The 139166-nt window shown below is 33.6% G+C and overlaps 5 protein-coding genes and 2 long non-coding RNA genes across 9 annotated transcripts in view; 2 read left to right on the top strand and 5 right to left on the bottom strand.

Annotated features, from left to right (window-relative positions):
* Positions 1–17580: 17580 nt before the first annotated feature.
* Positions 17581–25689, bottom strand: LOC111023050 (uncharacterized). Its single transcript, XR_002603063.2, has 2 exons — positions 18518–25689; positions 17581–18450 (listed from the first exon to the last, which is right to left on the bottom strand). It is a non-coding gene; the product is annotated as an uncharacterized LOC111023050 (long non-coding RNA).
* A 125-nt stretch (positions 25690–25814) lies between these two features.
* On the top strand, positions 25815–56250 carry LOC111023054 (protein PEP-RELATED DEVELOPMENT ARRESTED 1, chloroplastic). Of its 2 annotated transcripts, XR_015787427.1 has the most exons (11): positions 25815–26235; positions 27706–27861; positions 28566–28634; positions 28744–28914; positions 31268–31411; positions 48244–48405; positions 48499–48564; positions 49976–50035; positions 50265–50330; positions 52289–52355; positions 55989–56250. XR_015787427.1 is itself a non-coding variant. In XM_088118071.1 (10 exons), the coding sequence occupies exons 1-9, from the start codon at positions 25915–25917 to the stop codon at positions 50307–50309; spliced, it is 1194 nt and encodes a 397-aa protein (XP_087974197.1). In that variant the 5' UTR covers positions 25816–25914; the 3' UTR covers positions 50310–50330; positions 55989–56250. The 2 variants fall into 2 exon arrangements, 1 of the variants encoding a protein (XP_087974197.1); XM_088118071.1 differs by lacking the exon at positions 52289–52355 and having other exon boundaries at positions 25816–26235.
* LOC111023053 (uncharacterized) lies at positions 43276–44796 on the bottom strand. Its single transcript, XM_022300389.2, has 2 exons — positions 43605–44796; positions 43276–43505 (listed from the first exon to the last, which is right to left on the bottom strand). Exons 1-2 carry the CDS (start codon positions 44779–44781, stop codon positions 43342–43344), a joined length of 1341 nt encoding a protein of 446 aa, XP_022156081.1. The 5' UTR covers positions 44782–44796; the 3' UTR covers positions 43276–43341.
* Positions 56251–70990: 14740 nt separating the features above from the next.
* On the top strand, positions 70991–79625 carry LOC111023066 (Actin binding Calponin homology (CH) domain-containing protein). Of its 2 annotated transcripts, none has more exons than XM_022300403.2 (14): positions 70991–71313; positions 71491–71661; positions 71809–72050; positions 72150–72321; positions 73143–73181; positions 73333–73401; positions 73504–73620; positions 74082–74293; positions 74843–74998; positions 75168–75367; positions 75434–75609; positions 76642–76738; positions 78068–78159; positions 79168–79625. In XM_022300403.2, exons 1-14 carry the CDS (start codon positions 71227–71229, stop codon positions 79354–79356), a joined length of 2019 nt encoding a protein of 672 aa, XP_022156095.1. In that variant the 5' UTR covers positions 70991–71226; the 3' UTR covers positions 79357–79625. The 2 variants fall into 2 exon arrangements, with proteins under 2 accessions (XP_022156095.1, XP_022156096.1); XM_022300404.2 differs by having other exon boundaries at positions 70993–71313; positions 75452–75609.
* Positions 79626–84437: 4812 nt separating this feature from the next.
* On the bottom strand, positions 84438–88931 carry LOC111023064 (Sodium Bile acid symporter family). Its single transcript, XM_022300401.2, has 5 exons — positions 88347–88931; positions 87661–87756; positions 87255–87561; positions 86346–86593; positions 84438–84967 (listed from the first exon to the last, which is right to left on the bottom strand). Exons 1-5 carry the CDS (start codon positions 88760–88762, stop codon positions 84745–84747), a joined length of 1290 nt encoding a protein of 429 aa, XP_022156093.1. The 5' UTR covers positions 88763–88931; the 3' UTR covers positions 84438–84744.
* A 41827-nt stretch (positions 88932–130758) lies between these two features.
* LOC111023048 (uncharacterized) lies at positions 130759–132111 on the bottom strand. Its single transcript, XM_022300385.2, has 2 exons — positions 131474–132111; positions 130759–131260 (listed from the first exon to the last, which is right to left on the bottom strand). Exons 1-2 carry the CDS (start codon positions 131939–131941, stop codon positions 131198–131200), a joined length of 531 nt encoding a protein of 176 aa, XP_022156077.1. The 5' UTR covers positions 131942–132111; the 3' UTR covers positions 130759–131197.
* A 4408-nt stretch (positions 132112–136519) lies between these two features.
* LOC148208907 (uncharacterized) overlaps positions 136520–139166 on the bottom strand; it is a 7080-nt gene continuing 4433 nt past the window's right edge. Inside the window, exon 2 of the long non-coding RNA XR_015787075.1 lies at positions 136520–136779. This is a non-coding gene — a long non-coding RNA (uncharacterized LOC148208907). The remainder of the gene's footprint in view (positions 136780–139166) is intronic.

The following is a 139166-nucleotide window of genomic DNA, read 5'->3' as shown; positions in this document are numbered from 1 at the left end:
GGATCAGCAACATTCTCTTTTGATTTCACATAATCAATGGAAATTATTCCATTAAAGAGTAATTGTCTGATAGAATTATGTCTGCGTCTTATGTGTCGTGACTTCCCATTGTTGACATTATTCTTAGCTCTCATTGAGACTGTTAAACTGTCACAATAAATATATATGGCACTAACAGGCTTCAGCCACAACAGAGTATCTTCAAGAAAGTTTTGAAGCCATTATGCTTCTTCTCCAACTTTATCAAGAACTATAAACTCTGATTCCATAGTAGACCGTGCTATACACATCTATTTTGAAGATTTCAATGACATAGCTACTTCCACCTGAGGTAAATATATATTCACTGGTTGACTTAGTCTCCATGCTTCAGAGATCCAGTTAGCATCACTAAATTGTTCCAGTACAGATGAATATTTCGTATAATGCAATCCATAGTCTAAAGTGTACTTTAAGTACTTTAAAACTCTGACTAACACATTCCAATAATCATGTCCAGGATTGCTAGTGTATTTTGTCAATCTTCCTATCGAATAGGCAATATCAAGTCTTGCACAATTCATTATGTACATTGAACTACCCACAACTCTAGAGTATTCTAGAGAAGATACATTTTGATCATTATTCTTCTTCAACTTACAATTTGGATCAAAAGGAGTAACTACCGACTTACTCTCAAAATGACCAAATTTTCTCAACACTTTCTCTATGTAATGAGATTGATAAAGTATATATCCACTAGGATGTCTCGTTATTTTAATTCCAAGGATAACATCAGTAAGACCAAGGTCTTTCATATCAAAGTTGGAATTCAACACCCTCTTAGTGGAATCAATGACACTTCTAGTTGTGTCAATTATCAACATATCATCCACATATAAACAAACAATGACGCAATTTTGATATATAGTTTTAACATAGACACATTTGCCACGCTCATTTATCTTACATCCATTAGATGACATAGTGTGATCAAACTTCTCATGCCATTGTTTGGGTGCTTGTTTCAACCCATAAGAAGACTTGACAAGTTTACAAACTTTATTTTCAAGTCTTTTTACAACAAACCCTTCAGGTTGTTCCATATATATTTCTTCGTCTAAGTCTCCATTTAAAAACGCAGTTTTTATACCCATTTGGTGTATTTCCAAATTTCATAAAACTGCTATAGCGATTAACATCCTTATAGATGTAATCCTCGTCACTGGAGAAAAGGTATCGAAGAAATCTAGTCCTTCTTTCTAACGATAGCCTTTAGCTACTAAACGAGCTTTATATTTATCAATAGTGCCATCAATCTTTAGATTTCTTTTGAAAATCCATTTACTTCCAATTGGTTCACTTCCAGGAGGTAAATAAGCCAATACCGAGGTATTGTTCTACAAAATGGATTCTATCTCACTATTGATATCTTTTCCCCAATAAGGTGCATCTGAAGATAACACAGCTTCTTGAAAATTTTGAAGCTTCTCATCTATTAAATAAGTTAAGAAATCAGGTCCAAAAGAAGTAGTTTTCTTAGCCATTTTGCTTCTTATAGTTCGATCTTAGTTTCCCGATCGTTTTGACCTTTCGAAGAGCTAGCCTCGTGATTCCTTTTGGTACCACTACCTTTAGATCTTTCTTCTTTAAAAGAAAATATATCCTCAAAGAATTCAACTTCAATAGATTCCATGATAGTATTTGTAAGGACTGTTTGGTCATTTGGCTTTTATTGGAAAAAAACAGCAAAAAAGAAAAAAAATTTAGAGGTGACACGTGTGTGACATGTGTTTACTAGTGAAAGAAAATAAAAGAAAGAAATGGAAAGAAAAGAAAGAAGAGGAAAGGAAATAAGAAAGAACGAAAAGAGAAAACAGAAAAGAAAAGAAGAGGGAGAGAGAGACGAAGGAGAAGAAGAAAAAAAAAAGAAAAGAACAGAAAAGAGAGGGGAGCAAGGAAAATAGAAGAATAGGAAAACAAACGACAGATGAGAGTTTAGTTCGTGGGTGAGATTTTGTTTTAGAGAGAAGCGAAATTGGTAAGTCAATGAGTTTGAGATTATGAAATTTGTTAAACAAGAACTAGAAAAGGTAGAAATTGAAAGCTTGGTTGTGGGGTTTTCTCCAATCTCTTATATATTCAAGAATTTTGTTAGAAGAGTTGTTGATAGTAGATTGGTGTAATCAATGTTTTACTCCTAAGTTCTGTGTTAGAATTCTAAACAAGAATTTGTTGGGGCCATGGTCAGTGAAAGATGAAAAATGAAATTAAGTTAAAGGAAATTGAAGATAGAAATTGAAGATATAATTGAAGTCAAGTGGAAAGGGGTTCCTTGGTTGAGAAAAAGAAAAAGGAAATCAGGGCAGAGAAAGGAAATAAAAAATTGAAAAGGAAGGGAAGAAGTTGCATAAGAAGAAAATGAAAGGCTGTGGGTTTTGGAAAAGAAAGAGGAAGAAGAAGATGGAGAAGAAGGGAAGAGTAAGAAAGATAATTTGAATAAAAATTAAATAAGAAATTAAAAGGAAAAGAAAAAAGTGAAATCGTATGAAGTGAAAGCAAAGAGAAAATGGTTTGAGTATAAACTAAATATGAAGAATAGAAAGGAGATACTTGGAAATTGGGGCTTGTCACGTGAGATTGACATGGAAAAGAAGAAGAATTGAGTGGATTGTGGGACCCACATGTGTAAGGTGATATGAAAGAGAAAAGTGATGTTTTTTTAGGAAGAGAGAGAATGAATTAGTAAATCTGATTTATGGGGTAATTTGGAAGATAATATGATTTATATTGGGAATAAGAGTATGTTGAAATTATATTGGATTAAAATATGAATTAATTTAGTATTGAATCGATATTTCAGGTCAGGCAGAAATTGGAACAGAGGACGACCGAGTTTTAAGAATTTGTGAGTGGTTTACTTTATTAAATGTTTTGGATATTATTATTGTAATTTGTGAGTAGTTATTTTATTAAACGTTTTGGATATTTATTATTGGAATTTGTGAGTGGTTTACTTTATTAAATATTTTGGATATTATCATTGGAATTTGTGAGTGGTTATTTTATTAAATGTTTTGGATATTTATTATTGGAATTTGTGAGTGGTTAATTTACTAAATGTGTTGGATATTATTATTGGAATTTGTGAGTGGTTATTTTATTAAATGTTTTGGATATTTATTATTGGAATTTGTGAGTGGTTAATTTACTAAATGTGTTGGATATTATTATTGAAATTTGTGAGTGGTTATTTTATTAAATGTTTTGGATATTTATTATTGGAATTTGTGAGTGGTTAATTTACTAAATGTTTTGGATATTATTATTGGAATTTGTGAGTGGTTATTTTATTAAATGGTTTTAGATACCTATTGATATAGAATTTCTGAGAAATTATATATTCTGTATGATTTAGCATTTCTGCTAAGAATGAAAGAAAATATGTTTGTTCGAGAATTTAGAAATGTTTATGAGAATTTAGACATGCTTTATGAGTTTAAAGAATTGTTTAAAACTTATGAAAGGTATTTAGAAGGAGATTCCAGAAAATGATTTTAGAATTTCATGAAATGTTCTTAGAAAGAAATATTTTAGAAATGATTTGAGAAAGAAAGAAAAGTTGTTAAAAAGAAAAGAAGAATTTTAGAGTAGTTTATGAGATTGAGAAAGAAGTTTTCAAACCATCATGTTATTGTATCCAGGTGATTACCCGTATGCTACTTGAATGTGTTTTTATAGTATACCCAAAAATAGAAGGTCTTTGGAACCATTTGACTCCACGTGTTGAGAGAATTATTCTGCTGTGCATATTGAGATTACTCTATGCTAGTAGACCAGAATTCTTCTACTGTATGTATTGAGATTACTCTACACCAGTAGACTAGAATAGAATATGGATACATGTATGGTGTTGAGTTTTATCGATCTGTTTTATATTTGAAAGAAGAATGTTTTATATGTTTTAAAATGTGTTTGATAGTAGGTTGAGAAGTTGGCGTAACTAGGTCGCAGGGGAAGCAGGGGAATGCTGGGGCGATAAGGGCCAAATCCGGATTCCGAATCCTAGACTTGAGAGCGTTGTCTTTTTAGTTTGCCCAGAAAGAAATTATTGTTACAAGTTTGATTTTGAGAAGTTTACTGAGTTTTATGAAATTTATAATATTGCTCCAGTTTCACTCGAGTTTTATGGAATTTTAATGAGAATGATTATTACTTCAGTCTATGAGTTTGTTTTAAGAGCTGAATCAATTGTTTATAAAAGAAAGTTGATGAAATTATTTTCTTATTAACTTACTACTCACTGAGCTTCCCAGTTCAGTGTTTATATTTTGTTTTCCTGCCCAGGCTGTACCTGAGTAACTGAGTTTCTGAGTTTTAAGAAGAATTTAGTTCAGCTTCTGCCACTCAGGATAGTTCAAGAGTTGCATATCACTTTGCATGTAATATGTAATTTAGTTGGTTCGTAAGAAATTTTATCTGCACCCTATTGATAGGAAAAGAATGTATAGAATGAATGTAAGAATGATTGTTCTATTAAGATTATTATTTTATTGTGCATCCATTCGGAGTTGTTAGTCAAAGTTCAGGTCAAAGATAAGAAGAAGTTGACCATTAACTTCGTAGTTAGTCAGGGTCTGTGGTCAGCGCGACTCGTTCTGGGACTAGTAGGTGTTTTGGGACGGGTCGTGTCAGTATTATGATTAATATAAGGTATTTCTAATTTAATCACCAAGAATATATAAGCAACACTATGCATAGCATAGCCTATAAAGACACAATCAACTGTTTTAGGTCCAAGTTTTGTCCTTTTTGGTAAAGGAATTTGTACCTTTGTCAAACACCTCCACACTTTCAATATTTTATATAAGGGTAATTTCTTTTTTCACACTTCATAAAGTGACTTATTAGTCTTCTTATGTGAAATTTTATTTAAGATAAAATTTTCTGTAAGCAAAACTTCCCTCACAAATTATGGGCTAAACCTGACCTATTTAACATGTAATTTATCATGTCCTTCAAAGTTCGGTTCTTTCTTTCAACTGCACCATTTTGTTGTGGTGTATATGGTGCCGTAATTTGATAGATTATACCATTAACTTCCCAAAATTCAGAAATAGATAATGATTCATATTCACCACCTCTATCTAATCTAAACACTTTTATTTTCTTCTCAAGTTGATTTTCAACTTTTGCCTTATATGTTTTGAAAACATCTAAGGTCTCATCTTTACTATGTAACAAATAGACATAACAATATTTACTACAATCATCGATGAATGTGACAAAATATCTCTTACCACATATTGTGGGAGTACTTTTTAAGTCACATACATTACTGTGGACTAAATCAAGTAATTCATTATTACTTTCCACATATGAAAATGACTTTCTAGAAAACTTTGATTCAACACAAACTTCACATTTGTGTCTATTATCAATGTAAAATTAGGCAATAGTCCTAAATTTACCATTATTTGTAAAGAATGATAATTGATATATCCCTGCCTAGAATGTCATACATCACACAACTCAAAAATATAAGTAGAAGAGTTATTATCATTTTTCTTCCGCAATTGTGCCAGTACATTCAATTTTCCATCATTTAGATAGCTCTTTCCCACATACATACCTCCCTTAGTTAGAATAAACTTATCTGACTCAAATATAAGCTTAAACCTATTTTTGTTGAGTAGGGTTCCTGACACAAGATTCTTTCGAATCTCTTGCACATGCCACACATCAGTGAGAATTAGTATATTTCCAGAAGTCCATTTTAGTAGAATTTTTTCTCTGCTTTCCACTGAAGCTGTTGAAGCATTTCTCATGTACAGTTTATCACTACTATCTAGCTTCTCATAAGTGGTGAGCAATGATTTGTCCTCACAAACGTGCCTAGTAGCACCAGTATCAATCCAGACCATATTTACCTCAAAAATCACAGCAATTAAATTGTCATCTTCCATAGTGTTGATCTGGTTGTTAGAGCTTTGTCTCTTCTTGTGTCTACATTTTATAGCTATATGACCACTCTTGCCATAAACCCAGCAAATTCCACGAATACGTTTGTTAGCGTCATTTCTTGGCCCAAGATTCACATTCTTTGTCTTGGATTGATTCTTTTTGGGATGACGCCTTGAAGCTTCAGTAATATGTGCATTAGCTTCAACTTTACGTGACTCTTTGTCTCCCTTTTTGTTGTCCTCTTCAATGCGGAGTTTCACAGTAAGATTCTCCATTGGACAACTCCTTGCGCTTGTGTTTGAAATAATATTTGAATTCTCTTCAAGCAGGAGACAATTTTTCAATCACAGAAGCAACTTGGAATGATTTGTTAATGACCAATCCTTCACTTTGCAAATTACTAATGATAATTTGCAATTCTTCCAACTGATTGACTACCCACTTGGTATCAACCATTTTATAATCTAAGAATTTTTCAACAATGAATTTCTTAGTACTAGCATCTTTTAGCTTATACTTATTGTCTAATGCCTCCCACAATTGCCTTGAAGTATCAAAGGTATTGTAGTAGACATTATACAAGGTGTCATCCAGACAACTCAGAATGTAGTTGCAACATAGAAAGTCTGAATGCAACCACGCTTGCTTGGCAGTTTCAGTTTCTGGAGTGATTACTTCTAACAGAGTACGGGCATACCTCCTTTAGGATGTGAGTATGATTCAAGGTGGTGAGGTAGAAGATTATCTTCTGTTGCCATCGTTTGAAGTTTTCTCCCTTGAACTTTTCTGGTTTCTCAGCATAAGATTTGATAATGGTCGATCCCATCATCGCAGGAGCATTGGTGGAAGTGTTTGCAACCATGACTAATTGTCTTCAGATTGTTTGGTAAATATACTATGTATATACAAACTGTGTAATACTGGCAAATAGACTATAATATAACTAGCTACAAACAATATACACTTTGACAATTTGATGAAAACCAAAATTGATAAATATAGTCGAGACACGCTTCAATAGCGTTGACCTGAAGACAATTATTTGTTTTGCACAAGTTGCTAGCATACTACATCGATCGTCTTAGTAGGATATAATGACTAACTCCGGTAGAATAACACGCAACCTCGAACTACTCGAATTTGGCAGATCTCTTAGATACTTGCTCTTAACACAAACAAGAACAACTACTTATGAGAGGAGGAGGAACTCAAAATGAGAAAGCTTGATCTCAAATGAACAAAACAGCAACTATTTATAGTTGTGTAAACATGAAACTCCTCACACATGAATTGAGTTCAACTTTAACAACATGAAGAAAACTCCTCATTTGAAGTATAACTTCCAATTTAACAACATGTAACTTTAACAAAATAAAGTTACATAACACAAAAATTGAAACAAAAAACAACTTATGAAATAAATAATGAATTTTTTACAAATATAAAATAAGTTTCAGATTCTTAATACACGAATTTAATTTCCGGATGTTAAATTCGTTACTTAACGATTTTCTCACTTTCTTTCACATATTAAAAATCCAACATATGTTACTTAATAATAATGTAGACATCGTATTTGTCCGACTCTCTTTTGTTAAATTTTATTTTTTTAGTTATTTATTATTTATTTATTTATTTTATTAAGTTTTATTTAATTGTTTTGGTAAAAATAACATAAGTGTATGTTATTATTAGTTTTAAAGTAAAGTTTTTAATTAAATTAAGTTTTTGTTTTTGTTTTCAAAAAATTGGATTTTATTATTTTATTTTAAGATTTTGTTTTAAATAAAGGATTTTCTTCTTTTTTTTAATTAAAAAAGATTTTGGTTTTTAAAACAAAACTGATTTTATTTTTCGTCAAAATCCCTATTCTTCCTCCTTCATTTCCTCCATCTTCCCCTCCTTTGTTTAATTTGACTATTCCTTCTTTATCGTTACCTTACGTGTTTATGTAAGGGAGGGTTTCTACTGATTTAAGGACATATTAGAAGAGCATGCACATGGGACACACAAAAACAGAGGGAACAAAATAGAGAGAAAAGGCAGAAGTGTTTCGTTTCTCTCACTTCATATCATTCTCTCTAGAAATCAACCACCACCACCCCATTTGTCTTCCTCCTTTTCACTCCCAATCTCCCTCCACCTTGGTGATTAAATCCACGTTGGGTAAGTAAGGTGAGTTGAGTGATGTTTGTGTGTGTATAATTAATTGTGATATATGTCACATTTGGAACCATTTTTCCCCTTATTTGGGATTATTTATCACTGTTTCTCAAGTTGAAGGTTTTCGGGAGATGTTCACATTGTTTTATTTCTGTCTTTTATGGGTTTATGGGCTATATTTTTAAAAGAATTTTATAGATTTTGAAGTTCATTTGGGGTCGGTTTTCTTTTGAAATTTAGTAGATCTTAAGAAGTTGTTTTAAGTTAGTTTGTTGCTAATTTTGAAGTGTTTATGAGCTGTATTTTTTGTTAATTGAAGATTTCGAAGATGATTTATGTGCTGCTTTCTTTTGGAAATTAGTAAATCTTAGGAAGTCGATTTATGTGTAATCGATGTTTTTAAAGAGTTTAGTGACTGTTTGCATTTGGAAAATTGCAGTTTTTGAAAATTGGTGGCTTTTTAAAATTAAAAACTTGTAGATTTTGAACTTTTTTTATTGTTTATGTTTTTGGGTTTTCAAGTTTTGTAATTAAAATAAAAGATTGTTTTATCTCAAATTAAAGTTTTAAAAAAGAAAAAGAGCCTTTTAAATTAAAGTTTTAAAATAACTTTTGGAAATCTTTTTACAATAAAATGTGTTTAAAGTAAAATACTAAAAGTTTTTATTTTAAGTAAATAAAAAAGTTTAATTTTAAAATAGAAGCATCTAGTTGTTTTTAAATAAGTTTTTGAAAATATAAAAAGATTTGACAAATGAATTTTTTAAAACAAAAAAAAAATTCTTTTATTAGTAAATCAACATGAGTGTTAAAAGGATAGATTTGTTTAAAGTTATAAACTTTTTTTAATTCAAATCAACAAAAAGTTTGTAAAATAAAAGATTTGTTAAATAAGTTTTGAATAATTATTTTAAATCCAAAACAAAATAAAGAGTTTTTTTTTAAACAAAATTCAAAAATACAAAGTTTGTATTGTAAAAATTAACATAACTTATATCTTAAAGTGTTAGACACATAATACTCATGTCACAAATTAAAGTCTCAATATCCCCTAAAATAAATATTATTTTTTATTTATTTATTTTACTAAATAATTATTCAAAAACTCCAATGATGGGAATGGAACCCTCCAATATTCGAGGTATTAAAATTTTCTAATGGCCTTCGTGCCACTCATAATTATTAGTTCATATTTTATAGTAAATATGAAGTAATAAAGTATGTGACATTTAAATAAAACAAAAAAAAATTCTTTGGACCAAATAATAGGATAATTTATGATAAAATATGGTACCGTTTTTTAACGGGTGTCGTAGAGTGTTAACACCTTCCATACGCTCCGTCAACTCCAGAATCAAAATTTTGTTTTCGTAGACCAAGTTTTTTTTAGGTGACCAATCCACCTCATAGATGGTTGGTGGCAACTCCAAACCCTTATCTTGAAAGAGATCCTTCAGGGGATGACGTCGGCCGCTCTGCTTCGCGATGACGTTGCGACAAGTAACAAACTGTATCTTTTGTATTTAAGTCTAAAAAAATCTTTACACTTTATATTATTATTACATTATTTATTATAATTATTTTTCTTTTACAAATTTAATTTAAAATTAAATAATTTGTTTAAAAAATACAAAATTAAATAATGTTCAAATGCACCCCAGAAAAAATAGTGATGTAGAACACTTCAAATTCAAAGTTAAAAAGCAAATCTCTAGAGGAGAAGGTGACAAATAGACAAATAGAAAGGAGGAGCAGTCGAAAAATAACCCAAAAAAGTAATCAGAAAATCCTGAGTTGTATATGAGAGATAAAAGGGCATTGGTTGTCATGAAAAAATGTACTGTGGATCCCACGGAATAAGAAATATTATGAAATTTGCACACCTTTTCTTGGAGTGATTCCCAATTTCGGGATGGGTCCCACTTTTTATTCGCATTCTTTTATTTTGGTAAACACAAACAAAGGGAATGAAAATGCTACTTACAATTCAGGGTAAGTAAACAAGGCCTTAAAAATCAAGTAAACTGATGGAAATTATTTAAATTAGTAAATGAGACTTTAATATTAGTTTAATTAGGCTATAGTTACCAATTTTTAATCACTTTATCTAAAAATATTAGTAATATTTATATTGAGATGTTGTTAGAAATTTTAGAGATCATATGTAGACACGTGAAAATTGTTTGAAGTTGCGAATGAATGTTTAATGGTGACTTATTTAGATTATTATTTAAGTTATGATTATTCATATTTAAGCAAGGTAGAAAATGTTGATGTTGGAAGTGATTTCTCATTAGCTACGTGTTAACATTTGATAGGTATAACAGTGATGAGTTGTTGCATCCACACAACCGTGTTGACAACACGGGTAAGTATATACGAAATTTCCAATTGTAGCACGAAACGAGGTCGAATCCATAGGAACTTTGGAACTCTAAACGATGTTTGCAACTACCAAAATGTAAAAGCAAAGAAATATATGTGTTTGTGTCGTAACTACATGCAATATAATAAACGTAGCAGTAAAATATATCAGTAGCAGACACACTTAGCAGAGCTGATAACAGGAAGAGAGAATAGCACAGAATACGGAAATTGGGAGTTAACAGATATAGAAAAGTGGGGGAGATTCAACATGCTTTCACAAACTTCTCGACCTACCCTCTAGCTTACAAACATTCATTAGTGCCCAACTCGACTTGGTTCCCTCCTGAGACACCCAAACATGGATACCCAAAACTCCCGTTGCTAAGTTTCCAAGCAATAAAAACAAGTTCTAGGCATGATTATGGGACCCCATTCCTGAGCATCCACAAATTACTATAAAAAAGTACTAATCACAAATAAAGCAAGTCAGCAATCCGTAAGCCCTTCCTGGTCAATACAAAAGCTAGCAGACAAGATAAAGCGGCCAACAATGTCATGTAAGATTTAAGAAATAAAAACAGCTTTATTTAAAAACAAATGAAGTAGCTAGAGGTTCGCTTGAATACAGTAGGTGAAGGAAGAAGACAACCCTTTCAAGGAAATAGCAGAAAACCAAGGAAGAAGATGACAACTCGATGCAGCAGTCGAATAACCTCTTTGTCGTCATCATTCTACCTCCGAAAATGGAGTGATTCCTCTTCATTGTCGTTTTAGCTCTAAAAAACGTGTCTATATTGGGATCTGTGTGTGGCGGCTAGGATTAAATGTCCCTTTTATATCGGGTTCCATTTTTAAGGCACCCCGTTGAAGTTTGTACGGACACGGTAATTCCCATGTTTGGGCTGTTAATGTGTAGTGAATCCATGCTCCAGCTCTGCTTCGCTCCAGCTTTCCTCTGCTCTGTCTCGAAAATGCTTCGCTCACTTTTCTCTTGGCTTAGCACCCTCTCATGCTTAATCTTCTGCTTCCAACCCTTTGCATTTAGACCATAAATAAGAGCATTTAGCATAATATTTAACTAAAGCATTCAAGACCTGGGACTTTTAGCTCGGATTCTATTTTATAGTCTTATCTAAGCTATTTAAGAGCTAAAACCGACACATTTTGACAATTCTTTGCATAGAAACACCAAAATATACACTAGAATAACTCTCTTTTGGAGAGTTATCATGAGTCTACATGGTGACTCACACACAGAAAATGTAGCTCGAACCTTTGACGAGGTCGAGCAGAACTACTGGAGACGGTCGCGATCCACGTTTCATGTTAAGCCGACCATAGTCTCGCACCTCGGGCGCCTGAGATATTAGCTGAGTCAACCAACAACTCATACCTCGAACCCCTGAGTTATCAATCGAGCCAAGCTATGCTAACTTATGTAGGCGCAAACCTCAAACAAAATCCATGACAACATTGATCACATTATGACTCTCGGGCTGTCAGAGAGGCATTGGAAGCCTGTTGGAAGTCAAGCCTCTAAATAGAGACCTCCTGCCTCATTTTCAGGTACGTGAAACTATATTCTCCCCTGAGTATAAATTGGCCAACTACTGAATTGAGCATCAAAGTGCCTACTTTGTTTTGCAGGTCCTCTACTTGCATTCACCCCAGCTCGTTCAGAGAGTTAATACGTTCAATGCCGACCTTCGCAGACTTGATAAAAAATATAGAGCTTCCAATTTTTTCTAGAGGACATATAAAAAAACTTGTAGAAATCATGGAAAGTTATAAAAATTATAATTCATCATTTTCTATTATTATATTAGATATTTTATATAATTAATAATTATATCGAATACTAAAAATAAATTATTGAAAATGAACTTAATTTTATAATTTTAATATTCAGGATAGAAATAATTTTAATACTCATATATATATTAATACAAATATTTTAACATCTCGAAATTAAAAAATTATATAAATTTGAAAAAATTTGTTTAGATTAATAAATCATTCATTTTTAACCACAAATGTAGGTAAAATGTAATAAAGAATAAAAAAATAATAATAAATAAAGTAGGTAATTTGTAAGGAAATAAAGTTTGTTATAATCAAAACATTTGGCATGATTGAAGCTCGTAAAGTTAATAATCTCTCAATTTTTTATGATGACAAATTATTTAAAAAAAAATATTTTCAAAGTGGTGTTAGTATAATAAAATTGAAAGAATTCACTAATCACAAATGAACACTTCGACAAATATCAATCACTAATCACTAATGAACACTTCGACAAACATCAATCATCAATGAGAAGCACTTTACATTTCTTAACAAATTCTCCCTCTTTTATTATCATCAAAAGATAATAATTTAAAGCACATGATTCCCCTCAAAATAGTAATCAAGTATTATAGATGACTACTAGTCAATTTAAGCCTCTCTGATAAATGAAGTCAATCAATTTGGAGCAAACATAAGATCAAGAGATATAAATACTTTCAAGAACCCAAAACATAAAATCAATAAACTTATTAAATACATTAAAACTTAAAATTTTTACTTAAAAACAAAATAAATTATTTCAAATGATCATCACATGAAAATGCAACATAATATAAATAAAAAGGATAAGAACTCCCCGTAGACATATATAAGCATGTGAGTTCCAAAAAATGTGAGTCATGTAAGCTCTCCCTGGTGAAATGCATGAGACATATATTAAAATCATATAAAAGAGATGAAAACAAATTAAATCATTTAGAACCAATTACTATTTAAAAAAAATCATTAGCGAATAAGTTAGGATTAATAATAAATATCACAAGTCATGAGTTCAACAATTAAGACAATAAAACTTGACAACTTTCCAGAGGAATTGTTATTAATATATAAGTCGTAATCAATGACGACTCTTCATAAAAGAGTTATTTTAGAGGAAATTGTCTTGGGTAAAGATGTTTTAGAATGATTTAGCTTTGTTTAGAAGTGTTATAGGCCTATAAATTGAATATTTGAAGATTGATCATATTTTGTGCTGATCTGGAAATTCAGAAGAAAATCACTCATTCAGTGTGAGGAAAAAGTGCAGTAAAAGTTATTTCACCGAATTGTCACTGAACCCAAGATACCTGTTTGAGATTTTGAATTTGAAATAAATATATAGAACAAAAGTGTACACCAATCATAAGTAATAAGTGGAATGAGCGTTTCGAATATCGATCCATAGGGAGTAATGAAATCTTTTTTGAAAAATAATGATGATCGGCGAGCTGGAAATTGGTTTTAAGGTGACAAATAATATGAACGATATTGTTTTTGATGTTTTAAAACTTAATGAATAAAGCCCAGTTCACTTACTTCAAATTAGCTAAGAAAACACGAAATGCAATTAGCTAGGCACCTCCCTTGCTTAAAAATCAAGTTATGTTTCGCAATCTTCTTATGTCTAAGGATTTTGAAGGCCTAGATTAATCCCTAATATGTCTGTTAGAGAATGAGTTTAGTTTAATAAAACAAACCGTGACCTTGGGTCGAGGTCTATGTTTAGGCTACTCGAAACCTTTATGTCTAAAGTCTTTCTCTCCAAAGTCAAATCAAAAAATCGTAAAAATAACTCAATCCTTTCGATATTGAGGTTTTGTTAAATCATTAATTGGCCAAATTAAATCCTTAACTTTTGAAAACAACTCACAGGTTAAAAAGTGAAGTTCAAATATTTAAGCAAATATAAGATGCCAATTAAAAAAATATAGGATTCATAAAACATTTAAACACTTTAAGAATAAAAATTTCACAACATATACAAATTTATAAGAATCAAATTAAAAGAAAAAAAGACATAATATTAAATTGCATATAAAGATATATTAATCACAAGAATCAAACTCAAGAAAATTAGACATGATATCAAAATTTTTTCAAGCAAAGAGATATATTACGCCAAAAATATTGGCCTAAAATACCAATATGAAAGATTAAAAAATATATACCTATAATAATTACCATAAAAACACACATTTTAATTAAAGACCAAACAAAAAAAAATACACAATGAATAGGGATTCAAAAGAAATAAAAAATAAAATTTAAAGCACTCTTCCCATCAAAGAAATTAATTAACAATATGAAATCTCATAATAATTTAACAGGAATCATTAAAATATAAAAGCAATAATAATGAAAGTATAAACTTTCCATCTTTAAAAATATTTATGAAAACTTAAAATAATTTCTTCCGAGGAGTTCATATTCAAAGAAATAATTTTCAAAATAAAAGGACTTAATAACAATGGTAGGAGTAAAACTCAAATAATTTGATATCAGGGAAGTAATTTCAAAATAATTTTTTCAAAGTAAATTTCTTTACAATCCAACAACATCAAACAATAATTCAAATAAATTTCAACAATCAAGTAATAAATAAACTATTGTTCAAAAAAAAAAAGTAATAAATTAATTATAACAATTTCTAATAACAGATTTTATCAAGAACACACGATTTCTCTAACATACAGAAACTGAAGATTTTATAAACAACATAGTTAAAAAATTTGAACGGTTGGCTTTTTAACCCTTAATCTCAAATTAATTAAATTTTAATTAATTAATTAATTAATATTTTGATGATAACAAACTTAATTATGTTATTTAACAATTTTAATTTTTTGAAGTATTCAGAGCGTAGAACTCGAAACAACGACTCCAACGATATTTGAATCATCCAAATCAGAGCTCAAACAAAGAAATTATGGTGGAAAGAGGTTGGAAGGAAAAATAACCGAATGGATGACGTGGCAGGTTAATTATCCATGTGGAGCAATGGAAAGTTGATACGTCGTCATTTATGTTAATGAAAAAAAAAAGAAATGAAAAGAGAAAAAGAAATTGAAAAGAAAAAGAAAAAGAAAAGATTAAATATATATATATTACCGTTGAAATTGGGTAACCTGAAGGAAAGGGAAAAAAAATTGAAGTTGCCGTTGAAGGACCGTTGGAGACATTAAAAAAAATCATATTTTATTTATATATATAATATATTATTATTATTATTACATTCAATTAAATCTCAACGAGAAAAAGAAATTGAAAAGAAAAAGAAAAAGAAAAGAAAAGATTAAATATATATATATTACCGTTGAAATTGGGTAACCTGAAGGAAAGGGAAAAAAAAATTGAAGTTGCCGTTGAAGGACCGTTGGAGACATTAAAAAAAATCATATTTTATTTATATATATAATATATTATTATTATTATTACATTCAATTAAATCTCAACATTTCCTCTTTAATAATTTCAAATCTAATGGTCGAAATTTAAATTTGATTTTAAATTTTCTTTCAATTTTTTCTCCTCTATTTAAACCTCACTTCCCTCATATTTTAATAACATTTTTTTTTCTCTCCCAATTTTTCTCTCCAATCCATTCATTGTTCATCCCTCCAAAAACTTCAATGTTTTTTTAAATTTGTTGTACGAGATTTTATTTGAAAGATCTTGAGCTTATAATTTTTATTTTTTTAACCAATTTGAGGGCTTTATTTTGTAAGAATTTTTCTTACAAAATTTGTGAGTTAAATTTGTATATCTACTATTTGAGAGAGATTTGTGAGATTATTCTTTCAATTCCAAATCCTTTGTAAGGGTTGCTCTTGAGCCTGAAAAAGAGCAGTTGTAACGGTTTGATCCTGAACCGTGGAAAGGATCGGGTTTCTTCTTGCTCCCTGAAAAAGAAGACTTTGTACCGGTTTGACTCCTACCATGGAAAGAGTGAAGTTTCCTAATGGAACACCCAAGAGGAGCTTGAGAAGTGGAGTAGGCCAGTGTTGCCGAACCAGTATAAAATTTCTCGTGTCATTTTCTCTAACCCTAATCTATTTAATTTTTGTAATTATTTTTCTTTATTACAAATTGCATGAAATTAATTGTTCGAATTTGTTATTCATGTTTATGGTCAAATATTTATATTTGAATTATTTGATTGGTGAAATTAATTAGGGTGTTTGTATTTCTAATTTGTTGTTTAATTTTGCGTTAAAATCATTTGTTCATAAAAAATTTACATAATTGTTTAAATTGGGCCACCGTGTTAAAAAAAGTTTATAAAGTTTAATTAAACCCTATTCACCCCTCTAGGGTTGTCATGCGGATCCAACAAGAACATGATATCCATACCAACTAAATCATAAATAAGTAATAAACACACCTTCACTTATTAGGAACTCAAAATAAAAATTAACACTTTAATTATCCCACAAATCAATAAATAACGATAAAATAAAGTTCATCCAATAAACAATTCAATAAAATTCACACCTAATATGTATGTCTAAAACATATAATCAACTATCAGTAAAAATATTAATGTGGAATCGTAATTAATAAATTTTCAATCCACAAAATATCATAATATAAAGATTGAAACTTTCCGTTCAAACAATCCAAGAATTGAGATGTACTATCAAAAAGTTATCTCAAAATTTGTTCAATATTTAATTTAAAATAAACAAAATTACCAAAAAATGATTATTTTTTTAAGCCTAGGAGAACCAAGAATTGGTTTTTTTTTTCTTAGAAATTATATTTTGTGGTTCAAACAATTTTAAAATTCAAGTACATCTACAAAACAATTTAGCAAATAGTTTTTGGTACCATATTTGTTTGTATCCATATAGGTTAGTCTCAATCTTTGGAACTCATTTATTTTTAGTTCCAACATTCATAACATTCATATAATTCGATTTAGACAAGTAATATGAATATACTTTATGATCGAAGTTTCCACACGAGACGCAAAAAATATTATGGATGAGTTTTTCTTTCACAAAATGTCATGCATATTATTTTTCACATAAATGTTTATTTTTCTTTCACAAAATATCTATGCATATTATTTTTCACATAAATGTTTCTTTTTAGAATATTTTAAAATTTCGCTTTATAAAAATCATTTCTCTTAGGAAATCTATTTTGATCATTTCTCAATCTAAAGCAATTTGGTCTAATATGACTTTTAACACCACAATAATGACATATTGACACGAGTATTGTATTATGCATACATTTAAACTTAGAACGAAAATGATTAGGCACAAATTTAGATACATAATGTTGATGCACATCACATTTCAGAGCAACATTAGACAAAACATCATTATGCACAATAGAAAATGCTTTAACAAAAATTGTATTGGAACTAGATGGAATAACACTCTCATCGACATAACCAAGTCCTCTTCTGCCATTTAACCGTTTGCACATGTCAATACTTTTTTTTAAATAAAGACTTCAATTAAGAAAACTTGTTGCCATAAAGGCTACAAAAGACAAATTATCAGACTCCACATACGGAGGAGCCAAGTTGGAAAACCCGAAAGCCACAGAATAGGACGATAAGAACGCAGCGCAACTTTGGCTAGGGCATCAGCGATCTCATTTGCTTCGCAGTCATGCTAAAAGGATATATCTTGCAAAGATCCTGCCAAAGTTCTAATATTAGCAATCCAAGAGGTCGTTTCGTTGTGGATTTCCCCCCACCGGCGATCAAAGAGAAACCTTCCAAAGAGTTGGATTCGACTACGATTTTGGAGATGCCCAAACAAGCCGCCAAACAAAGACCCTCATGAATAGCCAACATTTCCGCTAGGAACCGAATAAGAGAAACATGGGAGGTAGTCATTGCCGCTTGAATCCTGCAAGATTTATCTCTGATCAAAACCTTAACTCCGGATCTACCTTCAGGCAGACCACATGTAGCATCTGAATTGATTTTGACAAAGCCCTTTGGTGGCGGGCTCTAGACACACTAGGGGTGTAAATAGTCGGTCTCCATCGGTTTCCGGACAAAATCGAACCGATACGAAAGTTGTGAGTTGAAATTCGGATTGGGTCGCTTCAGGTCAGGTCGGTTTCGATTTCTCTCTCTCTCTCTCTCTCACCAGTCTAGGGTTCTCAACGAACACCTAGATCCAAATCCTTCATGACAGAAAAGGCATTTAATTAACAAATTTTTTTCAATTAATTGAAGATATAACAACCACACCTTATTTTGTAACATTTTCCAGATCCAAATCCTTCAGTCTGAAGGTTAAATGGGTGTTCAAAATTGGAATCGCCATCGTAGGTTTCTTGAGAGAGAATGGGTTTGTCGAGAGAGACCCAATGGGTTTGTTTGGAGATTTCGTTGGAAGGTTGGCCGCCGTGGGTTTGTTTGCCTTTCATCAGAAGGTCGGCCATGGGTTCGTTGAGAGAGAATCAGAAGGTTTCTTGAGAGAGATTGAGTTTGTCGAGAGATGAGTTTGTTGAGAAAGATGAAATCGTGAGAAATTTGTGGGTTTGTCCAGAGAGAGAGGAAATTGTGAGAAATCTATAGGGTGAGAGAGGAAAGTTGTGGGTGTTGAGAGAGAAGGGCGAAATCATGGGTTTATTGAGAGATAAGATGGCGGGGAAGATGACAGAACATTATATAAGAGGTAGGGCATCTTTTTTTTCGGTTTCTAGAAACCGAACCGAATCGAACTGACTTGGTCTATAACTGAACCAATTTAAGTCGGTTCGGTTTGGTTCGTCGGTTTGGTTCGGTCACTTACACCCCTAAGACACACGACTGAGGTAAAGGTGCTTTACTTTCATTCTTACTCAAACGATTTTAGTTGAAAATTTCTTCTGCATAATCGATAATCCAATAAGCTTTCACATTGAAACAATGGATCCCTTATTATATCTGAAGGAGTTTCAGTTGTTCCAAATTGCCCAACAAATAATACTTGTATAGGATAACATTTTTGAATCTAGAGAGGACATCAACACCGACCAGCGATCAACAAAGCAATCATTGAACTGATATGAGGGACAACATCCAGTAAGATTAAATTCCATATTTTATTAGCTCTTTTACAATCCATTAATGCATGATTAATTGTTTCTTCCTTCATCCGATACAAAGGACACATAGGGGAGACATCCATACCTCTATTTCTCAAATTAGAAGTGGGCACTGTTTTGAGCAGCTTTCCAAAGAAAAATCTTGATTTTTGGAGGAAGCTCGATTTTCCAAAACTCTTTCCACCATCGCTCTTTGCTTTCGTCGCTAGAAGAATGACTGTTCTCGCATTGTAATTTTGTAGCCCTATTCACTGTATACATACCATGATTGTTATAGTGCAAGGTCCATCTATCTGAACTTCCAAAACCACAAATTGGAATGCTAGAAATCATCTCCACATCATCTTCGTCACTCACCATGCCCCTTAGCTTAAGAACATTCCAACTCCTAGAGGGGGTGATAAACTCAGCCACCTTGATCTGCTCATTCAAATTTCCATAAAAAGTTAAAGGGACAAAAGGTAGATTCACGAGGTATCCACCTTGATCTTCTAATTTCTTTCTTTGTGCCCTAGGATAAAAGGTTATCCTTTCATTAGAGATTTGAGGGGGTTCAAGAGGGATCATACTCGGTGGAGTAGCTGGTGGCAGTATCATCTTCTTCTTTCCCTTCTCTTTGTCGCATGGCTTGGAGAAGGATGAGCCTTCCATCGAATCTTTGGCACTTTACTTGAAAAAAAACAAAAACTTCCTCAACCATAACCTAACTTAGCCGAAAATGAGAGGGGTGTGAGAGATTTTTGGGATCCATGAAGATTTGATGAGAGAAATTTGAAACCAAAATCTACACAAAAAAGCATAACAAAAGGTATAAAAATTTCGCAAAAATAAGACAATATTTTACATAAAAACTCCCTCAACAAGGTAATAAAGACTCGTGATTTCTCATGATTATGCATGCTTAGCAAATAGATAGTAGATTAAACAACAGCAAACAAGGTATGAAGTAAGATAAGGAGCATAGGGTCGACGGAATGCAAATTCTTATATGACCCTAACTTGTAAGACTATGTTATCCACAAAACATCTCAGCATGTTGTAACTGATGCAGATACTTCTACCTAGAAAAGATCAATACTAAGCACACATGAACAAAACTATATGTTGTCAACAACGAAACAATGGCTAGTTGCTCTTTGCCTCGATTCAGCTAATGAGTAAAAAAATAATAGCCACAAAGTGGCATTTTTTTTATGGGCATTCCATATTTAAGTCTTGTTTTGTTCCTTCTTATGGAAAAATGTTCGATGCTCTTTGCCTTATACCTTATTTATTTTCTTGGGAATTTTGATTTCTACTCTAGTAATTGATAATCTTTTGAGACCACATAGAAGGTCAGGATGAAAATTTTAGATTTGAGAGTGATTGAGGGTGAGAGATGGGGAGAGGGCGAGAATTCAATCTAAAATTAGTGTAACATAAGTAATATATTTATGAAGTTTTTTTAGATAAGTTGAAAATTTTTTGTTGGGAAAAAATAAATAAAAATATAAAAAATACGGAAGGTCGCCCACTCTCTCAACTTAAACTTGGGAGAATTTTGAGGAGCTGAGTTGATGTTTTAAGGAAATTTGAAAGGAACATGAATAAAAAGATATTAACAAATTTGAAATATAAGCCGAGGGAAATTTATGAGCTTATTAATTATGGATTTTTTTTAGTAGTGTGCATTTTCAATATTATAAAAAATTATGAAACTTAATAAGTAAATTATTTTAATATTTTAGATTTAATTTATAATTGAAAACTAAATTAAATAGATACTAATATTATATATTATAGGAAAAATATGAGGCCTTCCAAGGAACAGAGGCATGCAACAATCACAATATGAAACACTTCAAACAAATAATTTTGAAAATAAGTCCCTGACAATAATGCCAAAAACTTGTGAGGAATTTCTCTACCTTCAAAAGATAAAAAACACGTGCAAGTGTACATGGTCGCAAGTAATACTTGGGAGTAATCCAAGGTCGAATTCTCAGAGACTTTTGCTTTTCAAAATGGTTTTAAAGAAGTGAATGGTTCAAAGATGAAATTGTGGTTTACGAAGAAAATAGTGACAAAAGTTGTTGTTTGGGGTTTCAAGTATCAAGCAATGTAATAAAACACAATCTCTTTGCTTCCTACCTTAGTTTTGATGGAAAATATGAAAGATACACACTTTGAGGAAAATGCACTAGCCACTATTTGGCTAATCTTGGGAATATGAGTTTTACTCTTTCACGAACCCGTTTTTGGTTGCTGCAGAGGCTAGAGTAACCTACAATCGTATTTCAATGTGTGATTACAATTCTAGAAAGTATTTATCAACTCATTTGCATTTATGGGTCAGAGGACCTATGTCTAGGACCGTATTTTATGAGCATATGTCTAAGTCACATCCCATATTGGTTTCCTATTATTTTACCAAACCCACCATTCTTATAGTTGGACTTTAGTGCATAAATCAATTTCCTAGTGGCCAAATGGAAAAAAGGCGTAAAAATAATTTTTTAGAAACCAACTCAAGATTGCGTTAGGCACAATCTGGTCAAATCTTTAGTATGTTCGAAAATCAAATCATTTAATTCAGGCATATCATAGATAGGTCGATAAATAACTTAGTGTATAATTAAAGGAAAGAAAACGCACAAAAACATAAAAGACGTAATTTCCATTGAATTTAAATGAAAAATAACGACGTACAAGGAGTTTTAGCATAACCTTCTTCTCTTTCGAGCATAAGGGGAGTGTAAATTCGCTTAAGAACTTTAAAAGAACGGAATAGATGAAGAACAGAAGTACAAACTTGAATTAAAGACAATACGATAAGTAAAAGTATGAAAATATAAGAAAAGAACAACTAAAACACAACTCTAAAGTTTATGAATGAATTCTCTAACTAAGAACAAAAGAAAAGAAGATGAAAACGAGATGGAAATGTATGATTTGCTGTTGGGGGAGAGATTCCCTTTTATAGGTCCTTAAGTTGGTTAAACTTCTCACCATTTTAGGTGGAAAGGGGTTGAGATTCTTTAAACAAACCCTCATTGACTTGGACTCAGGGTTTTGGCTTCATTCAAACATGTTGGAAATGACCCCCTTGCCCCTCATGAAGTGAAACGTACGTTTTGGAGGTTGACTATGCCAAAATTGCGCCAGGTGCTATTTCTGCAAAACATAAAACTGTGATTTTCTTCCAATTTGACCATGTTTTTCTCACATTTTTCCTAAAGTACCATATATTGCAAATTATCTAGAAATGTTCTATGCATGTTCTACTTTAAGAATACGTAAGCTTTCTTAGCTAATAATGATGGGAAATTGTTCATTTTTATGGTCAAGCAAGCCTACCGACACACATTTCTGCAGTAAAAAGTCAACCATAACACATCACACAAAAGGTCACGACACCAAACCATACCTTGCTAATAATAAGAGGAGTGGGACTCAACCTTGGCTGACAACATGAGCTCCTTCGTAGCATAAATGCCATTAATGACTTTGGATACAGGGAGATTGAGATATTTAATAATCACTAGTAGAAACTCGATTTATCGTGACGTTTTTCTAACGTCACAAAAATCTTTCGTGACATTTTTAACGCCGTCACGTATACGCCCATCATGAAAGGTATACGAGACGTTTAAAAAACATCACAAAAATTAGCACACGTGACGGTTAATTACTGTCATGAAATACAAGGACTTCCACGACGTTTATAACACGTCATAAAAATGATTTCGTGACGGTGATACAACGTCACGGAAAGACCTTGAGTAGGGAGGAAAGGTCACGTGACATCCTTTCGTGACGTTTTTTTAAAGTCACGAAAAAGATTTTTCATGACGGTCAATAATCGTCCTTAAAAAAACTTTTGTGACGTTTTAAAAACATCACTAATGATTTCATTTTGTGACGATAAAAAAAGAGTCACAGAAAATGTATTTAATTTTGATTGCAGATGTTGCATAATAGAAATATCATATAGTCAAATTGTCGATCGAACACGTAAATATATTAATTTAGATGACAAAGTTGAAATATATTAAACATGAACAAGGAAGTTAATATATTAATTTAGAATATTCTAGCTAGTTCCCTACACACCAACCCGAACAACGAAGCTCCTCCATCAATTAGTTGAATTCCTAATTGTCGACGTCTTTGGGGTCGTGAATGACCTAATGAAAAAACAATACCGAAGTTAGATAAATGAATAACGAAAGATAGATAAGGTAAGAAAGTCACTTTCTAAAAAACGTGTCTATCTATTAAAAATTGCAAAGGATCGTGATATTTGCAAATAACATTTTTAAATAAACACACTAGGAGCCTATCACAACGTCAAAGAATTGATTAAACAAAAACCAACCTACGTACACTTGTTCTACATCCTTTAGTAATATCGTATAATATTTAAAAATTTAAAAAAGTATCACAATGATTGAAAACGTACATTAATCTTTTACAACACTACAAATAATCAACATTCATAGTCTTCCTTATCAACTTATTCGATAATCTGATAAAACAACCAACATAACGACCAAACAAAGATCCCAACAGAAGAAGTGCGATTAAAATAAACGACATGCCTATACTTTTTCTACATCCTTAAATTATATAGCACAAAATATTAGTACAATCATAAGATTTGTAAATGTATAATCATCCCGTACCGAAAGTATCAATATTAAGTATTCATAAAATTCTTGTGAACTTACATTAATATGATATGATAACCAACAAAATGACCAAACAAAGTTCCAAACATAACAGAAGAGGTTACAATAACAAAAGAACCGAACACTTGTTTTATATCCTTTAGCAGCATAACACAAAATGTACTTAAACAATATAGCACAAACTAACTAGTATAGCAGAGAGATTGTAAGCGTACATTCCTCGTCTATAATCAATATTCAGTATTCCTTATGAACTTACTCAATAATATGATAAGGGTGCTAAATTAGCTATAGTCACAGCATATAACAAGTTCGATTTAGAAGGATTTAATATTCAAATGCTATAGTATGAATGATGACGAAAAACAAGTTAGCTTACCTTTGTTATAATGGAACTTTGATGGAAACGGCCACAACATGCTTCAACTCACTTCGACGCGGTTCGATAAAATAAAAAACCCTTACAACTTCTCATTCCAATGTGAAGCCTAATCCTATCATATAAACCAATAATAAGCAACTTAGGAAAATGGACTCTCTTAAAAAATTTGACATAAACAATAACATTTAAACAAAATTTTAAATAATGCAGTACCATATAGCGTTGAGGTACGAACCCAACCAAGAATTTCTTGTATGACAAAATAGATATACTTCAAAGTAATGTATCTGACGAAGTAGTCCTACCAGAAAATTTGAATATTCAGATTAGTCAAATGGTTATAAGTACTACACCTTCAAATGAATAAACAGGGATATAGTTAACAACTCACACCAAAAATTTTCTCTTTGTCAAGTGTGAGATAAAATGACCATGAAAGTATAAGGTAACCAGCAGTCCAAAAAACATGTCTAACAAAAGTGTTGCTATCAATGCATCAACCATAAACTCGAACAATGTGCAAGCAAAAAAGATATTATATGCAACATGAGTTCATTATAACATCATTTAATTTCAAGCAGACATACTCATCAATCAAAGATTTATTTTCAATATTTAAGTCACTTAAATCATTTTTCAATTCTAAAGACGATGAATTAATTTTCTTATTTTCACACTTAAAACTATCAAGCTCATTAGATAAATCATTATTCTCATGAACTAGTTTAATGTTATTCTTTTTAAGAGTCAATATTTAGAGCCTAACTTTTCAAATTCATATTTAATTATATTATAGACATCCACTAAGAAGATTTTCATTACTTACCTCTTCGTCATCACTTTCGTCATCTGTATGAACCATAAAGGACTAATGAGATACGACAATATTTTCTTTCATCGAACCACATGAATTTTATTGATTTCTAGTCTTAGAAATTTCCTTCATATCAAGAAAATTATTAGAAGTACAATATGGATATTCACTCAAATCATTGACTCTAATGTTTTAATAAGACTTTAAGTTTCAATAAAAGTAATTTTTAGAAATGGAAGATTTAAAGTAAAAATTTTCAAAGAAGCAAAGATTCAATGAAATAATTTTTGAAACAAAACAAAATTTCAAAAATTGCATTTTAATGATTGACTCAAGATAGGACTTCTAAAAACAAATATTTTTCCAATAAAATAACGAAAACAAATTTGCAAATTTTTTAAAAATAATTTTTAAAATAAAAAAAAGGAGAAAAAGTAATTTTCAAACCAATTTTCAAGGGAACTATTTTTCAATGAAACCGATTAAAAATTTAAATTTCCAAACTTTTCTTCTAAAATAAAAAAATTTGAGATTAAAAGAAAAGGAATTTTGAAGAATAAAAAAATCCAAAAAACCGAAATCGTTACGAACTCTTCCGGTAGTTATCCTCATATCTTAAACCCACGAGTCCGAAACCAAAACCGCAGCCAGATTTCCAAACCTGAGCAGCCGAAGCCTATACAAAAAAGATGAACAGCAGCCTCCGGCTGTTCCCATTCCCAACTTGTTCGTGCTCAATCTCACAACCCACACACCCAAAAACCCCTTCAGTGTTCTTCATCAGCAATCCAACCCACCTTCTGTATCTGAAGCGACCCAATAGGCAGCAGCAATTGGCATTGTGTTCCAGTTATGAAGTCGGCGGAGGCTATCCAGAGGAGGAGTTGGAGCTGCGAGATAGAAGACGACCCACAAAAGAAGCGAATCCCAGAATGGACACTTCCGAGTACGAAGCTCTCCTCAAAGGAGGCGACCAAGTTACCTCTGTTCTCGAACAGATCATTGTCCTTGTAAGTTCTTTCTTCTTCCTTTCTTCAGATAATCGACTTATTTTAGAAATTTAGCTTATATGGTAGTGTCGAGCCGAAACCCATGTGGCTGATGGATGAGTAAGAGAGCAAAATCATTGCTTAGCCAGTATGCAAGTGGCAACAGGGATAAATTGTAACATTGGGGTCAAATGTGTCCTGTTTTGAACTAAGATGAACAAGGACTCCATAGGACGTTAAGTTTAGACCTTGCCATAACTAGAGCCACTGGAACATTTGAGTCAAATGTTTCCTGTTTTGAACGAAGATGAACAGAGACTCCTTAGAACATTAAGTTCAAACCTTGTCATGGGGATTAAAACAATAAGAAGGTAAAATAGATAAAAGGGAAAATTTCTCTGCTGGCATGAAAAACCTCTTGGTCAAAAAGAAAAATCAGAAGAGAGATTTTTTGTTTAGATATTTCGGATGCCCTTCTCCTGTCTTGGTCTTGGATTTGAGAAGCATATCATAGACAAAAATAGGATTTTGTGTGATAAGTTTTTGATATTCAGCGTACAAGTGATGTAGCAGATAAATGTATTATTTGGTTATTTCTTCTTAACATCCTGCTCAAGCTGGACGGGGGAGTAAGAATGGTCAGCTTGCTTTGAAATTTAGAAAATGATGGGTGATGTCCTCTTATGAAGTGTACATCAATTTAAATATGCTTGAATTTTGAGTGGAACACTGGATTTGAGCTAAGGGAGGCAGCTCCCAAGTTTTCACATCATTCTATGGGGGTTTTCTGGAGAAAATGTGCAGCTCTCGAAATAGAATTATAGACAAACGACTTCTACAACAGTTGGGGCTTGGTATTCAGCCCCGGTATGAGCTTATATTCCCATACTACTGACTTTCTATCAGATTTATTGCTGGCCCGATCTGAATCAACCTAAAACATTAGCTCTAGAATAGAGGAAAAGGTATGAAACACAGTGTCGTGTAAGAGAGTGCCCTTGATATACCTGATGTACCAAAGTATTCTTTACATATTTTCCAATGTAACTCAATGGTAGAGAACATCAGTCATCAGTTTATTAACTGAATAAGAGAGCTCTAGTAGTAATGGTTAAGTATTGAAGGCCTCTCAAGATGCTGCAATATAGTGTGTGATTAGAAAATAAATTTGCATTCGGTTCATCAAGAGATATGCCATGTGCCATTGGTGTTGGGCATGACTTGCTTTCTTTAATTTTCTTGTAACTCTCACCTACATTGCCTTGTAGCAGACACATGGCATGCACATTTAAAGATGCGCACGCCATGGTCGCCATTTTTATGGCAACAAGGTAATGCCATTTGAGCATGAATCCAGTAAAAAAAATGTAATAATCTAAAATTTACTTTCAGAAGCCAATGTACATTCTTGCAGTCCAATTATTTAAATCTTGGAGCTACTAGCGACTAATATTTTTTACACCCTATCTGGGTTTCTTTCTGCTGTCTCAGTTGGAAGATATGAACACTGATGAAACATCCGAAGAGATTGCATTGCAGTTGGCTGCACAAGGGGTCATAGGTAAAAGGGTTGATGAGATGGAGTCAGGATTTATGATGGCCTTAGACTACATGATCCAAACTGCTGAAAGGGACCAAGATGATAAGGTCCAACTCCATCTTAAATTCTTTACATTTTTCAGATTTGATATGCATCTTTATTTATTTATTATTATTTATAATATATTTTTTGATAGCTAAGAACTCGAAACTTTTAATGAAAACGGAAAAAAATGGAGTTGTAATAGGTAGTGAGTGAAGTGGGAAGTAACTAATTGCACTTCAATTGCGAAGCTTGCAATCACTGGATGAGTTGTGCTTATATAGGTTGGAACAAAATTACCCTGAAATAGGAAAATATGAGGTTTGTCTGAGAGGTGGTAAGGGAGAGAAAGAGGGAGAGGAGAAAAAAAGAAATGAGAAAGAAGAGAGAGAGATTGATTTTTCTTATTTGGTGACTCTGTATGGAAGTTTATTGGTTTGTTTGTATTGGTTTCGAAGATTTTAATTTGAAAAGAAGTCAAACGGCCTTGGATTTTAGACTGTCAGACATTCGTTTATGTTAATCGGTATTGTTTGTCAGGTTTATTGGCTGGTTTAGCTCTAGCTGAAGGAGTTTTGGTTTGTTTAGTTCTTTATATTGCAGGGTTCAGGTCGTGGTTTGTTGTCCTCTACCTAGTTTGTTGTTTCTTCTCATGTTTGTTGTTGATACTTCATTGTAAATTTTCGTTTCATCCTGGAAAAATTATATTTCTACTATTACCTTTAAAATTTATTGAGATACTGAGTTATACTGTATCATTTATACTCAGCGCAAGGCAATACTGGAGGTGGTCAAGGAGACAGTTCTATCTCATCTCACTAAAAAATGCCCGCCACATGTGAGAAAATTCTTTTGGAGAAAAACATTGTCTATTCATATTTCATTAAAATGTTGTGTTGACCAACGTTACAAGCTAAATAACGAACTGCCTGTTCTCTTATTTACAGGTTCAGGTGGTTGGCCTACTCTGTAGGACTCCATTGAAAGAAAGCAGACATGAACTACTTCGTAGAGTGGCTGCTGGAGGTGGTGCTTTTAAAAGCAAGGATGGTACCAAGGTTCATATCCCAGGAGCAAACCTTAACGACATCGCCAACCAAGCTGATGATTTGGTAGAGGTAATCTCTTGAAAGCAATCCTGTGAATGTAGAAAATTCTGAGAAGTATTTTCTTCCCTTTCTCTTCAAGGTTTCTTAGGCCTGTTTGATAACGATTTCGTTTAGTTTTATGTATTTAAAAATTATAGTTGTTTCCTCGCAATTTCTTTGGTATTTTTCAAATTTCTTAAAAACACATTTGAATTCATTGTTAAATTTAAAAAACATCAACAAATTTTTGAAAACTACTTTTCTTATTTTCTTTTATTTTATTTTAAATTTGGCTTAGATTTTGAAAATATTTTTAAAAAGTACATGACAAAACAATGAAACACTGGAAATAATGTTTATCAAGGTTGTTAAACACTTTTATTTCTTTTCATATATCTTAATGAAAAGTTTGTTTCTCGTTAAAAAAAAGGTGGTTTAAAATGTACGATACTTGAGTCATATCGTATAAGTTAGAACGACTTGTAAGTCGATAGATTCAGATCGTGCTTTTGAATCATACATTACATGTATCGTGCATTTCAATGTTGAATCATAAGAAACCGGAAAGAATCGGATTGTTCCGATTCAAGAACAAAAAGAAAATTAGGGCTTTTACTCACTTGAATCTGGCACAATTGATCCGCGACATTTGGTTCACGAAGAAAAAAGTTAAGAAGAAACACGAAGAAGATAAGAACGTCCGTAATGTAGAAGAAGAAGAGGAGAAGGAGAAGAAGAATAGAAGTTGGCAGTAACAGCAGATTGTCTATGAGAGAAAAATTAGGGTTGGGTGATTAAAAGTTAGGCTTTAATTTTGATGGGGCGGGAATAAGAAGGGCCATAACATTGGGAAAACCAACAGGCTAGAAAGTGAAAATCTCTTTTAGATTTTACTATTTCTATTAAATTAAATATTTAATTTTACACATAAGTAACGTTAGTTATTTATTTTTATTCAGGGCCTAGACATATTTCTACAAATAAAAGTGAGGGAAAGAAATAATTGAATTAGTAGAAGAAGAAGGCAACAAAGAAGAAGCACTGGACAGCAATGACCTTTTGGATGATAATGATTTGAAGAATATTGAATTGTAGTTGAATAAAATAAGCTATTTTCTTATTTTTTTAATGTGTTTTGATACTTATTTTGGAGTTTTAATTTGTTTTTCAAATTTTAGAGTTAGTTAATTTTGTTCTTAACATTCAATAGTTATTATGATACATGATACACGATACACTAAATTTTAATTACAATACACCTTTCGATTTACGAGTTAACAACCTTGGTGTTTATAAGTGACAAAGAAGCACCAAGGTGGAAGTCGTGTTTACATTCTTTACTTTAAATCATCCTTGTATACTGTTAAGGATGAATAAACCACCACTCAACCCAAAAACTTAATCTGATGGGTTGGGTAAATTTATTTCATTTATGGATATCTAACATATACATATTGAAATAGAATACATCGAAAGACCTCCTGCTCTGATACCATGTTAATGATGAATAAACCACCACTCAACTCAAAAGCTTAAGCTGATGGGTTGGGTAAATTTAATTCATTTATGGATATCTAACATATAGATATTGAAATAGAATACATCGATTCTCTCATAGCTTTTGTGATTACAACACCATTATCTATTAGAGCATTAAGATTTCTTACTAACTGTTAGAATTTCTTTTCTAAGTGAGGCTAGGCTAGAGTGTAGTTTGGGTTACACTTTAAAGTGACAATTAGTTGATAACACACATAGCAGTAGAAGCACCATCCAACTATTGGTAGCTCTATATGTGTGGACTACCAAAAATGTCACTTCTAATATAGTATTTCATGAATGAACCAAACATATTGAAGCCAATGATCATTTTTCTCGTGAAAAGATACAATAAACAAGGTTTAGTGTCTGTAAGATTTCTAAGGAGTAGAGAGAAATGGGATATTTTCACAATAGCATTCAATGGAGCACGAAAAACTAGCTTTGTAATTAGTCGGACATGACTAACATATATGTTCCAATGTAAAGGGAGGGGTGTGTAACATGTACATTAGTATACAGTGATGTGAATAACTTAGTTATGCTTGTCCATTAATTCTTTGTCCTCTATTGTAATTTTAGGTTCTTTAATTTATGGTACCATGTACATCTATATATATATGAGATATATATAAGTCTTAGTGTATCGAAATAGATAGTGTCCTTTCTCTCCAACCTTTTTTACTTTTTATTGGTCACATCCTCATTTATTTTTTCTGTTTTGGTCTCTCAACGTTTTTTATTTTGAATGTCACTGTTACTGACTAGAAGCTGTAATATGGACCGTAAGTACTGAATAATGGTTTTCCTCATGAGACCTTCTTTGTTCTCTATTATTTGCAAGACAATGGAAACTCGGCCAGTTGTACCTGATCGAAAATTACTTGCAAGGCTTGTTCTAATTAGAGAAGAGGCCCGGAATATGATGGGAGGTGGAATTCTGGATGAACGAAATGATCGTGGTCTAAGTACTCTTCCTGAATCAGAGGTATGCGTGCATTTATAAAACTTCAAATCACATCACTTGATTCCTAAATGGTTCCATACATTCCAATTCGAACAATTTAGTTTAATTCTATTCCTAAGAAATTTTACAACAATATGACGAGTTTAATACAAAAAATCCTTGATGTCTCCCGGGTATGGGCCTTGGGACGGGCGCAGGGTATAGGAGAGTAAAGCTCTGACTCCCACTTATAAAAAAAAAATTTAACAATAATATGGAATACCGTTTTTGTGTTGGTTTTTGTCATTACTATTCCTATTATTATAGGTGAGATACTCCACACGGTCTAATAAATGATAAATCTTGCAAGATTCTTGCCAGCTGTATATAACTGCTATATTGAGTTGCAAAAGTCTTAAGCTCAAAAACAAAATATAGGGCAATGGCCTTGGGAATAAGTGCATCGTTACGATAAGAGTAATTGTGCAAGACCTCAAAGTTCATTGAGAAATGCTCTGTGAAATTGATGTAGTTAGTAGGTTGCGTTGGTTGGTTAGTTAAGTTGTTAGTCCTTTAGTTGCTGTAATTTTAGTTACTGTGTAGTTATTGGCCCAGCAGCCTCTATAAATAGCTGCTGGATTTCAGTGTTTAGATTAATCAATTCTCTTCAAGTTTTCTACCTTACAATCAGAAATTCTAGTCAAATAGAATATTGGATTATAATATTGCATATAACCCACTCAAACTTGATCGTATCAAACACATGGAAATGCATGGACTCTTCATAGAGAAATGGAAATTCGCTTAAACTGTAGTACTTTCATGGCAACCAGGAGTCAGTTAGGTGCCCTAACTAATGGACTACGTACCACTACTTTACAAAACATTATCAGAAAGTCAGGAGTAGATATCTTTATTACTTGAAAATATCTTTCTGTGAGTGGGGAAGATAGCCCTAGTTTTCTCTCTCCCTCATCCAGCCAACCACCAACCAAACCCCCCACCATTCATCGGCGCCTGACCTTGCCCTCGCCTGAATCTTCCCCATGGCCACCCACCCGCCCAAAAAAGTCATCACCATTGAAAGGAAGCGCTTTGCGCTTTCTATCGATCACAGACATCGGGGTAGTAGAGTTAAAATCTCAGAAACTACAAAAGTAGAGCTTTCTTCATCTCTCTACACTGGTCTTCTCTTGATTGCCTGAAGAACGTGTTCTCCTCCATCCTCACCGTCCCTTTAAACCAAAAATTCTTCAAGGAAACCCGCACTGATGACCAAACCATCTGGGTTGAGAAAACTTTCAACCGAAAAGGAACCCTGGCTGATATTACCAAACTTGATAACAATGGAGGATTAAATAAGCTACTGGTCCCTATTGGAGATGAAAGGAAAGGATGGAAGGCCTTTTATAATCTCCTAAATGGTATTTCAACTCAACATCAACCATCTACATCTCATAATCATAGCACAACTACCTTCCCTGATCATCAACCCACCACAGTAGTTATTTCCCCCACAACAGTTATTGACCATCCCACCTACCAAGAAGTCCTTGCTAAAGGAAAACAACTGATAGTTGCCCCTCCATAACACAAAAGACTCCAATTGACCCGACTTTTGTTCAAGTAGAAGCTGACCCTGAGCTGAACTCCTCCATTATAGTCATCAGAAAACATTTTCATGATGATTGGCTCAAAATCACCAGAGCCCTTCGAGACCACGTTAGCTATTTCTGCACCCTCAACCTCATTGCGGCCGACAAAGCTCTTCTTCGCTGTGAAAATAAAGAACAAGGGCTAATCCTCTGTAATATGAAAGACTGGTACAAGGTCGGAAGTTTCCACTTGAAATTTAAGAACCTTAACCAACATTACTGCAATGCTTGCCCTATGATGCCTTTCTATGGGGGCTGGTTAAAAATCCGGAATCTTCCCCTGGACAAATGGGACAATGCGACCCTAGGAATCATTGGAGATGCTTGTGGAGGATACGTTGAAACAGTCAAGAAAACTCTCTCTCGCCTTGATCGGATGGAAGCTTCAATCAAAGTCAAACCAACTCCTTTTAGGTTTGTCCCAGTAGAAATTGGAATTTCCCTGTCACCCACTAGAAACATAAAGGTCCAAATCGACCCCTTTTTCAAATCTGAGATCTTTTTGTGGTACTCCGTCGGAATCCATGGAATTATCCCCATCGGAAAACTCACCGGCCAGACTCCGATGTCCTCTGATGAAGGGATTTTGGGTGCTGGCCCAAATGTTACACTCATTGGGATAAACACTCCCCCGATACAGAAAGCCCTCCATCAGTTTTCTCTTTTCATCTCTCTACTGAAATGGATGGGTCCCACCCCCCGCCACACTCTGCTATACCTTGTGACCCATCTTTTTTCTAAAAAAAAATCCTTTGCTGAACCTTGTGACCCATCAACGTCTAAACACTACCCTTTCCCATCAAGTTCCATGCTACCTAATCTGTCCACTGACCTTATACCCTTTTGTCCATCACCCTATGAAACCACCTCCCCCTTGCCTAAAAGCCTTCTGACATCTACCCACCCCTCGGGTACAACACATCCCTACGCTTTGGATGATGTAGCCGTGTGGCCTTGGGTAACTTGTTTAGTCTTTTAAGTGTAGCTTATATTTGTAGTTCTTTTAAAAGACCCTTTTACTGTATAGTAACTTCAAGTTACTATTGTTTGTTAGCTATTGCTAGTTACTTTAGTTGCTGTTAGTTGTAACCCCTATATATATGGGGTTCTGTTTCAATTAAAAAAGACAGATTGAGATTTTCTCTTACTTCTTGAGTGAGTCTCCATCAAATTGGTATCAGAGCAGAAAATTTCTGGGCAATCTGATGGCCGGAAAGAAACCTACAGCGGGAGAATTTTCTTCCATAACCAGCAAAGAAACGGAACATTCGTCCGTTCTCTCACCACGAACGATGACCACACGCTTGCAGTTGGTCGAAACTGAAGTTAAAGATTTACGGAGCGATGTAGGTGAGATTAAACAGATTTTGGGATTGATTCATCAGCAGCTGGAAACATTGAATGTAAACCAAGAAACAGTAAGGAATAATCAATTCCCGCATCCAAGAACCGGTCAAGATGTTCGGATTGGGGATCGGCAGGGGATCCAAATTCAAGAAAGACCAGTCCCACCTCCAAGATGTCATCAAGAACGAGGTTATGAAGCCAATGGGGGTCCAAGATTACATCAAGATCCTCCCCAACAGCAAGATGTTAATCATAATCCCCTGTTTCGAGGTGGCCAAGACCCTTTTCTGGATTTTTCCAGCGATGAGGAAGATGATTTTATAGCAATGGAAACCAATCAGCGGGGTTTTCAAAGAAGACCGTTTAGACAACAAGACACACCAGATTTCAAAATGAAGGTGGATTTACCTACATTCAGCGGAAAAATGGAGATCGAGGGCTTCTTGGAATGGATCCGCAATGTCGAAAACTTCTTCTCTTACCTTAATACACCAGAGGATAAAAAGGTACGTCTTGTTGCTCTCAAACTTAAAGGAGGCGCCTCTGCGTGGTGGGATCAATTAGAGCTTAATCGCCAAAGGTATGGTCGGCGCCCTATTCGAAGCTGGGAACGAATGAAGAAGTTAATGCGTGAACGATTCCTTCCCATCAATTTTGAACAGATTCTTTATAATCAGTATCAAAATTGCCGTCAAGGAACCCGCTCTATTGCTGATTACACCGAAGAATTCCATCGGCTAGGTGCAAGAACCAATCTTTTGGAAAGCCAACAATATATAGTAGCCCGATTCATTGGAGGGTTGCGAGCTGACATCAAAGAACAGATTTCTGTTCATCCTATTGGTTACCTCAACGAAGCCATATCTACTGCCACGACAATTGAGGAAAATATAAACAATAGGTACAAGAAGACGTATGCTCGTCGGACTGTGTGGGATCAAGGTGGAATCTCCAAACGGAATACATCCGCCTTGGATAAATCTTCTATCCAACCAGCTGACAGTTCTTCTAAAGGCAAGCAAATCGCGAAGGACACTCCTATAGAAGATAAAGGTAATGATACAACTATGGGAAAAAAGATAACTAACACCTATAATCGCCCTACTTTGGGCAAGTGCTTTCGTTGTGGGCAGGTAGGACATCTCTCCAATGAATGCCCCCAAAGAAAGGCGATTGCGTTTGTCGAAGAGGATGATCAATTGGAGTGTAGTGAGGAAGATCTCCAAGACGATGAAGTGAGCTACCTCGGTCCTGATGAAGGTGATCCGATTAATTGTGTCATCCAACGCCTTCTAATCACCCCAAAGGTTGAAACTGTCCACCAACGACATGCTTTATTCAAGTCTCGATGCACCATTCAAGGTAAAGTTTGTAATATCATCATTGATAGTGGGAGTACCGAAAATGTTGTGGCCAGTAAACTTGTTACAGCCCTACAGTTGCCATTAACACCTCACCCGAATCCTTACAAAGTTTCTTGGATCAAAAAAGGTGGGGAAGTTCAGGTAACACATACTTGTACGGTACCCTTGTCTATTGGGACAAGTTACAATGATCAAATTATATGTGATGTGTTGGATATGGATGTTTGCCACATCCTGTTGGGCCGACCATGGCAATATGATACCCAAACGATCCATAACGGACGCAGTAATAGCTATGAATTCCTTTGGATGGGAAAAAAGGTCGTTTTACTTCCTATCCCTCCTTTATCTCAGCAGCCTTCTAAAGAGGGTCTGCACAAAACTGGCACTTTGTTTACTCTGTCTTCTGCCAAACAACTTCTCCTACATAAGGATATGCCTATTCTGGGGTTGGTGGTTAAAAGCTTTGGCACATCAAACCAAACATACTCCATCCCTCCTGAGGTGGAACATTTGTTAGGTGACTTCAAAACTATCCTGGACTCTCCCACCGACCTACCACCTTTAAGGGATATTCAACACAATATTGAGTTCTTTCCTGGAGCAACCTTAGCAAACCTTGCTCATTATCGGATGAACCCATCTGAATATAAAATTCTTCATGACCAAGTCCAAGAGTTACTTGATAAAGGCCACATACAACCTAGCTTGAGTCCTTGTGCCGTACCTGCCCTCCTTACACCAAAAAAGGATGGTACATGGCGCATGTGTGTGGATAGTCGTGCTATAAACAAAATAACTATAAAATACCGATTTCCTATTCCACGAATTAATGACCTGATGGATCAACTTAGTGGCGCCACCATATTTTCTAAGATAGATCTTAAGAGTGGATACCACCAAATCCGCATTCGGCCGAGGGATGAGTGGAAAACGGCGTTCAAGACAAATGAAGGCTTATTTGAGTGGCTTGTTATGCCATTCGGCCTATCCAATGCCCCTAGCACCTTTATGCGACTCATGAACCAGGTATTACTCCCTTTTATTAACAAATTCGTCGTGGTTTACTTTGATGATATACTGATATATAGCCACGGCATGTCCGAACATATACCACACCTCCAGCGGGTTTTTTCCGTCTTAGCCTCTAATCAGTTAGTCATAAACCTTAAGAAATGCATTTTTCTAGCCTCTGAAATATCCTTTCTTGGCTTCTTAATAGGACATAACACAGTAAAGATGGATCCCCAAAAAACCCAAGCCATAGTTGAATGGCCAGAACCTAAAACAATTAAAGAAGTCCAAAGTTTCTTAGGGCTAGCTTCTTTTTACCGAAAATTCATCCGAAACTTTAGTTCCCTGGTAGCACCATTAACAAACTGCCTTAAAAAGGGACCATTTGTGTGGGGACACCAACAAACAGAAAGCTTCAAACTCATAAAACTAAAATTAAGCAATAGCCCCATTCTTACCTTACCAAATTTTGACCAACCGTTTGAAGTCTCGGTAGATGCTTCGGGTATTGGCATAGGAGCCGTCCTTGCCCAACATAATCACCCTATAGAATATTTTAGTGAAAATTGAGCCCATCAAGACAAAAATGGAGTACATATGAACAAGAACTTTATGCTTTAGTAAGAGCCTTAAAGCAATGAGAACATTATCTTCTCAGGAAAGAATTTGTCCTTCTTACCGACCACTTCTCCCTCAAATTCTTGCATACTCAAAAGTCCATCAGTCGTATGCATGCCTGTTGGTTATCATTTTTACAAAGATTTGACTTTGTCATTAAACACACTTCGGGAGAAAGTAATAAGGTTGCCGATGCTTTAAGTCGAAAGCATAACCTCCTTGTGTTACTTAAAGGAGAAATCGTGGCCTTTGATCATCTACCCGACATTTATGCAACCGATCAGGACTTTAAAGACATTTGGCATCGCTGTACAAGCCACTTACCTACAGAGGACTACCACATCCTTAATGGTTTACTTGTTTAAAGGCAATACATTATGCATCCCTCACACTTCCCTTCGTGAATCTATTATTAAAGATGTGCATGGGGGGGGGGGGGGGTTTAGCAGGCCATTTATGCCGAGATAAAACCCTCACCCTTGTTAATACACGTTTTTTTTCTCCACAACTCTGAAAAGATGTTGCAAACTTTGTTCACAGATGTTATATTTGTCAGTCGTATAAGGGCTCCTCCCAAAATACAGGGCTTTACATTCCCCTACCAATACCACAAAATATTTGGGAGGACCTATCTATGGACTTTATATTGGGTCTTCCCAAAACACAACGGGGTTTTGACTCCATTATGGTGGTGGTGGATAGATTCAGTAAAATGGCTCATTTTGTAGCTTGTAAAAAAACATCCGTTGCAGTTTCTATTGCTACATTATTTTTTCGAGAGATTGTACGTCTCCATGGTATCCCAAAATCCATAGTATCCGATCGAGATGTCAAGTTCCTTAGCCATTTTTGGCGAGCCTTGTGGAAAAAGTTTGATACTACACTAAAATTCAGCACTACTAGCCATCCACAAACGGATGGGCAAACTGAGGTTACAAATCGTTCCTTAGGAAATTTGCTGCGATGCCTTAGCGGAGATCGTCCAAAACAGTGGGATATGACACTTGCTCAAGCCGAATTTGCATTTAACCACATGAAGAATCGAACAGGGAAGTCCCCCTTTGAGGTTGTATACACTAAACTTCCTCGGATCACTATTGACCTATCTAATCTACCTGTTAATTTTGATATTAGTGTGGAGGCGGAGGAAATGGCAACTCGGATTACACAACTCCATGAAGAAGTTTGTCGACATTTGGAGCTGTCAAATGCTAAGTACAAGGCAGCGGCAGACAAGAAGAAACGATTCAAGGAATATCAGATTGGGGATCTTGTCATGATACACCTACGAAAGAATCGATTCCCTGTTGGAACTTATAATAAATTGAAGAAACGGAAGCTTGGTCCTTTTGCTGTACTTGTGCGTTTTGGGGAGAATGCTTATAAGATAGACCTCTCACTGGATTACAACATCAGCCCCGTTTTCAATATAGCAGATATTCATCCCTTCTATCCCCCTGATGAGTTTTTGTTAGCTGATTGAAACTCGAGGACGAGTTTTTTTTAGGTGGGGGAAAATTGATGTAGCCGTGTGGCCTTGGGTAACTTGTTTAGTCTTTTAAGTGTAGCTTATATTTGTAGTTCTTTTAAAAGACCCTTTTACTGTATAGTAACTTCAAGTTACTATTGTTTGTTAGCTATTGTTAGTTACTTTAGTTGCTGTTAGTTGTAACCCCTATATATATGGGGTACTGTTTCAATTAAAAAAGACAGATTGAGATTTTCTTTTACTTCTTGAGTGAGTCTCCATCATTGGACCTTTTCCCTTCAACACCTCCCTTCTGCCTCCCACCCCTCACTATACCGCAACCTACTCCTCATCCTTCCCCTCTCCCAAACCCATCTTTCCTCCTAGATGGGCCAAAAATAGCCGTTAACATCGCTGAAAAGAAAACCTTCCTTATCCCTGGTACAAAGCACTCCACCAACCCCCCTGGTCTCCTCTCTGAATCTGACCAATGCCTCTCTAGCCCCTATCCTCTTTCAGAACCCCCTCCCCTACTACCCTTGATCACCCCGTGGACAGCTTTGTCCCTACTACCTCTGAGCCCCTCGAAATTCAGCCCCTCACTTGTTTGATCCCACCATACACTCTTCGGAGTATCTATAGGTGGTCATCCCTTGGCTCTATACTATGGGTATGGGCATTTACCCCATTCCCCAAAAAGTCACAAAGAAAATGCTCTCCAACAGAAAAGAGAACCGGGGAAAAGGAGAACTTGCTGACCTCATATCAACCATCAACTATGACTTTCACCAAACCAAGAATTTATCTGGTGGGTCTACCACTTCTCGATGATTATTGTCTCTTGGAATGTAAGAGGTCTTGGCTCATGGGACAAACGGGTCTTGATTAAAAGTCTCATCAACAAGCACAACCCTACCATAGTCATTCTCCAAGAGACAAAGCTGGAAAAGATTGACCGCCTCACTATTAAATCTCTTTGGAGCTCTCGGGATATCGGATGTCGGTGGGCATTCTTATCATGTGGAATGACCCATCTTTCCTTGTCTCAAACATCACCATGGGTCTACACACAATAAACATCCTTATTAATCTTTCTGATGGCTTCAATTTTTGGCTTACAGGGGTCTACGGGCCTACAAGAACAGAAGAGAAAGCTGGTTTCTGGAACGAACTAATGGACTTCTCCTTTCTTTGCTCGGAACTTGGGCTATTGGGGGGTGATTTTAACACCATCCGATGGTCACAAGAAAAATCTTCTTATCGCCGACCGAGTGGAAATATAAATTGCTTAAATTCCTTCATTGAGAAAGCAGAGCTACACGATCTCCCACCTACTAACAGCCTTTACACTTGGTCAGATTTTAGTGAAAACCCAACCCTCACCTTGATTGACAGGTTCCTTGCCACACGAGATTTCCTTTCAAAGTTTCAAAATGCCGCAGTTAAGCGACTTAACCGTCCGACATCAGATCATTATCCCATCCATCTTTCTTTTGGATTAGCAAAATGAGGCCAACCCCATTTTGGTTTGAGAATGTTTGGTTACAGCACCAAACCTTTAAACCTTTGGTTGAATATTGGTAGCAAAATAACCCCTTACGAGGTTGGCCAGGGCATAGCTTTATTAAAAAGTTAAAGGAGCTGAGATCAGTTATTAAATTGTGGAACAAATCCACTTTTGGTAGCATCAACCAGCAAAAGAACCTCCTACTATCTCAGCTCGCTATCTTGGATAATATAGAAGAAGCAGAAGGTTTACTACACCCTACACAATTCACACAGAGGAGATCCATCAAAGCACAATTGCTTTCTACAAAGAAGTGACTATATGGAGAGAGATGCAAAGCCAATTGATTACAAGAGGGAAATCTAAACACTTCCTTTTTCCACACAATTGTGGCGGCAAAGAGGAGGAAAAACACCATTATAGAAGTTCTTTCTTTGGAAGGCACCAGCCTCCTGGGGGAGGATGAAATTGTTAACGAATTTCTTTCTTTTTTTGACAAGTTATACTCAAAGAAGGACGACACTTGTTTCCTCCCCTCCCCCCTCCATTGGAACCCGATAAATGCACAACAAAGTACTGATTTAGAGAGACCTTTCACTGAGGAGGAAATCTGGAAAGCTGTGAATTAATTGGGAATAAACAAGACGCTTGGACTGGATGGCTACACGGCCGAATTCTATAAAAATTTTTGGAACACTATCAAACCCAACATCATGAGAGTGTTCTAGGATTTTTTTAAGAATGGCATTATTAATGCAAGCCTCAATGAAACATACATTTGTCTCATCCCAAAAAAGGTTGATGCAAGGAAGGTTGGAGATTTCCGCCCCATCAGTCTCATTTCGTGCCTCTACAAGATTATTGCTAGAGTGCTCTCTGAAAGACTTAAAGGTTTGCTGCCCCACACTATTACAAGAGAGCAATTTGCTTTTGTAGCTGGAAGACAAATCCTAGGTGCTTCTCTAATAGCCAACGAGCTCATTGAAGAATGGGATAGGAAAAAGAGAAAGGGAGTGGTCATCAAACTCGATATTGAAAAAGCTTTCGACAAAGTTGATTGGGATTTCCTTGATGAGGTCCTTACTGCCAAAGGTTTTGGCCACACATGGAGACGGTGGATTCGGGGTTGTCTCTCCTCTGCAAATTACTCCATCATTATTAATGGTTGTCCTCGAGGAAAATTAATAGCATCAAGGAGTCTTAGACAAGGTGACCCACCTCTCCCTTTCTCTTTATCATGATTGTTGATGCTTTTAGTAGACTAATGACCCATGCTGCAAGCAACAACCTCATAAAAGGGTTTGACATTGGTAATCACTCCTTGGCCATCCATCACCTACAATTTGCTGATGATACCATTCTCTTCTCACCCTTTGATGATTCCTCCCTTATCAATATGTTTAACATCATTAGACTTTTTGAGGAAGCATCCGGACTCAACATAAACCACCAGAAATCAGAGATCTTGGGGATAAATCTTGAGGAAGCTGATCCTTAATACACTAGCCACCAAGTTTGCTTGCAAAATTGGCTCCTGTCCGAACACATACCTTGGCTTACCCCTACATGGAAAGCATGGATCTATCTCCTTTTGGGATCCATTGATTGAGAAAGTCCGAAAACGACTTCAATCATGGAAGAATTCCTATTTCTCCAAGGGAGGCAAACACACTCTCATCCAAGCCACCCTAACAAACCTCCCTACCTATTTCCTTTCACTCTTCCCATTGCCAATAAAGGTAGCACTCTCCTTGGACAGCATCTTATCTAACTTTCTTTGGAAGGGTAATAGAGAGACAAAGGGACTACACCTAGTCAAGAGAGACATTACGCAAAAACCAATTCATGAAGGAGGCCTCGGTATGACTAAAATGAAAACTAAAAACCGTATCCTTCTCGCTAAATGGATTTGGAGGTATTTAAAAGAGGAATTAGCTCTCTGGAAGGATGTTATTGAAGCCAAATATGGCAAAGTTTCTTGAAACCAGCAGCCAAATTCTATATCCAATCCCACTGCAAAAGGATCATGGAAAGCCATATTAAAAACACAGAATTTGATCTATGAGCGGCTGGCATTTATTATTGGTGATGGTAAGTCTATATCCTTTTGGAGGCAATCTTGGCTGTCTGATGAGTCCCTACAACATACCTAACCTCAACTATTCGCTCTATCTTCGAAAAATGATGCTCCCATATCGGACCCAGTGTTTCGAGGCGCAAGGCACACCGCAAGGCGACGAGTTTTTTTATCGCCTTGAGGCGAGAGGCGATACAAAGACGACGCTCGATTGAAGCGAGGCGCACCTTGATAAATAAGTAAAAATTATATATATAGTGCATAAATTACCTTAAAAAAATCAATACCAAAATAGTAAATGTCAACAAGATGCATAAAACAACCAAATTCTATAAGTTTAGTTCCAAATAAAGACAAGCAACATTAAGAAATTGTAGAGTTTGAAATAGAACAAAAAGTAAATATAAGTAATCAAAGCTCATAATCCTCATCTAAATCTAAATTCTCTTCATCTTGGACGTCCTCATAATCTTCTTTTTCCAATTCTTCTTCTTCTTCTTCGGTGTCATCATCATCATCACTAACCACAACTTGCACTGATTTTCAAACTCTTGAAGTTGTAGGAGCGGGAGTAGCAGGCGACTTTCCTTTAGATCTTGCATATGTTCTAGTTTGCCTTATGGGTTCTCTAACACCACTAGCCTCGGCTACATCTCCCCATGTGAGGTCGTCATCATCAAAGACCAACTCATTTTCTTCTTGACCATCTTCTTCTTCAAGTGTTCCGATCAACCATTCATTACTTTCATCAATATGATCCAAAGTAATTGGATCAAGTTGGTCTTGTAGAGTGTAGCGCTCTTTAAGTGCTTGGTTATATTTTATATAAACCAAGTCATTAAGACGCTTTTGCTCTAACCTGTTCCTCCTCTTGGAATGAATCTACAGAATTATTAACGATGTAGAGTCAAAAGTGGATTTTTCAATCTTCAACTAACAAGGGAAAAACCAAATTATTCTCACTTACGTGTTCAAAAACACTCCAATTGCGCTCACAGCCAGAAGCGCTGCACGTTAGACTAAGGACTCTCATGGCTAACTTTCGTAAAATCGGAGCATTAACACCATAAAGAGACCACCATGCAGCTGTGCACATATTAAACAAATGATTTAGAATTTTAGTAGTTCAAACTTAAATATGTCTATTAAAAATTTAAAACTAAAAGTAATAAATAATGTCATTACCTGGTGTTTTAACACCCCTCGTCCTTATTGCTACATTACTCGAAAACATGCCTTTTGCTTCATTGTACAATTCTAATTCGATTGAACATTGAACTTGATCATCGATAGATGGTATTAATCGTTCTATAACTTTGATCAGACCATCCATGACCTCAGGATCTTGCATTATTCTCTCTTTGTTGTCATAAAAAAGAGATGGATTCAAATAATATCCGGCTGCATGTAAAGGCCGATGAAGTTGACAATCCCACCTTTTATCAACAATCTCCCAAATCGGTCTATACTTCGCCTCATTTCCATTAAAACCACTCTTAATAGCCTCCTTTGCCCTATCCATAGCTTCGTAAATATAACCCATAGCCGGTTTATCACCATCTACTAGCCTCAACACACGAACTAAAGGGCCCGATGCTTTCAAAGTATACACAACTGAATTCCAAAAAGATGGCATCATAACGGTTTCAGCTGCTCTCTTCCTATTTGGGTCCTTCGCCCATTTAGAGGTGGTCCATTTCTCAGAAATAAACATCTTCCTCAAATTGGCTTTATTTCTGTGAATACTGGCTAGGATTAAAAATGAAGTTGCGAAGCGAGTCACTGCTGGTCTTACCAATTCATGTTGGTTAGTAAATTCTCTCATCATGTTTAGCACGTACAAGTGGTTGTAAATAAAACCACTAAGTGCCACGGCCTTCCGAAGACACCTTTTCACCTGCTCAATCTTTCCAATATCCTCCAAAATTAAATCTAGACAATGAGCAGCGCATGGTGTCCAATATAGATGAGGTCGCTTGGCTTCTAAAAGTTTTCCAGCTAGGACATAGTTTGAGGCATTATCCGTCACAACTTGGACAACGTTTTCTTCTCCAATCTTCTCCACCATTCCATCTAAGAGTTGAAAAATCTTTTCTCCAGTTTTGATGCATGAAGATGCATCGATGAATTCCATAAACAACGTTCCAACAGATGAATGAACTAAAAAGTTGATTAGTGTCCTATCCCTCTTATCAGTCCACCCATCTGACATCAGCGAACAACCATTTCTCTTCCATTCTACCTCATGATCGCCCATAAGATTTTTTGTGTACTGTACTTCTTTTTTCAAGTACGTTACTCGAGCTTCATGATAAGAATGAGGTATCAAACCAGGGCCAAATTGCCCCACAGCTTCTAGCATCACTTCAAAACTTCTCAAGCGAATAGTATTTAGAGGAATACCTGCTTGATATATCCAACGCATGATGAATTGCACTGTAGCATCTCTCCCCTCTTTATCATATTTTTCAGTAATAGTTGATTGCTTCAACCTCTTCAATCGATTTCTATCATCAACAACTTTTCCAGGATGTTGATAAACAAATTTATCTATTGGCCCCTTTGGTCACGGTGGTTTTAACACTGATGGACTACAAGAGTTACTACTTCCACTTCCACTTCCACTTCCTCTCCCTCTCCCACCCATACTACTCACATTATCACCTGTGTTTATTCTTGTTCGCTTGTTCATTGGGGTTGATGTTGATCCAGATCCACTACCACTACCACCAACTACTTCCATTTCATCTTCATCATCTTCTTCAATCAAAGTTAAATCTTCATACGTTGGGAGGGCATTACTCTCTTCCCTTCTTGCTTTTGTTCTTGTTTGATACTCCTTCAATTCTTCTCTCACATTAGTTGGGCATTTCAAACATGCCTTTACATTTCTATTTCCCCCAACCAAATGGTTTGTTGCTCGGCAAACTCCACCTTTGGTAATTTTTCCACAAAACACGCATTTGCATGTGTTTGTACCTTTTGGATCATCCAATATGATGTATTGCCAACCGGGATGCTTGCGTTTGTTTCCACCTTCTTCCATCCTAATATAATTCAAATTTGGAAGATTAAAAAAAAAAATGTAAAGGAAAGACTAAAGAGCCACTGTGAAGTGTGAAGAAAGCCAAAGATTTAGAAAAATTTTGTGTGAAATAAAAGAGAGGAAACGAAAAGGAGAAAATGAGATATAAGAAATTTAAAAAAAAAAAAAAACCTACGAACTATCGCCTATTGGAGTGAGCGGCGGTGGCGGCGGGGGCAGACGGCGACGGTGGTGGTCGGAGACGGGGCCGGCGAAGACGACGGTGGTCGGAGACAGGTTGAAGATGAACTTCGAGAGGGAGGCAGGCAGATGGGTTTCGTTGTCGAGGAAGGGAAGGGTTTTTAAAACATAAAACCCTTTAAAATTTTAAAAAAAATAATAATAATAAGACGATCGCCTCCTTCAAGGAGGCGATCGCCTTGCCTCAGTCGACAGGCGCGCCAAGGCGCCCAAAAGGCGAGCGCCCGATTGAAGGCGCTCGCCTGGGCACCTTGCGAGGCGCACCTGGGCGAAAACGCCTCGCCTCTCGCCTGAGGCGAGCGCCCGGGTGCGCCTCGGAAACACTGATCGGACTTGTGGACGACAGAAACATCATGTTGGAATCTGAGGTTAAGAAGGAACCTCAAGGATATTGAAATCACAGAATGGGCAGCCCTTTGTCATCAGCTCACAGATGTTCACTTGTCTACACAAATAGATTCTATCAGATGGAGACTAGAGCCAAATGGATCTTTTTCCACCAGATCACTCACTAGAGACCTCACCCAACACCGTCCAGCCGCCCCAAACAGTCTCTGCAATCTGGAAAGATGGTTGCCCAAAGAAAGTGAGATTCTTCATTTGGGAACTTAGCCACCGAGCCATCAACACTAACGACAAGCTTCAAAGACGGCTCCCCTACCTGATTATCTCCCCAGAATGGTGCTCCATCTGGAAAGCTAACTTGGAATCACAACAACACCTCTTTGTTACTTGCACCTTTGCAGCAGATTTTTGGAGATCCATCCTCAACATCTTTGGATGGTCCACAACCCTACCAATTGACCCCCCTCTTCTCATAGAATACACTCTCGCTGGGCACCCCTTCAAAACTAAAAAGACTATCCTATGGATGAATTTTGTTCGAGCTTTCCTATGGACTATTTGGGGAGAATGGAACCAAAGAACCTTCAACGATAAACCACAACCTTCTGAGAGGTTTTTTGATACTATTGTTTACAAAGTTGTCACTTGGTGTAAGAACACTCCTTTTTTTCATCATGATAGTTACACTTCCCTATTAGTTAATTGGAAGTACTTCATGTAACCCTTCTTAAGGACCTCTTGTAATTTCATACATCAATGAAATTGTTTCTTTCACAAAAAAAAAAAAAATCTTTATTACTCAGGAGGTTTTCCTATTGATTGATTAATCCCAGACGAAGCATATTATGTAGAGGATGTGGAGTGACAAGATCACTCACCATATTGTGCCAATATAATAGATGTTGGGAGGTTCTCCTGCTCAAATTTTACTGTATTTGGTGCTAAAGAATCCACTCAGGAGAACATGATTCGATTACATGCCAAAGTGGGCAAAAGAGACGAGTTCGGATCCTCTCTCTCTAAAGTACTCTGTCCAAATTGTTGATTTTTCAATCGGAAAGAGTCTGAAGAATCAAACATTGTTGAAGATCTTTCATTCCAAATTGTTGATTTTTCAATCGGAAAGAGTCTCTTTTTTGGAAGAGCTTGATCATTATCAATGATGAAGATGGAGGTACCAAGTCTCTCATGCAAAGCTCTTTCGGGATCACATGTTATTTACCTTTGGTTGGTCTGTGGCACTCCCAGCCGACTCTTTCACCTTATTAGTTATTGTTCTAACTGGACACCCATTTAAGAAAGAAAGAGAACTTTATGGATCAACATGCTTTCTTTTGGTAAACATGGGCAGTGAGGAACCGCCACATTTTTTAAGACAAGGACAAAAGCTTCGGTAGCTTCTTAGGCACTCTTTTCTTTTTGGTTTTATCTTGGTGTAAATTATCAACACATTTACACAGTTATGACCTATCTTCCCTCACTTCCCAATGGAAAGATTTTTTGTAATTTTCCTTTGATAGGGTCCTTCCCCACCTTTGTAACTTCATAAAGAAATGAAATGTTTCTTATATATATATATATATATAAAGATGGAGGTACAAAGTCAATACTCCACAGTCTCAACATCTTCCCTTTGGTTAGGCTTGCTAGACGAAATGGATCCATTCCATCAACTTCTAAGTCATGGAGATTCCTTCTAAATCCCAGATTCCAACGGCATAATCAACATCCCAAACAATCTCAATGTGATTCAATTTGAGAGTTGAAAGACGAAATGGTCTAGGAAAGGTTTTATGCGAGAGGTTTCCATTTATCCAAGCATCTTCCATAAACTTCATTCTTTTACTCTTATTTTTTAGAAAAACAAGAAATAGAAATTTGAGACTTCTTTTTAATATTGTAAAAGTAAAAACTAATTATTTAAATATAATTATTTTGAAACTTATTTTTATAATATTGTAGTTTTTTCCTTATTCACCAATAGTAGATCAGATACGACAACAGTGTGCTATAAGATAATTCTGGCTTTACCTCTAGAACTGGCTTTATATTAATATTATTATCAATAATATAATTGATAAGCATTGCTGTTTAGTATTTGTTTTACTCATTCTTGATGCAGTATTACGATTTGCTGTGGTGGTCGTCACTAATTGCCACAACTATGACTTGCATATAAACCTTTTGGTGTAGGTGAACTTCTTGACCAAACTGGTTGCTTTGAAACCAGGGAACGTTGTCCAGGAGATGATAAGAAATGTAATGCTAGGTAAAGACGAGGGGGCTGATAAGTTGGATGATGATGAGGGAGATACTTCAGGTGGACAAAGGGTTTCAAGGGGAATTGCAGGAATGGTGGGTTTTTGTCTACTCCATGGATGCTTTAACATGTATAGGGGATTGTAGAATGCTGACTTGCTTTATGTTTTCTTTGTTCACTGTTTCTAGAAAAGCGTGTCAGGTCGTAAGCCTCTCCCTGTTCGTCCCGGCATGTTTCTTGAAACCGTATCTAAGGTAAGATTCTTACTTGTTTGTAATAAGTTTGATGGATTGTGATGCGACCTAATGGTTTTGAGTTTTTTTTTTTTGGGGGGGGGGGGGGGGGGGGGTGTATGTTTTCTTTTTGTTGGTTGCTTCAATTCTTTAATCAGATCTCAACCACCTCAAGATCAAATCTAGTCCATCCAGTAAAAGAGGGTTTGAGAAACTTAGAACAGAAACGATTACGACACCTACAATTCAAACTATGTGAAAGACTTATTTTTCTCATAACTTGCACGATTTTAACTATGATTTGATTAAAAGAATACGATTGTGCTTGTAATTCTAAGCTTTACAACCATGACACTTAATTCTAAAATTAATTTGTAGGTTAAAATACTCTTTTGGTCTCTGTACTTTCAGCTTTTGTTCATTTTGATCCCCTACTTTTAAAATGTCTATTTTGGTCTCTTATTTTTAACTTTGGTTCATTTTGGTTTATGTACTTTCCAAGTGGTCGTTTTGGTCTTTGTAATTGTAAAAAGTGACAATTTTACTCCCTATTTGCAAAAATTTAACACGAATTCTATATACAACGGAAACTCTTTAATATAAAATTATCAAGAAATATATTGAGTGTAGTTTCGTGTTGAAATTGTGACCGAAAGAATAAACTGAATAGACCAAAACGATCATTTTTTAAAAGTATAGAAACCAAAATGAATGTTTCGAAAGTCCAGGGACTAAAATAGGCAAAAGTAGTTAAACGTACAGGGTTTCAAAATGAACATTTTGAAAGGATATGGGCAAAATGAACAAAAGCGGAAAGTAGAGGGACCAAAATATATTTTGACCTAATTTGTCCTTAGTGTATTTATTATCATTAAAACACTAACTATGGCTGTTTTAACTCAGATAAGTACTGAAAAGATAGCACAGTTTGCAATAATTTATTCTGATGTATCATTACATGATTCCTTAAACTTGAGCACTGAATGTAGAATATCAGATTTCATTACTTTGTACTATAGGGGAGAGGTAAGTTTTATATGATCCTCTTTATTACTTGTGGAAGTCAACAAGTTTAACTAATTATGTGGTATGCTGTTGGATTGAGACATTATTAGATGAGTTAAATAAACTGATTCATCTGCTGCGGTATACTTTAAGATCAATAATTATTACCTTTATCGTCAATGCTCGCATTATCATCTATGTATAAAGTGGGTTTATAAAACCCTGTTAGGCTTTGATGCCAGTTTTTCCAATGAGAATTTATAATGCAGGTTAATAGATCCAATCTTAGAAACTGAAATTTTAGTATTGAATATCGATCTAATGCTTGTTGCTCTTTAGTATTAATCGTGGTTATCACTGATCGATCCAATAGAGAATTTCATCGATAATAAGTTGAGCATCAAAATTTGTGTTTTGCACTTTATAGGTTCTAGGTGGAATATACGCTGGAAATGAATCAGGTGTCACCGCACAACATTTAGAATGGGTATGCGATCTCTGTTCTCGAAATCTAATTTCATTTTACCCATACTTGCAGCCATGACCATCGAAAAATCGCATTTTCTTTTCACCTTTTTCTAGCCATATTTGATAAGGAAACCATGTTCTAGTTTCAAAATAGTCTCATCGAGCTTTCACAAGCACCGGTTGTATTTAGAAGATCTCTTCACTAAGTACCAAATTTTGTTGCCCTTTATTTTTAATCCAAAATACAGGTACATCAGAAGACACTTCACATTCTTGAGGAAATAGCATTCTAGTCTTTTTGTGCTTTCATCCAGGTATGTTTTGTCACACTTCAGATGTTAATATAAAGTTATAATATAAACTTTTTCCTGACCCACCCTTGGATATCTGTAAAATCCAAGACGAGTTTACATATACATTTCGAAAGATGATTTTGTAACATTCACGAACAAGTATTAATGATTAAACCCATTTTGAACCCACTAATCTAGGATGTCAAATATGACACGAGTTTCGAAACCGAGTCCTATAGCTCTAGGCAGTAATCGCCATGTTTGTATAGTAGGAACTCTATATATAGATTGAAGTACAAGGTGTGGGGGAAGAAGTTTGACTCTTCCTGTAAGCTTTTTACGTGCAATAAGGTCGGATTCGCTGACCATCTAAAACAATCCAGAAGAATATCCATCTCACATTCTCCAACCTTAGATTGGCTCGTGAGTTGGTTGCTGACTGTGGCCCCACCCTGCTCTTACTTTACTCAGGTTCTCTTGTAACAGTCTTCATATCGCGCACTCATTTCGTACTCCTTTTAGATTAAATGAATTGAATGGGGCCTCTCAAAAGTGAAGATTCTGATATGAGTGACAAGAAATCCTATGAAAAAACATAAAAATCCTCGAAAAATGTTGGATTTATCAATATTTGTGTAAATATTAGGTGTCAATATTAATTGTCAATATTTAGTCTTTATTGTTGATATTCAGTCTTTATGGTGTTTATTACTTTCCTTGTTTGTAGTAGGTCATTCTCCTATATAAGAAGACCTAAGTTACATGTTTGAATCAAGGAGTATATTTTTTACTCTCTCAAATTAACATGGTATCAGAGCTTAGGAAGTAAACCCTAACTCTCAAAACCCTAGCCATCATTAAAAATACCAAACCCTAATTTTAAAACCCTAGTTGTCAATCAAAATCCTAGCCGGCATCCATTCCTCCTTCCGGTAAGTCTACCTCCGACGAACTCCCCACAGCAACGCAGCTGTTGCCGTCGATCCGTCGTCCTCACCGTCGATCTGCACCGGTGATATCCGCACAGATCCGCCGCTACTCCCATCCGCGACGCAACCTGTCGTTCGCCGGTCTCCGTCATCCGCACAGATCCACCGTGTCGTGACCCCTCATTAGTCGACCTCCGCGTCCCTTCGTCTGGTATTCGCGATCGCCCATCTCTACCTGGCGCACATCCTCACCGTCTTCGATCTGCCAGCACTCTTGTCGGTCGCCATCTTCTGCTCACAGTCGACCTCTTCTGCTCGCAGATCTCACCGCCGCCTCTGTAATCACCGTCAATCCTGTCCGTCGGAGATTTTCTAAGTATTGCATTGTTCAGGGCTTTGGTTCAAATCGATTCAGGTTGGTTCATCTGCCGTAACTTATTCTGACTTGGTTCGACTCTCCTGGTTATGGTTATCTCCTTTCTAATATCAATTTGTGGCCTGATTTGATTTGGTAAATTACTATCTGGTGGTGTGATTTTGTTGTCAGTTTTTGTTCAGGCAAAGTTGTTCAGGACAAGTTGTTTATTTAAAATGGTCCAAATCTCAACTGACAATGGTAGAGAAATGTTTGGTGATAGTCGTGGTGACTCAAGTATAGAGCAAATTCATCAAATCCTAAAATTGCTATCCTCCAATTTACCTTCTAATAACTCATGTGTATCCCTGACACAAACAGGTATTTATTCTAAGGCTTTCTCGTGTAGTAACTCATCTCCATGGATTATAGATTCTGGAGCTTCTGATCATATGACAAGTTCTTCTAATCTCTTTGAATCATACCTTCCTTCATATTCCAATGAAAAAGTTAGAATTGCAGATGATAGTTTTTCTTCTGTTGCAGGCAAATGAACCATTAAATTGACTGAGACAATTTCGTTACAGTCTGTCCTTCATGTTCCACAATTATCATGTAATCTTTTATCTGTCAACCAACTTTCTAAAGATTCTAACTGTCGTGTTACTTTCTTTGAATCCCATTGTATTTTTCAGGATCAGAACTCGGAGATGATAATTGGCCGCGGTAGGATGATTGATGGTCTCTACTACTTTTATGAAGGTACCTTTAGTAATAAAATAACTCAGGGTCTTAGTAGTATTAGTTCTCTTTCTGTTAGGGAACAAATTATGCTTTGGCATCGTAGACTAGGACATCCCAGTTTTTTCTATTTAAAATATCTGTTTCCAAAGTTATTTAAGGGAATTGATTGTTCATCTTTTAATTGTGAAAGTTGTTTTTTAGCAAAAAATCATCGCTCCACATATTTTCCAAAACCTTATAAAGCTTCCAAACCATTTTACTTAATTCACAATAATGTTTGGGGTCCTTTTAAAATCAGTACTCATAGTGGAAGAAGATGGTTTATTACTTTCATTGACGATCATACTCGCCTGTCTTGGGTTTATTTTATGTCAAAAAAATCTGAGGTGAAAGACATTTTCAAAAACTTTTATGAGATGATTGAAACTCAATTTCAAACAAAAATTTATATTTTACATTCTGATAATGGAACTGAGTATTTTAATGAGTTTTTGGGAAATTTTTTGAAAGAAAAGGTATGGTTCATCAGTCTACTTGTCGGGATACTCCTCAACAAAATGGGATTGCTGAAAGAAAAAATAGGCATTTACTTGAAGTAGCACGTGCTATAATGTTTTCTATGCATGTTCCAAAATATTTATGGGGGGAAGCGATTCTCACAGCGACCTACTTAATAAATAGGATGCCTACTAAAGTTTTAAATTTCAAAACTCCCATTGAGTCATTTAAAAATATTTTTCCAACATCTCGCATATATTCTGATCTACTTCTCAAAGTTTTTGGGTGTACTACTTACGTTCACACACCTAGTCATTTCAGGTCGAAACTTGACCCTTGCGCTATTAAATGTGTTTTCTTAGGCTATGTTTCAAGTCAAAAAGGTTACAAATGTTTTGATCCTCAGACAAAAAATTTTTTTGTGAGTATGGATGTGTCTTTCTTAGAAAATCAACCATATTTTACCCAAAATTCTCTTCAGGGGGAGAAAATGAATTTGGAAGATAATTTTTGGGATATTTCTGTTCCCCTTCCTAGTCCTACCTGTTTGGATTTTGCTAGTCCTTCGATGCCAAGCATAGAAACTGTCCAATCAGGGGGAGAAATACTACAAAACGATTTTGCGAATCCTAGTTCTAAGTTAAAGTTTTATACTAGAAGGAAATTCAATCAGAGGAACCAAGATCAAATAGTTATTCCTTCACAAAGCCAATCTGAAACTCCGAGAAATGAAACTGAACTGTCTGATAATCCTCCCTCTTCAACATTGTCTGGTAATCCCTCTTCTTCAAATTTTCAAAATAATTCACCTGTTGTCTCTGACCTTGATGTTCCCATAGCCATTAGAAAAGGTGTTCGAAGTTGTACCAAATATCCTAGTTCGAACTATATTTCATATGAAAAACTATCAAATAGTCATAAGGCCTTCACATCTAGGATAACTAATTTGTTTGTTCCAAGGAATATACATGAAGCTTTAGAAGATCCAAATTGGAAACTAGCTATCATGGAGGAGATGAATGCTCTAAAGCAAAATAGTACTTGGGAGATAGTAGAATTGCCAAAGGATAAGAAACCAGTGGGATGTAAATGGGTGTTTACCGTAAAATGTAATGCAGATGGTAGCATCGAGAGATACAAGGCTAGATTGGTAGCTAAAGGCTTCACACAAACCTACGAGATAGATTATCAGGAAACGTTTGCTCCTGTTGCAAAAATTAACTCTATTAGAGTTCTTTTGTCTCTTGTAGTTAATTCAAATTGGCGTCTCCACCAACTTGATGTGAAAAATGCTTTTCTCAATGGCAACCTTGAGGAAGAAGTTTTTATGGATTTGTCACCAGGTTTTGAAAAAGAACTCGGTTGGAATAAAATCTGCAGATTAAAGAAATCTCTCTATGGCCTCAAACAGTCTCCTAGAGCTTGGTTCGAACGATTTGGAAAAGTTATATCGAGTTATGGATTTCTCCAGAGTCAAGCTGACCATACTATATGTTATAAACACTCTAAGAATAATAAAATCTCAATTCTGATTGTCTATGTAGATGATATTATTCTCACTGGTGATGATGAAGCAGGACTAGCTGGTCTCAAGAAAAATCTGGCAAGTGAGTTTCAAATCAAGGACCTGGGAACATTAAAATATTTTCTAGGAATGAAATTCGCAAGATCGAAGAAAGGTATATTCGTTAATCAAAGAAAATATGTTCTTGACTTACTTGGAGAAACAGGATTGCTTGGTTGCAGGATCGCAGAAACTCCTATTGAACCTAACTTGAAACTACAAGCAGCAAACGCAGAAGAAATAAAGGATAGAGAGCAATACCAGAGACTCGTGGGAAGATTAATTTATCTGTCACATACACGACCAGATATTGCATTTGCTGTAAGTATGGTAAGTCAATTCATGTATGCACCTGGACCGACTTATTTTGAAGCTGGCTATAGAATCTTGAGATATTTGAAGGGAACTCCTGGAAAAGGTATTTTATTCGAAAAGAATAACCACCTCCAAGTAGAAGTTTATACTGATGCAAATTGGGCTGGAAGTACTACCGACAGAAGGTCTACTTCTGGTTACTGTTCCTTTGTTGGAGGAAACCTAGTTACATGGAGGAGCAAAAAACAAAATATAGTGGCCAGGAGTAGTGCTGAAGCAGATTTTAGAGTATTGGCTCATGGAATTTGTGAAGGTATATGGATCAAAAGGATACTTGAAGAATTGAAGATTCCTCAGCCGACACCTATACGAATTTATTGTGACAATAAGTCTGCCATATCTATAGCTCATAACCCAGTGCTACATGACTGAACCAAACATATCGAGGTTGACAAATATTTTATTAAAGAGAAGATTGATGCAGGTACAATATGTATCCCTTATCTTCTGACAACAGAGCAAATTGTCGATGTTTTAACCAAGGGACTTCCAAAGAAACAATTCGACAATTTAATCAGCAAGCTGGCTATGGACGACATCTTCAAACCAGCTTGAGGGGTAGTGTTGGATTTATCAATATTTGTGTAAATATTAGGTGTCAATATTAATTGTCAATATTTAGTCTTTATTGTTGATATTCAGTCTTTATGGTGTTTATTACTTTCCTTGTTTGTAGTAGGTCATTCTCCTATATAAGAAGACCTAAGTTACATGTTTGAATCAAGGAGTATATTTTTTACTCTCTCAAATTAACAAATAGGTCAAGTGTAGAGAAAAGATAAAGATATTCTCAAAGTTTTTGAAAGCTTCTCGAAGATTAAAATACACATTTGAAAGGAGAAGTAGTTACAAAAGTACTTAGATGGTATAGAACCATCCGTTTAGTTGGTGATCTAAAATTAGGAATATGAAATCAAGGGATGAAATAGAAAATCGAGTTGTATTCCATATTTTTACTGCTCGGAAGCAAACTTACAAATCTGAAAACACCGAAAATCAGTCAAAATTTCTCACATTCTGAGTCATACAATCCAAATACAGTGTTTCCAAAAAAACAAACCCATCAAAAATCCGAAATCTAGTGAATTCACCACCACAAGCAAATCTGAAAACAAGAAACCGAAACAGGATAGGATACCGAATAAACCCTTTCTCTACTGTCCAAGCTTTTCTATGTTGAATAAATGTCCCCATTGATTCTTCAATGATAACAGGAATGAGGAGGAAATGCAGGCCAAATCAAGCTTTTGAATCTCCCAAATCAGCCAAAATGATGGAAATATCAAACTGCCAGTGGAGTAACCATGTGAAGTAATGCCCCACTTGATAAGTTTAATGTATAAAATATATTAGCTTCAATGTGCAAAAATAGTGGGGTCTTTGTAATCATCTTCTATGCTGAGGAACAAAGTAGAAGCAAACACAGCAAGGATGGTTTCTGTTTAATACCCAAAAAAATGCCCTTTTTTGCCCCCACTCCTATCTTCTTTAACGTTTTGCCTTTAGTTCCCAATGCCCCTCGGGGTATTAAATTTCTGTTGACGTGTCGACATTTCTATAGTATCACAAAAAACTCGACAAAATATAAAAAAATATCAACATAACATCACTATATTTTCTGTAAAATACTTATCTGTTACGAATTTTTTATTCTTATAAATTTTCTAAAAATACTGGACATTGATATTTTATCGATATTGCCTTTTACAAATGTTTCTATTTTTTGAAAAATAGGCTTGTTGGCTAACCTTTTCTTTTTGTAGTTTGCTGTCTCAATTTGCTAACTTTTCTTTTTTGGGTTTGAATTTTGAATAATATTTCAAAAGTGGCTCCTGGAGGTAGGAAACAACAATCCAAAAATTTTAACTTTTTTAATAGATATATGTATTTATTATTATTATTATTATTATTATTTTTATGATTTGCAGATTGACCATTAAGATCTATTTGTTGGACGAATTTGAATTTTAAATGTCTTTTGAAAAAGGAAAAAGATTTTAAGTAATATTGTGTTGTGTTATAAGTTCTATGTTTGTATAACTTAAATGATTTTAGATGACTAGGTGCTTTTAATAATTATATACAGTGTTTGGTGTTACATACAAAACATTTTTTTAAATTTTGATTGGTTAAAAAACGATTCTTGAGGAAACACTTTAGAGACTATTTAAAAAGTGATTGTCACACTTGTAATTTTAATCGATTCAATTTTTAAAATAATATTTTTATTTCTCTATGAGTACTTTAAAAGGTATGCCAAACACATTGTCGTTTGAACGGTTACCACTTAACTGTTCTAAGATGACGTAGAATTGGATTGTTTTGCTCACAGCTGTAAGCAAATTCTAGGGAGGGGTCAATTTTTCCAACTCTAAATCAACTTAAAATCCTTTACAAAAATTCGATAAAAAATTAAAAGAGAAAAAGACCCATTTGATTCTTATTATTTTCATATAACAAAATTGAAATAGCAAGTTGTTAAATTTGAAATTCCTTCAATTTTTTTTAGTGAAATGAACAAATATGAGGGATTTTTTAGAACATGGCAAACTCCATATCTAACACTTGTTCAAATGGGAATTTGTGAGATTAAAAATTTCAATTTCAATTAAAAAATGGGTTCCGAATTTTTCTTTTGACCACTAAATATTGACATATTAATCGACATATATTGATTTATATAGCGATAAAACTTATGGTAAAATATATTTTTTGTCCTAAGTTTGAGGATAGATTTATTTAGTCCCTAAATTTTAAAAACGGATAGTTTAGTTTTCAACCTTTAGAAAATAGTTTTAAAAAGGTCCACAGAGTCAAATTGTTGTTAGTATCACTCGTGAAATTGACATTTGCATGACATAGTCTTGGTCACTGGGTTGCAGGTTTTTCCTAGCTCCAATGGACAGAGGGCGATAGTCTATTAGGAATTCTTAGGCTTTTCATTTTGTTTTCCTTTTATTTTTTGTTTCTTTTTTAAAATGAAATGCCACATCATTTAAAATTAATACATCCCGTTTAAACTCCCACATCAACATTACATTTGTGATACTAATGACAATTTGACTCAATGGACTTTTTAGACATTTTCTAAAGGTTGGGGACTAAATTATCAATTTTTGAAACATATGGATCAAATGACAATCTATCATCAAATTCTAGGACCAAAAGTGGCTTTTTTAAGATAATGTAAAAATATGGATAAACTTTTCCAAGCTTTAAGCTTCAAATATGTGCAGCATTTTAGAGGCATTATTTAATTAGCCTTTCTGAGTCAAGTTTTGTTAATCAAAATTTTAATATAAAATTTTAATTTTCTAGAATTTTCTAACTATTATTTGATTACAGAAAAATTTAGTGTTTTTTTCGGTTAATTAAAAGCACTCTTCAAAATTTTAACCATATTCTAGAATTAACAAAAACAATTTTAGGCCTTGATAAGCACTTTACAAAATATGTCAAACACATTAAATATTCGTTAAATTAGAGAGAATATTTAAGTGTGGGTTGAAATTTCATTTTGGTCCTTACGTCAGATTCATTCTTTATTTTATTTAGTTAAAAATGTCTATTTTAATATATTTTTTAACTTTTAAAAAAGAATCATTTTATCATATTTTTCATTAATTTTACCGTCAATTATTTAACAAACAAATAACATAGCTTCAAATGTTAAATAAATGCTTATACAGAGTATGTATTTGGAGCCGCATAAGCGGCTCAATTTTAGTTGTGGGTAATAAGGGTTTATCTTATCAAGGGCTGGAATTCGAACCTACGACCAATCGGTTAACATCCGATTGAGAGAGATGAACCCACACCACATACATTTTCTAACCTTCGAACCGAATCTGACAAGTACGAAGGGCTTTCGGTAGACTTCTTTCATTTTCGAATTAGCTTGCGCACGTGGATCTACCTCTCGTCTGAGATCTATGATATTTATTGCTTTAACACATCCAAGGCAAGAATGCCACGAACGGTGGTCATTTTAGCGGGGAGACGAACTCCTCGAGATACCCAAAAAATAGGTTGGATCTATTGAATGAGGACACTGGGCGAGATCTATCAGTAGCGAATTCCCCATATATCTCGAGGCGCCCGGCGACTACCTGAGTTAATGATGGAGGCAAGAACACTTTCTGATCCGGATTCTTATTGAGCGTAGCGAAATCAAGGTTTATGATAAAGTCAGCGAAGTTTCGATGGTGTTCTACCTTTGCGTAGTCTCGATCCACAGTGGAAGGCTCCGCACCTGAGCCTCATTAGTGCGTTATGACCCGTGGCCGCCTGCCTGGTGAGGGCGGCTCCTCCGTTGTGGGTAAATGGGAAACCCGACTCTACGAACCCGAGGAAAGGCGTAGAAGCTTTGCTTCCCCCCTGTAGTTGTAGTACTCGACTCATCGCTACTTTGATTCAACGAAGCCCTCCTGTCAGAAAAAAAAAAGCCTAAGGCCCGCGACCCCGAAGCAACCGGTCCTGAAGAGGATACCGATACGCATACATTATCGCATGGAAGAACCTAGTTGAACCAGATCGACAAGGGTCCTAACCAAGTTCTACTGACCTTTTTTGGCTGGCTGGCCCACTCTAGCTTCAAAGATCAAGTTCGAAGATGATGAAGCTGTCATTAAGATCAGCTAGCGACGAACTTTGATGGTATATAAGATACAAAATTGATTACTTTATTTTTTCTTTTCTAATTCAACAGTTGTGATAGTGAGCAGTGAACTATCAATCTTTTAGTGTCTTATCTTTTGAGTTAGGACTAAAATAAAGTATAAGCCATAAAATTATTGAGATAATAATTAAAAATTTAGAGCAATATAGGATTTAAAATTAGTAAATATTTGGTTCACAGGTTAGACTTTAAGTCTATGTTTAGTAACTAGATTTCTTTTTTAATTGCACTAACCATATAAACTCAAGATTATGAACCCATTTTTTTTTTATTTTACATCCAAACATATCATCACACAATCCAAATTCAAACTTCTCCAACGTCAAATTTCATAAATCCAAGCTTCTCAAATCCCATGAGTTAGGTTTAATTGATTTAAAGCACAGTTTTAAATGTTGACGTTAATGGAAATGTCGAGATCTTAATTTTATTGAAAACGTCAATGAAAATATTATAAAATGCTGATGTCAATGGATATTTATGAAACAATTATAAAAATATAAAAATTCAAAAAAATATTTAAATCAACCAGTAATTGTCTCACTATTTTAAACAAGTTAAAAAATTCTGGGGGTATTTTTCTTTTTTTATTTTTTGACAATACTATGAAAAAATTATGTCGATTCACCTCTAATATCGATGTTGAATGCCCAGGATCGATGAAAATGTTTAAAGTGGTGAAGGGATATATATAAAAATCCTTCTCCTCTCAAGTACAAACCCATTTCTCTCTGTAGAAGCAAAAGCTTTACTAAAAAGAGAGAATAAATTAGGAAAAAAGTAGGAGATGGCCTCCACTCCCACGTGAGGTTACTTTAGAGAACAGCGGCCTTACAACTACGCATCCATTACTAGTACCTCTTCTGTCACCTACCCTTTCTTAGGTTTTATCGGTATCTCGGCAAATTCGAATATAGTTTAAGTGGATTACGGTACTTATTATCATCATCTCTAAAGTTGACAGTTTGATCTCCCAGTCTCATAATCTTTTCTTTCCATTAAATGATTGTATCGATTTGGTCGGGTGTTATTTGTGCCCATTTGATAACCATTTAGTTTAAAGCTTATTTGATAATGTAAAACCATTTTGAAATTCTATGTAAATTTAAAAAATAAGAAACGGATTTATAAATCTGATTTTTTCTTCTAATACTCAATTTTTTTTTCTTTTTTATATTTATCTCTAAAAAATTTATTTATCACTTTTTTAAATTTTTCTCTACAAAATTTATTTTGCTCTCTCTAACATGTTTAGATTTTGAATATTTATTATTATTTGTCTCTCTTCAAATTTTTCTGTATTTTTATTTTTTATTTTTTCTAACATATTAGTTTTATTTTTCTTTCTAAAAATTTAATAATTTTCCTAATTTTTTCTCTCTATTATAACTTTTCTTTTCTCATCAGAATCTATTTTTTCCTCTGAAAATTATATCTATTTTCTCGTTCAATCTCTTTATTTATTTATTTTCTCTAAAAATTATATTTTGAATATTGTTTTTATCTCTAAATTTGTTTCCACTATAATTTTTCTCTTTCTTTCTAATTTCTTTTTTTTCTTTAACATATTTTCTCCTCTCGACTTTATTTTTTTCTCTAAAATTTTTCTCTTTTTGCCTTTAACTTTTATTTCACTATTTTTTAAATCTTTTTATTTATCTCTCTAAAATTTATCCTCCAAAAGTTTATTTATATATTTCTAAACTTTCTTTTCATGTCTCTACATTGGAAATGACAAAAATTTCCGCAAGGTCGAGCCCAAATATAGGAAATGCATGTCCCGACCCTGTCCCCAATTCCATTCTTTAAATAATTATTATATATTTATTACACTTTTTTATACTTAAATTCTAAAAACAATTATAAAATAGATAATTTTTCTCGATAACATCTCTCGAACCGAAGAATGAGGTGGAGACCAAGATTAAAAATTTTCACGAGCACGAGAATGAGGAGAGCATCTTCACTCGCACCCACACCATTGTCATCTCTACTCTACATAGAATTTTATAAGAAATTTCAAGTTTTTTTTCCTCCGATTGATGACTAATTTTTTCGACTCTAATTTTTTATCAATTGAGTAAATATTATACCATGTAAGTTTATATTAGTCAATTTTAATATTTCACAAGCGGTAAGGACTAAATTGAAATATATTAAAACATGGGGGATTAAATGGAAACTTTTTAATAATAGGGACAAAATTGATAACCTCCCAAATATTAGAGACTAAATTATATATTTAATCAATTTTTCATTTACGTTTCTAAATTTTTGTTGGAAAATTACGAATGAAATTACTTAATAAAATTTGAAGAACCACAACTCTTTGCGAGAGAGTATGTCCTCTGTGAAACATAACTTTGTATAAAAATATATGTTATTTATCAAAAGATACAACTTTATTGGAAGAAATGATACCTATTTGAATAGCTACAAATAAGTTTATAAATGTGATTTACTTTTCAATTTTCATATAGATTTTTTTCATGAATTTCCTACCTACATAACTAATATCAAGTTTGCCGAGTCCCGTGGTTGAAGTATTGCATTCATCCGACACAATTATTTATTACACTTCGAGCATTTTAGAGGAGAAAAAATTGTCATCTAGAAACTTTTTTTTTTTGCTCAACTTAATCTATTTAGATTTCATTTTCTTAATTTTTCTTGTTTTACACCAACAACTTTCGATTATGATCTGATAAGCCCGTGCCATTAATATCTTTTATTAAAAAATGACATGACATACAAGTTGGAGTAAAGAGTGTATCGATTTGGCACCATATGATACGAGGTATATAGTAGACTAGTTAGATAAAGTAAGGACGTACGTGCCAAACAATTCAATTTAAAATATACTTTATTTTATTGAACGATCTTACCCTCTCATGTCATATTCTTATTAGTCCTATTAATGTGCTATATTTAACCAATGATATAGTCAAAAGTCCAATAAGGTAATTGAAAGTAATAAAATTTAGACATTAATGTATTTTTAAAGGAGCAATAATGTCTTTTTCTTCACCATGATATATGGGTTCAAAAACATAATTGATTATTTATTTATTTATTTATTTTTGGTAAAATATGTTTAAAATTAATTTTTGTAATTGTTAATCTTTGAAATCCATCATTTTAAATCAAAATTCGGGTCTAAAAATTAAATTTAAATCTAAATTAAAAATAAATAATAGGGTGAAATAAAACATCCATCAATCTAAAAGAAGAGAATTGCTTAATTTCATGTAAAAAGAAAAATGCTAAGGGTTTGTTTCACAAGTGATTTTTAAAATAGTTTTGTATTTTTGTTTCAAAACTAGTTTGAAAACGTTGATTAAATAATAACTTTAATATTATTTTATTTTGCACGTGGAAGTTATTTGACCAAAGCATGGATAAAAACTTGTGTAATGTGTCTCGCCTCCCCTCTTATTTATAAAAGTGTCATTTAGAAGTTTTGAGCATTCAAATCACCTATTCCACAATTTCACCCCTTATTCCGTCCCTAATCTATCTGATTGTTCGAGACTACTGGCGACTTAATGATATCTAGAATATTCGATATCCCTGATTTATGACAGGTAAGGGTCTAATCTATAATGGCTTGACCTAATTACGATTAATACTTTGGTTGTGGTAGTTTGACTCTTCCTCCAGTATAGCTAAGTTAAAAGACTCGACTATTCTTAAAGATATTTGGTTTTAATCGGTTCTTTTTATAAGAGATTCGAATGTGGTTATCAATTTTATCCATAACAGAAAAAGTTATAAAAAAGAATATATACTTTTCCAAACACAATTTCATAATTTAAATTATGAAAAGAAAAAAAAAAACTTAAAAAAGGATTCCCATTTCCCGGGACCCAAACAAAATTTATAAAACGACAGTTGCCTGATCAACTCAAATTTCCTCTTTCGGTGAGAAAAGTACACAAACTTTGCCGCCCATTGCCACACTTATTCAAATGACCAAATTACCCTTTCCATTTCACCTTAAATTTTCAAATTTTCAAATTTTGAAAATTGTCCACCGACACGTGTCAGTTCTATGTTTCCTCTCTTCCCAACTTCTCCAACTCCAACTTTTCACTTTATCACATCATTTCTGGCCGGTGTTGTACATTTCACGTCAAGGCTATTTTGGTAATTTCAAATACTTTGGGACTTTATAAAATATTTACAAAAATTGTCTATAGTGTCTTACGTGATATTTCAATCGACTTTTTTTTAAAATAGTATGCTACCACGTGTAAGTGCATGAAATATTTTTAATTTAATTAATTTTATAATATCATAAATAAAAAATATCATTGATTGTAGGCAAAAAAACAAAGAAGGAAATTAAGATATATATTATATATAATGCAAAATATATTTAACTCTTTCTGATAACAAGAAAAACACATCACTTCAAAATTAAATTGTAGCGTCTCAAATCAATAATTCATGATATAGATTTATTCATGCGTGTTCTCTTGATATATCACATAATATCTTAAATTACTTTTGAAATTACGTAGTCTTGTAAAATGAAGTAAATGAAAGATAATAAAAATAAAATTCATATGGCTAGTGGAAAATGGTGGAGAACTCTTTTTTATAATAAGAGAATGGTATAGAGTTATAAAACATTTTAAAATTATAACTTAATTAAAATTCTATAATTAATTATGATCCAAATATAAATCTATAAATTTTTAGTAAATAAATGGTAACACTTTTCATATTCATAACTTTTAGTTAAAATTCATATTATTAATTGAAATAAATTTAAAGCAATAAAGTATAGATCTGTATATTTATAAGTTTGTATATATGTAAATTATAATTCTTTTAGATTTCAAGATTCTTTGTAGTTTTAGATTAAATTTCATCGTATTGGTTTGAGATTTTTAACATTCTTGTTATTTTAAGATGAAATATAATATAATTAAAAGTAATAATTATTAAATTAATGTAGGTAAATAAAACTTCTCATATTTAACTCTTAAGGCATACCTTTTTTTTTTCTTTTACTTTATTTTATATTATAATAATAAAATTAATATATACTTTAAATTTATAAAAATTTCATTAGTTTGCTTATATATTGCAAAGTAATAAATCTATTTTATTATTCTTAATTAGTAAAATTATAAAAATATGAGATTAAAAATAATAAATTAGTAATAAATATGTTGAAAGTGAAAATATATAAAATATCTTAAATTAATTATCTCATGCCATTTTTAACGAATTTTACTGAACTTTTTAACTTGAGATCAAATTAATTTATTGACTGAATATAATATCATGATTAAATTTATTTAAATTATATTATATTATTATGAAACGCGTTCGCGGGTCGTTTGATGTTTTAGGCATCGACAATGATCCTTCCGCAGGTTCACCTACGGAAACCTTGGATTTATGAAAGACGAACAACTGCGAAAGCATTTGCCAAGGATGTTTTCATTAATCAAGAACGCGGCTTAATTTGACTCAACACGGGGAAACTTACCAGGTCCAGACATAGTAAGGTTGCCTTTCGAAGATGAGAAATAGCCTGGCATGCATAGTCGCGCCCTGCGGAAGGATCATTGTCGATGCCTAAAACATCAAACGACCCGCGAACGCGTTTCACGAAACGTCCGTGCTCGTGTCGGGGGTATCGTAAGTAAATTACTCCCGGTTGTTCAATCATTTGATAACCAGAGTCATTCTTTGATAAATGATGAAATGACTAAAAATTTTGTATCTCACATTTTAAGATTTCATTCAAGTTATTGTTGATAATTAATTTATAAATTTACTATTCAATTAATTAACACATTTTGATGTATTACATTTTTTTTCAACAATAAGAACATGAGCTTGTAAAATAAAATTGCTCAAATGAAAAGCATTCTAAATTAAAAAAAATATACTAATTATAAAAGAACAATAAAAAATATAATAGTAACAAAAGAAAATATAAATGCTAACTATACACTAATCTTTTAGAGTAGATATCTTCACTCTTGATAATTGGTTGACAAATACTATTATTGAACTTTATGAAATTGTGGAACGGTGAAGTCGCAAGCCAAGTATTCGAGATATATATATTTGACACGTATATCCATTGCAACTTGATGAATATGCATCTCTTGCAACTCTTGATGAATATACCACAAACATCTCAAAAAGTTTCCAAGATTGAATAATCTTTGAGAGATGTTTTGAGAGAACTAAGAATAAAGTAGTGAAACTATAAGTGTTGTGAAAAATATGGTGGAAGAAAGCATATTTTTATAGTAGCAGATGATAAGAAGTTATAAAGCTTTTGAAATTCTAAGACTCTTGAAATTCTAGTATGAATTATAATTAAAGGAAAAATTAATTACGTGTGATAGGAAAATCTTTTGCATTCTGACCTTTTAAATTTACCTTCAATGAGATTCTATTACCTCTATTATTATATTTTAATATATATTATTTAGGGTCTAATATTTGAGTCTAGGTATAGGATTTTATTTCTTCATTAAAAAGGAGAAATGATACGGTGGGTATAGGTTTAGTATATTTATTTATTTATTAAAAATATATAAATATAGGTAGTTTGCTAATTCTCTATTTTTACAGTTCTTTGAAAAGATTAGAGACCAAATTGCAAATACACCCTCAAAACTAAACCATATATATTTAGCATTAAAAAGTCCAAAGAGCAAATTATTTTTGCTTTATTATTTTTTTTCAAAGCCTTCTAAGAAGTTATGAAATCGCTATGAAGTATATTATAGAAAACAATATTTGAGAATAAAGATAGAAAAGTAAAAAAGAAGAAAGTTTCACTATCGCAGTGTTTTTTTTTTATTATTGTTTTATATTCTTTTAGAAAATAAAAGAAAATTTTATTTAGTAATGTAGTTTTTTTTTTATTATTTAAGATTCTCTAAAATTTTAAACAAATAAAATGTAAGTGGTACTTAAACTCTATTTTTACGAATAAATTAAAATTTTATAACATTTTAATTTTAAAATATTGTACAGACAACCATCATGGATCACTCATTAATCCAAAGAGTTAGAATAAATTGAGAAGGAATCAGACAGGCGCACGGAGTTGGTGTCTAAAAAGAAAAAAAAAATGTTACACAGTCAATTTACGAGTGAATTATGTAATCCTTTTATTAATGTTTTAGAAAATTTGAAAAAAAAAATCTCGTTACCCAAGTTAGCTAAACTTAATGCCACCAAATGCACCTTTTTTTTAATTAAATATGAGAAATAAGAAAGTTTTTATTTTTTAATTTTAAGTTTTCAAATTTTATGAGGAAATCATGTTTGCCATTGGGTTTTCCAATTATTAATTTCTTTACTTTAGAAGTTCTCTCTCTCTAAATTTAAGTATATTATAAAATGTACTTTGCAATATGATTAAGAGTGAGAGAGTGTCAAAGAAAATAGACAAGTGTGCCTTTTTATTGTCCTCGCTCATTATTTACCTTTTTTTGTTATCAATAATATATATTTTAAATCTTTCAATTATTAATTTCTTTACAAGAGAGTTCTTGGCCATTGATAGTGCTTATGCTATCCTTTTCACAATAATAATTCCTATGAGAGAGAAAATTAATAATTTTAATAACATTTTTGAACTATTTCTCTTAATAATTGATCACAATAGGTTATTTTTACAAATTATTTTATATATTATCAATATTCGTGGGATTTCATGTTCTGATGGTGAATGCTCGTTGAGCTTCTGGGTTCTGATACCATATCAGTTTTTATGGGGTTCCATCTCAAAACCAATAGACAATAAGAAGAGTAACCAATGTCTATCATAAATTTGTGTAAACTTCGTTTTTTTTTTCCAACATGGGATCCTTAACATATATTATTTTATTGAATTATCTCTCTCCTTTGGTGTGATATTTACCACTAAATACCCCTCAAGTTAATTAGTTTGAGTCTTTAAGTTTGGTATCTAAAGAATTTACATCGATATTTTCTTCATCTTTCCTATAATATGAAGATTAGAAGAGGTTGAGTATACAAAAACACACGGTACTAATAACGTTGTTTGACACGTTTTTAGGTTTACAATGTGACCTTATCATAACCCTCAAGCATGTTTTAGTATTTAGATAGACTATGATCCATTTGAGTTCGGTGGCTTTTGATCTCACCTAATCGAAGTTTGACCTAGTGATCCAAGTGCCTCGCTCGCCTGATCAAGCTGCTACAATCCACCTTGATCAGGTAACCTGGTCTCTTATTGTTCTTGCTACAATCCATAAATATGGAAATTTAATAAGGAAAATTACGTGAATAATAATATAACAACAACAATGTACAATCATGCCAGACAAAGCACATGATCATGTTATAAAAACATGGAAATCAAATAACATAACAATATAACTACAAAATTGGCTAGAAGTTCTAGTAGCTTAAGCATGTTTATTCATATTGGATAATTGATATCGGTTTATAATCGATATTGTTTAGTAATCGACATCGAAGGCTACAATGATACTAGAATTAATGTCGGTTGCAGAACTGACATCGTGTATATACATATATATATGATATCGGCTAAAAACTGACACTAAAGAATAATTTTATTGTAATGATAAGAGACAGAATTGTTGAAGAAGGGATATATAAAAAGTCCTTTTATGTAGGTGTGAAATAGTGCTTACAAAATTAAAATGTTTTTGTTGGCAATTAAAATGATTAAAAATTCCATTTGGTGTGAAATTTCAACCTTTAATTTATGGTTCACTTGTATATCATTTTGAGCAAGTGAATACATACATCAAAATGTATCTACTAAAACCCATTCAAAATATAAAATGGACCTCACTTATATTTGAGTCTCGAAATGATCGATCACCAAAATTTCTTAGAGTGTGTTTGGTTGTTGATTAGGAAATAAAAATTAGAAAACAAGAGATTCAATTTAAATAGAGTTGTATTTCTTATTTTCAATTATTTGGTACCAGATTTGGAAATTGAATCTCAATCTAAAACATTGAATGTGTTTAGTAATATATTTGTAAACTAGAATAGTTACTAATTAAATTTTTTGTTCAATCTAAAATAATCTATTATTACTTTTGTTATAAATTTTGTAGGATTATTGTTTTACAATATTATAGAATTTAGAATATATTATATTATACATGTTTTAATTAAAAAATTTATCTAAAAAAAGTAAAAAAATAATAAAATGAGATTATAACATGAAATATTGTATTTATCAAAAGTTCTTATCATTTTTAATGCAATTTTGCATGGATTTCAAAATTTCGAATTCAAAATCTGAAACTATTGAGAACATAAAAATTGTTTTCAAAATTTTCGCTATTTCAATTATAGAGTTGGAATTGTTTAAAAAAAGTGTCAAACACATATTCGCCCAACTTATTTGATTATTAAATCTGATAACACAAAATAGAATGCAGATTGTTGGATTACATGCCAAACATGTCCTTAATTTTCCAATCGGTTGGACTATAACCTACCAACTTAAGTGCCTTCTCATTTGATAATTAGGCTATACGACTTGTTTAGGTAGGATCTGTTTTGTAACATTCTCGTTTTCTAATTTTTAATGAAGAAAAATAGAATTATATGGTCCTAACATCAAGAGTGATAAAACAAAATTTTGGAACAAATGGAAAATAAAAACAAGAAATAAAAAATTTGTTTTTGTTGTTTATAAAATTTCTGTACAATTTTAAGAAAGATTTTAAAATTGAGAAACAAAAAAATATAAATAGTTGTCAAATATTTATGTTTCTTAATAAAATTTAAAACAAAAAACAAAAAATAAAAACATCACCACTGACTCGATTCTCAAGCTACCAAGTACTTGAACACTAGGTACCCTCTAGCAGCCTAGCTAGGGCATGTTGGCAAGATCCACATAGATATTTTGTTTTCCATAAAATTTTAGACATTTTTATTTTGGGACTCATCTTCTTCAGGTCTAGGGTCAAGCTTAGCTTAGTAAAGTGTATAGAGATTGTGTACCTTTGAGAAAGTGGGACTTCGTCTTTTATGAGGAGAGCATTAAGATACGTCACTATACTATTATGACATTAATTCGTTCTTGCCATTCAACCTATCTTTTATTGAATGTTACTAAATCCTCTGCCAACAAAAGTGACATTTTACCCGTTTTCAGGAGATATTTCTGTTGGGAAATTAAGATTCTAACAATTTCCCCTTCAACAGTTATATCTAGTAAATCAAATCAATCGCAGACAATAGGAGATTAAAGAGAAAGTAATACCGACACAAAGAATTTTATACTAGTTCACCCAACAATGACTACATTCAGTCTTCTGCTCAGGTACAGGTTCCACTAATATGAGATTGGTACAAGCACTCAAATATCTCCCCAAATATTCACCATTTAGAGGTCCCAACAAAAGTTATCTAGCTTCTAAGTATTATAACATACTATACTTACTTATGTACAAGAATTAAAAACTCACAATAGAATCAAGATCTAATTATCCTGAATACGTTGATCTTGGTTTACCCCCATGCTTTTGCCAATACCTCATGCCTCTTTTTGAAATCTGCCACAAAAATACTCTCAAAACAGTTTAGAACAGCTCAGACGGCTCAAAAAACCTAAAACTGAAATTGCAATATTTATAAGCCATCGCTACAGCGCCATGGCGCTACAAATGGAATAAAATTGGCACGCCCGCCTTCATGACAGTGTCATGGCACTGCCTCCTCGACCAGCATCTCCACTTCCTTGATCCTTTTCCATTCCTGCTTCATCCCGACTCGATTCTGACTCGTTCTAACGTCGATTTGACTTCACCAATCCCAATACTTTCGTCAAAGTATAATCTTCTTCCTGGTCAGAGCCCAATTGAACTCCACCCTATGCACATTTGGATCATCTTCACTACCTCCAAACTTAAGCTTAGACATGTTTTTTAAGGTGGGAGAGTCACATGTATACTTTTAGTTTCACCCTTAACAACAACCCTCAAATTTCAGGGAGAGATTCAAAATAGTGAAATTATTAAAACTTAAGACTAAGAAAAAAGCCCTCTCTTGGAAAAACTAACAACAAAAGAAGTATTTATTCAAAAATAAAAAAACAAAACTAGAGTCAAGAATTATAACAAATAAATTTCTAAAAAAAACTCTTACAAAATGGAGACGTCAAAACTGGAGGCTGGGGGAGTATTTAATTTTCGTCCCATGTCAAATTTTATAGATATTTCAATGTATCCGTAGATTTGACATGATATTAGAAATAAATTAATATTTTTATATTATTGTGAAAAAATCTATAAAATATAAAAAATATCACCAAAACATCACCCAAATGTTAATTAATCATTTTAAACTTATTTTAAACAGTAAAGGTTAATTTGTTACCAATTTTTACTTTTATAATATTTTCAGAAATACCTGATCTATCAATATTTTTATCGACGTTTAGGACATTTTCGTCATAACAATAAAAGGCCCTTTTTTTTTTTTAAATCTAAACGACAACAGTGGCCCCAAATTGAGTGCAACGCTCACTTCTCTTTGTAGCTTTAGAGAGAGAAAGAGGAAGAAGGGGAGAGTGCAGTCATTATTTGAATTGTTTCTCTCTCTTCTCTCACCGAACAAACTTTGAAATTCTGACAGCTCGAAACACCGTCCTAACTATCCCCCTTTGGCCTACCACCATTGATCATCATCTTCTTCCCCTGAAGAACACTCGCAATCCCCATTTTTCCTTCTCCGATTCCCGATTCCCAACCTCAACAATCGCCGCCATGGCCGCCTACGTTGGCATTCTCGTCTCAGATCCATCTCTCCACAACCAGTTCACTCAAGTCGAGCTCCGCAGCCTCAACTCTCATGTAAGTTGTAACTTTACTTCATCCTTCCTTCTCTTTTTCGTTTCATCAATGTCTGCACTGTGGAGGCTGCGGCGTTCTTGATTTCGTTTTGCTGTTTGTTTCTTTCAGTGTGTTGTTGTTGGAATTGGAATTTCGATCTAGTTTGATTTTGTGGATTTTTTTTGGTTGTGTGGACAGTTCTTGAGTATGAAGAGAGAGAACGGGAGGCTTGCGCTCCGAGACTTGCCTTCCAAGATGTCCAGGCTTAAAGTTGTGGGAGAGAATCTTACGGAGCAAGAGAGAGCTTCCTTTATTCAAGATTTGTATCAGAATCAGGATGATGAAGTCGATTACGAGTTCTTCCTTAAAGTATGTTCTCTTCTGCTTTTCTTTAATCTGATTTGAGAGAGAGGTGCGGAGAGGCCGATCGATCTCGGTTTTGTTTATTTTCTCGACGAAGATGTTGAAAAGAAAGAAACGTAAATTCTGATGTATCACTTGTTGTGAACGTTGCAGATTTATCTGAAATTGCAAGCTCATGCTAGTGCTAGAACTGGAAGTGGTGCGAAAAATTCATCGGCATTTCTCAAGGCCGCCACCACTACACTGCTTCATACGATTAGCGAATCGGAGAAGGCGTCTTATGTTGCACATATCAACAATTACCTTTCACAAGATAAATTTCTTAAGAGATACCTTCCGATAGACCCTTCCACAAATAATCTATTCGAGATTGCAAAGGACGGAGTTCTTCTCTGGTAAGTTTTCTTTCTTGTTTACTTTACTTTTCGATCACCTTTATTCTTAATTTGATTGGATTTGATTACAACGACAAATTCTGTTATTCGTGGAAACAGTAAACTAATCAACGTGGCGGTTCCTGGAACTATTGATGATCGTGCAATCAATACGAAGGCTGTGCTCAATCCTTGGGAAAGAAATGAAAATCATACACTTTGCCTCAACTCTGCCAAGGCCATTGGGTGCACCGTAGTAAATATTGGAACACAGGATTTTATTGAAGGAAGGGTATGCATATTTCTCTCTCTGCTATCAGAATAAACAGAGTCAAGAAGTTTATTTCTTATATCTTCCCTTTGAGACATTATTATCTTACATCTACTCAATTTTCCATACATTCAATTCGTGAGTATCTTCGGAAAAAAAAAGTGACTCCTTAAAGCCTATGATATTGGTTTACAGAATTTTTAGAAGAAATTGGTTGCAAATGATATTACATAACTTAAAGCTGATAGGGTTTAACAAGAGTTGGCATGTAATTAATTAAATTGGCAGAGACAAAATGACGCGGTTCTTTTCAATTTTCTGATTGTTTTTTTTCTTTTTCAAGTTAATTTACTATGAAAAAGTTCAAATGCTTGGCCATTTATATAGGTTACTCCCTGCTAGTTCTAATTGTAGTACTGTTTATCTCCCACTGTACGCCACTCTGTTCTTTATTTCTTGCGACTCCTTTTAACATTTTAGACACTAAAAATAACCATTGGTCCTTCAGTCTTCTGGCTGAAGTGTCTCTTTCAAAAATGGAACTGCAACGTAGTGAATTATCTGATGCAAATCTAAACAATTCATTATCTAATGTATTAATCATGTCCTAAAATAATCAAATTGCTCAAGAGTGATCAGAAGATTTCTGGAGACTACATTCGTCTAAGTTATTTTGAAGTAGTATTCTGTAATCATCAACATAAATCCTTTTCCAATTTATTTATTAACTTTGTCTAACCATGTTCTTGTCTTTGCACCATTTCATCAATTTCAGAATGCCAAGTAATCTTTACAACTTTACTAATCACAATGGGTTCTAAATCATCTGTTTTTATTTGCAGCGGCATCTTGTACTGGGACTTATATCTCAGATCATTAAGGTAAAATACTACGATATTCTTTTAACATTATGTTGTTTTACAGTCTCTAACAATAGATCAATTAAAATTACTTTTCTATGTCAAACATGGTGCATAAATATCGTGATTTATATTTAGATTAATTCACTTGTCGTAATCGTTATTGTACCAGATACAATTATTGGCAGATCTCAACCTGAAAAAGACACCTCAGTTGGTGGAGTTGGTTGATGATAGTAAGGTAATGATCATATTTTGATTATATATGCTTTGTCACATATTTTACAAAATTTTTAACAGTAAAAAGATTTATTTGAGAGACATCAAATTCTCTAACTGCCAGGATGTGGAGGAGTTGATGAGTCTACCGCCAGAAAAGATCTTATTGAGGTGGATGAATTTTCAACTAAGGAAAGGAGGATACAAAAAGATAGTAACGAACTTCTCTTCTGACATAAAGGTAGAATTGGTGCTTTTTGGTTTACATATCTTTCTTATTTCAAGATTAGCTTATCTTTTCTCCTTTCCTATATTACTGATCTAACTTGGATACTTGATCTACACTTACAAATTTCGAAGTTGACACTGCTGTAAGTTTTTAGCTCCTATGCATAACTCGTACAGTTATCTTTCAAATAGAAATCAGTATCTATGTTGGACGACTTGTACTTTGTGCTGATAAAGAAGTTCGCATTTTGTATTACCATATTCTAATAGGATAGTCAAACATAAAAGTTTCTACTATGTTCACATTTAAATGCTGAAATTGTATGCACAAATATATTATTATTAATACAAGCTGAATCTCCTAATTCTAACTTACCAAAAATATGTAAATCATGTTCTCCATAGTGTGTATTCTGATTTTCCTCCTTTAGATATTTTTTCATTTTTTGAACACTTGAGATATTTGCCCTGCAGGATGCAGAAGCATATGCTTACCTTTTAAAAGTTCTTGCACCTGAGCACAGTAATCCATCGACATTTACAGTTAAAGATCCTTTAGAACGAGCAAAGTTGGTTCTTGAACATGCAGATAAGATGGGCTGCAAAAGATATCTCACGGCAAGAGATATTGTGGAGGGTTCACCAAATTTGAATCTCGCTTTCGTTGCTCATATCTTTCAACATAGGTGAGAAAGAATCTACTTCTTGAGCTGAGCTGCACTTGGTTCATATTTCCTACAATCCAGTTCTACGGACTATTTTCTCTGGTGGAAACCCATCCTTAATATTTATATCCTCTATTTTTGTTCCATACTACAACTGTGAAAGCCCCTCCTAGTTTGTCTGTGTTAACCTATGTGCTTGTTCTGCAAAATAGACCTATAAACATAGACATGAATGTGAAGTTACGTTCTAACCTGCATATAAACCAACAAAAAGAATATGCAACTATTTATCTATGGATATACAACTAAATGCACATGCATTTTGTTGGTACATACGAGTTCGTGGATTGCTTGAATTTTGAGATAAGTGGAAAATAACCAAATTCTGTGTAAAAATGATCTGTAACTAGGATTCCAGTACATCTTTAAATATTTGATGCCATTAAGTGACTGTCCTGTGAACTATTCACTTGTTTGTTTGTTTGTTTTTCATATCACATGCTCTTTGTACCTTCTTGTCCCCTGCTTATTATTGTTGAAGTTGTTAATGCCATTTACAATACTTTTTAGGAATGGGCTGTCTACGCAAACGAAGCAGATATCTTTTCTAGAGACAATGCCAGACGACGCCCAAATTTCCAGGGAAGAGAGAGCATTCCGTTTATGGATAAATAGCATGGGGCTTTCAACTTATATCAATAATGTCTTTGAGGATCTTAGGAATGGGTAAAAATGATTTTATATTTTCCTGCATTATTATGTTTTAACCGCTAAATAGTATTCAGTTTTGTCGAGAAGTGCTTTATAGAATTGGAATTGTTCTTGTGTCTATGTTTATAAACTGATAGATAAGATTAACTGCGAAGGAAATGATTTTTTTCCCTTTATTTTTCAGGTGGGTTCTTCTTGAGACGCTGGACAAGGTGTCCCCAGGAATTGTTAATTGGAAGATTGCAAATAAGCCTCCAATTAAAATGCCATTTAGAAAAGTAGAGAACTGCAACCAAGTGGTCAAAATAGGGAAACAATTGAAGTTCTCTCTGGTTAATATTGCTGGAAATGATATTGTGCAAGGGAATAAAAAACTGATATTGGGTAAGCCAGTCAATTTCGTCACTTGTTACCCAGAAATTATTACTAAAGATGATTTTAGTTACTCAGGTGAAGGTTTCTTTTCAGCTTATTTGTGGCAACTGATGCGATACAACATCCTTCAACTTTTAAAAAATTTAAGATTTCACTCCTTTGGAAAGGAAATCACTGATGCTGATATTTTGCAATGGGCAAATAGCAAAGTGAGAAGCTCTGGGAGCCAGTGTCGCATGGATAGCTATAAGGTACTGCTTCTTTTATAACTCTCTGTTTTATTTATTTATTTATTTTTATTTATTTAAGTCACGTTAGATTGAGGTTCTTGTTAATTAGAGCTTTTTATGCAAAGTTCTAACTATTTCCTTACAAGTGCACATTCTGTCTTTAAACTTTGGGATTTTTCTTACCATATTTTAGTTTTTAAAATTTGTTTAAAGGACTTCGTTTGAAATACTATAGTTTAGTTCTTGTACTTTTAGTTTTGGTTCATTTTTATCTACGTGGTTTTCGTTTTGGTTCATTTTAGTCCATATACTTTCAAAAGGTTCATTTTTTGTCCTTGCTATTTTGGTCCCTTAACTTTATTTTTAATCTCATTTTTCTATCACAATTTCAACCCGACATTATAATCAATATATGTCTTAAAATGTAAACATTACTCTATATTAAAAATTTATGTTATGTGTAAAATTTGTGTTAAAATTGTGTAAAGAAGAACTGAAATAGTCATTTTTTAAAAATACATGAATCAAAATGAATCATTTCAAACTACATGGACTAAGATCAAGGCTGAAAATACAGGATCAAAATAGTATTTTAACTTAAACTTTCAAATATTTTGTAATCCCTTTTATTAATTGCTTAATAAAAACTCAGCATGAACATATTTTTTATTCATTTATCTTTTAATTAATGTCTCTTCGAACAAATCCTACGGCCAATATGTAGTATATATAGTATGTTAGGTATTAGGTTTCAAAATGAATTTTCTTTAATCATAAAATGTGGGGTTGATATTTTGGTCGGAGATATGTGCCTTAACCAATTAAACTATGCTCAAGGTGATTTTTCAAAATGGATTTGAATTTTTATTGAACAATTAGTTAGATTAACTATAAGAACATTGAGATTAGAATATAACATTTAAAAATTGAGGCTAAGATTTAAACCTTAATTGTCGTCACTAACCGCCAAATCTTTTATCCTGAACCAAAGTGAATGATATTGTAATTTTAAGGCTGCAATTGATACTTCCTAACGACTTATATTATCTACAGGACAAAAGTTTGTCGAATGGAACATTTTTCCTGGAGCTTCTTAGTTCCGTGGAGCCTAGAGTTGTCAATTGGAGTCTTGTTACCAAAGGAGTCACCGGTATGCTTTTGTGATGCGCCTTCTTACTTGCTAAATTATTTCGCATCTCATATAATATTAAACTATTTTCCCTTTTTCTTATTTCCGTTTTCGCCGAGGAATCTTTTCTTATTTCCGTTTCTTTTTCTTATGAAATACTTCAAATCTTACTCAAAAAACAACCTTCAAATCTTGCCCTAAACTTTGAAAATTGTTGTACTCATTTGATACATACTGTTTCCTGTTTCTTGTTTTTTTTTTCTTCTTTCCTTTTTTTTTAGTAAATAGCAAGTGGGTTGTATTTGATAATTATTTTTTTGTTAAAAAACAAAAAATATGTTTGATAAATATTTTTTGTTTTTTATGCTCTTAAATTTTAAATTTAAAAAGTAATTTTTTATATAAAAACTAATCTTTTAAATTAAATATTCAAAATTTTTATCTTCTATTTATTATATATTTTACAAGTTAAAGAATGATAAAATATATTTTATCTATGTTTTGGAAAAACACTAGAAATGAAAACAAAAAACAACAAATTTGATTTGATTGTTTCATACCATATTTTGAAAACGTTTTAAAAGATGAGCGAGAAACATGAATAGTTATCAGATGCTTATATTTCTCAAAAAACTAAAAACAAAAAAATAAAAAAGAGAAATATTTATATGTTTGAGATATGCAAATTCTAGGTTAAAATATTATTTTGTTCTCTATACTAATAACTTTGATTCATTTTCATTTTTTACTTTCAACATTTTCATTTTGGTTCTACCTTGGTTCATTTTAGTTTCTGTATTTACAATGTTCATTTTTGTTCTTGCACTTTTAAAAATCGATCATTTTAGTCCCTCAATTTTATTTTTAATCTCGTTTTGTCTACGATAATTTCAACATGACAATACACTCAATTATTTATTGAAAGGTAACAATTATTTTATATTAAAGAGTTTCCGTTATGTGTAGATTTGTTTTAAGATTTTGCAAATAAGGATCAAAATGGTTACTTTTTAAAAGTACAGGAATTCAAATAAATATTTTGAAAATAAATGAATCAAAGTTGAAAGTACAGTAACCAATGAACCAAAGACCAAAATAATATTTTAACTTAAATCTAAAACAAATAAACTACTAAAAAACAATTTATTTTTTCAAAGTAAAGAAAAGTAATTAGGATGAAACAAAAACAGGTCACATGAACTTGTTTATTATCAACACTCTTCAAATTCAGAGGATAAAACTTAAATGTGAAACATTGTTTTAATAAATTTTAAAAGAAAAGACATCCCCACCCCCACCCCCACGTGTCTACAGATTTTCTAATTGTTTGCTGTGTTGCTGTAATCATAGACGAGGAGAAAAAGATGAACGCAACCTACATCATTAGCATTGCAAGAAAGCTTGGATGTTCCATCTTTCTGCTTCCCGAAGACATCACTGAGGTACTTCCCCAAACTTTTAACACAACTTTTTTTCCTTTTTTTTTTCTCTACCTAATTTTTAATATCTACATTCATAAATTCAACAATGGTCAAATGAAAGATGAAACGAAAATTTACTATATTTACAATATTATGATGTATATTAGGGTAAATTTCAAGTTTGGTTTCAAGTTTGGTTCTTCTAATTTTAACTAATTTGTCGGATGAGTTTACCTTTGATATAAGGTATATATGAAAGGTTATATTGGTTGACTCTATTAAAATTTTAGCCGGATAAAATATAGAGAAAATTAAGGTCCGTTTGATAATATTCATATTTATTGTTTTTGGTCTCTCGTTTCTTGTTTTTTGTTTTTTATTCTCATTTCTGTTTCTTATTTCTCTTTTTCTGTTTTTCAATCAAGAAAAATAAAATTGTGTTTGACAACGGTTTCTTGTTCTTTCTTTTTTATTGAAAAAATAAATGGAACATATTTGGTAACTATTTCTTTTTTTTTATTCTCTAAAATTTTAAATGGAAAGAAGTAAAAATTAAATATTAAAACTTTTTATGTTATATTAATTTTTTTTCATATTTATTATGCATTTTATAAGTTAAAAATGAAAAAATAAATACTTTTATCTATGTTTTGAAGAAAATTAGAAACATGAATGGAAAACAAGCAACTTATTTTGTTGTTCCCAAAATTTTTATCCAATTTTAAAAATATTTTTGAAAATGAAAAACAAAAAATAGGAACAGCTACTAAAGAAGTCCCAAGTATTTATTTATTTATTATTATTTTTTAGAGCGAGGGTGTAGGCTTGTTACACAAATTTTCTCTTTGTCACGGCTAAAACTGTGTCATGAACGAAAATAGATAATGACATAGACGTTTTGAGAGTTTTAACCAAATTATAAACTTTATAATAAAATTTTAAAAACTACAGGCACCAAAATTGAAATAAAATTCTAACCTCCTTAACAACTTATTAATGTTCAAATTTTTGTTTTATCTCTACCATCAGGTGAATCAAAAGATGATCCTCACATTGACTGCAAGTATAATGTACTGGTTCTTGAAACAACGTGGCGATGACAAGGCATCGGTGAGTTCGGACAGCGAAAACAGCAGCCAATCAGAGGCGATTTCCAACTCGACAACAGATGACTCAGCGTCCGAGTCATCATCAGTAGATGAAAATGGTAATATGTAAATCCAAATGGTAAGCCGAATTCCAATGATGATTACATTTTTTTAGTTGTTTAATTTTCAATTGGAATTTGATTGCATAAGAATGTGTATTGGAAAAATGGAATTATAGGAAGAGAACAAAAAACAGTGTTTTTCAAAAAAAAAAAGAAAAGAAAAGAAAAAATTTTGCTTGCTGCAGAAGCTGCGATCTGTGAATATCTGTATCATGAATTCGAGGGTTTTTTTTTTCTTTGTTCTTCATTGATATAGTATCTATTATTATTGTGTTTTTTTCTTTTGTCTTATATCTTTTTGCCTTTTAATTTTTAATATTACATTGCAAATAGACGGTCAGAATTCTAACGTATAATTTAAAAGTTGATATTTAATCATTTAAGTTGTAGTTAGATTGACGATTTTTGCTATTCTTGTAATCGTGGAATTTTTGCTCCTAGTGCTAACATATATGAATGCGAAATTTAAAATTAATTACAAGTATATTATTTGGGAAAAAGAGAATTAAAAAATTATTCTTAAATGATGGTACGACTGTGTTGTAATTGTCATGTGTTCCATATTCATTTACTGGTTTTTTTGAAAATAAAAATTATGTTTTAAATATGAGGATGTTTGGGAATTTATTTTTGGATTTTGTGATAATCTGTAGTGATTTTTTCTAAATTTTTGGATGATTTATTAAATGGTTAATAAAGATGTGATTTTAAAAACCCTTTTGTTTTTCTTCTGTTTTTCTCTATTAAAATATGCTCCAAAATTATTTCTTAAATTAACTACTTCTGGAAGTTTACAAAGATTTTTTCGGACTACGTTACAAAAACAACTTAGGTCTGAAATAATTGTAACATAAATTTTAGAGAAAAATCATAAATTAAAACCAATACTCAAGAATGAAAATGTAGGAACTCAGTTAAAAAAACTGAAAATATATAAACTGAAATTTTAAAATAAGAACATTAAGATACATGCAACAACCCCAAATGAGAATTATTAAAAGAGATGGTTATATCAAAGGAATTAGGAACTCTTTGGTTACTGAACCCCTAGTTCTCGAACACTAAAACCCTCGACAAGAGTTGAACACTCCACAAGATAGGATGATCGATCAATACTTGAACGTTCTTGGCACGGATTCAAATAAACATGAAATAACAATAGGTTCAAGAAAGCTTCGTGGCTAAACTTGAAAGGAAAACCTCGGTGGCTAAAATTTCATTAAAATGGATTTATCTCTTAAACAACGTCAGACTTCAGATCCCCCTCCAAATAAACCATAAATCATAAAAATAAAAAACAAAATGATTGAAATATCCCTACTCAATATGTTCAATAAAGGGTAAAATTAGAAAGAATAAAAATTACATAAAAAGTCGAAAATAAAAGTTTATCCTAATTCAAAATCCTATGGGCATTCATATCAGGTGGTACACAAAAAATATGAACTTTCAAAAGTTTCATTTTTACCCTTTAACCTTAAAAAATTGTTTCAAAAGAACCATTCAATCCACTTTTCATTTAAAATAAAGATAGAAATGTGCCGTGATAGTGAATCGTAAAAATAGCATACGGGCACAGATATCATGTATCAATTATGCTCTTGAACTTTAAGGTATGTTTCAATTATGGTCCTTTGTTTTGTAATTTTCATTTTAACTCTTAATCTTTAAAGTTGTTTCAAAACAATCATTATTCTTTTAGCTCCAACTGTTGTATATTGATTATGAAGCGCCAAGCATTGGTACTTCGCGAATAGTTATCAGGCACACTTCGAATGGTACTTCTCTTTCGATATCTCGTCAAAGCTGTACAACTCTTCATTCAAGGAGTGTACTCGTCATAAACTTGACCATAAATAGAAAGGCCGACGATTTTCTTTAGGTCCCACAAGGTTTGTTTCTTCCGATTTCGGATATTCGTCTCCTAGCTCCACTACTCACAAGCTCCCTTAACGATAAATGTTTGCATTCCTGTGGTAAGACTCTTGTGCGACTATGACATGACCATAAGTTGTAAAGGTGGAGGTTACATGTGGCATTGAGTTGCAAGGGAGAAAAAAAAATTGGGAGTTAAAGAGTTCTATTGGATATTGCGGGGAAGCCATACATTGTAAGAAAACTCATGGACTAGTAAAAATCAACAATTTTAATGAGCAAAAGTTGAAGGAGAGTGAAATGATAAGAGAGAAAGTTTCACAAAGAATATGTTCATATGAGAAAAACTACGGAAAGAGTTGGGTCGGTCGAAAGCGGGTTCATGGGAGTAGAAGAACAACAAAGAAAATGATTGACTGACGATGGAAGATAATTTTCATCTTCAAAGATAAGCAATTTATCCAGCAATAGTGGTCCTTAATTATGTTTCATTATCAGGTGAATCAAAACAATTTCAAACTCTTGCGCCCAAGGAGTAGGTCTCGTTGACAAAGACATAGGACTTTATAATATAACCGACCAAGGATTGGGACGTAATTGAAGCTTAACCTAAAGTTCAATGACATATTTAAAACCTGCCACATATGTCTACGTGTACATATATCTCTATTTTTTTTAACCACTTTCACCACATCACATTTTCGTCTTCATTTTAATACAAAATTTGATGAAAGGATTGTTTTGAAACAAATTTAAAGGTTATGAATAAAAATAAAACTTTTGAAAGTTTATAGGCATAACACATGCTCAACTACATTTCCTTTCTTTTTTTTTTTTTTGGGGTGAATTATGTTGCAACAAACTTAGTAACTTTAACTCTCATTTTGGTCCCTAAATTTTTAGGTTCATTTTATTTTGTTCATGAACTTAAAAAAAAAAAAAAAAACCTGTTTCGGCCCTTACGTTTCTTTTTTAAAATTTGATAATGTGACTCTGAACAAGTGCTGTCGTGAGCATGTATTCAAACCACATAGATTGAAGGCGAGTATTGTGTAAGTGAATAATAGCTAGATAGTAATAATATAGCTATTACCAAAAACGGTTATTTTTTCAAAATTCAGGGACTAAATAAATAATATAAAAAATCCAAAAACTAAAATAGATATTTTAAAAATTTAAAGACCAAAATATAACAAATCATAACCAAAATAAATTTAAACCTATGCCTTTTATATATTTTGTGTATACTCCAACATGTGGAAGAATGAGTTTTATCTTTATTGTGGCTCTATAAAATGCATACAAATCTCTCTTTTTGCCATCTTATTATTGGCTATGCATTATTAGATATTGTCCTATCATATCATATATCATTGCCATAACTTACTTCAATTTGTCCTATCATATCTAGATATGCTACACCATAACTTTATCAAATCCAAATGTACCATACTATAATTTCGACATCCAATTATTTCAAGAAAAAAAAAACCTTCATCAACCAACACTTCTTAACAAGTTTGCAGCATCCTTTTATAGTATAAATCATTAATTTCACGAGTTATTCGAGTTTAAAGTTCAATTAACAATTAAAGTAAAAATTGATTTATTAAGGTCTTGCTTGGTCATGATTTTGTTTTTTATTTTCTATTTTTAAAACTTACACTTACTTCCTCACAATCTCTTTGGTAAGTTTCTCACCTTTTTCTTAGAACGACATTTAATTCTTAACCGAATTTTTAAAACAAAAACAAATTTTTGAAAACTACAGCATGTTTGATTATCATTTCATTTGTTCTTGTTATTTAAAAAAAAAAAAGTTACTTACTTTCTCACAATAAAAATACCTTTCAAAAGCCAAAAAAAAAAAAACCTAAAAATACATAGGTAAAAATAGTGTTCATTAACTTGATTTTCAAAAACCAGAAACCAATACTTATCGAATGGGACCTTAATTAAATATATCTTTTTCTAAATATAAAATAAAAGGGACATTGCAGATAATACTCAATATTGGAAATGTGCTTTAAACATAAAGTATAAAATAAAACATTTCATTAGAATTATAAGAAAAAAATGTTTATTAAAATTTCTAGATATATCAATATACATAATTAATTAAGACAGTGAAAAATATGTCTCGAAAAATATCTAGTACCACAGTAGTATGTATTCTTATTAACATTCCGCTACATAATTAATAAATATACTATTTTATTACGTGAATTCACCCTTCATTTATTTTAATCTAAAGTAGTACTTGCTACAATAGTGCTTAAAATTTTCTCATGTACCTATTGACTTGTGATTATTGAGATTAATAGCCAAAAAAAAGTGTAGAATGATAATAGAAACTTGGAAGAAACTGCTTTCCCAATGAAAATAATTTACCCTCCTTACTTCTATCAAGACAAATCTTAAAATTCAAAATTATTATGAATTTTTAATTAAATAGATGCCCACTAACCCTTGTTTAGTGTCCAATTTTTAGGTGTCTCAAAATCCATGCTTCATGTGTCCTCTACGCCACATGCTTATCCATGACCTAGGTCAATGTGGTGCTCAATTAATAGTGAGAATTTGTGAGAAATTAGTGGTGAGACTTTGTGAGAAATTAATCAGAAATTTGGTGCATAATCAAGTTTGAAAATTGGTGGGAAATTCCAATTTGAATTTTGAAATTTCTTTATTATTTGAATTGTTTTGTTTATTTTATTTCCCCGACGTTGCCTCGTTTCATTCCTCAATTTTACAACAAAAATAACATTCTCAATTCAATTAAGTTAATTTCCAATAATAACTTCCTACCCAAAATAGTGAGATTTGAGTTACCAATTTTGGTGGAAAAAAAAACCCAAAAATCAACATATGAACACATGGCTATTTACCAAGATTTTAAATGTCTATTTTGATGGAAATGTCTGAGGTCTCGATTTTATAGAAATATTGAGTAAAATGGATGAATATTCTTGAAAAATCATAAAAATTAAGAAATACATAAAATATATTTAAATTAACCAGTAAACATTTCACCTTTTCTAATTAAGTTAAAATTCTTATTATTAATACTAGGTCTACATTAGTGATATCTTATTGATATTTTCTTACATCTTGTAGATTTTTTTTACGATTTAATAGAAATATCAATTCACTCCTTGTGTCAATATCGATCCCATTGACATATGAAAATGCCGATTGGACCAATCAATGGAAATTTGATGCCAAAACATTTTTTTTTTCTTGCTTTTATTTGAAAACTATTATGATACCTTTATACCTTGTGGATTATCCAGCATCCAGGAAATTTATTGTATCATATGAACTTATAAAAGTAAAGATATATATTTCCTGCTATCTTAGTATTCTATGTGGTACCTGATTTCTCTCTGTACAGAAAAGTTTCCAACTGCTGCTGCTGCTATTGGCAGAAGCACTTTTTTTCCCTTGTGGGGCTTCCAATCAGTTTTAAGAGATGGAGAGGTTGCTAATTCAAGCAGATTCAAGAAGCACTGGCAATGGAATTAATTGGTTTTCTGTATCAAAAGAGATGGCAAGTCTCTGATTTTTGAGCCACTGCCCCAGAAGGAAGCTAGACAAAGGCCCATGATCGCCATGGCGACTACCGAGCACGCTGGTGGAACGGCCTGCGTGCTCCCGAGGAACTGAGTAGCGAGAAGCCCTGCTAGGGTGGAGCTCTGCATCCCTGTGCACAGTGAAATGGTTCTGCTAGCTTCTTCTTCTTGCCTGCGCCAACGACGACATTGACCCGCAGTTTCAGATTTATAACAAATGGCAATCAAGCAATGTGCAACATGTCTCGAAATCTAGTATTCAATCTAATGCTAAGCTCTGAAAAGTTATCGAAGTTTTTCATTTATTAAACTTTCTACTGGAAGGTTCGAAAAATCAGGAAGTAGGACCCCGAGTCGGGAGACAACGGGGTTGCCGCTTCGGGGTCAATCTAATGTGAATTCAATCCAAACCAGGCTAATAAACAAAGTGGCATGACTCTCTTCTAAACAATGTATATCAAAGGCATGAATTAGAAAGAAAGCTTACAACATTAATGCAGAAATTTGAGAAAACGTCTTTGGCAGTCTATATGGAAGTAGTTTTTTTGTAAAATCATATATTAAATGCGTTCTAAACAATTTTGAAAAGTTGTTAGTTATTTTTCACTTCGAAACATGGTTTGAACAGATTCTTCTTTGCTATTGTATTTCAGTTAAATAGTTTTTGTTATATATGAAGAACAACAATGCATATGAAAACTATCTTTAGATAACAGAAAAAGGATTACTTAAAAACAGTACACAATAACACACTTATTTGTAAATTAAAATTTTGTTGATCAGAAGCCATTTTGAAAAATAGTTTCCTACTTCCGTTTTCAAATTTTCTTTTGAAAATAGCTTTTGGGTGGCTCTTAAAAGGTTATAGGGTGCACTTTTTGTATAACTGGGAGTCGGAGCTTTGCTCCCTTATACCAAGGGAGCCCCCGCCGAACATACTAATATAAAAATTTGTACTTTTGGGATTAAAGTAAAACAAAAAACAAGAGTAAACAATTTCCTATGATTCTACCACACATGTTTTCACTATTTATTTATTTATTTATTTTTTAGCAAACAACCCTTCTATTTCTAATTTTTAAGATCGAAAATAATTTTTATAAACTGCTCCCAACAAGCCATACAAAGTACAGATTTGACTGCTGCCCTCTATATCACGCTCTATTGCCAGCAGTGTAATCTAAGACCCACTTGAGCAGAGAAAGAAGCAACATTATGACAGCACATTGTTTCCATGTGAATGAAGAGTTGAAAGGCCTTCACTAATTATAGTCACATGCCTATATCTCAGTTTTCTAAAAGATTGAAGGTGATTGATTGATCAAAGCAAAAGATCAGAATCCGATGTAGCTGCCCTGATAGACTCATGTAATTTCCCAAACTTTTATAGATGGACGGTTACTACTATTTCTATTTTCATGCACAATATACAGCAGATAGACTCAATTATATAATCAAGAATTCAACTACCAAAGGATCATTTTGAAGGAACTGAAGCCACAAAATTCGTCAAAATGTATGAGACTTTATGTAAAGGGGTGGAACTTTACCTTATAATTGGAATTTTGGAAGCCCAGTATCCGAAAGTGAAAGCCAAAGTATGAAATGCCAATACTGGAAAAACCAACCGGACACCGTCTATCGACAAGATTTGGCTCCTGTTTATAGCAAGAGGGCTGCCAATGCACAATGAAGTACATATCATTGCAACGAAAGGCATCACGGGCTGAATAATGGCCACGATTGGCTTTGCATAAGAATTAAGGACGAGTCCAAGAGTAACTGGAAGAAGAACAACCTGCATCAATGCCGGGAATGTAAATAACCAAACATTAATAATTATATCAGTATAATACAGGACAACTTTGATCCTTTAAAATATACCAGTTCTTTTTTTTTTCTTTTTAATATGAGGAACAGTTCTTGCTAGTGAGAGGTTGTTAAAGCTTGGTTACAGCTGAGAAATAGGAAGGATATGCGTAATAACAGAGCAAAAAATAACTGAAGAACTGGAGAAGGAAAAGAACACACATAATAAAACCTCCAAATAAGAAGTTTCTGTTAGTTTATCTCACTTGCCAAGAAGAAAATTTTATCTATGAAGACTAGAAAAACTCCCTGATTCAAGCAGGTGCCTAGATAATGAGAAATCCAATATATCAAGACTTCATTGTACTAATTTTTTTAGTGCTTAGTTTTAGACATTAGCAACAAAGTAGGACATGTTTCTCGGGAAAAATTCCAGTACTACTGCAGTAAATACTCTTTCCAACTAAAACAAATGAACAATATAAACCCCTCATAATATATACCAAATGATTACACGGGTGAATATTAATAAATGGGATATATACTACAAAAAAATGGAAAGTTTCCCTGTTTTCCCTTATCATTGTACTACTATTTTTGAAATCAATGATTCTTATCTATCATACAAAAATTCATTGAAATACCATTACCTGCAATATTGACTTGGACATAGCAACTGCATCAACTGGAACAACAGAACCGATCAGAACGCCAGTCAACAGAGGTGTTAGAAGCACGGATGAGATGGTGGTAAAGCTGGTAAGGAGAATACTTAAGGCAACATCTCCTTTACTCAAGAAACTGGCATAACTTGATAGCTGGGCCCCTCCAACACAGGCTGTGAGAAGAAATCCTGCATAGAACATTGGAGATATGCCACATGCTCTAGCTATCAATATCCCAAGAGCTGGTTTCAAACCATACTGAGTGATAAACCCAACAGAAAGTGGTAGAGGCCTGCAAATAATAGACAAAATGAAAGAATTCTCAAGAACAGACTCGAGTTTTCAAATGTGGTTAGGTTAATATGATTGGCAATTCAGAAGATGCATAAACCTTTTAATTGCTAGAGCAAAATCATCAATGGAAAGCTTAATCCCAATAGATAGCATTATCCCACCAAGAGCTGGGGCATAGAGATCCTTAGGAACCCTGTAAAATCCCAAGTCAAAAACTTCATAAAACACTAAAATTAATTTGATATTTTGTATGAACTACATGCACCACCTCAGAAATGGTAACATAACACTATAAATGTTAGTTTTGTCAATGATCCAATCATCTAAATAAGATAGCAACCTGAAAAGGGAAAACAGGGAAGCTTCTGATTTGAAACTTCAATATTAGTTTGTGGACTGTATTCTCAGATTATAGTCCAGCAAATTGAAAGTTTCAAAGATCACCTCAAAAAAGAAACAAACATAGAAAATGAATATAACAATAAGATAAAAACAGCCAGAAAGTTGACTAGCTGATGATAAAAGAAACCGTTATTTAAATATTTGACAGGTGAATGAATAGTAATGAAGCTTGAACCACAGAACCTACATTTAGTAACAAGGATATAGAAACTATAGAATGAATAAAAATATAATAATCATCATTTTGCAGAGAACAAGAGTCCAATATGCTGACTTCAATGAGAATAAAATTCACTTTAAATATTAAAATAAAAGGCTAAGAAACGAGCATTGAAAGCTGGAAACAACAATAACCAAATCGAGAAGATCCAAATTAATCACCAAGTAAAAGTGGAAGGCCGAGCCAGAGCAGCAATCGCGGTTGCAGCTACCACAAAAGGAAGCAACGCCGATAAGAGCTGAGACGAATCGCCACCTCCGCCGTCCGCCGCCGCATGAGAGTTCAATCCAAAAGACAAGAGCGAGAAATTCCCCTGCCTAATCCGCGACCCTACTCTCCCGACGAACGGCGACGTCGAACAAGCAAACGAAAATAGAGCTCCATTGCTCGCCGTCCGGCAATTCTTAGAAGTGGAACAGTGAGACGAAGACCACAATCTGGATTGCGAACTCGAAATACTGGAAACGGAGACGTAGGAGCAATGGGATGAATGAAATTTGGATTTAGCATGGTTGATCGGGGAAGGCGGTTGAGGAAGTAAGGGAACCGGAGAAGAGCATAGTGGTATGGCGAACATGGAAAGGAAAATGAAGTGATAAACGGTGAAATCGCCGGTGGAATATTCGCCGGAAAGTGAGTGGTTCGCCGCCGGTGAGGTTCTTATAGACGATAAATAAGGGAGGGAAAAGGAAAACGACTGGAAACAAAACAAAGAAAGACGTATCTGTCCAAGTGTTGGGTGAGAAGAGCTGAAGCTCTGAAGATTTCAGTTTATTCTTTTCTTTTCTTTTTTCCCTTTGGGTCTAATTTCTTTTCTTATGGTTTAAATTACCGATTTAGTCCCTCAACCCCAAACTAGGTTTATTTTTTAACTTGACAAAGTGTATCGATTTTTAGTGTTACTTTCATTAAATTTGACCTTAAATTTAGATAAGTATTGATAAATCTCTTTTTTTACTTGGGTTGCGGGTGGAGAAGAGCGGACATGAAGACTTGAGTCAAGGCCGAAAAGTTTGAGTTTATTCGTGGGTTGTCACGGCTATGGTTAAGAGTGGATTGATAACTCACAGTCGAAGGCATTCTATCCAGTAAAGCGGATACTTCGGACTTTTATCCTTAAGAGATCTTCCTTCACTAACAAGTTTTTTCGGGACTTTTGTTTTATTTGTAGGATTGTTAAAGAAAAAATGTTTGTTGAATAAATTATTAAACATAGATCTAGTAAGAAATAGATAAGATTACAAAGATTCTATAGTTGAAAATTGTGAGTTTTTCTTAGGTTTATTCAATTTTTTTTAATAATTGATTTATGTATTTATTGAACCTAATTTTGATACATATCAAAATTAATAAATTTTTGGAGATTTGGTTAAAATTAGTAGGTAAATGTGGGAGTGGAATACAAAAGTAAAAGTTAAGTATATTTTTTCAAGAATATGTAAAAGTTAAGTATATTTTTTCAAGAATATGCAGGTATAGGGATTCGAACCTTCCACCTTTTCCGTCTAAAAAATAAAGTTAAGTTCATGTTTGCAATATTGGTTATTTCCAAATAAATGTATTATTAGGTATAAAATACTTAAAAGTGTTTTAACTTGTGAATGTGGGTAGATATTGAATTTTTGATAACTTAAAAGAAGAAATAAAAAAAATCTTAAAAAATAATGAGTTGTCAATTTTGCAATGGTAATCGAGATGGAAATCTGTTCAGATTGAAGTATTTTCTTTATTATGTGTTCAGAAAATGTCACGTAACACAATATCAATTTTTTTTTCTGTAATTTTAACATGAAACTAATTTTATTTTTTAAAGCTTAATAATTTTGGAAGTGAGATTAAATTGGGCCTTTATAGGACTATAATAGTAATTTAACTCTACTTTTTTTGTTTTTGTTGTAAGAATCTCCAAAGCAATATAGATATTTTTATTTATTAACGGCTGCCAGATGGCCATACTTGCCTCGTATTTCAAAATTCTAGAAGCCACTTTTTGTCTTTTGCATTTGTAAATATTGTTTGTATGTTTCTTCTCATAATAAATATATATTATTTAACAATACCACGATTTTGTAATCGTAGATAGGTATGTTGACCTATTTAAGTATATTTAGGTCGGTAAAAAGTAAATTTTACCTTGTGTGGGGAATGTGGACCAAATATATTAATACTCGTTAAGTTTAACTATTATTTTGGCTCATATGATTTTGGTTTATTTTAATCAATGTACGTTTAAAATATCTATTTTGATCCATCTACTTTTAAGTTGTCTATTTTGGTGCATGTATGATTAAAAAGTGACAATTTTTATCTTTTTATTTTTTATTTTTATTTCATTTATTTCGATCAACTTTATTTTTGAGATGTAGACATAAATTTGTATTAAAGAGTTTCGATTGTATTTTGTGTTAAAATTTTGCAAATAAAAACAAAATTAGTCACTTCCTAAAAGTTGAGGGACAAAAACAGAAGTTTTGAAAGTACAATGTCTAAGATAAACAAAATTTGACAATACAAGGACCAAAATAAACATTTTTTTTTACTTCCAAAATAAACATTTCAAAAATGCTTTTATTGTTATAATATTTAATAATAATAAATTTCATTTTAACAATTTTATTGACATTAATTAATAATAACAAAGTAAAATTGAATAATTTATTAATTAAATAAAAATTTATAATATTTTATTATAAAATTACATCAACTAATAAAAGTTGTATAAATTTTTTATTATAAGAAAAATGGTGAGTAGTAACACTAAACCATAAATTATAAAATTGTAAAATAATTAATTAAAAAGTTAGGAATTTCATTAATAGATGAGGGAAAAAAGATAAAAGTTGTAAGGTAATTTTGAAAAAGTGTGTAGCTCATAAAATAAGAAAAGAAATGAGATATAAAAAAAGATTGAGGAAAATTATACTAAATTACATAAAATAAATATGTAGGGATAGAAATATCATTATATTTTTTTATTTTTTTTAAAATATCACAGAAGTGACTTCTGCTTAGTTTCATCTAATTGTATTGGTTTGCGATCTATGTAATTTTTATAAAATTTTAAACCTAATGTTACCCGTACATATGTAAATATATATTCCTTTTGTGCTATTTTTATAATTCTTTAAATATATTTATATGTATTACTTAGTTACATTTTGTTACTTTAAATTAGTTAGTATGTTTCAATTAAATTTGTAGTCAATAATAATACATTAAAGTTAATTGGTAGTAGTGTACTAAAGTTACTAAAATTAAATTGATTTATTAAAATATACTTAATTCATTTTTATTGAAATTTTTTTATTAAATTCACAGAATTAAGTAATTATGGAAATTATTAATTATTTAATAACATAATAAATATATTTCATTAATTAATTTGAATTAGATAAATTAGTTTAAGTAAATTATTTTCACTAACTGTAATTAATTATTCACTGAAACTAATCTTCACCCGTTAACGTATTAATACATAATATTCTATTTTTTTAGTACAATATGGGGAGGTGTTAGAAAAATATTAAATTATAAATTTGGTCTTTCATGGTTGAGATATAATTTAAATTAGGTGTACATAGTTTTAAAATTTTCAATTTAGTCTCTATAGTTTTAGTTTAATTTTCGATTTTATCTTTATGATTTTATAAATTTTAATTTTGACTTCTTCAAAATTGGTCCCACATTTTTAAAATCATAGTGTCCAAATTAGAATTTAAGCTCAAGTTATATCGACAATAGGAACCAAACGTGGGTTGACAGTTGTTTATTTAAAATATTAATAATGATAAATTTGGAGATGCGGGATATCAATCCCCGTGCCTCTCGCATGCTAAGCGAGCGCTCTACCATCTGAGCTACATCCCCTTTTGTGATATCAATTATTTCATCTACAAAATAAACAATATAGGAGACACCTGTTAGTCTTTACTGCACCAATTAAGCGAAACTGGACTGCAATGGAATGAATCGACAACTGCTTATAAAAAGCTTTATCATGTATCAAATGATAATCAATTTCTTTTTTCTATTTTAGTACAATAAATATGAGAATGGAAGATTGATAATCAAAACTTCTAAAAAACTTCCGATCTCTAGAAAAGAGCAAGTTGTTTTAATTTGCTATACTCATGTTGGTAATGGTGATCACTTTTTATGCGCTTCAACTCAAGGTTTTTTGGTTGAACAAAAAAACCAATAAAAAAACCCAAGATTTAGAACAACGCAATTTCGAAAAAGTAACAAAAAAAAACCCATAAAAAAAACCCAAGATTTAGTACAACTCAATTTCGAAAAATTAATACTTATGCCAATCGGAGACTAATGAACAGTTCATTAGTTATTTTCCCATTTGTAATGTGATGAAGTGGAAAAAAAAATTAAATTTAATGTTAGTCTACTCTAACTAAGGTTTATTCTACTATATTTCGAATGTCCATAATATTTATTTATTTTATTCTAGTTTAGAAAGATAATTATTTTGGTACCTGAACTTTGAAATATATATATTTTTATCATTATTATTATATTATTTTGCTACTTAATATCCATTTTTAAGGCTCCAATATATGCCTACAACATTTACTAAATATACCCGAATCAACACTATCCATTTTTTAAAAGTAAAATAATGATAATTATGATATATACTTTTAAAGTTTAGAGACTACCATAAATATTTTGAAATTTTAAAAACTAAAATGAAATAAATTTAAAAATTATAGAATAAAATAAATATTTTAAAAGTTTATAAGTGAAAGTAAAATAAGCCTGAAAATTTTGAATTTAAAGGAGAAAGTAGATTTATATTTTAAAAAATAGAAATCATATATTGTTTATTTATTTATTTATTTTTTTGTTAAAAAAGGTTTTTTTTCTTCTTCTTGGAACTATGTTATGCGGCGAATATGTTCTACACTAAAACCCATTCTCTCAAAATGTTTAACTACATCTTAAATTTTAGTCTCAAAAAAAGGGGAAGCATATATTTTCAATCCAAATATTCCAATTTAATTCTTGAGAATATTTGTTCTCGAAGCATCAAGCATGTGTAATTTTGAACCAAAGCAAATTATAATTTTAGTCTATGAAGTTTTTATCTTTGATTTTCATTTTGATCTTTTAAGTTTCAAAACGATTATTTTTATAGGTATAGTCTGAATTTAATTTCTTTTTTTATTTTTTTATATTTCAAAAGTTACATGTTTGATCATTGAAATTTGAATGGTTGGTTGTTGAATTGAGTTCATCCTTAGTCTCAAACTCAACAAAAAATGATGACTAGGTAGTTAACTTGTTGGTGGTTAGACTTCACTCGTGTATTTTTAGATGAATTGACAAATTTAATTACTATTTATTTATTTCTCTTATTTAGACCGAAACAAATTAAATATTTCTCATGTGTCTCTCGGATGATCGTGTTCATCGAGGAGCAAATGAGCCTGCAACCAGAAAACTCAACGTCGATGCAACGTCCCGCCTAATATACTATAATGCTCAAGTTAGTAATTGAAGTAAAAAAAAAAAAGTAGACATCTCAGGCCTTTTCCTTTTATAGGCCACACGGCCGGCCAGAAACGACGATGATTTTGGGTGCAGGGGCACACTGAGCTGATGCCCTGACGGAGGGGTGGATGGTCCCGATCACACATTCAAGTGTGAAGGAGCTTCAACGAACTTAGATTTTCTCAATTTTCTCATGTTCAAGGAAGCTTGGTAAGTATTGATTTGTTCTAATACGTTGGTTGACAGTTGTTTATTTAAAATATTAATAATGATAAATTGGAGATGCAGGGTATCGATCCCCATGCCTCTCGCATGCTAAGCGAGCGCTCTACCATCTGAGCTACATCCCCTCTTTGATTTCAATTATTTCATTCACAAACTGAAGGTAAAGAATATAGAAAAAAACTTGTAAGTCTTTACCACACCAACTACAATGGAACGAACCGACAACTGCTTATAAAAAACTTTCTCATGTATCAAATGTTAATCAATTTCTCTGTTTTAGTACAATAATAAATATGAGAATGGAGGATTGAACTTCCGATCTTTAGAAAAGAGCAAGTTTGCTTTAGTTAGCCATACTCAAGTTGGTGATCACTTTTTACCTACTTCTAACTATTTACCTTCTATTCACCTCAAGGTTTTTGATCGGAAAAAAAAAACCCAAGAATTAGTACCACTCAATTTCCAAAAATTAATACTTATGCCAATTGGAGACTTAATGAACAGTTCATAAGTTATTTTCTCATTTGTAATGTAAATGAAGTGGAAAAAAAATTAAATTTAATGTTGGTCCTACTTTAAGGTTTATTTCAAATATCCATAATATTTATTTATTTTATTCAACTTTAGAAATATAATTATTTTAGTACCCCTGAACTTTGAAAATATAAATATATATATATATATATATTATGATTAATATTATATTATTTTACCACTTAATATATTTTTTAAGGCTCCAATATATATCTACAATATTTAAATATACTGGAATCAACCCTATCCATTTTCTAAAAGCAAAATAATGATAATTATGACCAAATTGGGTATAAATTTAGAGACTACCATAGATATTTTAAAATTTTAAAAATTAAAATAAAATAAATTTAAAAATTATGGACCAAAATAAATATTTTAAAAATTTATAAGGGAAAGTAAAATAAGCCTGAAAATTTTGAATTCAGAGGAAAAAGTAGATTTCTATTTGAAATCATATATTCTTTTTTTTTTATTATTATTGTTATTGGGTAAAAAAAGGATATATTTTTTTCTTCTTCTTGGAACCATGTTACGTGGAGAATATGTTCTACACTAAAACATATTCTCTCAAAATGTTTAACTACATCTTTAATTTTAGTCTAAAAAAAGTGGAAGCATATATTTTCAATCCAAATATTCCAATTTAATTCTTGAGAATATTTGTTCTCGAACCATCAAGCATGTGTAATTTTGAACCAAAGCCAATTATAATTTTAGCATATGAAGTTTTTATCTTTAATTTTTTATTTGATTATTAGGTCTCAAAACAAACGCTTTTGTCGGTAGAGTTTGAATTTAATTTGTATTTGATTTTTTATATTTCAAAAGTTACATGTTTGATAATTGAAATTTGAATTTGGTTGATTCTTGTTGGTTCTTGAATTGAGTTGATCGTTAGTCTCAGACTCAACAAAAAATGATGACTAGGTAGTTAACTTGTTGGTGGTTTAGACTTGACTCGTGTATTTTTAGATGAATTGACAAATTTAATTACTATTTATTTATTTCGTGGCTGTTATGTACCTTATCGCATAGGAACTTAGATATTGTCATGTCACATGAACCAATCGTGCAGACAAGTGCGAAGGAGCTTCAACAAGGCTAGATTTTCTCATGTTCCAAGGAATCATAAGAAGATGAAGGGGTCATTGTCTCATATTATATATTAAATGCATTTTAACTTCATTAATGGCGAGCTAAAAGTTGAAGTTAAGTTGCATTTATGGAACTCGAAGATACACGGATTAATCAAGATTTTATCTCAAACTTCATTTATGGAAACTAAACTTCAAACTAATATTTCATTTCAAATAGTTTTCATGTCGTGGATTTTAATTAGTTGGTGCCTCCACTAGCATTCATTTATTTTGATTCATATTTGAGTTTTTATAAGCCTATAGCAAAGTGCTAGCTTCTTTTATCTTTATAATACTTGTGTTAATCGTTTTGCATGTCAATCATCATTCAATAAATTTAATTATAATCTTACTTGTGGATTGATCAAATTTCGAATAAGATTATTTGTCACAATATAAATCTATTTCTAACCATTTTTTTAATAGAAACAAACAAAATTAAAAAAAATAACCTTATAAATTCCAACTTTTCATAGTGCCAAATTAATGTTTCATTAGTACCATAGTTGTTGTATTTTGTTTTCATTCCACCATCCACAAAGTTCTCAACTTTAACAATATTCAAAACATGGTTCCGCTTTAGGAGGTTAAAGGTAGAGGGACTTGTCAAGTATCAAGATTTGTCATTTCCAAATTTTCCATCGTCGTAGGTCTTTCTTAAGCAATTCACAACGCTAAATAATGCTTTTCCAAACAAAAGAGGCATTATTTTTAACCTCGGCTGAGATAATTAAAAGAAGAATCTTTAAAATATCTTGCTTTCAACACCTCCTTACATAAGAGAGAATCCTTCCGCTTGCTTCACAAGTAGAGCTTGGTTAAAAGAAGTTAAAATCACGAAAACCCAGTTCATCCTTGAATTTTGATATGCACAATATTTTCTAAGATAGTCGATGTATTTGTTTCGTGTCACTCTCACTTCCCCACCAAAATCTAGGCTATAAGTTGATTACACTCATCAAGGATCCTCTTCCGAAATTTAAAGCAACTCAGGGATAATATCTTCGAATAGCTTGAATAACCGATTTAATTATAACCTCTCGATCCCCTAAATGAAAAGAATTAACTTCTTCATTTATGAATGAAATTCCACATTCATTCCTTGATATAACTTGAAGACAATGACTTCTTCTAAGAGAAAGGTGAAAGAAGGTCCAACTCCAGATTATTTAGCAAAACGGGACAATCCTTCACTACATAAAAGGAAAAGATAGACGAAAATCGTATATCACCTTGATGCAAATCTTGGGATGACCTAACATCACCTTTACTTAACTCATTGATCATAAAATATAGAGACCGAGGTAATAAAGCACATAATAAAATCTACAAAAGCACCCTCAAAATCCAGTGCTAACATGAAAGTCTCGTCACTCTACTTTGTCATGTACCTTACTCATATCGAGTTTTAAAGCCCCCATCCATATTTTCGTCTCGTTGATTATTAACATAATGCAATGGAGTGGAATTTCACTCTCTCTCTTTTTTCTTTGGATAACTAATCATGAACAAAAGGATCCGTATTTAAAATTAAGTAGTAAAATATTTATTAGAAAAATATTAAATTACAGCTTTGGTACTCCTTATGGTTTAAGTATAATTGCAATTAAGTCCTTGTAATTTTGAAAATTTCAACTTAGTTATTTATGGTTTTAGTTTAATTTCAATTTTATCCCCATAATTTTAAAAGTTTCAATTTGGTCTTTATAATAGTTTCGTTAAAATATCACAACTGTCACTATCGATATATGATGATTCCATATTGAATACATGACATGTTTTCTATTCAATTGGCGATGAATTTTTTATTTTATTTATTTTATTTTTTTTGAGTTACAATAAGTTGATTGTATTATGATTTAATATTGAGTAAGCCATAAGAAAATTTGTGAGTTTTCAGATGAGTAAAAAAATAATTTAGGGACCAATTTTGTGAAGTTCTAACCAAACTAAAATGATTAAATTTACATATTTAATATTATAGAAATGAAATTAAAATCTAAACTCAAACCCTATAGAACGAATGGCTAGGAACCGAATTAATAATTTTAATCTAAAAGAAACTATCGAGCCTAATATAGGAAAGAAATTTTGTCTCTGTCTTTCTGGCAAAATGATAATAAATAGAACACGAGAGATAACTAAAAGAATTTTGAGGCGAGGCACCTGGGTAGACAGTTGCATACTTGGGATGGTAAAAAAATCCGCAGGTACCGATCTGGTCCGATTGGGAAATTCCTTATTTGACCGAGAAAAGGTGTAGTTCTTATTATCGAGAGAGAAATGAGAAAGTGGGGGAGTGTGTACACACTCTAAGTCTAAAAATAGACTCAACTAATTTCATATAAAAGACAACTACTCCACTAGCCATAAGAATAGCAACCTAATTTACTTGACTATAACAAAAAATAACACTAACAACTTCCTAGAAACTAGGACTTAGACTAGACAAATTCAAAAACTCGCAATTTGTGTTAACTAACATTCTCCTCCTAACTTAAATACTACAAACACCCAACTTGATCCTAAGAGATTGAAAACGACCCACACTAAAGGACTTAGTGAAGATATCTGCTATTTGATCCTCTGAGCTGCAATGCACCAGCTGAACTTCTCTTCCTTCTGCATCTCTCTAAGAACATAATACTTGATCTTAAAATGCTTAGTCATTCCATGAAAAATCGGATTCGGTGAAATAGCTAAAGTGGCTTGATTATCCACAAACACCTTCACACTTTCTTCTTGCTTTAGATGCAAGTCATGCATCAACTTCTTCAACCAAACAACTTGATTGATTATTCCCATTGTTGCAATGAATTCAGCTTCTAGTTGATTGAACCACTATATCTTGCTTTTTTGAACATCATGAGAAACACAGTGAGCCAAAAGTGAAACAATAGCCAGATGTGCTTTTCATATCATCCAATGACCCAGCTTAATCATTATCTGAGTAACTTTGACAACTCAAAATTTTCAACTTTACTGAATTTGATTCCAAAAGACAGTGTACCTTTCAGATATCTCAGAACCCTTTTTCCAGCCACCATATAATTCTTGTTTGCACAGTGAAGAAATTTAGATAAGATACTTATAGTGTACATGATGTCAGGCCTAGTGGATGTGAGATACATGAGACATCCAACTCAACTTCTGTACACATTCTCGTCTGCAGGTTCCTCTCCATCCATTCTGAATCATTGGAGTGTTCACACTCTTACACTCATCCATATTGAACATCTTCAATATCTCTCTCATGTACTCTTCTACCAAAGAAACACTTCATTATGCACTTGTTGAATCTCCATACCAAGGAAGTAATGAATCAGACCTAGATTGGTCATCTCGAAAACTTTCATCATTTCTTGCTTGAAGACCTCTATCTAAACATTATCACTTCATGTCACCAGCAAGTCATCTACATAGAGAGATACAATCACAACAGCAGTACCTGATTTCTTCATATAAAGTGTGGATTCAGTCAGACTCTTCGCAAAATCCAAGTTCAACAAGTGACCATCTATCTTGCTATACCATGCCCTAGGGGCTTGCTTCAACCATAGAGAGCCTTCTTCAATAAATAAACATTATGCTCTTGTCCTGGTGTGATGAACCCGTCTGGTTGCTCAACATAGATCTCTTCTTCTAACACCCCATTTAGAAATGCTAACTTCACATCTAGTTGATACACCTTCCATCCATGTTGAGCTGACACAGCCAGTAGCATCCTAATTGTATCCATTCTTACAACGGTGCAAAAGTCTCAGAGAAATCAACTCCCCAGACTTGTGCCTTTCACCACTAACCTGGCCTTGAGCTTGCTTACAGAGCCATCTGGATTTAATTTAGTCTTGAAAATCCATTTGACTCCAATCACCTTTCTGTCAGCAGGCCTCTCCACTAACTCTCATGTCTTGTTCTTCTCTATCATTCTCAACTCCTACTTCATTGCCTCCATCCACTTTTGATCTCTTTTAGCTTATTCAAACCTTGGAGACTCCAACACAGCTACGCTGCTTCTTTCATACACCTCAGTCAGTAATCTAGTCCCTGATCTAACTGGTGTATCATCAACTAGTTCATCAGGATCCAGAGAGATTTCTTGTTGCTTCACCTTTGCTTCTTCTGTCCAGTCCCACTTCTCATCCTCCAAAAACTGAACGTCTCTATTAATCACCATATTCTTTGTGTGAGTTTGATATATCTTGTAGGCTTTGGACACCATGCTATAGCCTACAAAGATTCCTGGTTCTGCCTTCTCACTCAACTTGTCTCTCTTCACCTGTGGAACATGAACAAAACACAAATAGCTGAACACCTTCAAATTTATCAGTTTTGGTTTAGTATCAAACCCAGTTTCATAGGTGTTTTATTCTCTAAGACCCTTGTAGGTATTATATTCAATAGAAAGACTGTTGTATTTGTTGTTTCAGCACAAAGCTCATTTGGCAAATTCTTCCATGCAACAAGCATCTTGTCATCTCCATAATACACATGTTCTTCCTTTCACTAACTCCATTTGTTGTAGAGAATGTGGAGCAGTGAGCTGATATTCTATCCCAGCTTCTTCACAGAATGGAATTAAACCTTTGTGATGTATTCAGTCCCATTGTCGGTCCTTACCACCTGAATCTTACAGCCACTTTGATTCTCAACCCATCTTTTAAACTTTAGAAACACTCCAGCTGCTTCAAATTTTTGCTTCATGAAATATATCCAACATATTCAGATATAATCATCAATAAAGATAATGAAATATCTGCTACCATTCAGAGATAGAGTTGGTTGAGGTCCACACAGATCAGTGTGGATGAGCTGTAGCTTCTCAGTTGCTTTCCAAATTGACTTCTTGAATGACAACCTTGTTTGTTTCCCTGTCAAACAAGCTTTGCAATTGTTTTCAGCTCCTCAAGAACTGGTACTCCTATTGCCATCTCATTTTTCTGCAGATGCTGCAATCTCTTCTGATGAAAATGCCTCAACCTCCTGTACCATAACTCAGTGTCATTCACTTGACACTTGAAATCTATCTGCTCCTTCTCGAATGGGTCTAATGAAAAGCTCTTGTGCTACATCTTTATTTTGAACAACTCATTCCCACTGGAATCAGAAATGAGGTAGTTCCCGTCTTCAAACAACACTTTAAATCACTTATCTACCAGTTGATCAGCACTTAACAGGTTTTGATCAATCTCCAGAACAAACAACACTTCACTAATCAACTTGGTTTGAGCGCAGCTCTCTATTGACACTGTGCCCTTCCCCTTCACTTCTAGATACTCACCATTTTCTATCTTCACCCTTGACTTGAATGACTTGTCAAGGTCCTTGAACAACTCTTTGTCACTTGTCATGGGATTGGTATACCCACTATCAACCAACCAACCATTACATTTAGTGGTTTATGAGAAACATGTAGCCACAAAGAGTTGATTTTCTTCTTGCTGTATTGCAGCATGTGCTTCTCCTTATTGTTGAGTCTTGGCTTCTTTACAAAACCGCTCAATGTGCCCGAATAAATGACACCTTCAACACTTCATATCTGGCTTTCTCCAGCATCTGAAGTGTGGATGATTGTGCTTCCCACAGTGCTTGCATGCACTACCAACATCCTTTGCAGCATATTCTAAGCTGCTGCTGTCACTCGCGTTCTTTCCTTTCCACTTCTTCTCTCTTCCACCTTCTCCCTGCTGCATTCTAGCTTTCAGTGCCCCCTCAATGCTTCCTTCTTGTCTCATCAACCTCCTATGATCTTGTGCTTGCAAAGCACTAACAACTTCTATCAGTTTGAGTTGGGAGAGGTCTTTAGTATTCTCTAAGGAACTAAGGGTTGCTTCATATTTCTCAGGAACTGAAACCAGAATCTTCTAAATCAATCTATTGTCAGATAGATCAGTTCCTAATGATTTTGCCTTGTCTGAGTACTCTTTAATGGACTAAGAATTCTTCATCTACATTCTCTCAAATTCCCTCACCAAGTTCAACACCTTCATGCATTTAATCCTTTCATCGCTTTCATACTCACTTTTGAGGAACTTTCAAATCTCATTTGACTTCAAGGCCATAATTCTGTTGAATATAGCGGGAGACACAGCTGCATATAGGCAAGCTTGAGCCTTTGCTTTCCTGGTGACTCTCTCATGGTGATTCTTGATCTGATGCATTGTTTATTTATCAGGAAGTGGAGCAATTTCATAATCTTGCTCAATTGCTTCCCAATAATCACAACCCTCCATGTAGGTTTGTATTCTGATTGCCCATGCTTGGTAGTTTTCACCATCAAACACAGGTGGAACCAGTGAAGAAAGATTATTTGATCCTAACTCCATTGGACACAACTCTCACAGGTGTATCACTCGGTTTCTCTCGGGGATATTTCACTAATCCTTAACCTTAAGAATTTAAGGCTCTGATACCACTGTAGTTCTTATTATTGAGAGAGAAATGAGAAAGTGGGGAAGTGTGTATTTCATTCAATAATGCTACATATATATACACACTCTAAGTCTAAAAATAGACTCTAACTAATTCCACATAAAAAGCAACTACTCCACTACCCATAAAAATAGCAACCTAATTGACTTGAATATAACAAAAAATTACACTAACAACTTCTAGAAACTAGGACTTGGACTAGACAAATTCAAAAACTTGCACTTTGAGTTAACTAACAAAGGGTCAAAGGATACTATTTGAGTTTCAAGGTGGGATGGAGGGAACTCCCATCCCTCTCCTCGCCCCACTTAATATTTTATTAATAATTAATTAATATATATATATATATATATATATTAATTATTATATATTCTTTTCTAATTTTTTAACAAAAATCTCAAGTCCAATTTCTTCATATACTAGTAGTAGCCCAATTCTTTTTATAATTCTTTCTAAAAGAAAAAAGTAAGAAATAAAAAAATAAAAATATATATCGAGGATAGGTTCCCATCTTTGATCGAAGAATCCTTGCCCCGTCCTCGCCTCTAAACTTTCAGGGACAAGGGCGGGATGGGGGAAAAAAATTCCCAACGAGGTGGGGATGGAGATGACCCTCGAGCCCCACCCCGTTGTCAAGCCGCACCCCGTTGTCATATATAAGTACAACAAGTAAGGGTGATGATTCGTAGTAAAATTAGAATTAAGTAATATACTTTTATTTTTCCCAAAATCAATTGAACAAGTGGATGGTGTAAAGCAAAATAAATAATTTGGAGATGCAAGGTATCAATCCCATACATCTTGCATGCGAAGCGAGGGCTCTACCATTTGAGCTACATCCCCTTTTATGATTTTAGTTTATTTCATATGCATATTGAAAGGAGATAAAATAAGTGAAAATCCTATCACACTAATTGATATTCATATTCTTTGCTAAAGAATAACAAAAGGAGTAGGGTACTGAAAATAAAAAACTATCTCACGAATAAAATGATGTCAAATATATATTTTGTGAATGATCATGCAAAATACCTTAACCGTTGAGTTATACTCATGTTGACAATGATGATCAATTTCGATGTGCTTCTAATAATTATACAAAATCAGATTAACATAATATAATTTTGTGAACTAGAACAGAAATCAAATTATATATACTAAGTAGTCTTCAATATTAAATGAGTATGCACGAAATAAACTTACATGGTGATGACACTAATAATACTGTCAGTCAGACGATTTCTTAATGAATCAAGAAAGAATATCATGTTCCTTGCAGGAGCTATTAATATCAAGGTCCAATGATCTCTACAAAATCAAGTTAATATTGAATTATTTGAACATAAACAATAATTATCCACGGCTAAGCAAACCTTACCCGGAATGATATGGAAACATCAATAGTTGGTTCAACTCCAATTTCGACAGTCGTTTAATCAATACTTGCACGTTGTTTTCTTTCGACAAATTTATTATGGAAGTGGCCCCAACATGGTGTAGTTTTTCTACTGCGTGTACGTTCAGCATCTTGGACTAGCCATCCCTTAGAAGGTATTGTTAAAATATCATCAATTCTTCGAGGTAGTGTGTCGTCGTCAGGGCAGCCTGCCCTTTTTTAGTTGAGTAGGGGCGAGGACCAGCTGGTTTCTTGTCTTTAGCAAAGTAGCCTCGCTCGTAGCTCTCTATTGATATAAAAAGGGATGAACGATGAAAGAAAAAATGATCCAAAAACTTGTACGAACTTGATACATTTTTATTGCCTAAAGATCCATGTAAGAACCTACGCAAAGGCGTTAAAAGTTCAATATTTAATGAATAAATATATTGATCAACACAACATAAACTTATCCGAAATGATATGGAAACACCAGTAGCAGGTTCAACTCCTATTCAAGAGAGAACGAAATTTTGAGGATTTGAATGGGGATTTTTAAAATTCCTCACACCGATCATTCTTGAATGATCGAGCAAATGAGCACTTGGTTTAATTATTATTTTAAAAAAAATTAACTCACACCAATCATTCTTTTGAACGGTCGAGCAAATGAGCTCTTGGTTTAGTTAATATTTAAAAAAATTTGAAACAAATTAATTATTTTTTAAAAAATAAATTAAAACAACCTTACCCGATGGCTTAATAAGAGGATCTCTTTCTCTTGGACGAAATGCTAAAGGAATACCGAGAAACACATCTACAAAAGCTTGATATCAGAATCTGCAAAGATCCAAGATGTACAATGAAGATTGTATTCATAGGATTTGCAATTCCCAACAAATATACCAATGATTGGTTACTGTAACAAATAGCAACAACTATTCCGGCATGTGTATTTTTGATTTTCCAATAGATTTACATCTTATTAATGCAAATTTTTTTTATGTAGTGAGCAATAGCTCTGGTGGTTCGCTGTTCGAGAATTCTTGTTTAGGTCATTCATACCATCCATACATAATGTTTTATATCTAAGATTTCAATTTTTCCATGTTTCAGCAGTAGTGCAACAAAGTCGACAAAACAAAACTATTCCCGACTATTTTGAAAAATAGTCCAAAGAGAAATTATTCAAAAGATAATCATCCCAACGGTTTATTATAAAAGAGTTGGAAGTTGTATTATTTAAAAAAAAATTAAAACAACATAACCCAACGGCTTTATTCGAATAGTCAGGTTGAAGTCCACTCTTCCCGATTAATATTTTAAATTGTTGAGAATATTAACTTCTCCCGACTATTTCTAGAATTGGTTGGGAGTTGTAATATTAAAAAAATTTGACATATTTTTGCCACATTTATTCAATTCGGTCGTCAATTCTCCCGACTATTGTAAAATCATCGGGATAATTATTATTTAAAAAACCAAATTAAAATAGTCGGGACTAGTCCCATTATGTCGACTGTAAAGAAGAAGTGTCAATTGAAAGAGACCTTTCCCGACTATAATGTAAATAGTCGACAAAAATCTTTTTTTTTTAATAATATTTTTAAAGTGTGCTCCCGACAATTTGTAAAATAATCGAGATAGATCTACTTATATAGACTATCGTGGACCTTCGTTGGCCGAAGGAGACCTTTCCCGACTGTTTTAGGAAAGTGTCGGGAGAATTTTTTTAATTATTATTAAAATGAATATCCCAATAGTTTTAGAAAAGTCGGGGATATATCTACTCCTTTAAACGTTCATTGGCAAAAAGTGATCTCTTCTAACTAGTTTATATTGGGAAAATTTACTCACCAATAATATTTTCCCCTTCCACCGTTCGTCAGTGAAAAATAAAATCAACCACAATAAGAGAAATATAGGGAAAAGACAGAAACGACATAGAGAATTTATACTCGTTCACCCAAACTATGGGCTATGTCCAGTCTTTCGCGACAACGGGTTCTACTATGATATTGAGATAAATACAATGGATAATACAATCTCTCAAATCTAGAGGCCTCAACAAAAGCCACTAGCTTCTAGGAACTACAACAATACAATCCTAGGAAATACAATAATGAAAAACCTCACAATACTCACGAGATTTAGTTGCCGACGATGCACTACAACCCGAGATCTCGAACTCTGTACTGCTCTGCCAAAATATTGCCTCTGTCCTGTAAAACGTGCACCTACATTGTGCAACCACACAACTATCTGACTCACTCCAAGCTGGTTCTGTCAATTTCTTTTTCCACTTCTTCTGTCTTTTATTCTCACGGTGGGAGAGGTATGGAAAATACCCCCAAACACATGTATTAATATTAGGTCATCAAACCTAATGAAAACAAGGACAAGCTATTGGGCTTTAGTTGACTTTTTGGCTCAAAAACATGCTACAGTACTTTTGATATATGTATTTGAGTTTTGGCTCCATAATTACCCAACAATCTCCCACTTGGAGACAAAACGACAATTTCGCCTCCCACTGCAACAACAGTGTCCTCATGACTCAGTTCTAACTGCACTAACAGCTTCTAACTGATCAACGTCTTCTTGGCACCAACCAAGGCTCAATTCCCACTGCACCAACATCTATAAATCTTTTTGGCACCAACCAAGGCTCCATCTGTGATTACTGAGCAATCCTATGTGGTATTGTCTCCCAGACGTAAGAGACACAGCCACGTGCTCCCACTTGAACTAAGTGGTCCCTAACGCTTCCTTCTTCACTCACACCCAACGACTCTTGAATGAAAGTTTTTTCACTGATGACTTGGCACTCCCACCCAAGTCCGCTGCCACCCTAGAGACTTCACCATCGACCTCAGCACCAACTGTAGTCTTTCTCAATGCACTCTTCCACCTATGCGACTTCATCAGCTCTCTAATCCGTCTGACAACTGGGGCTTGAAACTGACAGTCTGTTGAATGGCTCACTAAGCTATTCCTCTTTCCATTTCCTCTACTTCCCAGCTATTTTACTTGAACTGATGGCAGATTCTCCTGATCTGTCATGACTGTCAATGCTGCTAGTTCTTTCAAGTCTCCCCCAAAACTATCTGCAACCCTGTGCATAAACCGTCTCTCTGATTCTCTGGCAACACCAAACCTCAACATGTACATTGAAGCTTTTTTGTGGCCAACAACCACTACCTCAGATCCCCTCATGAGTTTCCATCTATTCTCTGCAAACTCACTTCTGTAGCCTTCGTCATCCAGCTTCCCCGTTGATATCAAATTCATCCTGAAACTGGGTACATACCTAACATCATATAGTATTAACTCAGTCCCACTGTCAGCCCTCAGATGCACCTCTCTAATTCCTCTGACCTTGGAGAGTCTACCATTCCCTGTTCTCACCATGTCATGACTGCCTGTAGTGAGAGATGTGAACCAACTCCTGTCTGAAGATACATGCACCAATGTTGCACTGTCCACTACCCATTCTGATGACTGGTCTACAGGTATCGTGTTACCCTCAATACAAGCTAACACCTCCATTGACACGTAATTTAGAGTGTCCTCATTTTTCTGATCCTCCTTAAGCTTCCTGCAGTGTTTCTTGAAATGGCCCTTCTTATGGCAGTAAAAACATTCAACCTCGCCGCTCCCACTCCTCTGGCTATGTCCCTGCTGTTTCCCATATCTCATCTTCCCTTTGCCTTTACTCTGCGTTATCAATGCTGACTCTAAATGGTTCTCACCACCAGAAGTGGATGCAGACTTCTTTCTATTTCCTTTCCTGCGAATCTCCTCAGCAATTGCAACGTCACATATATCTGAAAATTTCAGACTCTTGTCCCCCAATGAATTCGACACCGCCGTCTTCATCGTTTCCCAACCGTCAGGCAAAAAAGACAACAGCTTTATAGCCTTTACCTTCTTTGAGAAAGTGATCTCCATCGACTCCAACTGGTTCATCAGTTGAGTGACCTTATTGATGTGGGAGTTCACCGACGTGCCTTCCTCCATGTGAATGTTAAAATATCTCGTGATGAGATACACCTTGCTATTGGCAGAAGGTTTTTCATATCTGTCCGTCAGCGCCTTCATCAATCCCATTGCAGTTTTCTGATTCGCCACGAGACTTGCCACATTCATTGACAAGCACAACCTGATGATCGCTACGGCTTGTTCATCCATCTCCGCCTAATCTTTATCTGTCATCCCAGCCTGTCGTTCCTTAAAGGTTTTGTATATCTTCTTGTATGTAAGAAGATATGTCACTTGCATTTTCCAAAACCCGAAATTTTCCCCATCAAATCTTAAAACTCCCTCGAAATAGTGATGTGACTTTTCACTGGATCCCATGATACTGCAACCTACGCTCTGATACCACCTGTTGGGAAAATTTACTCATCAATAATATTTTCCCCTTCCACAGTTCGTCAGTGAAAAATACAATCAACCACAATAAGAGAAATATAGGGAAAAGCACAGAAACGACTTAGAGAATTTATATTGGTTCACCCCAACTATGGGTTACGTCCAGTCTTCCGCGACAACGGGTTCTACTATGATATTAAGATAAATACAATGGGCAATACAATCTCTCAAATCTAGAGGCCTCGACAAAAGCCACTAGCTTCTAGGAACTACAACAATACAATCCTAGGAAATACAATAATGAAAAACCTCACAATAGTCACGAAACTTAGTTGCCGACGATGCACTACAACCCAGGATCTCGAACTCTGTACTGCTCTGCCAAAATACTGCCTCTGCCCTGTAAAACGTGCACCTACACGTTTGCAAGACGACCCTCAATTGTGCAACCACACAACTATCTGACTCACTCCAAGCTGCTGCCGTCAATTTCTTGTTCCACTTCTTCTGTCTTTTATTCTCACGATGGAAGAGGCATGGAAAATACCCTCAAACACATGTATTAATATTAGGTCATCAAATCTAATGAAAACAAGGACAAGCTATTGGGCTTTAGTTGACTTTTTGGCCCAAAAACATGCTACAATACTTTTGATATATGTATTTGAGTTTTGGCTCCATAATTACCCAACAGTTTAAAACATGGTTGGAATAGATTTGATTGAGAATTTTTTTTAAACTAATTATTTTGACGGTTTCCAAACACAGTCAGGAATGTATTGAATTCTTAAACATTCTTCATGGCAAATAGAGGGTAAGAGAATGTATTGAATTTTTGCAAAACAAACACGCTTGAAATTATTTGTTAACAATTATTTTTATGTATAATCCGAAATGGCTAAACAAAGTTGTGATGGTTAAAAAATGTACTTAATTTCTGTAAAACGAAGGCAAGACTATATATATCATGTTTTTCTAATGGTAAAATCTAATTAGAAAAACAAATTAAGAAAATTGGTGTCATTGAATAAAAAAAAAATTATAGTTTTCATGATAGTTTTTAACTGTCACAAAATTATACAAAACCGAAAAATTAGCGTTTTTTCTCGCAAAAATCGCGCATCCACCATTTCATAATAATTTTTAACTGTCATTGAACAAAAAAAAAATTTCTATTTTCGTGATAGTTTTTAATTGTCATAAAATTAAAAAAATATGAAAAGTAACGTTTTTTCTCCCAAAAAAAAAATGTGCCCCACAATTTGAGACAGTTTTTTCTCCAAACTTTTTACTATTCACAAATGTCATAGAAGTCCAATTTTCTAGTAGTGAAAGGATAAGCGGAAATACTTGATGCAAACTTTGGGGTGGCCTGAAATCACCTTTCCTTGACTCACTGGTCAGAAAGTAAAAAGAGACCGAGGTAATAAAGCGCTTACTCATATCGAGTTTTAAAGCCACCCGCCCATATTTTCATACCTCTCGCATGCTAAGTGAGTGCTCTACCATCTGAGCTACGTCCCCTTCTATGATTTTAGATTATTTCATTTGCAAATTGAATGTAAAACATATCGGAGAAAATCATACCACACATTAATCGATATTCGATATTCTCTGCTACAGAATAACAAAAGGAGTAGGCTTCTGAATATAAAACTATCTCACAAATAAAATGATAATAAAATATATATTTTGTGAATGGTTATGCAAAATAACTTAACTGCGGAGCTATGATCATATTGGTAATGATGATCAATTTCGATGTGGTTTTAATAATTATGCAAAATCAGATTAACATAATATAATTTTGTGAACTAACAAATGAATATATATACACATAAATAACCTTCTAAATATGATTTTGTTGCTCATTAAAACTTTTGCAGTCACATAAAAAAATGAGTGATTTTTGTTAGTTTTTTTTTTAATGGAAATCTACTTTTTCTTATTTTACTTTTAAACTTTTTAAATATTTATTTTTGGTCCATGACTTTCAAAATTATTTCACTTTAGTCTTTAAAACTTCAAAATATTTAAAAATGTTTATTGTAGTCTCTAGATTTTAAAAATATAATCATCTTTATTTTAATTTTAGAAAATGGATAGGGTGATTCGAGTATATATTTAATAATATTGCAGACATGTATGGAGTACAAATAGTTTGTATTTAAAAAAGATATTAAGTGGTAAAATAATATAATTATAATCATCAAAATATGTTTTTTAAAGAAGTTGACAGACCAAAGTAATTATATATTTTTTAAAAGTTGAATAACAAAAATAAATATATAAATATTCAGAGATTGTAGTCTAATAAATTTGGACCAAAATGAAATTTAAACTTTTTTTTTTCCACTTTATTACATTACAAATGAGAAAAATAAGATCACTTTTTTTTTCTACTTTATTACATTACAAATGAGAAAAATAAGTTATGATCTGTGCATTAAGTTTCTAATTGGCATAAGTATTAATTTTAGAAATTGAGTTGTACAAAATCTTGGTTTTTTTTCTTTTTCTTTTTAATTATTTTTTTTTTATATATTTGTCAGTTTCTGATTTTATTTGTCTTTTAGTTCAACTACTAATATTTGTTGAATAGATTATAAATAGTTATTCTTTTTCTTTTTGGAACTATATTATGTGAAGAATATCTTCTACAACCCACTCTCAAAATGTTATATCCTAAAATTATATAATTGTGTAAATATAGTTCCAAAAAGTTACTGATTTTCTTTGAGCAATTGGAGATCGACTACATCCTCATTGTTCCTTAGCCCGCCGTTGTTGCTACCGCTGTCACCACTACCGCCGTCGTTGCTACCGTTGCTACTACTATCGCTTCCATCAGTGCAGCCGTCACTGATCCGCCTATCGTTACCGCTGCCACCGCTTCAGCCATTGCTGCTCATCCTAGGACGTCTACTACCATTATCGTCAAAGCTGATAAATTCGAGAAAGACAAAAAAATGATATGTGGGCATCTTCTTAACCATATGAACAACTCTCTCTTTGATCTCTTTGTAGTCCAAAATCTGCAAAGATCATTTGGGACACGTTAGAGTATAGATATGGTGGGGACGATGCAGGTAGGAGGAAGTACGTCATCGATAAATGGCTACAATTTCAAATGTCGGACAACAAACAGGTGATAGATCAGGTTCATGAGTACAAGAACCATGCGGCAAGTGTGTTGTCTGAAGTTATGAAGATGTGCGAGATTCTTCACGCCAATGTGTTTATCGAGAAATTCCTTCATTCCTGGAGTGATTATCGCAACCATCTGAAACATAAGAAGAAGGACCTAACTCTGCAAGAACTGATCAGTCACATGCGCATGGAGGAAGCCAATAGGCTAAAGGATAATATCTTTTATCAATCCCTAAATTCAGTTAAAGCTAACTTAGTTGAATCTTTTAGTGCTTCCAAAGGCAAGTTCAAGAACAAAAGGAAGCAAATTTCAAGGGATAGAGCTCAAAAGAACAAAGGTCTCCAACCCAAAAATACTGGTAGAAGAGTTGAGAAATCCAAACTGGTATGTTATGTCTGTGGAAAATCCGGGCATAAATCCTATCAGTGCACTTAGAGGAAAGATAGGAAAGATCAAAGGGTTACTCCACAAGCCAATCTTGCAAAGACGGACGACATCATTGTCGCTGTGGTTGTGGAAGAAAATTTGGTAGAGAACAAATCCGATTGGATTCTTGACACAGGAGCGTCCAAACAATTCTACTCGAACAGTGACCCCTTCCACGACTTTTAGGACTTCACTAATGGTGAATGTATTTTTATGGGGAAGTCTACCACATATGGAGTATTTGGGAAAGGGAAGATTCTCTTGAAATTCACATCTGACAAAACTTTAGCATTAAATAATGTGTTGTATGTTCCTTCCATGCATAGGAATTTGGTGCAGGAGGTCTACTCAACCGAGCCGAACTTAGGATTGTGTTTGAGGCCGACAAGGTTATTATCACAAAAAAGTGGTGTCTTTGTTGTTAAGGGCTATTTAGCAGATGGTTCGTTTGTTCTCAACACTACTTCATCAAATGAAATTAATTCTAGTTCTGCTTACATAGTTGAGTCTCTTGATGTGTGGCATGGTAGATTAGCATATGTGAATATTGCATCGATTAAAAGGCTTAGAACTTTAAATTTAATTAATGCTTATGATTTGCCTGAAACTATACAATGTTCATCTGTGTAGAAGCAAAATTTGCTAAGAAACATTTTAAACCTGTCACTGCAAGGTGTACTGAACTCCTAGAATTAATTCATTATGATTTAACTGATTTCAAAAACACAACTAACAGAGGTGGAAAAAATTACTATATTTCTTTTGTCGATGATGTTTCTAGATATACGAAAATATATCTCCTAAAATCTAAAAATGAAACTAGTAGTTTGTTTTAGAAATTCAAAGTTGAAGTGGAAACCAATTAGACAGAAAGATAAAAAGATAAAAAGATAAGATCAGATAGGGTGGTGAACATAGTGATAATTTGCTTAGAGATTTTTGTGAATTAAGTGGAATTATACATGAATTTACTACTCCATATTCACCTTAACAGAACGGAATAGCTTAACGGAAAAATAGAACTTTAAAAGAGATGATAAATTTCATGCTATTAAGTTCTAGTTTATCTGATGATGTGTGGGGGGAAGTTGCATTCAAAAAACCTATTGTTGGATCTAAAACTTTTGATTGTGTTTTCATTAGTTATGTTCAAAATAGTTTTGTATATAGGTTCATGAGCTTGAATGACAAATTAATATGTGGATGTAGAGAAGCCTAGGGAATAACTTCCTTTTTGTTGATATGCTGGAGCATTAGATGTACCATCATCGTTTCCTCTCTGACTTTCGCTCCAACATAAGTGAGAGTGGATCCTCCAACCCAGATTGTACGTATTAGAGTATGAATTGTTCCTACTATTCTGCAGATTACCCAAATAGTACATCGACTCTGGATTGTCAGGGCAATTGTTGTAATGGTGATCTCCTTCACAAAAAGAGTAAGAAATCCCTTGGATGTGGCTAACATTTGCCTTACCAGCAGATGCTCCCACTGTGTTTTGCTGCGTCATACTCCTCATAACCAAATCTGTCAAATTCTCACAATTTAAGACGGTGAAAGACTCTGATTCATTCAATCGCTTTCTTCCTCTTCCTTGGATGGCTCTAGGGTCAGACCATGAATGATTGTTGGACGATATCCTTTCCAAGATGTTGAATGCTTCAGTATAAGGTTTTTCTAGCAAAGCCCCATTTGCTGACGCATCGATGACAAGATGGGTGGCATCGTCCAAACCATTGTAATACGTTTCGATCTGGATGCATCTTGGGATCCCATGGTAAGGGCATTTTCGCAGAAGCCGTTTAAAATGCTCCCAAGATTCACTAACCGACTCCCCAACAAATTGCTTAAAATTGTTGATTTCGCTTCTGTACTTAGCATTTTTGCTTGGTGGGAAGTACTTCATCAAAAACTTTCCCGCCAAATCGTCCCAGCTTGTAATTGATTCTGAAGGGAGTGACTCCAACCAAGTTCTCGCTTCATCTCTAAGTGAATAAGGGAACAACTTAAGCCGCAACACTTCTTTGCTGCATCCTTCATCCTTAAACGAATTGCAAACTCCCATAAAAAACTTCAGATGTTGATGCGGGTCCTCCAATGAATATCCGTGAAACTAACCCACTGTCTGGAGCATCTGAAACATTACCGGCTTTAGTTCAAACTTTGAGGCTGCAATTTCAGGCTCCGTGATTATTTGATTGAAATTATAAAATGCTGGAGCTGCATATGCCCTGATTTCTCTATTGATGTCATCTGCTAGTAATATAGCATTGAGCTAGAGGGAGCACTGCTACCTCAGGGTCAACAGCAACAAGAACCCCATCTACTATTTCCTCGATCCTTACATTCGGCGGAATAGGTTGACGCATATTCGGGTTGGGTGAATTCATATTTGCTTCAGCTTGGGTTCTTCTTTGTTCTCGTCGATTTCTATGGAAAGTTCGTTCTATCTCGTGATCAATAATGTATTCCAAGCTCTCAAAATCGTTCATGCACTTACAACCACACAAAAATGTGAGAAAAAGAAAACTCTATTAAGCACTGTATCTACAAAAACTATTGTTTAGAATAAAATCACTAAAGTCCCTGGCAAGATGCCAAAAACTTGTTGCGTCCACACAACCGTGCTGACAACACGTGCAAGTATACACAAAATGTCGATTGTAGTACGAAACAAGGTCGAATCTACATGGACTTGGGATGATATTTTAAACAGCGTTCACAGATACCAAAAGTGTAAAATAAAGATGTATAGAAGTTGTTTTGTGACTTGAACAAGTAAACATAAAATAAATAAAGCAGTAAACAAAACACAGTAGCAGACACACTTCGTAAAGCTTATAACAAGCAGAAGAACCAGCATAGAATATGAAAACGAGGAGAATACAAATATGGAAAAGGGGGGGAGATTCACATGCATTCACAAACCTATCAACCTACCCTCTAACTAATAAACATCCGTTAATGCCCAACTCGACTTGGTTCCCTTCCTAGACACCCGAACATGAAAACTCACAACTCCCATTGTTAAGTTTCCAAGCAGTAAAAACAAGCTCTAGGCAAGATTAGGGTGCCCCATTCTTGAGAATCCACAAAATACTATAGAAAAGTACTAATCCCAAATGAAGCAATTCAGCACCCATAACCCTCCCGGGTCAATATAGAAGCAAGAAAACAGAACAAAGTGGCCAACAATGCTCAATAAGATATCAGAAATTAATTCAGCTTCATTTAAAAACGAATATAGCAATTAGAGGTTCAGTTTACAGCAGTTACAACATGGAAATCTCCCCCGAAATGTGGTTTAGCTCATAAATGAAGAAGAAAATAAAATGGGTAAAAGAAGAAGACAATCCATCTTAGGGAAATAGCAGAAAAACTGAAAAAGAAGAGGATGACAACTCGAAATTACAGTAGAATATCCCCCCTATCGTCAGCTTTATACCCCCAAAAATGGAGAGAATCCTTCCCCTTGTTGTTTCAACTCTAAAAAAACGTGCTTCCCTTGGGATATCTCTCTGGCGGCTAGGGCAACATTCCCCTTTTATATCGGGTTCCAAATTTAGGGCATCTAGCTTAAAATTCTACGGACACGATAAATCCTGTGTCTGGGCTGTTATTGCACAGTGAATCCATGCTCCAACTTTGCCTCGCTCCAGCATTTATTTGCTCTGCCTTGAAATTATCCTACATACTCTTCTCTGGATTTTTGCACTTCCTTTATACTTATTCTTTAGCTTCCAAACCTGTGCATTTACACCAGAAATAAGAGCATTTAGTGTAATATTTAGCTACAACATTCAAGACCTAGGACTTTTAGCTCGGATTCCATTTTCTACTCTTTTCTATGCTAATTGAGCACCAAAACCGACACACTTTGACAACTCCTTATACAAAACTACCCAAATAAACACTAGAATAACTCTATTTTGGAGAGTTATCACGGTGGAGCTATCTCATGGAAATCAGCAAACAGACCTGCATTGCTCGCTATACCATGGAATATGAGTTCATAGCACTTGAACTAGTAGGTCAACAAACTGAATGGCTAAGAAGTCTTCTTGAAGATGTACCACTGTGGGGGAAATCTGTACCTATATTCATACATTGTGACTCACAAGCTGCCGTGGGGATTACAAAAAGTAGTGTACAATGGCAATAGACGCCACATACGTCCAAGACATGGAGCTGTGAAGCAGTTGTTGAAAGATGAAATTATATCCTTGGAGTACGTGAGGTCCGAGAGGAACTTGGCAGATCCTTTCACCAAACAAGGAGGGTAATTCTGGAGTCCTTATGATGTATGAGACTCAAACCATGATATTTCTCACTTATGTGAATCCATAGCCCATCCTTTGGGTGGTCCGTGTATAGACTTGATGGATGTAGTGGAGCATTATGTGAATCCATAGCCCTTCTTTGGAGTGGTCATTGTACGAACTTGATAGATAAATGTTCAAAGTCTTCATAGCTCTAAGTCTGAGTGGTTTATCTATGATAAACTTGATGAAGCAATAACGTGATTATGAAGGTGAAGCCACCTTTTATGAAAGAGTTGAGTTTTTTTCTAGAGCTTTCACGATGACCTAAGGTGTTTATGTACATGACCATTAATATCACTTGACGAATATTGCGGAATCAAAATCAAGGGTCTAAACGTATTGTGGGGGGTCTTAACCATAATTAATGGAAGTTCAAGAGACAACTCACTTTCACTATTTTAGTTATTGCCCTACTTCACTATGCATTGGTTTAAATCGAAAGATATTAGTGTTTAAGTTTTACTTTTCTTTTGCTCAGAAAATTTTTTTTCTCTTTTATCTTATTTTACTATTTGTTGTTCATGGGGGATTGTTGGGAATGATGTTGTAAAATAATTCTTTAGCCATAAATTGTCCCACATGGAAAGATTATCCCTTGGGAAGAGGCTTTATAAGCTAAAGACTTGTAGTGGACTTGTAAACATGATTTGGGGTAAGCCTAAACCATGGGCCACCCTTCAAGGGACATGTGGAAGGCCTTAAATTTTTTTATGTTTTTATTTTTACAAATTAAATTTCTATTATGGACCTATCCATCACTATAAATTCAGTGTTCTCTTCCACTCTTTCTTCATCTCATTCTCTTCTCTCCCTCTCTATTCAATTTGTGTTTTCCTTAAAGATTTTATGAGCAAGGTGATTCTACTCCGTTCTGACGAGTGCATGTCTTAGTCGAAGGTTTGTTAACATTGGGGAGCATTCCGGAAATACAACGATTTAGCACCAAAGTCGTACCGATTTTGATTTCAAGTCAGTGGTCATGTCCACGACACAACGAAATTATTGCTTACGGTTCCATTTTTGTCCATCTTTTCCATCAATTATATGGATTTGATCTTTGCTATTGAAACTACGAAAATCAAAATGAATTAGAAAAAAAAAAAAACTCTTGTGATTCATTAAGCTTGCACCCTCTTCGTCTTTTGGGTTATTTGACAAGTGTTGCCCATAAATCTAGTGCTTCAAAATTAAATCAAACGATTGAGATTGACCAACATTTTATTCGATAACAGATTCTTCACAAGTAGCTATTCATTCGTTTTCTGCTCTCTGAAGACCAACTCGGATGTCAGGATGAAGTCTCATCTTTGATCAATAGTTTTTCTTAGTTTCGTTGGTACTAGGGTTTATATTCTCTTTACATGTGTAATGCACTCACCCTTGCTCCCTTTGTGCTGACCACTTTCTCCGTTGGGTTTATTCTCCATATTTTCCACTTGAACTAAAGCGAGGATATGAGCATTAATTTTTAAAACAAATGTATAACCTCTTAAATTAGTTAAATTATGCTCAAATTTACAATAACATTATATTCTTTCTATATAATTTTAGAAATAGTTATTTATTATAATAATTGAAAATGATGAGTTCCAGAATATTTTTCCATACTCTAAAGTCTCTCATGTTGGGTGGTCTAAGTCCGATCACCGAGCCATTCAACTGGTTACAAATCTAAGAATGGGGGGAAGACACCACAGGAGATTTAGATAGCTGTTCCGTTTTGAGAAGTTTTGGAGCCACAACCTGGAATGTGAACAAGTGATAGACCAAGGCGGACATTGGCGGTCGAGTGAAGAAATGAACAAAAACTTTCTTACCGACTGAAGGACATTGGTGCAGCGCTGAAGTCCTAGGGTTCTTCTTTAAGCAGAGATCTTTTTAAGGAAATCAGAAGTCTCAAGGCAACCTTAGCTGAGGAATACAGTAAACAACCCGTTGTTGATTTTTCTTTAGTTTATCAGATGGGATCGCTTGAATAGCCTCTTGAAGCTGAAGAAATCTATTGGAAACAACGCTTCCGTGAGGACTGAATTAAATGGGGTGATAGAAATACCAAGTGGTTTCATAAACAGGCTTCCATTAGAAATAAAAATAATGAAATTGTGGGTATTACCCTAGATGATGGGTCTGTTGGGTGTGTTGTCCTAAACTCGTAGTTTGTATTTTGTAAAAACAAATGTCTATTTAATAAAGTTTTATTCAATAAATTTGTTGTTGAATCATAGCTTTGCATTGTCCAAAATCCAATAAACTAAACATCCAAGGTTATTTTTTATGTAATCGGGACAGTATATATACTGGATATATAGTTGATATACGGGGTATATATTTGATATACCCCTGATATATGAATGGATAATGTCCTGTGAATAACCTAAAGGGTCTATAGTATATGGATAAGGCTGGGTACCTTATCCTGGCAACACTATGGATACGGCCCGCTCTGTAAAGGTTACAGACGACTCGATCCAGGTCATTCGTGTGGAGACATGCGAGTGGGGGTATCCTGTACAATGATTTTGTATAAGACCGGACCGCGAAATAGGCAATCTTTAGGTGTAACACAGTTAACTAATAGATTGCTATTTCTTAGGATGACCAGGCAACTCATTCTCAATCCTGAGTGAGTTATGGACTCCTGCCCGTGAGGGCTCGTCCTTTGATCTGTATGGGTGAGAGTGGCCCGAGTCGCCGACTCAATATTCCTACCATTTTGGGGACGAGACCGAGTGGGGAGCTGGGAACATAACTTCACAAGATGGAATTCACTCCTCCCCGACCTTAGGAGAGTAGATGAATGTTCCCTTAAATGCTGACTCCGGGACTTGAACAAGGGGCCCCACCCTCTCACTGGCCGAGAGGGACTTCCGGTTATTGGTTGGACCATAATCGGGTTGTTCATTAGAGGAGCAGTGGTGTTTAAGGAGTAAGATGTAACTCAGGGGTAAAACGGTAATTTGACCCAACTTGAGTTACAAACACTCGTGAAGGATTGACTCGTCATTAATGGTCATATATCCATGGACACGAAAACATTCTGCAGTGAGAAGAGTGCAACTGCGGGTCTTTAGTGGAATGACCCGTAGTTAACGAATCTAGATTAACTCGGTCAATGAGTTTGACCGATTAATCTTGCATCGTTGGAGCTTCAGATCTGTAGATCCATTAGGTCCCCTTGCTAGCTCATAACGGGTAAAACGAGGATCAAGTTTTTGGAAGAATTTGAATTGTTCAAATTACTTAAGGGATTATATGTATATTGATACATTATAATATATAGTTAATTATAGATTAAAACTATATATTATGAGAGAAATTATTTGAATGAGATTCAAATAAAATTAATATGAATAAGATTCATATTAAAACTATAAGTTAAAAATAATGTGCATAAGATGTACATTAGAACTATAGGTTATACGAGAGAAATGTTATAGAATATGATTCTATTTTTGTGATAAATAATTAAGTGTTAATTATTTATTTGATTTATATATATATATGTATATATATATATATTAATTATTAATTGGATTAATAATTAATAATTATTTATTAATTAATAAAATTAATTTTATATTTTAATTATTATATATATATATTATATATATTAATTATTTATATAAATATATATATATTATTAATATTAATTATTAACTCTCCTGTATTATTGTAGGGGTGGGGAGTTAAGTGACGTGGGGTAACTCCCCACGTCACTGGTTTTCTGGGGAAAATTTGCAAAAAGGTTCTGCAAAACATAACAACACAACACTCTCAACGTGAAGCTCTCTCAATCAAAAAAAAATTCTCTCAATCTCTCCCTTTCTTCGATCAAGGTGCTACCACAAGCACGATCCCGAGACCCAAGAGAATAGCGAGGAAGAAATAGTGGTGATGTTCGAGGAAAACTGGTTGAAGAAACGCTCTTCAAAGGTAAAATTTCCCCTGTATTTTTCTTCTGTAAAATTCGATTTTGTATTCCGAAAATCAGCAACGAAAATCCGCTTCCGCTTCGGGATTCACATCCCTTCAGGGTTGTGGTCAAAAAACGAAGATGATATTAAGGCCTCTTTAATTAACTATTATTCCAAACTCTTTGAGTCCTCGAGGCCTAGTGAGCAAGCGTTGAGTACTGTTTAGCGAGTTATTCCCACACGAGTAACCCAGCTATTAACCTAATGTTGCTAGCTCATTTTAATGAATAATGTATTATCAACGCTTTTAAAGACATGTACCCCACAAAGGCCATTGGACCATACGACTTCCCGACACTCTTTCCAAAAATACTAGAGGATGGTGGGTCCTAAAACTTCTGAGATGTGCTTGGCTATCCTAAACAAAGACGAGAGTATCGAAGACTTAAATGAAACCAACATTGCACTGATCCCAAAGATCACGAATCCGAGGTATGTTTCCAAATTTCGCCCTATTAGTCTATGTAATGTCTCTTACAAGATTGTTACGAAGTACCTTGTAAACAGATTAAGGCTGATCTTGAAAGACATTATATCGGAGACCAGTCTGCTTTCATTCCGAGGAGAGCTATTATTGATAATATCATTATTAGTCACAAATCCCTCCACGCCATAAAAAATATCAAGAAGGGACGTGAAGGAGTTGCAGCGTTCAAGCTTGACATGATCAAGGCATAATATGCCTGGGTTGAGTGGATTTTCTTAGAAAAAGTGGTGCTTAAATTGGGTTTTCAGGAAGAATGGGTTTCTTTGGTTCTCAGATGTGTCTCCTCGATATCTCTCTCAATCCTAATAAATGGAGAGGCAAAAGGTAGAATTAAGCCAAGCAGGGGTTTGAGACAAGGGGCTTTCTCTTCTAATTCAGGATGTCATAGCTCGTCGGTCCATCACAGGTTTGTCTATATCTGAGCAGAGTCCCACAATTTCGCATCTCTTTTTTGCAGATGACAGCCTGGTTTTCATCAGGGCCAATTATGTAGAATGTTTTATATTGAGCAATCTTCTAAGAAAATATGAAGAAGCATCAAGTCAGTGTATAAATTTCGAGAAATCAATTGTGTGTTTTTCCTTCAATATCAGTTGTGAACGAGGAGCCTATCTCCAATCTATTCTCAATGTCCGGATGGTGGATAATCTAGGGTTGTATTTGGGCCTTCCCTCGATTTTCTCTAGACGAAAAAGAGTGGATTTTAGCAAAATAAAAGATAGAATCTGGAAAGTTATGCAGGGCTGGAAGATGAGTTTTTTCTCGATGGGGGAAGGGGGTCTTGATTAAAAGCATAGGCCAAGTCATTCTGACTTGTAGTATAAGGGTTTTCCGCCTTCCTAAAACTTTGTGCAATGAGATCACTAAGATCTTTGCCCGATTCTGGTGGGGCTCGAATGAGGGGAAAAAAGGTCCATTGAATGAATTGGGAGAAGCTCTGTCTTCCAAAAGAGTTGGGTGGCCTAAACTTTTGGGATCTAGAGAGATTTGACCAAGCTTTATTGGCTAAGCAAGCGTGAAGATTGACTATGTCACCCAATCTCTTAGCTTTTAGAGTGTTGAAAGGTAAATATTTCCCTCAATCACAGTTTTTAGACTAAACAAGATAAGAATTCATCATATTTCTGGAAAACCTCCTTTGGGTCCGTGAACTCCTGAAATATGGGCTTCGAATACGAGTGGGAGATGTTAGCTCTATCCGAGTGTATCAAGACCCTTGGTTACCCCGTGAGTCTATGTTCAAACCTGTTACTCCTCCATCCAATATGAACCTAATGGTTAGTGACCTTTTGGAGGGATGGATGTGGAAGGAAGATGTTCTGTATGCTAACTTTCTTTCCTAAAGATATCTCCAAGATAAAGAAAATTCCAGTTAGTATATGGGTTACCAAAGATAGCTGGATGTGAAATTATGATATGTGTTACCAAAGATAGCTGGATGTGAAATTATGATAAGAGAGACATCTACAATGTGAAGGTGGCTATAAGGCCTATATGAACAGGAAGATTCTAACAGAACCCCAGAGCAACAACTCTAATGCTGATATGTGGAAGAAACTGTTGAAACTTAAGATTCCTGTCAAAATTAAACATTTTGTGTAGAAAGCTATTCACAATTGTCTTCCTACGCTAAGTGTCAGACGAGGGATGGATATTCTTCCCTTATGCTTTATCTGTCATCGAAAAGAAGAGGATATTTGTCATGCGATCTTTAAATGTAACCGTGCAAGAGAGATTTGGAGGTTGTGTGTACCTTCTTGGTGGAAGACGAAGACCCTGAGGGGAAATTTCGTGGATATTTGGCACTCCCTTTCCGACACTCTTCCGATCGATTTTCTGGAAACAGTGGCGGTGGTGGGTTGGTCAATATGGAACGATAGAAACTCTTGGTGTAATCAGAAGCCAATTCCCCCAATATCAGCTAAATGTGAGTGGATTATGAATTACCTTATGGCTTTTCGGTCCCAATTACAACGCCTTCCTCCAAATCAGTGCGCGTCGGCGCGGTCAGAGTCTCCTCCTTCCCCGATTTATATTGATGTGGGCTGGGTTCGAGTTCCGTGTGATGCCTCCTGCCATTCGAGGTTTAACCAGACTTTGATCGGGGTCCATGTTCGAGATACTGAGTTGAAGGTCATGTACACGCTTTCGAGTTTTGTAATTACTAGCTGTCAAGGAGGCGCTTTGGTTGGCAAATCGTGTTGGCTTCAAATATGTGATGCTGGAATCGGATTGTCTTCAAGCCGTTAGATATCAATGAAGTCTCTATCATTTATTTATCGGTATATCTGATATTTTTTAACCAATTATTTAATTTCCTAGTTACTTTTTTGAGGAAAAAAATTAATTTTTATCTCAATTGTAATTTAATTTTCACCCTAAACTTTCAATTTCATTAAATTTGATCATAGACTTAGATAGGTGTTACAGTTTTCAAACTTTGTCTAATTTAACCCTAAACTATAAGCTAGTTAAAAATCTTGGAAAGCTCACTAATTTCTATTAAAACAATTTTTTTTTATAAAATTAAGTTTGATTGATACACAAAATCGATCATTAAATAAGTCTGCCAAAATTTAAAAATTTTTATACACAAAAATAATATTAAATGATGGAAGTTAAAGTGGATTTTGATCACCCGGCACTAGAGGTGTTCAAAAAACTCGACAACCTGGCCAACCAAACCCTGGATTGGGTTGGGTTAGATGAAGACTTGGGTTGGGTTGGGTTGCAATTTTTCCAACCCGACCGAGTAAGGTTGAGTCGCGGGTTCATCATTAAAATTTTCGAGTCAACCCGACCCAATCCATTTATAGACCTATATGTGTATTTTTTTTAGTTATAAATATATAATAAAATATCTATGTTCAATCTCAACCACCTATTTAAGAAAAAAAATCTCAACCACCCGTTTTATTTTAATCCTACCCATTCATTTAATAGGGTTTTCCACTTTTATCTTTTTTCATTTTGAATCTCACCCCAGCCTCCTCTCTTCTCCGTTTTCCTCACTCTCAAGTCTCAATCTTCCATTTTCTCCTTTCCTCTCGAATCGCCACCAGAGCCTCGCCGCCGTAGCATCCCGTGATTTGTTGAAGCTTCGTCCGCCATTGACTTGTCAAAGGGAGCCATTGAAGATCTTGATCTTTCACCGACCATAGCCTCGTCGCAGATCCTCGTTTCAGTCCTTTGCAACCTGTAGCCTCGTCGCTGCCGTGAGCAGAGCTGTAGATCTGTCCGTCGCTGACCCTTAACTATAGATCTATGTACTGCCGCATGCCGCAACCCACACGTAAAAAGAAACCCTCCCAAAATCTTCTCTGGTTTCTCTCTCTACTGCCCCAAGCCAACCAAAAAAAATAACCCATAAAAATTGGTTCTAATTTCATAGTTAATTGGTGCCCTAAAATTTTGCTTGCTGATGTGGGTCGCCGCCGTGAGGATAGCTTGAGATTTCTTTTTCTCTGTAATTTTTTCGGTTCAAAGTTAAAATAATTATAATAATAAGGCAACCCACAACTCAGCCTCATCATCGGGCCCGAGGCCAAGGCCGGTCCAGGCCCAGCCCAAGCTCGATCCAAGATCAACGTTTGATCGGCCCGGCCCAATCCAACCCTTCTATTAATTGGATTGGATATGGATATTCATTTTTTAATTTGGGTCAGCCCGAGCCGTATTTTATATTAATATACGGGTCAATCCAAGCCCGATCCAACTTTGGCTATCAACTTAGGTCCATGGATTGGACTATGAGCTTAGGTTTGAGTGGTTGGACCGGCCCAAGCCCGGCCCAAACAATACTTGAGGCCCGTAGGGCTTGGGCCTGGGCCAAGCTTGGGCCATTATTTCTCTGGGCTGGGCCGGCCCGACCCAGCCCAATGATGAGGCTGACCCATAACCCAACCTGACCCAACCCGAAAATTTTTGGTTGGGTTGAATTGGGTTAGTCATTGATTTCGGGTCCATCGGTTCTTATATATAGGCAACTCGAAAATTTGGGTTGGTCCCAAAAATATCCCTAACCCGACCCGACCCAATCCGTGAACACCCCTATCCAGCGGCGCAAAGGAAGCAAGCACTTTTAAATCGGTAAAATGAATGCGACTTTTAATTAAAATGATTTTGAAAACAAAAGGATCAATCCTTTACCTCTTAGATGTGTGGACAACATGTGATCTTTTTAGATGTGCGGTCATCTTGACCAACAACGAACTGGTATATGGGCACTTTAGGATTTTGATAAGTCTCACTTTAAGACAAAACCCTGTTAGGCTAACTAATTCTCTCATTAATTATGGAAATTAATATATATATATTCTTAATCTTTTAATTTTTTTAAATTTTCTTAATTATTTTGTTGGCTCACAACTCATGAGTTCGAGTCTAGAGACTCTTCCATGTGACCATAAATCAAGTTAATATCTCATTGGGCTTCCAAAATTCAATGGGTCATTTTCTATCTAATTGAGCCTAAAGATGACTTAGTTATCCAAATGGACCCATTTTCAATTAAATTAATAATAAATCTAATTTACAGATTAAATAGTTTAATTTGAATTAAATAATCAACATTATTTAATTTTCTCCAATTAAATGTTAACTATAGAGATCAACAAGCTAACATGAGACCTTAAGAACCTACAACTTTGAATTTCAACGGTCAAGAATTGTTTAATTAAATTCTTTGATATTAACTAATTTTATTATTAACCTAATGTGACTCCACTATAAACCAAGATTTGCACTCTCATGGGTTGTAGATGAATTATGTCCACAAATATAACTATAACTACTCATCTAATCCTTCACAAAGTGATTCATGGTTTCAGCCGCACGAACTTATCATTTTTCCTAATTGTATCTCTTGCTCCTTAAGTTGCATTGGTTTTCTAATGGAGAGAGAGATAAGGTCTTCTATGATCTCATCATGGAAAAAAAATCTTCTTGGGTATGAAGAAGGCGAGACCATTTTATCCAAGTCTCGAATTAACACTTTAAAGAAATCACTTATCTACATACTCAATAAGGAGAAGTGCACACTTTTCATTTTCTCCTATTGAGAGACTGTAAATTTCACTGTATGTAGAAATGTTCATAGCTCCCAACTTGAATATATTCTAAAATTAGAAGGCTTATTGGGCGAACATTTACATCACCCTAACCCATGTAAATTAAAAAACCACAGTTGCTTAGACATGAGTTGATAGTACACTCATGATTAAGATCAAATAGTCAACCTTATCCATATATTGTAGACTATTTTAAGTCACTATTCTTAAAATATATCCTCTCATATGTCCGTTACATACTAGTTTGACAACGCATATGGTGGCTTAGGAGCGATTAAACATTGAATGTCAATTTCCACGACAAGATGAACATCTAATTATATTGAGTTTATTTTCCTTATTTATCTATAGTTTATCTAATGTCATGAGTTTAGGTATGACATCTCAACAATCTTCCACTTGCACTAAAGCAAGTGAGATATAAACCTAGAGCATTCTTATGATTACATACCAAATATATGTTTTATAATTCATTAAATGCACATGAAAATACTTTTTAAACTATTCTTCAAATGAAAACTTATTAGAATGCAAAAATTGCAACACTCTTATTAAGTTTAAAGTAAAGATTACAACGTCAATCTAAATTTAAGTGTAATTCGATGAAATTGAAAGTTAGAAAAAAAAATTGATACACAAATCTATTTCGTTATACACCATTATTCTATTCTTGGTAATAAAGAACTTGTTATTCTTAAACATGGCTCAAGTAGAAGTTCATAATAAATGAGACTAACTCGTGCTCAAATAAAAATTACAATGATATGGTATGTACTACGTTGAAAATTAAAATAAAGAATTGGAATAACAATGTCTTCTTCTTCGTCGTCTTCTTTTTTTTTTTTTAAGCAAGAACAACTCTTAAATTAAAAAAATCTTAAATCACGGTTGAAAAAAATGGACAGGTCAATTTAAAATTTAATTAACAGAAAATCTTGAAAGAATCACGCCTACAATATCTAAAAATAATTAAAAAGTAATTTAGAATAAAGGAAAATGCTGAGAGATTTTGATCTTGAAAATATTGAATAGGAAAATACGGTATGATATGTTTTAAAAATCTAGTAGACATATAACTAAATACAATGGATATAAAAATAAATATAGCTAAAAATGAAAAGAAAAAAAAAAAATATATATATATATATATATATATATATATATATTTGTCATAATCAACCCTACATAAAAATCAGTTGGTCATTATATTTTTGGGATACTTTTAGCTATTTTTTGGTATAAATATGGCTATTAAGGATCTCATATTAAAAAAAAACAATAGATCTTATAGTTTATAATAGATATGAACTACTTATTTTGGAATGAAACTCACGAATATTGATATAGTATCAAAGTCCAAAACGTTCATATGAGAATCCAGTCAAAAAATGAGATCGGGCCAACATTGATGAGCCAAAACCGTCACGATTAAGGGATATCAATTAGTTTTGAAATGAAACCTCATTAATATTGACATGGAATTAACCCCAACTTTTCTAATAAATTGTTTATGTTGGGATTATGGAGTTAAAACAGGAAACTCATATCCTATGAAGAAAATAATTTTCAACATTACAACCAATCCCTACAAGGAGGATATTATTGTCTTATAAGGATTACAATATATAAGAATTATGATATTTACTCTTTTATATAAATAGAGCTCTTATGTTAAGTTTCATTTGTGCAGAACCCAAATAAAAGAGACTTGTGTGGTTGTGGGCAGTGATAAAAAGAATTATGTGTCCCGTGGGTTTAGTGATTGTTTTTCATTCCTCTACTTAAGTATAGTGTATTATAATAATACTTAGAAGCTAGAGGGCTTTTGTTGGGACCTCTAGAAAGTGTATCTGGGAGATATTTAAGTGTTTTGTATCCAATCTCTTATTATAGTTGAACCCGCTTCTGAGCGGAAGACTGGACATAATCCCTAAACTGTTGGGGTGAACCAATATAATTTTGCTATTCTGACTGCTAATTCTCGAACAGTTTATTGGATTTATGGATCAAACGGAACAAACTTTGACTTTTTGGTCTAGACGATAAACCAACCTTTGGACCACAGGCTACTTCAATGACTTTAGTATCAAACAGAATCTCATCTACCACCCACCCATCTTCAATTGAATCGACATAATTTTTTCATCATTTTATCAACAGATTGAGTAGAGGAAAAACAAAAGGAGAAAATAAAAAAGAGAAAAAATCCATATCCAAACTATGTATTGAGATATTTTGAGAAATGAATTTCAATACTCAAGAATAAAAACCAAGTAAAATAAAACTTGGATAACTATTTTAAAATTTTGATTTCATACGTATCTTAATTTTTGCAACATGTACAAAAAAAAAATATCTATATTTTTAGTTCCAAGTTTCAGTCATTTTGGTTCATGTAATTTTTGAAACAGTTAACTAATTTTGATTTTTATATTTTCAATTTTTGTTCATTTTAGTTCATATACTTTCGAAGCTTTTCTTTTGATCTCTGTAATTTAAAAATCATTTTGGTCCATTTATTTTTAGCATGACATTTCACTTACAAAATTACTTGAATTATAAGCATAAATTTGTATTAAATATTTTCTACTGTGTATAAATTTGTGTAACAATTTTACAAACCAGGAATAACAAAATGGTATTTTTTTTTAAAAGTTAGACCAATATAGACGAGAGTTCGTAAATTAAAATGATAAAAAAGTATATAGACCATTTAAAAAATTACAAAATTGATTAGTTGATTAACAATCATTTGAAATAACACAATCATTTAAACTTGTTTCAAACCACCCATCATAATTCATAATTACTTTAGAAAAAAAAATGACAAATTTATGCAACAAACTTTCAAACAATCCCAATCCCAATCCCAAACATGGAATTGCAAAATTATTGATTGTGTGAGCATGACAGCAAAGTTCCATTTCATCACACACACCATTATCATCCAACAAAATCAGTGACAATATTATATAAATTATTTCAAACCCATCCAAATTCAAAAAATGGCATGGCTTTTATTCTATCATAAAACACACCCTGGACATATCCATATCCACACCCCCACCTTATGAATTATTTCCATCCAACATAATCATTTTGTCTCTAATTTCTCATCTCTTCCACGACACACATACACATTAATGTTTTAGTGTCTCCGAGGGATAGCTTGGGTGGCTTGGGACTTCAGGAATATCTTTGAGGTTTTGGGTTCAAGCCACAAGAAACGCAACTCCACCAAACAATGACCCTTTGCGTATATACGGGTATGAAGACAGTGTGCATAATCAGGACAAGTTGTATGGACTGAACAACACTATGACCAGTACAAGGCTTGACACGAAACCTCACAGTAGATAATATCACAAGACCCCATGCTCTTACTAGTTCGTCGTTCCCAAGAGACATATTTGACTTGTAACTTCAAACAATTATATATTTCTCAATCTGAGAGAGAGAGATTTCATCACTCTATATTTGGTGGAGTAGTTATGTCAAGCTTTTTGTTTGGCCATATGGAGTTGAACAACACACAAGTATTGACGAAAACTCCACAGTCAAAAAGGAAAAGATTAACTTTCATTCTTTTAGGTATGAATAATTTTCTAGCCTCTCATCTTTTATAAATGCAAATTAATGCCACATATTTGTTTTTCTATACTCAACTCAACTATATGGCAGCAAAAGTGTCTATTTAGCCCTTGTACTTTAAGCGATTGGTTAAAAAATATTTATTTGTTCTTAAAAATACACCTCGGGCTATGGATAGGGGCATCTTCTACCTATATTTAATAGGTGAAGGAGGTACCCTCGAATTTTATTAGTAGAAAATGGGTAAAAGATGGGCAGAAAATGATTTAGTTTTTGGACTTTAGTTTATAATAATTTAGTCCTTATATTTTCAAAATTTTAATATATAACGATTTGAAATCCCTATACTAAAAAGTTCATAATAATTTAGTCTCTATAGTATACAAAAATTAAGTGTCAATCTTTATTATGCAACGATTTAGACTTTATATTTTATAAGTACATTTGGTTCTTCATCAATGTTCATCAATGTACATAAATTTTAACAACATTTTTCACGTTAGGGACTAGATCATTACAAATTCAAACTAAATGAACCAAATTGTTACATACTAAAAGTACATTGACTAAATCATAATTACAAACTAAAGTTTAGACACTAAATCATTACTTAAATGAAAACACCCTTGAAAGTTTCTTATAAATTCACGAACTTTTAAGCTTATATCTATATTGTCCATTTACTTTAAAAAGTATATATTCAAATAGGTCATTCAACTTTCAAATTTGTGTTGAATAGGTTTTTATTGTTAACTCTATTAGTTAAACATTTATGCTACAAAATACCTAAAATCAATCTGCTAAATTATCCTTAAATTAAGCTGATGGAGTTTGCAACGAGAATTTAATTAGATACAAAATTTAAAGTTTAAATAATTTGTTAGAAACTTTTTAAAGTATAAGGCCAATAGACAGAACCATAAAAGTTCCAACCTTTTTCAATTTAATCCGACCATTAATTTTTTGAGTTAAAATGACAAAAAGTTGATTCAACATTGCTTACGTGGTCATGAAAATTAAAATAGATTTCTTATTACTTATTAAACACGTAACATCAAATCAATTAAATCAAACCATACTTTTTCCTCTATCATCACAAACTAACAGAAACTCGACCTTTTTCACTTCCCCCTTTTTTTTAATTGAGGGGTTAAAAGGGTATTTACCTTTCTATTTAAATTTAAAGAAAAAAAAAAGAGAAGAAAAAGAGAAAGAAAAAGAAAAGACATTGTCATGAAGACCAGTAGTTCCTGAAAAAGTGCTTGCAAATTTCATGTAAGACTAAATAAGACCTTCAGCTGACCAGAAAAACCTTAAACTAAGTGAAACACCTTTCCATCTAAAGCACTTTTTTGAGTGTTTAAGAAGGCCATGACTAATCTAAAGAAGAGCTTTTAATTAGCTAAAAGCACTTTTTGTTATTCTTAATCTTCTCTAATGTCTTATCAAATGGTAAAATCTCCTCATCAGACCAAAAACAACTTTTCAAAAAGCAAAGGTAAATGCTCTAATGATATACATATCTGATCATCTTCCAAACAAGATTGTATATGAAGTTTCAAAAAGAGTGTCAAACAGCTCTAGTTGACCCAGTTCTTATCAGTGCAGCAGCAAATATATCCTCAGTCTATGAATGTATAATGTCAAAGAAAAAGACTCAGCACCATTCAAACACTATGGTAAAATCCCATTTTCAAGTTAAGATATGGGATATCACTTTTTCATGCAAACAAAAAAGTACTGTTTGTTTTCTTATCAAGTTTTAGACTACTACAACAAAGAAAATGTTTACCGATTCTGACAAGATTGACAAATTTCCACTGTTCTGTCTCCATTGCAATATTGGTGTTAGATTATAGAACTGAGAGGCAAAAAAAAGGACATGGGCATAAAACAAAAGTAAGCAGCACTCTATTCTTGACATGTTTATTGCAGAAAGTTTGCATTCCAGACAAAAAAACAAAATTAATTATAGCAACTGTAATAATAATATTAATGATGATTATGATGATGATGATGGTAAATAGTGATAATGATGATGATAATATTCACAATACACCAAAATTTCTGAAGATTATTGAATAGAAATGTGTAGATTTTTTCACCTGAACTCCACCTACCATTCTGCAATCTTCCCCCAAAAGAATTTTCTCTGAACCAATTGTTGTTGTTGTTGTTCTTCTTCTTCTTCCCCTTTCTTCCTCACCCAAACCAGAAGTTGCTCAACAAATTCCCAGACTGAAACTCTGCTCTGAATGATGATGATGAGAAGTTCAAGCACACACTGTGTAAAGAACCATATAGCAGATTGCTAATAATATATGCTTTTGATGACATATACAACAATGAAGATTCACAACCCAATAATGGAGATTTCTTTCAGCCTCTTTGCATAGCTTCAAGAGTGATTATACCACTTCCCTTCCTGAACCCAGCTGAACAAATTGGTTCCCAATCTTCCGGTGTTGACTCTACACATGAAAAACAAGCACAAACCCTGAATCCGAATCCGGAACAGATTGAAATCGAAACAAAAACCCTAACAATCTCACAACACAAAAACTCAGAAAACATCCACAAAATGTAAAAATCTCGCTAAATCAATACAATAAACAATTCCTGCAGAAAAACGGAGTACGAAAACTGAATTAGGAGATGAGAAATTAGATTAAGAGTTGTAAGACCTTGGAATTAGCGGCAAGGGATTGAACCGCGACACATTCCGGCGGAGTATCGAAGAGAGACTGAGAGAATTGCTTGAAAACAACGCCGACGTCGAAGTAAATAACGCCGGAGCTGGGAACGTCGACGCGAATGCCCTTAACAGGGAACCACAAGAAGAGATCCTGCGCAGAGATTCCAGACAAGGCGCCGATCTGGCCGTAACTCAAAGTCCCTGAAACATTCATATCGTAATGCAGCTGATTCTCGAACATCGCATTACATTCCCGATCCAGAAAGACCTGAAATCGCCCACTCTCCTCGTCGATTTCGTAATCCCTAACTCCCTCGGGGAGTAGGCCCTTGGGGAGGCCGTGCGCCGAAAGCAGATCGTAAATGGACTTGGAATCCTGCTTCGGAGCAGCGTAAGAGCGCGTCGGCGCCGCCATTGGGAGCGTGAAGTAGAGGAAGAAGAACCAGAGGAAAAGCATGGCGAAATCAGAGTTGGAAAGTGAGATGAGAAATGGAGAAATGTTGAGGGGAATTGTGGTTCTTGAAGTAGGGTTTTAGCAATGGAGTTTGAGGAGAGAGAGAGAGAGAGATTGACAGCAGGATTACAGAGAAGAAGAAGAAGAAGAAGAAGAAGAAGAAGATGAAGATGATCAATTATTGGTGATGAGTGAGAGAGAGAGAGGGGTGGGGCCCGCGTTGCAAGAATTCTTCAATTATGAATATAAATTCTATAAAACTCCAAATTGTACGCCATTTTTTTGTGATCTAACTAACATGATATGTCTAACTTATATTCTTTTTCTTTTTTTTTTTTCTCAATTATAATTTTATTGTTTAAATATTATTTTGGTCCTGTCTTTAAAAGGTCTATTTTGGTCTCTCGTTTTAGTTTTTTCTATTTTTAAAATGTTTGATTTTGGTTTCTGTATTTTTAAGTACGACTATTTTGGTATTGATTGTTAGACTTTAACACAAGTTTTATATATTAATTTATAGTGGAATTTTAGTGAGTGAAGTGTTGTGAAAAATTTTGATTGAAATAAATGGGATAAAAATAAAAATGAATTGATCAAAATAATCATTTTCTTAAAACTATAGGGACCAAAATAGACACTCCATAATAGAGGAACTAAAAGGATAAAAATCAAATAGATAGAAGGATTAAAACCAACCAGAACTAAAATTACAATGACCAAAATAGTATTTAAAACTAATTTTGTTTGAGCCAATTTAATTATAAGTTGGAGTATCGAACTTTTAAGTTATCCATTATTTTAAGATATTATTGGCTTGAAAGATAAAAGGGCAGTTAGGACTAGTAATATTTTTAACTACCACAAATAATAATCTATTAGATATTTGTTACTATTTCTCTTTTGAGTACAAGGACAATTTTGTCACATGAAATTTAGATTACTTTTAACTAATGGAAAAACATTGTATAAACTTTAGTCCGATGAAAACAACAATAGTATGTTGTCTAACATGGGGATTTAGGATCACTTGTGGAAAGAATTGTTGAGGGGTTTATTGTCATGTGCTGGTGGGCTTGGAACATAAGAAATGGGGAAATTATGCAACGAGAGAAACATTTTCATCGATTCGAAGAGAATTGTTGGAACAATAACCTATATTAAATGTTATTTTAGAAATTTTTGGAGCACGAAATTATGCGTAAGATGATTTCACACATGTCATCAATGTAGACATGGTTGAAGCCGTTGCCATACGTAAAAGTTTGATTGTAGCAGGTGAAGCTGGTTTTAACTCAATGGTGGAAACTCTAACTATGCTATAGTTCACGTAATATTAGTTCAGCTAAATATTGATAAAACATAGTTAAAGCTCATCATTTGAGAAACTCTTCAATTTACTCACCAATTTTCTTCCATTTCATTCTTGCTTTGGAGACGAGGAGTAAAGCATGTAGTCATGAGCTAGCAAAAATGATGGTTGAAACTGAACGACAAGAGATCTATTTTGAAGAATTATAGTTCAAATTTCTCAATGGATGCTTCACGATAAGGTTAGGTGTAACTTAGGTTATATGCCCAGTATTTTGAAATTTGTTTTGACATCTCATCGTTAAAAAAAATAATAATAAAATTAAAATTAAAAAAATATTAAGAAAAAAATATTATGAACTAGAAAAATGCAATTTAACGTAAAAATATATATATTTCATTTATAGGAACATATTTCAATTAATTTTAAACAAATAAAATAGAAAATAGAAACAAGCCATACCCATCCACCTGTCACGTTAGAAAAAATCACTTACTATACTATTTCCATGAAATTATAAAATTGCAACATATTTAAAAATACTAATTATGTCGCTGAATAATAAATAATTTTTTTGAAATAATTATATATATGAAAATTTTTTATTTCTAAAAATATAAAAATTTTAAATCACCATAAAGATCGATGACTCACATGTTCAGAGAAGTTCAATAAAAATAACTAAAAGTTGAATAAAAAGAGTCGAAATTGTTATTATTTTTTCATTTTGTAAATTAACTTTAAACTAGTTACTGATTCGCTAAAAAAATTAGTGATTAATTTCTTTTACTATGAAATTTATTTTTTAATATCCAAAAATTATTTCCAAAGTGAGAATTAATCTACACTTTGAACAGCCATCCAATCAAAAATTTAAAATAAAATAAAAAGACCTATTACATTTATAGCAAGTTCATTTTCAAATTTAAAAACACCAAAATGCTAATCTAAAAAAAAATCATAATATCTAACCTGCAATCTATTATTTTTATATTCCTAATAATTTTTTTCCTAAAAAATCATAATAAAAGATCAGCTATTCTCAGAAAAAATGAAATAAATAATTAAAGTACTAAGATATTCACAAATATATTATTTTATTGGAGTCATTTTAAAGTTGATGTTTTTTTTCTTTTTTTTTTGGAAAATTATAGTTGATTATGTTGACCATTATCTTTAAGATATACTTTTATAAGAACAGTCGCTTTTTTTTTTCTAATTTTTTGAATAAATAAATATATATATATATAATGAAAAATAGTAAACAATTTGCACCATATTTGACATTTCATTTTTGTTCAAAGTCTTCGTTATTTGCTTTTTCTATATACTAGTTTTGTTAATTTGGCAAATAAAAATTACTTATCAATTTTATTTTATAGAAAAATTAAATGACCAAATTGGTTTTTTTTTTCCATGAAGAAAAAGTCAATTATTATAAATCAAAGACGCAATCTATTGCTTGAAAATATCTTAGATATATTGCTATCCTTTTACCCTTATGTGTGTTATTTTTAAAATATAGTTGAATAATATGTTTTGACCTTATTAAGGATAAGGAATAAATATTAAAATATAGCTAATAATAAATTTATTTTCATTAGGTTCATGATTCATCAAAGAAAATCAAAATAATTTAAAAAGAACGTGTTCAAGCCTGCAACTAAATATAGTAGGATCATACTTTCTTTCGTAAAATTAGATTATCTTTCTATTCGCATTATTTTTATCTTAAATTTTGAATATTTTTTCTATTTTCTAAATTTGTTGTCACTCTCTAACTTTATTTATCTCTAATTTTTATTTATCTCTAATTTTGTTTACTCTCTCTCATTTATTCTCCTTTTTTTTTTCTTTTTTTAATTTCTCTAAATTTTTAGTTTACATATGTTTTCTGAATTTATTTCTCCATCTAAAATTTTTTTGTCTGTCATTCTCTAAAATTTCTATCTATAAGATTCTTTTTTCTCACTAACTTTTCTTTCTCTCTAAAAATTTCTTTCTCTCTAAAAATTTCGTCAAATTCTCTCTTTAAGCTTTAAATATTAATCATTCAAAATCATTCTTATTTTATAAAAATCATTCGGAAAGGTGTATAAGGAAACATTAAAATAATTATATAAAAATCTTTTTTACAAAATCAATTCTTTGAAAAAATTATTTTAAAGTTTTTTCTTAAATAACAAATAAAGTATTATCTTAATGGAAATAAGAAAATATTTCCAAAAAAAAAATAGTAAAAAATAGGAATGTGAGTGGAATTAGCTGGATGCCAGCGGTAACACCAACTGGCACGTGTCAGTGCAGAGGGGGAGTAGGGAAATGACACGCGTCATTTGGGCGCATGGAAAATGTGGCATCGCATTCATCGCCGGAGAAGTTATGGATAATCATACACCATGCTACCAAACAAACAAATTAAACATCACAATTATTATTTTCCCTAATATATGCATACATACATGTTCTAATATACATATATATAAACATTTTATCAAAAAAAAAATATATTAAAAAACATATTTGGTCACTGTATTTTTAATAATTTAGTATATGAAATTTAGTTTATATACTTCCAAATTAGTAATAATTTAGTCCTCGAACTTTAGTACGTAACAATTTAGTTTCTATAGTTTAAAATTCGTAACTATTTAGTCCCTACTATAAAAAGTTTCATAAAAAAATATGAAGTGTCAAAGTTAATCATATAGCGATTTAGTTTGTAATGTGTTAACACATTTGGTTCCTCATCAGTTTATCTTCCTATATATATAAGAAACTTAAAAAAAAAAAATTTACGATATGGACTAAATCATTACAAACTTTAAACTACATAGACTAAATTGTTACTTACTAAAGTTTAGGGACTAAATTATTATTAGTTCAAACACAATTTAGTCTTTGTAATGTATAAATGCATTTGGTCACTCATCGATTTATCAATCCACATATATAATAAACTAAACAAAAAATTTCATGATAACAACTAAACTATTCCAAACTTTAAATTACATAGACTAAATTGTTATATACTAAAGTTTAGGGATTGAATTACTACCCATCTGAAAATATAAAAACTAAATTATTACAAAATTAAAGACCAGGAACTAAATCACTATTTTAACCAAAATATAGGGACAAATGTGTTTCTTAACCAATACATGTAAATGTCATTTAATTGAGGTAATTTGGATTTGATTTATTTTCTAGGTGAGACATTAACTACGAGTATATTTCCAAAAAAAATGTAATATTATATTTAAACATTAGAATAGTTTGTGAACGAGAGATATCTTATATGAATTAAATTGATATTTTTAACGAGTTTGTTTAGATTGGCCTAAGACAATATAATTTTGATGATCAAATTAGTGACTATAGTAAGAGAATTAAGTAGAAAGGCCATATAAGTGTTTAACATATATATTATGCCTATACGAAGATTAAATTGACTAACTATCTTTGAGGAACATGGTAACACACTTCAATCTTCCACGACTCAATCCGAAAATGTTAATTATGAACCTCCAACCTAAAAAAAAAGAAATAAATGTCATTTACCATTGAGTTTTTTTAATACAACATGTGGGGGTGGGGATCGAACTCACAACCTCATGATTTGAGGTATATGCCAACTAGCACTGAGTTATGCTCGCTTTAGCTCATTTATCATTGAGTTAATTAGATTAGGATGACACTGTTATAGGGAGAAAATAGAGATTAGCTAAGCAACTGAAAAGAGGAAAAATAGCCAAAGAAGGAGCGGACCCGGAGGGAGGTAAGCAGGTCGGGGCCCATCGACCCAGGCCGGCCGTGGCCAACCCGGGGTCGACGCCGAGCAGTCCGAGTGGCCGAGAACCACTCTAGTGATTCTCGACTCCCGTGCAAGCCCAGTCCGAGTTGACTTGGTCTCAGCCCTGAATAGTGCAGTGTGAGGCACATTCTGTGATCAAGGATTCAACAAATGTAAACCCTAGGAGGATTAGAGTTCAGCCGATCCTGAAGGGATTAGGAGTCGACCATTATAAATACAAGGGTAAGCCAAACCCAGGGATATGCCTAACAACCCTACTCTTTATACCCGACTACTCCGATACTAACTTAGGCATCGGAGCCCGTGTGGCAAAAGCCACACCGGTCCTAGTGTTGAACTGTTTTGCAAGTCTCATCAATCCCTTTGTTCTTGAAGATTGGTGCAAATTCGGCGAGATCCCGGAAGGCAGAATTCTAGCATCAACAATTGGCGCCGTCTGTGGGAACAACTAGAGATTGCAGACTTGTCAACATGAGCTTGAGAAGGAGTCCACGACATTCTGATGAAGGTGCCACCACAGGAGGAAGGTTAAGGGGACACATCTCCGCCCGAGGCAGTCGAATGAGAGATTGACTTACCAGTTCTTAGAGATACCGGCCGACCAGTTCTCGGACCGACGGATACCGACCGACCAATGCTCAGATCGAAAGAAAAGTTGATCGAAGGTCTTGATCAACTGGGCGACAAGATGACTGCCTTATAAGAGAAGGTAGAGGGAATGCACCGGAGCATGTCCCTGCTTCTGCAAAAACTCGAGCAACATGAGGTGGAACAACCAGCGCTTGTTCGCGATCCACGAAAGGGTAAAGCTCCGATGATTAAAGAAGTTGAGGAGACAACCAGCCATGCATGAAGCAAACTGAAGATAAGAGGAAACGACAAACCTCGAACCAATGGCCCCGGTCGGTCAGGTCGGCAAGCAAATGTACAACAATAGAGGTCTGTCACGCCCAACAAAAACAAGAGCAACCCAGTTGACCGAGCCGGCCTCGGGCATACTGCTGTCGACAGAAGAAGGCCATCTGGTCGAATTGTGCAATTAGAGATACGATCAGGAGGACACCAAGACCAGGAGTTTGGTCTCGAAGAGCCGATGAACCAGGCAGACTCTCCCTTTACGGAGAAGATAATGAAGGAAAAAGCTCCTCCGAAGTTCAAGCTACTTGCCATCACACAATACGATGGTTCGACAGATCCCATCGATCACCTTGATGCATATTGAGAATGGGCAGACATCTACGGCATAACAGAAGCCATCAGATGCATAGTGCTTTCTTTCACTTTGACTGGCTCGACACACAAGTGGTTCCAACAGTTGAAAAGAAAGTCGATCTCAAGCTTCAAGGAATTGGCGAGGGCATTTGTCACCCAATTCGTTGGAGGGCGGGTTAGAAGGAAACCAGTAACGTACCTACTAACTACCAAGCAAAAGGCGAAGGAGAGTCTCAAAGACTATGTAGCTCGGTTCAATGAAGACAAGCTACAAGTAGAGGGTCTGACAGATGCAGTGGCACAATAGCCTTTGTATCCGGTGTGAAAGATGAGCGATTAGTATTCTCTTTTGGGAAGACAACTCCAGGCACTTTCTCGGAGGCTTTAAGCCGAACCCAGAAGTACATGAGTGCTAAAGAATTAATTCACTTGAGACAGGACCCTAAAAGAGAGCGGGCGAATTATAGCGCAAAGAGAGAGAGACGGGGAGAAAAGCGACATAGATAAAGCTGGGAGAGCTTAGATAGCGGGCAAGGTCGACTAGTCCAACGAGACCCTTAACAAAAATTCAAGAAGTCCAGGGCCACTCCAGACAGAGATCGAAACCATAGGTCACCCGTTAGGGAGATAAAGACCATATTGGAGAGAATAGTGAGGACAAAGGAAAACAACACAAAAATATAAACTACACCTCACTAAGAAGCAACTAGGGAAGCTCGCAGGACTCACACTCTAGGGATATGTTACATTTTCTATTTTCTACCGCAAATAGGACCATATTAATTGCATGTTTAGTAGAGTAGGTTGTTTTTACTTTCTCCTTATATGATAATTGCATGTTTGCATTGAAATATGGTAGATTTTTATTTTATTTCCCTTTCAATAAAGTCGTT

This window comes from Momordica charantia, assembly GCF_013281855.1.
Source record: "Momordica charantia cultivar OHB3-1 chromosome 9 unlocalized genomic scaffold, Mcharantia_2.0 BLBB01000009.1, whole genome shotgun sequence".
NCBI classification, from domain to species: Eukaryota; Viridiplantae; Streptophyta; class Magnoliopsida; order Cucurbitales; family Cucurbitaceae; genus Momordica; species Momordica charantia.
The sequence above is the reverse complement of the archived record's forward strand: the minus strand, read 5'-3'. Positions and strand labels throughout refer to the sequence as shown.

What these genes read in the sequence shown, in the direction of transcription:
- LOC111023054 (XM_088118071.1), top strand. Translation starts at nt 25,915, where the DNA reads ATGAACAGCAGCCTCCGGCTGTTCCCATTCCCAACTTGTTCGTGCTCA. An exon ending in CTAAAAAATGCCCGCCACAT is followed by an intron (nt 28,635 to 28,743) that starts GTGAGAAAATTC and finishes TCTTATTTACAG; the next exon opens with GTTCAGGTGGTTGGCCTACT. An exon ending in CAAGGGGAATTGCAGGAATG is followed by an intron (nt 48,406 to 48,498) that starts GTGGGTTTTTGT and finishes CACTGTTTCTAG; the next exon opens with AAAAGCGTGTCAGGTCGTAA.
- LOC111023053 (XM_022300389.2), bottom strand. Translation starts at nt 44,781, where the DNA reads ATGCTAGAAGCTGTGGGGCAATTTGGCCCTGGTTTGATACCTCATTCT. An exon ending in GAGGGGTGTTAAAACACCAG is followed by an intron (nt 43,506 to 43,604) that starts GTAATGACATTA and finishes ATATGTGCACAG; the next exon opens with CTGCATGGTGGTCTCTTTAT.
- LOC111023066 (XM_022300403.2), top strand. Translation starts at nt 71,227, where the DNA reads ATGGCCGCCTACGTTGGCATTCTCGTCTCAGATCCATCTCTCCACAAC. An exon ending in AGGATTTTATTGAAGGAAGG is followed by an intron (nt 72,322 to 73,142) that starts GTATGCATATTT and finishes TTTTATTTGCAG; the next exon opens with CGGCATCTTGTACTGGGACT. An exon ending in GAATAAAAAACTGATATTGG is followed by an intron (nt 75,368 to 75,433) that starts GTAAGCCAGTCA and finishes TTAGTTACTCAG; the next exon opens with GTGAAGGTTTCTTTTCAGCT.
- LOC111023064 (XM_022300401.2), bottom strand. Translation starts at nt 88,762, where the DNA reads ATGTTCGCCATACCACTATGCTCTTCTCCGGTTCCCTTACTTCCTCAA. An exon ending in CGGCCTTCCACTTTTACTTG is followed by an intron (nt 87,757 to 88,346) that starts GTGATTAATTTG and finishes GGGATTTTACAG; the next exon opens with GGTTCCTAAGGATCTCTATG. An exon ending in TTTGCTCTAGCAATTAAAAG is followed by an intron (nt 87,562 to 87,660) that starts GTTTATGCATCT and finishes TATTATTTGCAG; the next exon opens with GCCTCTACCACTTTCTGTTG.
- LOC111023048 (XM_022300385.2), bottom strand. Translation starts at nt 131,941, where the DNA reads ATGCTTTTCCTCTGGTTCTTCTTCCTCTACTTCACGCTCCCAATGGCG. An exon ending in CCCTTGCCGCTAATTCCAAG is followed by an intron (nt 131,261 to 131,473) that starts GTCTTACAACTC and finishes TTTCATGTGTAG; the next exon opens with AGTCAACACCGGAAGATTGG.